Source organism: Lissotriton helveticus, chromosome 5_1 (assembly GCF_964261635.1).
Source record: "Lissotriton helveticus chromosome 5_1, aLisHel1.1, whole genome shotgun sequence".
Taxonomy (NCBI): Eukaryota; Metazoa; Chordata; class Amphibia; order Caudata; family Salamandridae; genus Lissotriton; species Lissotriton helveticus.
In genome coordinates this window covers 998866072-999010250 of record NC_136065.1, presented here as the reverse complement: position 1 = coordinate 999010250, position 144179 = coordinate 998866072, and positions in this window count along the sequence as shown.

The following is a 144179-nucleotide window of genomic DNA, read 5'->3' as shown; positions in this document are numbered from 1 at the left end:
AGTTCATTTACGTTTTTTTGTTTTTTCATCAGCTCCTAACCCATTTATGTTCCAGGTTAGGTACATTATTCTTTGGCACTAAACTTCTAAAAGAGAAAGGAAATGTATCAAATATGAGAGTATCCATGTTGTCCTCACATGTATTTTCAGCCTCACTACTGGAGATATCGTTTGAAGACAAGACAGAGGAAAGGACAATTCCTCGGCTAGTCCTCTAGGGGAGAAAGAAGAGAAAAATAATAGGACCCTGCATAGAAGTACAAAGCACTAGGTAACATACTATATACCAGATTGTATTTACAACAGATCAATAAGGGAGACTGGTCACATTAGTACTAGATATATCCTTTGTGACTAGAGTCAATTAGAAAGGAAGAACTTACATAGAGACCAATTTGTAACTTAACAACTGGAGTTAGAGGACTCCTTTGTTCACTAGTTTATATATAATGGAAATTATTCCAGACCCCAAATAGGAAGATATATTCGTCATAAGTGGACATAGGTAAATATATCTATCCTTGCGCTATAGGTCCCTGCATCGTTCTTACTACAGACTAATCCCACAAGATCAGATAATGCGGGCTATTATCTGTATAGGTTAATCATCTGAATGGAGGCAAATTTATCAGTATAGATGATAAATGGAAAGACATGTTCAACTCCAAGAGATGCCAATAAATATACTAATTTTTGATCTATCGGTCCCCAGATTATCTGGATCAAGCCATTTGGATATCTGAACCGCATGAGAAATTCTACAAGATTAGACATAACAGGTAAATGCAAATTTATATTTGCCGTCCATAGGGAGTTAAACCTACCAGATTTAGTGTAAATATTCAGTTCAATTTCTTCATAAATGACATAGAACACTAGGAGCAATATGGCTCCTGGCTACTTTTAGATTCCTGACTGACTCAGAACATCAACATTGTAGATAATGAAGAATGTATGAATTGACAATGTACATTTTTGTACATTTTTCTGTATATATGTATATAAACAAAGAAAGAATGTACATATGATTAACTCTAAATGCACGAGTGGATGTTAGGTGTTGGCCCCGTTTAGTTTTAGATTGATGTCCCATAGGTATCCTTTATTTTGGTAGACAGTATATGCATTATTATATTTGTGTTCTCACTTTAGACAACTTATACATAATTTTTGTTCCATAGCAAATTACTGGTAAAACAGAAATCCTGAGGAAGGCAGTGGCCGAAACGCGTTGGTGATTTGTTCTGCACATCATTACCAGTGACGTTATCAATTTTTTACACATTAGTATTTCTGATTTGACTATTTGTGTCTCTTGATTATTCTGTATATCACCAGTAATTATGTTGTCTATTTTATTCCTTATTAATAATGTATTAAATTGTACAGATATTGACCAATTGGAAATACTGTTCAACCTGAAATATATGGTACAAGTATGACCTTTCACATGTTAAACCATCAGATGAAATATTGTGTATATCAAATGTACAAGTTTTATCAATGATTACTACATAAATATATATTTTTGATAAAAGAGGTAAAAAAAGCAAAAAAAGCAATCAACAATAAAAATAATATTTTTCAAATAGTTTGATTGATACATTGTTTATTTAGAAGTGTTAACACATAGATTTTTATAATATAGTCTACACTTAACCCGGTTAATTTGTGCGTTTTCGAAACAAGTTATTTCCCTGTTAGGGTTCATCCTATAATACAGGGGCCCCGCCAATTTGTCAAAGCAAATCTGCGGACAAACCATGCCCCAGGCCATAACTCCCACCAAGAGACCAATGTACCCAACTATGCAACATCTCAGCACTGTATAAGCACAAAAGTCTATGGCATATTGCAGGAAAGGGATAAGGGGCAGCAAAATCAGAGCAGCAGGGTACCCCTCCAAAATGCAACACACACACATAACATGCAGAGCACGTCAACACTGACAACAATGTGGCACAAACCGCAACATGTCCACAACAGAACACAGGACACAACTGGTGCAGACTGGGTGTAGACACTGGCTAATCACAATTGGCATTGCAGGGAAATGTGAGTTGATAATGTACAAGTACAAACACACACACATCTGTTGTCAACATGTCTACTGTCCCCCATCAAATAGGCAGCTCCTCCGAAACAGCTACGATGTACACAGTCATGCAGTCTGGATGGAAACATTGATAATGTTACAACATACATGTGAACACATTGTTAAACTGCATCTCCCCTTCACATTTCAGAGGGACAATCAACACCTCCTGCAGAGCAGCCCAAAGCTCTGTTCTCTGATGACGAAGAGGCCCACCACAACTTTGACTCCGATGCCCTCCAAGAGTTTTTTGACAGGCTCCGCAGCACACCTCCAGGAGCCAGGGAGCCCTGCTGCAACAAGGACCCCCTGCACAGACCACACAGCAGGCAGCACCCACCCCCATGGCTGCCTTCCAGGACCCCCACGAAGAACACACGGCCTTCCAAAGCCATGTGTTGGGGTACCAGGAGCAGCTGGTTGAACAGGTGCGGGTGGACTTCGACTGCATGGCAGACAAACTAGATGCCATAGGTGGGTGTCTAAGTCCCATCAGGGACCACTCACAGTCCCTAACAGACACCCACGGTCCGCTCCATGCTCTCCAACGGACAATGGCTGACATCGCTGGAGCCTTGACTCAGGGAATCGAACAACTGTCCAGTCAGAGTGGCTCTAGCGATGTCACCCGGGGGTTGGGACACCTGCAGAGGTTAATGGAGACCATGGAGCGGGTCAATGCGGAAAGAGTGGCTGCCACAGTTGCATGCCAGCAAGTGGTTTCTGGGTTCCTCAATGACATCAAAACCATCCTCATGGCATTGCTCCCACAAGGCCTGGCGCTGATGCATGCTGCTGCTACCACTACATCCACATCTCCGCCCCGGATCACTGACATAATATAGAATGACAAAATATAGACTTACCAAAATATAGTCACCAAAATATAGAATGCCAAAATATCGAATTCCTATCTACAAACAGGTAAGTACAAAAATATCGAATCCAAAATATTGTAGTGTAGTTCCTATTATCCCAATAGGCTCTGCGCATTGGAATAATACCTTCAATAGTATAGGCCTAGACCAGACCTTAACTAGGTCTACTACTGTCGATATTAGACTTAAAGTTTTGGGTTTGCCAGCTAGCTCAGAGTTCACTAGAAACTTTCTCGAATAGGCAAGGAGGAGTTGAACCTCCCTGGATAGACAAGAAGGGATTTAGTTTCTGACAACCATCGAACATGACAACTTTGCTCTCCCCTAATCAAGAGTGTATCTCTAGAGTCGTGTGAACAAAAGGCAATTTATTTTACTCAGTCAGTACGTGCATTCTTAGTCTCATCAGATTGTAGAGAAAAGGAAGAGACGGGCGTGTTCAATAAAAGATGTTATTTATTGATCAGTCTCTTTTCTCATACAAGAGAAATGGATCGATATTATTGTAATACTTATAGTTAAGTAAAGTGCATACATTAAAAGCAGAAGTATAAAATAATACTGTAAAAACATTGATATGGTTTCTAAGCCATATGAAGGTTTAAAATGAATAAAATATATTACATACACATATACATTTGACTAATCGTACTCAACTGGTGTTTCTAACTACGCCTACCCCGTGTACCTGACCTAAGCCTAATACGTGGGCGGGAATAGAAAGTTACAGTTTAAGTTAAGTTTGTTTTTGCCAAGTGACTGACTAAAGAATTCTCTGCGAGGGGTTATTCAGTTCTGTACCTGGAATCTAGGATGGATGAGGGATGGTATCTCTCGTCTCTGGTCTCGATATTCCAGGCTGCCTGCGAGGGCTACCCGGAAGCGCCGGAGCTGGATTTCTCGGCAGGAGAAATAGGCAGCTGCACGTTCTCAGCCCGTCAAGAAGGCGGGGCTGCGCCAGCGGGGTCTGCTCTGCTCTGGGCTTCGGCAAGTCTGGCTGCTCCGATCTCGTCACCACCGCGTGTGTTTGCATAGGGCAATATCGGTAATATTTATACCTTTAAGGTGCCGAGATTGACGTAAGGATGAACATAGATACGTCAATAAGGATGTCATACGACCAGGTCGTTAGCACATTCTTTTGCTGAAGTTCTCGGTGAAATCAAAACAATGGCCGCAGGGTTTTTCCCAGGTTGTCATAGGTTTGATTTGTTTTGAGAACTCCGTATGCCTTATCAGGGGCTGGAGGAATATCGCTTGTCTAATTAGATGGCAAGCGTTATGACCTAATCAGATAACACGTTCCTGTGCCGTAGTGTGGCTTTATCAGATAACGGTTCCTGCATCATGGGGGTTTTCTGCCTCATGGGATGGCTGCTAGTTAACTTGTTAGTTTGTTAACCAGAATAGGGTCAGGAATAGGGGATCGATACAGAACCTATAGGAATACATCACACCCACTCCACGCTAACTATGGACATATTTACTAATCTATGCATAGTAAAACATACTGTAGAGTATCGTGTATACCTTACCACCCCAAAATACATAAATGCATTTTGAATTTATCAAATATACGGAAAAAACAGTCATATGTAATATATGCACTCAAGCTGTAGAATAACGCTAAAGTAATCACGCATATCTATACATTATCACTAATTGGTATATGAGAATTTACACATGAAATGGCTCTTAATACAGAAAAAAGGTTCGAGACCATTTCATCACAGAATAAAATATTTATGAACATACCAGCGGGCAGCTAATGTCTATAAGCTATCTAAAATTAGAAATTTTAGTTCTCTAAGAATAGTTCTTACTTTAAGCAGAAGATAGTGTCCCGAAAAATATGCAAAAATATTTTGGGGCTGCTGAAAAAATTGCTGTCCGTGAACTGGAGGGAAAATTGTTCATGGTATTTTGCTTTTCTAGTTGAAGGCCAAATTCAGGGAACGCCGTGTACGAGCTTGCTCAAAAGTCTCTATTTCTGCTCTGGTGAGAACATCATATCATTTAGACTCTCGAAAAAGTTGTCAACAGCTTCCTGGGAGAGTTCCACTAACTCGGAAATAGGTGTAACCATGCATTCGTGCGCATGATTGTCTCCATTGACATTTTGATTTGGATTGCTGACAGAAGGTCGTACCTGATCGATGCTGCTTTCATCTTGAACTTCACTACCCCTTAATCGTAGTGGTGAAGCTTCCACGAATGCCGTCATCAGGATTGGTAGCCGTTGAGGGTAGCACAAAGCATGAGCCTTTGTTGGACTCAACAATGTTTCTGCATCCATTGGCGCATCCGATTGTAGCGTCAGACAGGTGTCTAACACGCATTCTTCTCCGCATAGCAGGCACCTTAATACTGTGATGTATTCCTATAGGTTCTGAATCGATCCCCCTATTCCTGGCCCTATTCTGGTTAAACAAACCAACAAGTTAACTAGCAGTCAGCCCATGAGGCAGAAAACCCCCATGATGCAGATACCATTATCTGACGCAGTCACACTACGGCACAGGAACGTGTTATCTGATTAGGTCATAACGCTTGCGATCTAATTAGACAAGCGATAATCCTCCAGCCCCTGATAAGGCATACGGAGTTCTCATAACAAATCAAACCTATGACAACCTGGGCAAAACCCTGCGGCCATTGTTTTGATTTCACCGAGAACTTCAGTAAAAGAATGTGCTAACGAGCAAGTCATATGACATCCTTATTGACGTATCTATGTCCATCCTTACGTCAATCTCGGCACCTTAAAGGTATAAATATTACCGATATTGCCCTATGCAAAGACACGCGGTGGTGACGAGACGGAGCAGCCATACTTGCCGAAGCGAAGAGCAGAGCAGACCCCGCTGGCGCAGCCCCGCCTTCCTGACGCGCTAAGAGACGCGCTGCTTTCTCCTGCCGAGAAATCCAGCACCGGCGCTTCTGGGTAGCCCTCGCAGGCAGCCTGGAATATCGAGACCAGAGAGAGAGATACCATCCCTCATTCAACCTAGATTCCAGGTACAGAACTGAATAACCCCTCACAGAGAATTCCTTAGTTATTCACTTGGCAAAAACAAACTTAACTTAAACTGTAACTTTCTATTCCCGCCCACGTATTAGACTTAGGTCAGGTACACGGGGTAGGCATATCTAGAAACACCAGTTGAGTACGTTTAGTCAAATGTATATGTGTATGTAATATATTTTATTCATTTTAAAACATCTTATGGCTTAGAAACCATATCAATGTTTTTACAGTATTACTTTATACTATTGCTTTTAATGTATGCACTTTACTTAACTATAAGTATTGCAATAATATCGATCCATTTCTCTTGTATGAGAAAAGAGACTGATCAATAAATAACACCTTTTTATTGAACACGCCCGTCTCTTCCTTTTCTCTACATTCTGATGAGACTAAGAATGCACGTACTGACTGAGTAAAATAAATTGCCTTTTGTTCACACGACTCTCGAGATATACTCTTGATTAGGGGAGAGCAAAGTTGTCATGTTCTATGGTTGTCAGAAACTAAATCCCTTCTTGTCTAATCAGGGAAGTTAAGTCCTCCTTGAACATTCGAGAAAGTTTCTAGTGAACTCTGAGCTAAGCTGGCAAACCCAAAACTTTAAGTCTAGTATCGACAGTAGTAGACCTAGTTAACGTCTGGTCTAGGCCTTTACTGCTGTAGGTATTATTCCAATGCGCAGAGCCTATTGGGATGATAGGAACTACACTACATGGCGCCCAACGCGTTTGGAAAGGGCGATAAAACTAACGTAAGACATTTAGAGTAACTCAGTCGTGCTTTCTCACTCAGACCCCTTTTCCCCATAATACTCCAAAGACGTCTGGAGTGGGTGAAAGGTAAATATCCGCCAAACCTCGCAGGAGGAAACTCCTATGTATGGTACTTGGTTTAGTCAACGTTGAAGGATAAACCGTTCCAACATATTGTGCATCTAATCTTTGTTTCCATAAGAAACCTGATCTGCAAACAAACAGATTAACCTTCCTGTCGGTAAAATGGTAGACAGCGATGAAGAAAGAGAGGCAGTTAGATTAGCAACTGAACTCGCAGCAGCTGATGCTACCATGCAGGACGCAGACCAGGATATAATACTCATCCCGGTCATCAAAAGGAAATCTATAACCATAAAACTTATAGAAAATGGACTGACACCTAGAGGTGGCACAGTCATATTCGTAATTGAGGCACACGAATATCGGCAGACAGAGGTATACTATTCATGGATACATTTTCCAGCAGCAAATCCTGTAACAAAGTACTTCCACTATTACAAAATAGAGGAACCTCCTGAAACGTACACTCCTTTCGAGAAGGTGGAAGTACCACTCAAATTTCAAGAGCATTTGCTCTTATTTGATGGCGCCCTAAAACATAATAATCACATCACCAGGCTCGGTCCTTTAGGTAGACCAGGAGCAACGTGGCCGGTCCTAGCCGGATACACACCACATCCAGACATCGATGGGATGTCTGCTCCAAACCTTTTAACACAGCTAAAACAACTAATAAAAATACACAGACAATTAGTCCAGTATGTGATGCGGACTTCAACAATTCAGCCAGCGATTTAACTCCCACAGCTGACCCCTCACCAGGGGAACACAAATAAAATTACACCACAGAACATCCAGTCCTGCCTAGGTAAAGTACCGGCTAAACGGGAACAAATACCATTCTGGCTAGCGCAGAAAATCACCCAAATAGAGGCGGTGTTTCCTGACACCACCCCATTAGAAAAACACAGGATTCTGACTATCTGTCTTCCAATGGGAATCGCACCACACATTGAGGACTGTGACACTTGGGGTACAGTCTTTGCTTCCATCTACACAAAAACGCACGGTGTTCCATCCATTTCGGTAATACCAGATGTGCTAAAACAAATTCAAGATGAATACGGTCCAGAACCCGCTTTAACTCTTGGTATGAAATTACTGAAAGACTTCAAGCAGGTCTCGGCTATATTATTAGCCAACATAAAAGGTGAAGCAGCAAACGTGGCGATCCGCCAGAGGTTAAAAGAGACAGATATAGCAGACCAACCAGCTGAAATTGCCAGAATCATAGAAAAATCCTATGAGGAACTAGGCAGAGATAGTTTAGGTGGAATACCAGTAAAACCACAACTGACTGAAAGTCCTGAAAAAATATTTTTTAATAATAATTCAACATCACCAAAAAAGAACTGGGATGGAAACAAACAATCCAATCCTAAAGAAAAGAAATTCCAGTCCAGAGGAAGGTCTCCTAGGCGAAGAGAAAAATCTCCGAACCAAAGACACAGGTCACCGCAGAGTGACCCCTCTGGGAAAAGATATAACCTTAGAAATAGGGATAATATAAAAAAGCCTGATAGATATCAAGACATTGATACCCGTCCCTCTCAATCTTTTCAGAATTCCTCGCAGAAATCGGAAAGAAGAGGACGATCAGAACAAAGAGAAGAGCACGCCAAGTCCAAAGACAAGGAACCTGCTCAGCTAAAAAAGAAATTACAATTTCCAAAGAAGAAGGTAGCCAGCATTAAAATAGTTAACAATGCCGAGAATTCTGAGGACACAACTGAAAAACGGGGAATGGGCTCAGACAATGCTAGACAGCGCAGCAGAAGTGAGCATAGCTCGCAAAGTCCTTATGAATCATCTGGAGACAGTGGACATGAATGAATATCTTCAAGTGGAAACTGCGGACACCAGAGTTAGCAAACCTCACAAAATATACGAAATAACATTGCGTATAGAGGGGGATAAGACTAGAAAAATAAGGGGACTATTTTGGGATAATCTCTCCAAGGGCTATGATATCCTTCTAGCTGAAAAAGACTGGCCACCAGAGTTTGTCAGGGAGTTCCCTCATGGCGAAGAAATAATTATGCCTGCCTTCTCAAATCAAATTCCAATTCATAAAAAATACACACTTGCTAGAAAGTGGGCAGTGGCTCTAGCTCCTGCTTTATATAAAAATCACGTGGGATGGGATGAGGACTCACCTCCTCACAAAATCCAGTTAAAATCACAACCTACTGCACAAAGGCAGTACCCAATTAAGCAAGAAGCTAAAAAACAGGTAAATGAAATACTAGATCAGCTAGAATACCAGGGGGTGATTGAAACTTGCACCTCACAAATGAACAACCCTTTGTTTCCGGTCTCCAAACCAGACAATTCATATCGTCTAGTTTTGGATTACCGACACCTTAACACATGTTGCAAAACATTTGCAGTGCAAAACTCACATAGTGCTGCACTAATGAATAACATAGTGCGCAAAAAATACAAAACAACCTTAGACATCTCTAATGGATTCTTTTGTCAAAACATAGCACCAGAGAGCAGATATTTAACTGCATTCTCAATAAATGACACTCAAAAACAATTCTGTTGGTTAGCCCAGGGGTACAAGAACAGCCCGGGCGTATTCTCAGCGAGAGTAACAGAATTACTACAACTATATGATGATGAAGCATTATCTTATGTCGATGACATTTACTTAACAGATGATGACTTGGAGACTCACTTGAAAAGAGTGAACACCATAATACTTGGGTTCGCAGCAGAGGGTTACAAATTCAACTTTAAAAAATCCAGAATTGCCCATCTGACAGTCCTGTTCTTAGGATATGAATTATCAAGTGAAGGCAAAAGCCTGGCCGACAATTTCCTAGAGAAATGTGCCGTACTCCAAGCACCTAGAACACTAAAAAACCTACAGTCAATTCTAGGCTTCCTAAATTTCGGAAGAACATACATTGCAAATTACGCAGAAAGGGTCAAACCCCTTTATGATCTAATAAAACCAGATTTTAAAAGAACCAATTGGACTCAAATACACACAGAAATTTTGAGATCCTTACAAACAGACATGCTAATTTAAACAAAATTAGAAACACGTGATAACACACGCAATCTTGTGATTCGAGTCATCCCAGGGAGATGCGGATTCACATACCTGACCTCTAATGAGGGAGAAAAGGTACCAATTGCATTCAAATCACACTTGTACACAGAAGCTGAACAGAAATTCAGCATTAAAGAAACAATTGTTCATGCAGTTCAAACCGCAATAGCTAGAGAAAAAGATCAAGCTGACGGTAGACATATCACAATCAGAACAGCTGAATCAGCCTTTTAGGCACTAACAACACCGTGTAATTTACCAACAACAACATTGAATCCAGAATGGATACAATGGGTGAATTCAATCACAACGGACAAAGTATACTATTACTTTGATCCAGAACTAGAAGAAATGGAAAATCTAGAATATGAAAAAACATACCCTCTGCCAATCGACATTCTGCCTTTACGACATTACGCCTGTGTAATTTATACAGACGGACATGCTCAACCCCCCGTTTGGGGAGAACAAGCATACAACCCCACATGTGGGATTACAAAAGAAGTGTGGCGCGGAGGTAAACTAAAACCTCTATTAACAAAGACACACTCAGTAGAAACTAATTCAGAAGAACAGACTGAAATAATGGCATTGAAAATGCCGGTAGATGATGCGGATCGCGAATTCCCGACACTCATAGTGTCAGATTCATATTACTGCGTTAAATCATATAACAAGGATTTGCAGACATGGATTCAAAACGGTTACAAAGATGACACAGATGCACCAATAAAGCAGAAACTGCTCTGGGAACAAATAGCTCTTTTACAGAAAGAGCTACCAAAGACTCACGTGACACACTCACTGAGTCATCAACGTGATGGCGTTCACGTTGCAGGGAATTCATTGGCTGAGACAGCCACAGCGGCAGCCACTAAATCGGCTCCCGTAGTTCGAAAAAAGCGTACATTAAAATACATTGACGGTGAAACAGTGCTGGCGGTGAAAACGTCATCAAAAGGCGACTGCTCAGCGTTACCGATCAACTATCCACTCAATTATACATACATAATCGATGCAAACTCCGTCCCTTTTGCTCGAATCCCTGGAGTGGGGGATAGAGTGATTCCAAACATGGACAGGAGAAACTTGTTAATCGCAGACGCACATATGGGCGAGGGTCTCAGACACCTCAAACTAAAAGATTCTCTGGAAGAATTACAATCACGGTACTGGTGGCCAGGCATGAGCCTGCGTCACACCATGTTTGTAAAAAACTGCCCAAACTGCAACAGAGATCGCAGTGGGGAGAGAAAAAGTTTAATACCTCGTCTTTTTACTCCAGAAAAAATCAAGAGTAAAAAGGAAGGGTTGCGATTAACATATACAGGCTAGTTTCCACTTATAATGTAGATCACCAGCACTCGGCTGACGTCCGGACTGTTATACAAAGATTTGCGAGTCTAAATGGCATATACGCTAAGAGCATGCTACGTTTGACCATTGTCTCCACTCTAGCCCTCAAGCCTGAGGGGAAACATGACCAAATGAGCATAGCCCAGCGGGAATCTTCTCACTTCCTTCCTGAGGGTACGGGATGGTGTAAAGAAAAAACCAAGGCATAAAGCAATCTATAACGGAAAGGATATTAGGTTCAGGAGCTGGGTGGGTCAAACATCTAATAAGTGTCCAACGTAGTCTAAATAACTTGCCAAGAAATTCTCTGAAGGGATTCAGTGCGTACGAATTATTATTTGGAACTAGGATGTTGATCTCTGACATTGATAGTCAGACTTCAGTGGTGAAAGAAAAAAGCTTTGATATCAAAGACCGTTTGGCTATTTTGCAGGACTTAAACAAAACAAGAAAAGACCTGAGCAACATAAAGTTGAAACAACAGCCAACAACCACTGAAGAACCACCACCTGTCCCAGCAAGACCTGTCTGGATTCCAAAAGTCGGGGATCTAGTCAGGGAAAAGATCGCGGTAAAGAAGGAATTTGGGCCTTCTTACAGAAAAGCAGTTCCTGTCTTGTCTGTCAACGGGACAAGATCAGTTGTACTACCGCCACTTGCTGGTAAAAAGGAGAACCGAGTTGTATCCATCGACCTGGTAAAACCACAATCATGTGGCCGATAACAAACAGTAGGCCAAGTGGACTCCCAATAAGTAGCCGAACATCAAGGTTTGCTACCAGTACAGAGGTCCTAACAAAGAGGCTCATCACATTCGAATCGCCTACAGGAGAACAACAAGGACTATGCAACAATGCAATAGAACTCAGACCTCTGAAAACCCAAATAAAAACTTTTAGCAGAGACACACCAACCTATAATGAAGTACCAAGTGAAAATGCAAGAAACAGAAATCCTGAAGCAATTGGAACAATTGACAGAACTGCATCCGGCTACTTCATAAACTTCGATGATTCCTCTGAAGGCTTCAGTGAATCAAAGACACAGCCATCATCAAAAACCTTTAAAGATAAAGCTAAAGAACTTTTGAAACAACTGAAAGAAACATATCTGATTTCTCCATGGATTGAATTTTGGGTGGGTTTTGGTGCATTTATCCTCATACTTTGGCTCATCATGATACTAACTTTGGGACGCTTCATTGAGGGAAAATATGCTAAAATGGACACAGCAAGTCAGAAAATCAACTTGATCCTCAAACCACACACATCCTCACACGTCGAGAAAAGAGAACTTTCTTCAGCCAACTTCACAGCCAATCCTATACCGGGTGGGGTAGCATGGGACAACACTGACTATGAAATTTATGGTCCGGTCGAAATCCTGAAATATCCACACCAAATTAAGATCTCATTGAGTGACTTTGCAAAACCAAGCTCATTTGCTGATGATTGGGACTTCGAAAGCATTAATAATATGATGTCTGACTTAGTAATGTCTGCTAAATTTACCAAACATGATTATTTGCAGGGTTCTACAAATTATGATAGTATGTACTGTTATAACCACTATGGTAACCATTTTTTACATAGATCTGCACAACCTAGAAATGTTTTAAATTATAATCAATGGGAACATTGTGCAACCCCTCCAAAAGGAAGCTCAAGAACCTTCTATGACAAATATTCATACTTTTCAGGTTTTAACACAAGTAATGCTGAAGCATTTTATTTTAAATTGTCAAACAAGACAGGGACAAAGACCATGATAACCAACACAAAATTGATATATTCAGACTCATTTTTTGAACAAATGAATACTTTTGGTTTTGATTATTGGGACAAAAATGTTGAATTGAAAAGTGTTTGGGGTACAAAAGAATGGCAAGTGCAGGGTATAGAATCTTTGTTTAGAGCCTGCATGATCCCAGAACAAATTATATTTTTAAATGACACTATTCAACAAACCACCTGTCTTGGCCTAGCCAAAATCAAAGACTTAAATAAACCGTCTATTCCAAAGCCAACAATGTTCAGCAATAGCTCTACAGATGAAGAGATAGACGTTAATTATGTATTAAACCAAAACAGAACACATCCAGATTGGAAACAGTGGTTGATCTGGCCCACAGATACTAATAGCTGTCAAGACAGATTCCTGAACAAAACACAGGGGTTCAAAATGACCAGGCCAGACCCTAGATATCCTCAAAGACATCAACCAGGGATAATAACCACCTACAGTGTGGGCAAATTATGCCTTCAATGGCTACAAACTTCCACACTGGCAGAAATTAAGCAACACCTAACTTTACTTACTGATGGTGCTGACTTGCGTGATTTCACTATGGGACCACGCAAACAGCGTCAAAAGCGTTTCATAGCAGCCTCTGTATATGCAGCATACAATGAGGCCTGGAAGGTTACTCAAATTGAAACAGCAGAGAGAATACGGGAAATTGACCGTATTAATTTGGAAAAATCACTTTCTGTAGTGGAGAATGGGTTAATGACTCTGTCCTCCAGAATTTTTTCTTTGGACAGCATTGTGTCTTCAGCAATCGACATATTATCGCAAGACTTACTGTTATTACAACATGGTCAGTCCCAATTGCGCTCTATTGTACAGCTTGGCTGGACGTTACAAAATCTGCGTTCAGGCTATGTGCCTTGGCGTTTAATTAACACAACGTCACTATTCCAAATCTTTAACCTTACTGATAGACAAATCAGTATGGCACAAAAGGGTGCTGATTATACAATCTTGAGCATTGAAAAACTCGAAAGATTACCAGTGACAATGTCAGAACGACCTGTCAGTGAATGGATAATACATGGGATAATAAATATTCCAATCTCAACCTTCAGGTTTCAATACTGCCAAAAATATATACAGGCTGGCATGTACGTGAAATTGGGAAAGGGGTACATTAAAACAACCTGGAACCTGCCCTATTCACATGCTTGTGTCAGTAATAAAGGACAGAAAGTGTTTCTTAGTGGCAATAATTGTGCGATGTCACTAAGCGGCACGCTTCTGTGTAACGGAATTAGTTTGCATGGAGCCTGTGAAGGGAATTCATACAACCTTTCATGTCACCAGCAAGGCGCACCTGCAACAGAAATAGAACCATTCTTTCAAAGACTCTATAATGGGAGTTACATTCTAATTGTAGACCGCAGATGTTGTAGTCTTATGCCCGGGACTCCTTATCTCGTAACTACGACTGCGAAGGTCAAGTGCTGTGGACGCTCATTGTTCCCCAGCTCCTTTCCAGACAGGGAGGCAAGGGCATGGCCCAATTTGAAAATTACTTCTATTCGAATAGATACTTTAAGCAGAATGAAAACAGTGCTTCTTCAGACGCCTACAAGGCTCACGTCATCAAAAGAAACGTATGATCTACAAGTCGCAAGGACGACTGCAGAGATACATTCATTGTTATCAACTAATTCCCCCATACATTTCGCAGAAACCTGAACGAAATCTTAAATATTTCTGATACCACTGGGGTCTCAAAGGTATTTAAGACAGTATTTTCGATGGCATTAACACCATTCAAAGCCATACTGGGTATTTTTCCAGATTTCGTCTATTCGATTTTTGGCGGACTTCCCCTGATCTTGGGACTAATTGCAGGAATCCTATTCTTAGTCCTTATTTTTCGTTATGGCAACCCATGTCACAGACAAAAATCTTGCGACAAGGGAAGAAACAATCCTAGCCATTGGATACCGGGACCGGATATCAAAAATCCTGGGACTCTCCCGGCTTAGAGACCTGAACATGACTTGGTTTCTATCATTTCGACCAATGTGGCAAAGATGTGTTTTACCTGTATTAAGGTGTCTGCTATGCGGAGAAGAATGCGTGTTAGACACCTGTCTGACGCTACAATCGGATGCGCCAATGGATGCAGAAACATTGTTGAGCCCGATCAAGGTTCACGCTTTGTGCTGCCCTCAAAGGCTACCAATCCTGATGACGGCATTCGTGGAAGCTTCACCACTACGATTGATGGGTAGTGAAGTTCAAGATGAAAGCAGCATCGATCAGGTACGACCTTCTGCCAGCAATGCGAATCAGAATGTCAATGGAGAAAATCATGCGCATGAATGCATGATTACACCTATTTCCGAGTTAGTGGAACTTTCCCAGGAAGCTGTTGACAGTTTTTTCGAAAGCCTAAATGATATGATGTTCTATCCAGAGCAGAAATAGAGACTTTTGAGCAAACTCGCACACGGCGTTCCCTGAATTCGGCCTTCAACTTTAAAAATAAAGTCACATGAACAATTTTCCCTCCAGTTCACGGACAGCAATTTTTCAGCAGCCCCAAAATATTTTTGCATATTTTTCGGGACACTATCTTCTGCTTAAAGTAAGAACTATTCTTAGAGAACTAAGGTTTCTAAATTTTAGATAGCTTATAGACATTAGCTGCCCGCTGGTATGTTCATAAATATTTTATTCTGTGATGAAATGGTCTCGAACTTTTTTTCTGTATTAAGAGCCATTTCATGTGTAATTCTCATATACCAAATAGCAATAATGTATACAAATGCGATTACTTTGGCATTATTCTACAGCTTGAGTGCATACAATACATATGACTGCAATTCTTCCGTATATTTGTAAAATTTCAAAATGCATTTATGTATTTTGGGGTGGTAAGGTATACACTATACTCTATAGTATGTTTTACTATGCATAAATTAGTAAATATGTCCATAGTTAGCGTGGAGTGGGTGTGATGTATTCCTATAGGTTCTGAATCGATCCCCCTATTCCTGACCCTATTCTGGTTAAACAAACCAACAAGTTAACTAGCAGTCAGCCCATGAGGCAGAAAACCCCCATGATGCAGATACCGTTATCTGACGCAGTCACACTACGGCACAGGAACGTGTTATCTGATTAGGTCATAACGCTTGCGATCTAATTAGACAAGCGATATTCCTCCAGCCCCTGATAAGGCATACGGAGTTCTCATAACAAATCAAACCTATGACAACCTGGGCAAAACCCTGCGGCCACTGTTTTGATTTCACCGAGAACTTCAGTAAAAGAATGTGCTAACGAGCAAGTCGTATGACATCCTTATTGACGTATCTATGTCCATCCTTACGTCAATCTCGGCACCTTAAAGGTATAAATATTACCGATATTGCCCTATGCAAAGACACGCGGTGGTGACGAGACGGAGCAGCCATACTTGCCGAAGCGAAGAGCAGAGCAGACCCCGCTGGCGCAGCCCCGCCTTCCTGACGCGCTAAGAGACGCGCTGCTTTCTCCTGCCGAGAAATCCAGCACCGGCGCTTCTGGGTAGCCCTCGCAGGCAGCCTGGAATATCGAGACCAGAGAGAGAGATACCATCCCTCATTCAACCTAGATTCCAGGTACAGAACTGAATAACCCCTCACAGAGAATTCCTTAGTTATTCACTTGGCAAAACAAACTTAACTTAAACTGTAACTTTCTATTCCCGCCCACGTATTAGACTTAGGTCAGGTACACGGGGTAGGCGTATCTAGAAACACCAGTTGAGTACGTTTAGTCAAATGTATATGTGTATGTAATATATTTTATTCATTTTAAAACATCTTATGGCTTAGAAACCATATCAATGTTTTTACAGTATTACTTTATACTATTGCTTTTAATGTATGCACTTTACTTAACTATAAGTATTGCAATAATATCGATCCATTTCTCTTGTATGAGGAAAGAGACTGATCAATAAATAACACCTTTTTATTGAACACGCCCGTCTCTTCCTTTTCTCTACATTCTGATGAGACTAAGAATGCACGTACTGACTGAGTAAAATAAATTGCCTTTTGTTCACACGACTCTCGAGATATACTCTTGATTAGGGGAGAGCAAAGTTGTCATGTTCTATGGTTGTCAGAAACTAAATCCCTTCTTGTCTAATCAGGGAAGTTAAGTCCTCCTTGAACATTCGAGAAAGTTTCTAGTGAACTCTGAGCTAAGCTGGCAAACCCAAAACTTTAAGTCTAGTATCGACAGTAGTAGACCTAGTTAACGTCTGGTCTAGGCCTTTACTGCTGTAGGTATTATTCCAATGCGCAGAGCCTATTGGGATGATAGGAACTACACTACAATACAGGTAAAACACATCGTTGCCACATTGGTCGAAATGATAGAAACCAAGTCATGTTCAGGTCTCTAAGCCGGGATAGTCCCAGGATTTTTGATATCCGGTCCCGGTATCCAATGGCTAGGATTGTTTCTTCCGGTGTCGCAGGTGTTTTGTCTGTGACATGGTTTGCCATAAAGAAATATAAGGACTAGGAATAGGATTCCTGCAATCAGTCCTAAAATGAGGGGAAGTCCGCCAAAAATCGAATGGACGAAATCTGGAAAAATACCCAGTATGGCTTTGAATGGTGTTAATGCCATCGAAAATACTGTCTTAAATACCTTTGAGACTCCACTGGTATCAGAAATATTTAAGATTTCATTCAGGATTTCTGCGAAATGTATGGGGGAATTAGTTGATAACAATGAATGTATCTCTGCAGTCGTCCTTGCGACTTGGAGATCATACGTTTCTTTTGATGACGTGAGCCTTGTCGGCGTCTGAAGAAGCACTGTTTTCATTCTGCTTAAAGTATCTATTCGAATAGAAGTAATTTTCAAGTTGGGCCATGCCCTTGCCTCCCTGTCTGGAAAGGAGCTGGGGAACAATAAGCGTCCACAGCACTTGACCTTCGCAGTCGTAGTTACGAGATAAGGAGTCCCGGGCATAAGACTACAACATCTGCGATCTACAATTAGAATGTAACTCCCATTATAGAGTCTTTGAAAGAATGGTTCTATCTCTGTTGCAGGTGTGCCTAGCTGGTGACATGAAAGGTTATTTGAGTTCCCTTCACAGGCTCCATGCAAACTAATTCCGTTACACAGAAGTGTACCGCTTAGTGACATCGCACAATTATTGCCACTAAGAAACACTTTCTGTCCTTTATTACCGACACATGCATGTGAATAGGGCAAGTTCCATGTTGTTTTAATGTACCCTTTTCCCAGCTTTTCGTACATGCCAGCCTGTATATATTTTGGCAGTATTGAAACCTGAAGGTTGATATTGGAATATTAATTATCCCATGAATTATCCATTCACTGACAGGTCGTTCTGACATTGTCACTGGTAATCTTTCGAGTTTCTCAATGCTCAGGATTGTATAATCAGCACCCTTTTGTGCCATACTGATCTGTCTATCAGTAAGGTTAAAGATATGGAATAGTGACGTTGTGTTGATTAAACGCCAAGGCACATAGCCTGAACGCAGATTTTGTAACGTCCAGCCAAGCTGTACAATAGAACGCAATTGGGACTGACCGTGTTGTAATAACAGTAAGTCTTGCGATAATATGTCGATTGCTGAAGACACAATGCTGTCCAAAGAAAAAATTCTGGAGGACAGAGTCATTAACCCATTGTCCACTACAGAAAGTGATTTTTCCAAATTAATACGGTCAATTTCCCGTATTCTCTCTGCTGGTTCAATTTGAGTCACCTTCCAGGCCTCGTTGTATGCTGCATATACAGAGGCTGCTATGAAACGCTTTTGACGCTGTTTGCGTGGTCCCATAGTGAAATCACGCAAGTCAGCACCATCAGTAAGTAAAGTTAGGTGTTGCTTAATTTCTGCCAGTGTGGAAGTTTGCAGCCATTGAAGGCATAATTTGCCCACACTGTAGGTGGTTATTATCCCTGGGTGATGTCTTTGGGGATATCTAGGGTCTGGCCTGGTCATTTTGAACCCCTGTGTTTTGTTCAGGAATCTGTCTTGACAGTTATTAGTATCTGTGGGCCAGATCAACCACTGTTTCCAATCTGGATGTGTTCTGTTTTGGTTTAATACATAATTTACGTCTATCTCTTCATCTGTTGAGCTATTGCTGGTCATTGTTGGTTTTGGAATAGACGGTTTATTTAAGTCTTTGATTTTGGCTAGGCCAAGACAGGTGGTTTGTTGAACAGTGTCATTTAAAAATATCATTTGTTCTGGGATCATGCAGGCTCTAAACAAAGATTCTATACCCTGTACTTGCCATTCTTTTGTGCCCCAAACACTTTTCAATTCAACATTTTTGTCCCAATAATCAAAACCAAAAGTATTCATTTGTTCAAAGAATGAGTCTGAATAGATCAATTTCCTGTTTGTTATCATGGTCTTTGTCCCTGTCTTATTTGACAATTTGAAATAAAATGTTTCAGCATTACTTATGTTAAAACCTGAAAAGTATGAATATTTGTCGTAAACGGTTCTTGAGCTTCCTTTTGGAGGGGTTGCACAATGTTCCCATTGATTGTAATTTAAAACATTTCTAGGTTGTGCAGATCTATGTAGAAAATGGTTACCATAGTGGTTGTAGCAATACATACTATCATAATTTGTAGAACCCTGCAAATAATCATGTTTGGTAAATTTAGCAGACATCACTAAGTCAGACATCATATTATTTATACTTTCAAAGTCCCAATCATCAGCAAATGAGCTTGGTTTTACAAAGTCACTCAACGAGATCTTAATTTGGTGTGGATATTTCAGGATTTCAACCGGACCATAGATTTCGTAGTCAGTGTTGTCCCATGCTACCCCACCCGGTATAGGATTGGCTGTGAAGTTGACTGAAGAAAGTTCTCTTTTCTCGACGTGTGAAGATGTGTGTGGTTTGAGGATCAAGTTGATTTTCTGACTTGCTGTGTCCATTTTAGCATATTTTCCCTCAATGAAGCGTCCCAAAGTTAGTATCATGATGAGCCAAAGTATGAGGATAAATGCACCAAAACCCACCCAAAATTCGATCCATGGAGAAATTAGATATGTTTCTTTCAGTTGTTTCAAAAGTTCTTTAGCTTTATCTTTAAAGGTTTTTGATGATGGCTGTGTCTTTGATTCACTGAAGCCTTCAGAGGAATCATCGAAGTTTATGAAGTAGCCGGATGCAGTTCTGTCAATTGTTCCAATTGCTTCAGGATTAATGTTCCTTGCATTATCATTTGGTACTTCATTATAGATTGGTGTGTCTCTGCTAAATGTTTTTATTTGGGTTTTCAGAGGTCTAAGTTCCATTGCATTGTTGCATAGTCCTTGTTGTTCTTCTGTAGGCGTTTCGAATGTGATTAGCCTCTTTGTTAGGACCTCTGTACTGGTAGCAAACCTTGGTGTTCTGCTACTTATGGGGAGTCCACTTGGCCTACTATTTGTTATCGGCCACATGATTGTGGTTTTACCAGGTCGATGGATACAACTCGGTTCTCCTTTTTACCAGCAAGCGGCGGTAGTACAACTGATCTTGTCCCGTTGACAGACAAGACAGGAACTGCTTTTCTGTAAGAAGGCCCAAATTCCTTCTTTACCGCGATCTTTTCTCTGACTAGATCCCCGACTTTTGGAATCCAGACAGGTCTTGCTGGGACAGGTGGTGGTTCTTCAGTGGTTGTTGGCTGTTGTTTCAACTTTATGTTGCTCAGGTCTTTTCTTGTTTCATTCAAGTCCTGCAAAATAGCCAAACGGTCTTTGATATCAAAGCTTTTTTCCTTCACCACTGAAGTTTGACTGTCAAGGTCAGAGATTAACATCCTAGTTCCAAATAATAATTCGTACGGACTGAATCCCTTCAGAGAATTTCTTGGCAGGTTATTTAGACTACGTTGGACACTTATTAGATGTTTGACCCACCCAGCTCCCGAACCTAATATCCTTTCTGTTATAGATAGCTTTATGCCTTGGTTTTTTCTTTACACCATCCCGTATCCCTCAGGAAGGAAGTGAGAAGATTCCCGCTGTGCTATGCTCATTTGGCCATGTTTCCCCTCAGGCTGGAGGGCTAGAGTGAAAACAATGGTCAAACGTAGCATGCTCTTAGCGTATATGTCATTTAGACTCGCAAATCTTTGTATAACAGTCCAGACGTCAGCCGAGTGCTGGTGATTTACATTATAAGTGGAAACTAGCCTGTATATGTTAATCGCAAGCCTTGCTTTTTACTGTTGATTTTTTCTGGAGTGAAACGACACGGTATTACACCGTTTCTCTCACCACTGCGATTCCTGTTGCAGTTTGGGCAGTTTTTTACAAACATGGTGTGATGCAGGCTCATGCCTGCCACCAGTACCTTGATTGTAATTCTTCCAGAGAATCTTTTAGTTTGAGGTGTCTGAGACCCTCGCCCATATGTGCGTCTGCGATTAACAAGTTTCTCCTGTCCATGTTTGGAATCACTCTATCCCCCACTCCAGGGATTCGAGCAAAAGGGACGGAGTTTGCATCGATAATGTATGTATAATTGAGTGGATAGTTGATCGGTAGCGCTGAGCAGTCGCCTTTTAATGACGTTTTCACCGCCAGCACTGTTTCACCGTCAATATACTTCACTGTACGCTTTTTTCGAACTACGGAAGGCGATTTAGTTGCTACCGCTGTGGCTGTCTGAGCCAATGAATTCCCTGTAACGTGAACGCCATCACGCTGATGACTCAGTGAGTGTGTCACGTGAGTCTTTGGTAGTTCTTTTTGTAAAAGAGCTATTTGTTCCCAGAGCAGTTTCTGCTTTATTGTTGCATCTGTGTCATCTTTGTAACCGTTTTGAATCCATGTCTGCAAATTGTTGTTATATGATTTGACGCAGTAATATGAATCGGACACTATAAGAGTCGGGAATTCGCGATCCGCATTTTCTAGCGCCATTTTCAATGCTATTATTTCAGTCTGTTGTTCTGAATTAGTTTCTACTGAGTGTGTTTTTGTTAATAGAGGTCTTAGTTTACCTCCGCGCCACACTTCTTTTGTAATCTCACATGTGGGGTTGTATGCTTGTTCTCCCCAAACGGAGGGTTGAGCATGTCCGTCTGTATAGATTACACAAGCGTATTGTCGTAAGGGCAGAATGTCGATTGGCAGAGGGAATGTTCTTTCATAGTCTAGATTTTTTAGTTCCTCTAGTTCTGGATCAAAGTAGTAGTATACTTTGTCCGTTGTAATTGAATTCACCCATTGTATCCATTCCGGATTCAATGTTGTTGTTGGTAAATTACACGGTGTTGTTAATGCCTCAAAGGCTGATTCTGCTGTTCTGACTGTGATACGTCTACCGTCAGCTTGATCTTTTTCTCTAGCTATTGCGGTTTGAACTGCATGAACAATTTTTTCTTTAATGCTGAATTTCTGTTCAGCTTCTGTGTACAAGTGTGATTTGAATGCAATTGGTACCTTTTCTCCCTCGTTAGAGGTCAGGTATGTGAATCCGCATCTTCCTGGGATGACTCGAATCACAAGATTGCGTGTGTTATCACGTGTTTCTAATTTTGTTTTAATTAGCATGTCTGTTTGTAAGGATCTCAAAATTTCTGTGTGTATTTGAGTCCAATTGGTTCTTTTAAAATCTGGTTTTATTAGATCATAAAGGGGTTTGACCCTTTCTGCGTAATTTGCAATGTATGTTCTTCAGAAATTTAGGAAGCCTAGAATTGACTGTAGGTTTTTTAGTGTTCTAGGTGCTTGGAGTATGGCACATTTCTCTAGGAAATTGTCAGCCAGGCTTTTGCCTTCACTTGATAATTCATATCCTAGGAACAGGACTGTCAGATGGGCAATTCTGGATTTTTTAAAGTTGAATTTGTAACCCTCTGCTGCGAAACCAAGTATTATGGTGTTCACTCTCTTCAAGTGAGTCTCCAAGTCATCATCTGTTAAGTATATGTTGTCGACATACGATAATGCTTCGTCATCATATGTTTGTAGTAATTCTGTTACTCTCGCTGAGAATACTCCCGGGCTGTTTTTGTACCCCTGGGCTAACCGACAGAATTGTTTTTGAGTGCCATTTATTGAGAACGCAGACAAATATCTGCTCTCTGGTGCTATGTTTTGACAAAAGAATCCATTAGAGATGTCTAATGTTGTTTTGTATTTTTTGCGCACTGTTATTCATTAGTGCAGCACTATGCGAGTTTTGCACTGCAAAAGTTTTGCAACATGAGTTAAGGTGTCGGTAATCCAAAACTAGACTATATGAATTGTCTGGTTTGGAGACTGGAAACAAAGGGTTGTTCATTTGTGAGGTGCAAGTTTCAATCACCCCCTGGTATTCTAGCTGATCTAGGATTTCTTTTACCTGTTTTTTAGCTTCTTGCTTAATTGGGTACTGCCTCTGTGCAGTAGGTTGTGATTTTAACTGGATTTTGTGAGGAGGAGAGTCCTCATCCCATCCTACGTGATTTTTATATAAAGCAGGAGCTAGAGCTACTGCCCACTTTCTAGCAAGTGTATTTTTTTTATGAATTGGGATATGATTTGAGAAGGCAGGCATAATTATTTCTTCGCCATGAGGGCACTCCCTGACAAACTCTGGTGGCCAGTCTTTTTCAGCTAGAAGGATATCATAGCCCTTGGAGAGATTATCCCAAAATAGTCCCCTTATTTTTCTAGTCTTATCCCCTTCTATACGTAATGTTATTTCATATATTTTGTGAGGTTTGCTAACTCTGGTGTCTGCAGTTTCCACTTGAAGATATTCATTCGTGTCCACTGTCTCCAGATGATTCATAAGGACTTTGCGAGCTATGCTCACTTCTGCTGCGCTGTCTAGCATTGTCTGAGCCCATTCTCCGTTTTTCAGTTGTGTCCTCAGTATTCTCGGCATTGTTAACTACCTTGATACTGGCTACCTTCTTTTTTGGAAATTGTAGTTTCTTTTTTAGATGAGCAGGTTCCTTGTCTTTGGACTTGGCGTGCTCTTCTCTTTGTTCTGATCGACCTCTTCTTTCCGATTTCTGCGAGGAAGTCTGAAAAGATTGAGAGGGACGTGTATCAATGTCTTGATATCTATCAGGCTTCTTTATATTATCCCTATTTCTAAGGTTATATCTTTTCCCAGAGGGGTCACTCTGGGGTGACCTGTGTCTTTGGTTCGGAGATTTTTCTCTTCGCCTAGGAGACCTTCCTCTGGACTGGAATTTCTTTTCTTTAGGATTGGATTGTTTGTTTCCATCCCAGCTCTTTTTTTTGTGATGTTGAATTATTATTAAAAAATATTTTTTCAGGACTTTCAATTAGTTGTGGTTTTACTGGTATTCCACCTAAACTATCTCTGCCTAGTTCCTCATAGAATTTTTCTATGATTCTGGCAATTTCAGCTGGTTGGTCTGCTATATCTGTCTCCTTTAACCTCTGGCGGATCGCCACGTTTGCTGCTTCTCCCTTTATGTTGGCTAATAATATAGCCGAGACCTGCTTGAAGTCTTTTAGTAATTTCATACCAAGAGTTAAAGCGGGTTCTGGACCGTATTCGTCTTGAATTTGTTTTAGCACATCTGGTATTACCGAAATGGATGGAACACCGTGCGTTTTTGTGTAGATGGAAGCAAAGACTGTACCCCAAGTGACACAGTCCTCCACGTGTGGTGCGATTCCCATTGGAAGACAGATAGTCAGAATCCTGTGTTTTTCTAACGGGGTGGTGTCTGGAAACACAGCCTCTATTTGGGTGATTTTTTGTGCTAACCAGAATGGTATTTGTTCCCGTTTAGCCGGTACTTTACCTAGGCAGGATTATATGTTCTGTGGTGTAATTTTATTTGTGTTCCCCTGGTGAGGGGTCAGCTGTGGAATTTTAATTGCTGGTTGAATTGTTTAAGTCCGCATCACATAATGGACTAATTGTCTATGTATTTTTATTAATTGTTTTAGTTGTACTAAAAGGTCTGCTGCAGGCATTCTTTCGAACTCTGGATGTGGTGTGTATCCGGCTAGGACCGGCCACGTTGCTCCTGGTCTACCTAAAGGACCGAGCCTGGTGATGTGATTATTATGTTTTAGGGCGCCATTAAATAAGAGCAAATGCTCTTGAAATTTAAGTGGTACTTCCTCCTCCTCGAAAGGAGTGTACTCTTCAGGAGGTTCCTCTATTTTGTAATAGTGGAAGTACTTTGTTACAGCATTTGCTGCTGGAAAATGTATCCATGAATAGTATACCTCTGTCTGCTGATATTCGTGTGCCTCAATTACGAATATGACTGTGCCACCTCTAGGTGTCAGTCCATTTTCTATAAGTTTTAAGGTTATAGATTTCCTTTTGATGACCGGGATGAGTATTATATCCTGGTCAGCTTCTTGTATAGCAGTATCAGCTGCTACTATTTCAGCTGCTAATCTAACTGCCTCTCTTTCATCATCACTGTCTACCATTTTACCGACAGGATGGTTACTTTGTTTGTTTGCAGATCAGGTTTCTTATGGAAACAAAGATTAGATGCACAATATTTTGGAACTGTTTATCCTTCAACGTTGACTAAACCAAGTACCATACATAGGAGTTTCCTCCTGCTAGGTTTGGCGGATATTACCTTTTACCCACTCCAGACGTCTTTGGAGTATTATGGGGAAAAGGGGTCTGAGTGAGAAAGCACGACTGAGTTACTCTAAATGTCTTACGTTAGTTTTATCGCCCTTCCAAACGCGTTGGGCGCCATGTATTGTAGTTCCTATTATCCCAATAGGCTCTGCAAATTGGACTAATACCTTCAATAGTATAGGCCTAGACCAGACGTTAACTAGGTCTACTACTGTCGATATTAGACTTAAAGTTTTGGGTTTGCCAGCTAGCTCAGAGTTCACTAGAAACTTTCTCGAATAGGCAAGGAGGAGTTGAACCTCCCTGGATAGACAAGAAGGGATTTAGTTTCTGACAACCATAGAACATGACAACTTTGCTCTCCCCTAATCAAGAGTGTATCTCTAGAGTCGTGTGAACAAAAGGCAATTTATTTTACTCAGTCAGTACGTGCATTCTTAGTCTCATCAGATTGTAGAGAAAAGGAAGAGACGGGCGTGTTCAATAAAAGATGTTATTTATTGATCAGTCTCTTTTCTCATACAAGAGAAATGGATCGATATTATTGTAATACTTATAGTTAAGTAAAGTGCATACATTAAAAGCAGAAGTATAAAATAATACTGTAAAAACATTGATATGGTTTCTAAGCCATATGAAGGTTTAAAATGAATAAAATATATTACATACACATATACATTTGACTAATCGTACTCAACTGGTGTTTCTAACTACGCCTACCCCGTGTACCTGACCTAAGCCTAATACGTGGGCGGGAATAGAAAGTTACAGTTTAAGTTAAGTTTGTTTTTGCCAAGTGACTGACTAAAGAATTCTCTGCGAGGGGTTATTCAGTTCTGTACCTGGAATCTAGGATGGATGAGGGATGGTATCTCTCGTCTCTGGTCTCGATATTCCAGGCTGCCTGCGAGGGCTACCCGGAAGCGCCAGAGCTGGATTTCTCGGCAGGAGAAATAGGCAGCTGCTCGTTCTCAGCGCGTCAAGAAGGCGGGGCTGCGCCAGCGGGGTCTGCTCTGCTCTGGGCTTCGGCAAGTCTGGCTGCTCCGATCTCGTCACCACCGCGTGTGTTTGCATAGGGCAATATCGGTAATATTTATACCTTTAAGGTGCCGAGATTGACGTAAGGATGGACATAGATACGTCAATAAGGATGTCATACGACCAGGTCGTTAGCACATTCTTTTGCTGAAGTTCTCGGTGAAATCAAAACAATGGCCGGAGGGTTTTTCCCAGGTTGTCATAGGTTTGATTTGTTTTGAGAACTCCGTATGCCTTATCAGGGGCTGGAGGAATATCGCTTGTCTAATTAGATGGCAAGCGTTATGACCTAATCAGATAACACGTTCCTGTGCCGTAGTGTGGCTTTATCAGATAACGGTTCCTGCATCATGGGGGTTTTCTGCCTCATGGGATGGCTGCTAGTTAACTTGTTAGTTTGTTAACCAGAATAGGGTCAGAAATAGGGGGATTGATACATAACCTATAGGAATACATCACAATATAGTCTGTAAAAATATAGTCAGTCAAAATATCGAATTTTTTTAAATGTCTTAAATGTAATTTAAATTAATGAAATAATAAATATAATTAACTAAAACATACTTAAAAATACTCAAATAACCTTAAAAGTAAGATATAATTAATTTAAGTTATTAATAAAAAATGTACAATATTTTACCATAGGATAGCAGGAGGGTAACATTTAATATTACCACTCCAGTGAGTGCAACAGTAGGGAAAGCGTTGGATAGCGTAGGGGTAAAAAATACTATTCGCACTCCAGTGAGTGCAACAGTAGGGAAAGCGTTGGATAGCGTAGGGGTAAAAAATACTATTCCCACTCCAGAGAGTGCAACAGTAGGGAAAGCGTTGGATAGCGTAGGGGTAAAAATGACTATTCCCACTCCAGAGAGTGCAACAGTAGGGAAAGCGTTTGATAGCGTAGGGGTAAAAAATACTATTCCCACTCCAGAGAGTGCAACAGTAGGGAAAGCGTTGGATAGCGTAGGGGTAAAAATGACTATTCCCACTCCAGAGAGTGCAACAGTAGGGAAAGCGTTGGGTAGCATAAGGGTAAAAATTACTATTCTAACTCCAGAGAGTGCACCAGTAAGGAAAGCGTTGGATAGCGGGAGGGTAAAAATTACTATTCTAACTCCAGAGCGTGCAACAGTAGGGAAAGCGTTGGATAGCGTAGGGGTAAAAATTACTATTCCCACTCCAGAGAGTGCAACAGTAGGGAAAGCGTTGGATATTGGAAGGGTAAAAATTACTATTTCCACTCCAGAGACTACAACAGTAGGGAAAGCATTGGATAGCGTAGGGGTAAAAAATACTATTCCCTCTCCAGAGAGTGCAACAGTAGGGAAAGCGTTGGATAGCGTAGGGGTAAAAAATACTATTCCCACTCCAGAGAGTGCAACAGTAGGGAAAGCGTTGGATAGCGTAGGGGTAAAAACTATTCCCACTCCAGAGAGTGCAACAGTAGGGAAAGCGTTTGCTAGCGTAGGGGTAAAAAATACTATTCCCACTCCAGTGAGTGCAACAGTAGGAAAAGCGTTGGATAGCGTAAGGGTAAAAATTACTATTCCCACTCCAGAGAGTGCAACAGTAGGGAAAACGTTGGATAGTGGGAGGCTCAAAAATACTATTCCCACTCCAGAGAGTGCCACAGTAGGGAAAGCGTTGGATAGCGTAGGGGTGAAAAATACTATTCCCACTCCAGTGAGTGCAACAGTAGGGAAAGCGTTGGATAGCGGGAGGGTAAAAATTACTATTCCAACTCCAGAGCGTGCAACAGTAGGGAACGCGTTGGATAGCGTAGGGGTAAAAATTACTATTCCCACTCCAGAGAGTGCAACAGTAGGGAAAGCATTGGATATTGGAAGGGTAAAAATTACTATTTCCACTCCAGAGACTACAACAGTAGGGAAAGCATTGGATAGCGTAGGGGTAAAAATTACTATTCCCTCTCCAGAGAGTGCAACAGTAGGGAAAGCGTTGGATAGCGTAGGGGTAAAAAATACTATTCCCACTCCAGAGAGTGTAACAGTAGGGAAAGCGTTTGATAGCGGGAGTGTGAAAATTACTATTCCAACTCCAGATAGTGCAACAGTAGGGAAAGCTTTGGATAGCGTAGGGGTCAAATTACTATTCCCACTCCAGAGAGTGTAACAGTAGGGAAAGCGTTGGATAGCGTAGGGGTAAAAAATACTATTCCCACTCCAGAGGGTGCAACAGTAGGGAAAGCGTTGGATAGCGGGAGGGTGAAAATTACTATTCCCACTCCAGTGATTTTAACAGTAGGGAAAGTAATGATCTAATATATTATTAAAAATAAATTAAATATCAATACCAATAAAACATTAATTGAAATTAATAACCAATTTAATATTATGTAATAATTAATTAGAAATACAACTACATATCCGTTATTAAAAATTAATAACCTATTCATAATTATTTAACTAATTAATTTTCAATACCAAAAACGAATTAATAATAAAAATTAATACCAATTAAAGATTAACAGTAAATTAATTATCAATACACAAAAAGTATTTTTAATATGTAATTAATTACAATTACATTACTTCCCACCCTATTCCCCTATAAACCCACATCCCACTACAGAAAATACATTAATACAATGATCATAATTATCAAATATTTAATGAATACAACATAATTACCAATTAATAAAAATTAATTGCCAATTAATAGAAATTAATTACCAATTAAAAATTAATTAACAATAAATTTAAAATCAATACCAATAAATGAAAAAAATTATTTACTTAATTACAAATAAATTATTTCCCACCCTATTCCCCTATAAACCCACAACCCGCTACAGAAAATAAATTTTGAAAATTAACATAATTAACAATTAATCAATTAATACAAATTAATTGGCAATTAATAAAAATTAATTACCAATTTAAAAATAACAATAAATTCAAAATGAATACCAATAAATAAATAAAAATATTTCATTAATTACAATTAAATTACTTCCCACCCTATTCCCCTATAAACCCACAACCCGCTACAGAACTAAAAAGCTAAATTTAATAAAAAATTTATTATAATTGCTAAAAAGTAATATTTAATTTAATATAATTAAATTACTTCCCACCCTATTCCCCTATAAACCACAACCCGCTACAGAATTAAATTACGCAAAAATTAAATAACATAAAATTCATTACTTAAAATACATTAAACATACATTACAAAAATTAATATACACTTTTCACACATATACTAACATACAAAACACTTTAAAAAAATTGATATTATTAAAAAATCGATATATTTAATGCCTATATTGTATACTTCGATATTTTGACTTCTATATTTTGAAAGTCGATATTACTTACCTTAAATTCGATATTTTTAACCACTATATTGTGTCCATTCGATATTTTGTCCATTCTATATATTTACTTCGATATTATGTCCATTCGATATTTTGGAATCGATATTATGACTGTTTACCCTCCGCCCCCTGAGGTGTCACTGCTACACAGTGCTTAAGAAAGGCCAGTACCTCCCACACGAGAGGCACATGGAACAGCAGAGGATGAAGATGCGGATGAATCTGGCTTCACGGTAAGAAGGACGCAGTAGCATTCATCTCCGTCATATGGCCAGTTTCAGCTTGGTTCTGCCCTCTGAATCATCACCTTCCACTGTCCCCCGATGCACCCTGCGGCACTCACGTTGGACCTCGACATGGAGTACCATATACTGCGTGATCGCCAATGACTCACCAATCAGACTGCGGACTGAACACTTCCTTTTCCTTTGGACTTGTCATTCTCTGAAGGACTCTGGCTGGCCCTCCATGGGCCAACATTGTAAAGTGGGGTTTGCATGGCCCTGTACTGCTCCAGATGCAACACTCCACTGAATGAGCATAAAACATTCCGAATCACACAGATGTGTTGTGCTAATGGTCTTTCAAGTGTGGTAGTATGGATGAATGTAGGGTCAGTGAATTCCTCTTACGTCCATGTGGCTCAGGTCGTTGGACTTTGGTCACAGGGTGACACATTGCCGAATGTTGTCCGGGTGGCCCCGATGCAACAACAGCGACACACGCATTTGTTACTTCCTTGTCCAGCCCCGTACGGAACCACACCCAGAGCCCCGGGGTCATTGTTAAGACCCTTACGCTGGACTGGCATACCCCAGGCAAGCCCACTACGCTTACGCACACAGGGGGTACGACAACGCTACATGTGCCAGGACTTCCCTGTTGTGATCTGCTGACCACATGTCTAGTCAGCATGCCACAGCCATTCCCTCACGGCTGGTTTACACCCACACAACACCTATCCAGCACATGTGTCACAGGCCATGTGACCCTGCCAATAAAAAGGGCCGGGCACACGTGCTCGATGCCATTTCCATCCTCTATCTGGGTGTATTCGTGTGGTGTGTATGTAGGCATGGGGACCCAGGGGCCTGCAACATCACATTCCGCCAACCCGGAGGTGACATGATGGAGTTCGCACCATGATACCCAATCATAGAGGGTCCATGATTTGCGGGGCACAGACTTGGTGCGCCGGATACACTGCGGCTGGCACAGGCACACCCCACGGGACGTGACTTTCGGTGCTCTGAGGTAGGGGCACCTTAAGTACTGAGCGGGTGTGCAGCCTGCGATGATGCCCCGTCCCGGTGGTCCAGACTGCTCAGGTTTTGTATGCCGCTGGACCGCAGTGTAGGCCTGACCCAGCACATAGCAGTGGCCTACCGCCAAGTGGCATCACCTCCAGGATCAAAGAGTTAGTGGCACCTATAAGGCTGAGCAGGTGTGCAGCCTGTGATGATGCCGGGTGCACTGGTATGTCCTCTGCTTTGGCGAAATCAAGACCCAGAATCAAAAGTGAGATCTGGCGGCCTGCGGAGTGGGGCTGCATGATGTGGAGGGTGCCATGTCCGCGGGCCCCGGGCTTGTGGCTTGCAGCGGCATGTAGTGGGCCCTCTTGTCTACCCGCCAGTGGCAGAAGGTGAGCAGTGAGGCCTGGGTGCGCAGGGGTGGGCATGCACCACTGCGCGGTGGGAGGGGCTGGGGTGCAGCTGCCTGGGTGCGCAGGGTTGGGCATGCACCGCTGGGTGGCAGGAGGGGCTGGGGTGCAGCTGCCTGGGTGCACAGGGGCGGACAGGCGATGATGTTGTGTGCAATTGTATGTACTTTGCCATTCATGTATCTGGACTCTGTTTCAGATGACAGGTCTGTCTCTGATGTGGGACCTAGTGAACTGCACTACATACCGGCACATGGTTGGAGACACACCAGTGGCAGCAGGTGAGCAGTGCAGTGCTTATTTTGTGCCAGTGCTTTCCGTTGCTAAGCACCGGCATCTATTTCTCAGGACCGGGTCCATAGGATTGATGAGCATATGCTCCTGAGGAGTGTGTTGCTGTTGCAGGTGCCTGACTTTTTCAGGGTGGTATTTCATTGATCAGAGTCCGTCAGCAAGGAGTGAAGTGGTGAGCAGGGCTGTGGTTGGAGGCACCTTGAAGGCTCTGCAGGGACAGGCAGGCCTCAGCACAAATGGAACAGGCAGACCTCGGCTTGAACAGAATAGGCAGGTCTCAGCACAAAAAATCGACTTCCGGGGCCCTTCTAGCTGCATGAGAGCTGGTTGGTTGTCCCCATCCAAGCCCCCAGCCTCAAAGGAGGGCTACACTTGACACAGCTCGGGGGGGGGGGGGGGTTTGTGCTCCCTGACACCTTGCATACTTTAAACACAAAACTTTCATAAGTTCAGACAAACTCCGAGCGTTCACCGTGTCCAGGATAATGGAAACAAGATCCTGCCTCCCCAGACGTGGCTCTGTCAGTCCCCAGTGCTCTTGGTGTGTGTGTGGGAGGGGTGTGCTGGTGTTTGTGTAACAGAGAGTGGGGTGAGAGCTGAGGGGCACCGGGGAATCTTACTTGTTCCCGTTTCTAGGCCATAACTTTATGAAGGGCAGAGTAACAAGAGATGCTAGCACAGCTGAGCGAGGCGCAGAGACCTGCCAAGAAGGGACGGGGTGTGAGGAGGGAATGGAAGAAGAGGTGGCGGGAGAGGAGATGATAATGAAAAGTAGGAGAAAAATGGGGACTAGAGAGAAGAGAAAAGAATGGGCGCAAAGAAAACCGGAGGAACGTGAAGAGCAGAGAGCGTGAGAGTGTGAGGAAAGAGAGAAAGAACACTAGATGGAACAGAAACGTACAGACACCTAGGAAGAGGAGGGGCAGGGGAAGCGAGAGGCAGGCGGCGGCAGGTAAGGTATGAGTGCACGCATATTTATATTTAACTGTTAATGTATCGATTCAATAAAGTTTATGTGCAAATATCATCTGTGATTATAAGGTTTGTTTGTGTAAGGACTGTTGTGTTTGATTTTTTTTAAATTCCAAATAAGTCATAATCAAGTGATCTGTTTTGTTATTTCATATTATAATTAATTATTTGGAATCCGGCTGTTAGAGGTATTGCCTTATAAACCCCACTGCAAACGGTGTCTTGTTATAATTATCTGAAAGAGACACGTTAGTGATAGATTCCTTACCTTAGAATATCCCCAGGCGTCAGACTGGATCCGGAAAATTATGCGTAGCAATACCCCTGTGCACCGGCAGGCGTTGTCCGCGGCTCCGCGTCCGTCGGCGTCGTTGGCGCCGGTATGACGTCGTCGAAGTACTTAGACGCCGCCCTCGCGCGCTGACGTCAGTTCTTCTTTTTTCCGCGCCGGTAGGGATGCCCGGTTTCAAACCTTGCTCCAGGTGCGACCGACTGATGTCGGTTACCGATCCCCATCGCCGGTGCCTTCAGTGTCTAGGCCTCGACTACGACGACCGCACCTGCCCCGACTGTCGGGCCCTGACGTCGAAGGCTAGGCGGGAGCAAGCGACTGGAGCTCCGGCAGTCGGCCCGCGCCGTTCCAGGTCCCAGTCCCACAGGAGGTCGAAGGACCGGTCGCGGGGTCGGAGTCCTCGTAGCTCCGGGACTCAGCATCGGTCGTTGGGATCTTCCTCAGGTAAGAGGCATGAGAGGTCGGAGCGATGTCATCGTTCCTCCGACCCACCCCGACGCTTGCATGACGCGGCCGAGGGTTCGGGTGACACCACCCACGCGGTTCCGACGGAGTCGCAGGTGCCGCATCCTGCCCCACACCTGCAGGTCCCTGGGCACGATGCAACGCCGGAGGAGGTCGAGCGGTACCTCATGGCCATGAGGTCCCTCCCTCCTCAGCCGGGTTCCGTGGCGCCTTCCGGCCCAACGGTCCCGGCTGGAGGGCCTTGCGGGTCGGGTGCTTCTGCTCCGACGCCGCCGGGTCCCCCGGCCCCGGCGGCGACTTCGGTCACGGCGCCGCAGGCCCTCACTGGATCCACTTCCGGACCCGGGTCGTCGCCGGTCGCCCTCACGACCTCGCCGGCGCCGGCCCAGCGGGTGTCACCTCCGGCGCCGTCCCCAATCCTCCCCTCGATTCGGTTCCGGCGCCGCTCTCGACGTCGTTTGGAGATTTCTATTTCCACGAACCGGCACCATCCGTTGACCCTGAACTTCAGGAGACTGGTGATGAGGGTGATTGGGAGGGGTCTATGGACCCTCTGGCACAGGAGTGCCAGTCGCAACAGGACTGGACATATGAGCTTGGGGAGGCCAGTGGAATTGACACTTCGCCAGACCCTGGATTTGTCTCCCCTCCCACCGTGGCTACGGAGGAGGGGGCTGCCTACAGTGTAGTGCTGACGCGGGCAGCCAAGGCCTTGGGCCTGAAGCTCCCCGTCACGCCCGTGAGGACTAACTTCCTCACTGAGGTCATTAAACCGCAGGCATGCTCCACTGAGCCTCTGTTGCTGTTTAATGAGGCCCTGTGTGACGTTCTTGTGGGCACTTGGTCCAAGCCCGCTACAGGTCAGCCTGTGGATAGGAACGTGGCCAGGGGCTACCGCCCGGCCCAGGGCGACCCTTGCTTTTTGTCCACCCATCCCACCCCCGAGAGCCTGGTCATCCAGGCCTCCACTTCCCAGACCGCATTCCCGACGGCTCCACCCGATCGGGAATCCAAGAGGTACGAGCAATTCGGAAAGAAAGTGTTCTCGTCCCTGAGTTTGGGACTGCGGTCTCTCAATACCGCTTGCCTCTTGGGCCGCTACACCCACACCCTGTGGGACACGGTCGCGGACGTGCTGCCACAATGCCCAGAGGAGGTCCGGGCTAAACTCGCCCAAGCCCTTGCGGAGGGTCGAGATACAGCGCGCTACACCATCCGGTGTGGGCTGGATACCACGGACTCATTGGGCAGATCGATGGCAACGACGGTGGCGGTTCGACGCCACGCCTGGTTGAGGTCCGCCAACTTTTCGGCTGATGTCCAGGCCACCCTTCTGGACATGCCATTTGATGGCCGTCGCCTATTTGGCGACAAGGCAGACCATGCGCTTGAGCGTTTTAAGGACTCCAGGGCTACGGCCAAGTCCTTGGGCCTCTCGGTCCCACGCCAGCAAACGGGTGCCTTTCGCTCCTTTCGTGGCCAAGGAAGGGGCGCTCCCACACGTGCTGCCAGCCACGCACCGCAGGCTACTACACAGCGTGGTGGCGGCCGTGGAAACCGCCGTGGCGGCGGTGGGGGACAACGGCGAGTCCAGTCCACACCTTCCCCTGCAGCACCCGCCTCAAAACTCTCCTAGTCAGTGCTTTCAGGCCTATGTGACGCCAGTGGGAGGCAGGGTCTGCCATCACCTCTTCCACTGGGGCACTGTCACGTCGGACAGGTGAGAGCTGCATATCGTCCGAAGGGGCTACTCTCTCCCCTTCGAGGCGACCCCTCTAGCCATGCCAATGCAGTACCACCGCGTGTCGGGGATCACTTGCAACTTCTGGGGACGTGACTTTCGGTGCTCTGAGGTAGGGGCACCTTAAGTACTGAGCGGGTGTGCAGCCTGCGATGATGCCCCGTCCTGGTGGTCCAGACTGCTCAGGTTTTGTATGCCGCTGGACCGCAGTGTAGGCCTGACCCAGCAGACAGCGGTGGCCTACCGCCAAGTGGCATCACCTCCTGGATCACAGAGTTAGTGGCACCTATAAGGCTGAGCAGATGTGCAGCCTGTGATGATGCCGGGTGCACTTGTATGTCCTCTGCTTTGGTGAAATCAAGACCCAGAATCAAAAGTGAGACCTGGCGGCCTGCGGAGTGGGGCTGCATGATGTGGAAGGTGCCATGTCCGCGGGCCCCGGGCTTGTGGCTTGCAGCGGCATGTAGTGGGCCCTCTTGTCTACCCGCCAGTGCAGAAGGTGAGCAGTGAGGCCCGGGTGCGCAGGGGTGGGCATGCACCACTGCGTGGAGGGAGGGGCTGGGGTGCAGCTGCCTGGGTGCGCAGGGTTGGGCATACACCGCTAGGCGGCAGGAGGGGCTGGGGTGCAGCTGCCTGGGTGCACAGGGGCGGACAGGCGATGATGTTGTGTGCAATTGTATGTACTTTGCCATTCATGTATTTGGACTCTGTTTCAGATGACAGGTCTGTCTCTGATGTGGGACCTGGTGAACTGCACTACATACCGGCACATGGTTGGAGACACACCAGTGGTAGCAGGTGAGCAGTGCAATGCTTATTTTGTGCCAGTGCTTTCTGGTGCTAAGCACCGGCATCTATTTCTCAGGACCGGGTCTATAGGATTGATGAGCATATGCTCCTGAGGAGTGTGTTGCTGTTGCAGGTGCTTGACCGGCCCCATCCATTGACCCTCAACTTCAGGAGATGGGTGATGAGGGTTATTGGGAGGGATCTATGGACCCTCTGGCACAGGAGTGCCAGTCTCAACAGGACTTGACATATGAGCTTGGAGAGGCCAGTGGAATAGACACTTCGCCAGACACTGAATTTGTCTCCCCTCCCACCGTGGCTACGGAGGAGGGGGCTGCCTACAGTGTAGTGTTGACGCGGGCAGCCAAGGCCTTGGGCCTGAAGCTCCCCGTCGCGGCCGTGAGGACTAATCTCCTCACTGAGGTCCTTAAACCGCAGGCATGCTCCACTGAGCCTCTGCTGCCATTTAATGAGGCCCTGTGTGACGTTCTTGTGGGCGCTTGGTCCAAGCCCGCTACAGGTCAGCCTGTGGATAGGAACGTGGCCAGACGCTACCGCCCGGCCTCGGGCGACCCTTGCTTTTTGTCCACCCATCCCACCGCCGAGAGCCTGGTCATCCAAGCCTCCACTTCCCAGACCGCATTCCCGACGGCTCCACCCGATCGGGAATCCAAGAGGTACGAGCAATTCAGAAAGAAAGTGTTCTCGCCCCTGAGTTTGGGACTGCGGTCTGTCAATACCGCTTGCCTCTTGGGACGCTACACCCACACCCTGTGGGACACGGTCGCGGACGTGCTGCCACAATGCCCAGAGGTGGTCCCTGCTAAACTCGCCCAAACCCTTGCGGAGGGTCGAGATGCAGGGCGCTACTCCATCCGGTGTGGGCTGGATACCACGGACTCACTGGGCAGAGCGATGGCAACGACGGTGGCGGTTCGACACCACGCCTAGTTGAGGTCCGCCAACTTTTCGGCCAATGTCCAGGCCACCCTTCTGGACATGCCGTTTGATGGCCGTCGCCTATTTGGCGACAAGGCAGACCATGCGCTTGAGCGTTTTACGGGCTCCAGGGCTACGGCCAAGTCCTTGGGCCTCTCGGTCCCACGCCAGCAAACGGGTGCCTTTCGCTCCTTTCGTGGCCAAGGAAGGGGCGCTCCCACACGTGCTGCCAGCCACGCACTGCAGGCTACTACACAGCGCGGTGGCGGCCGTGGAAACCGCCGTGGCGGCGGTTGGACACAACGGCGAGGCTAGTCCACACCTTCCCCTGCAGCACCCGCCTCAAAACTCTCCTAGTCCGTGCTTTCAGGCCCATGTGACGCCAGTGGGAGGCAGGGTCTGCCCTCACCTCTTCCACTGGGGCACTGTCACGTCGGACAGGTGGGTGCTGCATATCGTCCGAAGGGGCTACTCCCTCCCCTTCGAGGCGACCCCTCCAGCCATGCCAACGCAGTACCACGGCATGTCGGGGATCACTTGCAACTTCTGCAAGAGGAAGTGTCGGCCCTCTTGGCCAAGGGGGCCATCAAGCGCATTCCTGGGCCGGAAGTAGGGTGTGGTAGTTACTCCCACTTCTTTCTGGTACCCAAGAAGGGCAAAGGGGGCCTACGCCCTATCTTGGACCTACCGAACGTCAACGGCTTCCTCCGGAAAGAGAAGTTCAAGATGCTGACATTGGCTCAGGTCTTAGCTGCCCTAGACCCTGGAGACTGGATGGTAGCGTTGGACTTGCAGGACGCTTATTTTCACATCCCCGTCCTGCCGGCCCACCGGCGTTACCTGCGGTTCACGATAGGCCACGAGCACTTTCAGTTTACTTTGCTCCCCTTCGGCCTTACCAGCGCCCCATGGGTGTTCACGAAAGTGATGGCGGTGGTCGCAGCTCATCTGCGCAGGTTAGGGGTTTCAGTCTTCCCCTACCTCGACGACTGGTTGTTGAAGGCGGGCTCGCCCCAGACAGTCGTCAGCCACCTCCAGACTACGGCCGACCTCCTGCACCTGCTGGGGTTCTCCATCAATGTGCCGAAGTCACACCTGTGTCCCTCTCAGAAGCTCCTCTTCATCGGAGCGGTTCTAGACTCGGCGCAGTTTCGGGTTTATCCTCCCGAACAGCGGGTTTGGGATATTCAGGCTCTGATTCCGATCTTTCAGCCTTTATCCCGAGTCTCGGTCAGGTTGACGTTGCGGCTTCTGGGGCTGATGGCCTCCTGCATCCTTCTGGTACCTCACGCCCGATGGCAGATGCGGGCTCTGCAGTGGGACCTGAAGTTTCAGTGGGCCCAGCATCAGGACAACTTGTCCGACCATGTCTTGATCTCGGAGGGCACTGCAGACAGTTGCAGTGGTGGCTCACGGACCGCGATTGGGTCAGTAGCAGATCCCTCTCCCTACCCCAACCAGAGCACGTAGTTGTGATGGACGCGTCCCTCCAGGGCTGGGGGGGCCACATGGGAGAAACGGAGATCAGAGGCCTCTGGTCTCCCAGCTCCACATCAACCTTCTGGAGCTGTGGGCGATCCGGCTTGCACTGAAGACATTCCTCCCCTCCGCTCGTGGGAGTGTAGTGCATTTGTTTACGGACAATAAAACAAATTTCGTAGCGTGCCCTGCATCGCAAAATGCGATGCAGCGCGTGCTACAAAATTCATTTTTATTAATTAAATTGTTTACTTGCCTCCAATTATCCATATTCCGGTTTTTAGCACCCCCACCCTGCCCCTCCCCCGCCCTGCCTCTCTGCCCCAATGCAACTCCCTCCATGGGCCGCAGCTGTTGGTGGGTCCTGATGGTGTGTGCAAGCGCTGTTGTGGGCACAGTAATATACATCTAGGTGGGACATCTGTGCAGTTCTGGAAGTGTGTTAGGTGTTCCATTTAATATTTTGTATTTTATGATGCTCTGCACTATTTAGAGCTGTTGTGGGCACACTTGCACCCGTGACTCTATGACATATGTATATCTGACCTGTTGTTTATTTGCCCAGAGTTCTGGCTAACTCAGTATAATAGTTTGACTAATTAATACCATGGCGTTACTGAGCGAGGAATACCAGGTTGAGGACATTCCGCCCAACCAAGGCAGTATCCAGATTGAAAATAAACTAACCCCACCCCCCTTCCCACTTTGAACCAAACATTTCAGGGATGGGGAGTCGTATACAATATCTTCTTGTGCAAGGAATAAGATGCTTCCAAATGATTTATTTTATTTATTTATAAAGTCTTAAATAGCGCAAACTTGACCCAAGAGGGTATCAGAGCGCTTTACATTTAGGATCGTTGCGTTACAAGTTACATCAGATATAAGAGCATAGAAAGGTACGGTGCACATAAACAATGTTTCAATATTTCGTAGGAGGGAGGGGAGGAAGGAGTCATAGCGGGGAGACGAAGAGGAACTATGCACAATGTCTGACTGGGTAGGTGACGGTCAAGGGGGAAACCAGGGCCAATCTCCTCATTAGCTGTCAAGCAGCTCCACCGGTCAACAGCCATGTTGCTCAGGTCTCGGCGTTCAGGAAAAATCAGTTTTAGTTTATTTGATTTGCGACGGTTATCTAGCGCTATCTAGACCCGGAGGTATCAGAGCACTTAACTAGGGCAACGTTGCATTAGAAGGTACATCAAAATGATTATAGAGCGCTGGCTAGACCCGTAGGTATCAGATCGCTATATCAGAGCAACATTGCATTACAAATTGCATCAATTGCAATAGCGTAATAATGTGAAGTAAACAAACAACGAGGTTGAGAGAATTTATAAGAAAGGAGGGGACGAAGGAGCCATAGCAAGGAGACAAGGAAGAACTGTGTCCAATGTCCGGCTGGGTAGGTGACGGTCGAGGGGGAAACCCATGCCAATCTCCTCATTAGTTGTCTAGCAACTCCACCGGGCATCAGCCATGTTGCTCCGGTCTCAACACTCGCGAAAAACAGTTTAGAGTAGATGTGTAGGCTACAGGATAGAGGTAAAAGAAGAGGTGGGGGGAGGGCATAGAACAAGCCAGAGAGGGAGTTGAGACACAGCGGGGAGACAAGGTGATCTATGCCCACTGTCCGGCTGGGTAGGTGATGGTCAAGGGGGTGAACCCGGGCCAATCTCCTCTACAGCTATCTAACAGCTCCTCCGGTCATCAGCCATGTTGCTCAGGTCTCAGCGGTCGGAAGACAGGAATAATCAATTTAGAGTAGGTATATTAGCTACTGATCCATAGTCAAACATAGAATACCAAGTCCCCAATAGAGGATAGAGTAGAGGCCACCCTGCTGGGACTCCACGCTCAGGGAAACATCCCCGCTGGATGATGTTGCTGCTGAAATCAACGTGTAGGCGGAGATGGCGATGCTTGGTGTAGTCAAACTCGGCATCTGAGAAGCAACTGGGGTCTGTCATAGTGGCTGCCGGAGAAACAAAGGCAGCGGAGGCCGCCATTTCAGAGTCAGGCACATCAGGACTGGGACTATGTAGATCCTTGTGTAGGTGTAAATGAGGAGGATAGGTCTCCACCACAATGAAGCCCTGCTCTTGAGAGACCACAGACTGCCCGGATGCCAAGCTGGTGCAGAGAAGCGTGGAGCAGAATCAGTGGGACAAGGACGAAATCACGGAGAGCTGCATGCGTTGAGTAGACCGATTAGGACAGCGTTTCCATTATATCAGTTTAACAGCCTCTTTCATTATGCCGTGGCTCCTGTTATATCTGGGTCTTGATTCTTGCAAGGTTCTCACTTTGCCACCTTTCCACAGCACTGCATACAGGGACTAGAAGTAGGCAGGAAGCGCTAGTTCCTGGTTTGGAATGCCCCATGAGGCAGTGCACACCCATAAACTTGCATGTTAAAGGGTATTCACTAACTACTCTGCAATGTATGGCATCACTCAGCAATTGCATATGACTTTTTAGCGTGGCACACCGGAGAGAATATGCTTTATAGAGATTCAGCAAGCAACACTAAATTAATGCATTTCACTTAATTAAGGAGAGCAGAGGCTGCCAGAACAAGGACCACAGTTTATAATTTTGAGGTAAAGACATCTGTAATTGAATTCCTCCACACTCTTTACTAAGTTGGCTGGCCTCTAATTCTTTCAGAGTTTGCTTTATAATAATAAATTCCAACGTATACATCATTAAGGGCCCATATTAGCTCTGCGTACACCCAGTGGTCTCTCTGTATATGTGTTAGCCTGTCTTCTTATCTATAAGACCATGCATAAGCTTCATTGTATGTTTCTATGCCTCCAGGTCTGTGTCCTGGTCCGTGGTAGGTAGAGCCTCCAAGATAGTGCATGCGCTTATGTAATGCATATTGTGGGGTTTCCAAGACCGTACATTAGCTTAGAGCCCTCCCATTGATTACAACTGATTGGATCTCCTGACATTCTCTTTTGCCTGCTTCTTATTCGAAGGGTTTTCTTTGTCCATCCTGTGTCTGCCCCTCCCAAGAGCACTACCAATTTACTTGCATCCTTCCCTGTGCTTAATTTGTGCCAGTGGTGTCCCACAAGAAAGCCTAGGGTCTCGAGTTGGGTAGAGCCAATCCAGGTCCCCCCTTCTTTTCACAACATTAGTGGAACAGAGGAAGGCAAACTCTGAAAGGGAAAGCTTACAGCGATTCCATCTCAACCCCCGCAGGGTTTGGTAACTGCCCCCTCCCAATGAGTCTGGTAATAATTATAAATCTAGGGATTTCTGGAAGAAAGGAAGAAAGTAAATAAACAGAACGTATAAAGATCACCCCTCTCTATGCTCCTTTTTTAAGGTTCAGTCCAAAATGCGAGAAGCACATAACTCCATATCCCCTTAGTCCTCTCCTAGTGGTCGGAGCAGAGTCACAGGAAAGCTACACCAGAACTGTGGAGGGGCAGGGGAAGAAGGGGCTGTCCCTCAGTATCTGCTTTTCTTCTCCCATTCACACCTCACTCCTTTGCTTCTCTCCATTTTTCCTTCACTTTCTGCCCTACGTCCACGTTTCCTCTTAATGGTCGCCTCCCCTCATTAATTGCTTTTCATTTTACATCTTTCCATCTTTCATATACACTCTCCTTTCATGCGCTCCCCTCTGTCTGCTCTTCTTCCCTTGCCTTTCTCCTCTTTCCACTTTTCATTCTCATCATGTTTCACTCCAACTTGTATTCCCAATCTCTGCTTTCCCCACTTCTTTTCACATTATTTGTCTACCTTTGTATCTTTTTATCTATCCTTGCCTTCAGACCTCTCCTTCCTACCAATTCCCTTTTATGTTTTTCCTTCTTGTACATATCTTTATATCCACTCCAGGAATCTGTGTTTGATCTCAGCGTCACACATTTAAATCTTGGTGTGATCACTCAGTCTTTCATCTTTCTGGGGTCAATAAAATGAGTGCCTTTGAGCTGAATAGCAAAATTTTGAATTTGGTGTCAAGGCCCCCTCTGGTGAATATGTGCTTCACAAACATACATGGTATGTTAAGGACACGTAAATGTATTTTAATCTTTTGTTTTTCAGTTTCTATGCAATATTATACTGTCATTATTACCTCTGTCCCTGCTTCATCCAGTACCTTTTAAACTCGCATACATTCCGTTGACCTCCTTTCTTTCCTTTGTCCCATCTTTTTCCTTTTTATCCTCCTCCGCCCCTCCAGCCATACCGCCTTTCTTCTTTCCATTCTTGCTTCCATACATCCTCATTCATTCCCTATCCTTCCTCCCTTGGTGTGCTTTTTCTTCTATTTCTTCCTTACTTTCTTTTTTCCCTTCTCCTTCCTTCACCCCATTCTGTAATTTCTTCCTTTCTTATCCTCAAACCTTCCTTCTGCTGTTCTTCCTCCTTCCTTTCTTCTTTCTTTTGTTCACTTCTTTCCTCGCACTATTCCTTAATTTCTTCCTTTCACTTTCTTTTCTTATTTTCTCCTTCTTTCATCCATTACTTATTTGTTTCCTCACTCCAGTACTCTCCTTCGTGCCTGCATTTTTTGCTGCTTTCTTTAATCCATTCCTTCCTTCATCCCTTCCTTTCTTTTGAACAGCGCAGTGCAAGCACGTTCTATTTAGTTTGCAAAACTGCTTCAAGTACTCAAATGACCTTTCCTAAAGCTGCATTTTGAGATTTACACACATTCTCTAATTTGAGTTCATTTTTAAGTTGTTGTCATAGGCTTCCTATATGTTATATTAAGGCATGTAATATTGATTTGTGTGGTGAACTAATCACTCAAGAGGGTATCAAGGTGCTTGGGCAGGTATGTAGGTGTGATGCCCCCGAGGTGCTTGTGTTGAGCCAGGGCTGCAGATTCTTGCAGAACTCAGGAAGTAAGGAGGTAGCGCTGATGTGTCGAAACTTATGGGTATGGGTGGAGCCTATACAATAAGTGGGTGGAGCCACTTGAGGAAGTGGGAGGTGCCAGGGGAGTGGGTGTGGCCTCCCCCAAAAATTTGAGCACCTGCACTTAATATTTTACAAATTAAGCACTCTAGCAGTGTGGCCTGGGTGCGCAGTGTCGGCACTCCCTCTCCCTATTCCTTTCTTCTTTTCTCTTTGTCTCGCTCTCCCTCTCTCTGTTCATCCATCTCTCTCTCCTCCTCTGTCTCTCTCTCCATCTATCTCTCTCTCCCCTTCTCTGTCTGTCTAGCTCTCTCTCCCCCTCTCTGTCCGTCCATCTCTCTCTCCCCCTCTGTCTCTCTCTCCATCTATCTCTCTCTCCCCTTCTCTGTCTGTCTATCACTCGCTCCCCCTCTCTGTCCGTCTATCCCTCTCTCCCCCTCTCTGTCCGTCTATCTCTCACTTCCCCTCTCTGTCCATCTATCTCTCACTCCCCCTCTCTGTCCGTCTATCCCTCTCTCCCCCTCTCTGTCCATCTATCTTTCGCTCCCCCTCTCTGTCCGTCTATCTCTTGGTCCCCCTCTCGGTCCGCCTATCTCTCTCTCCCTCTCTTTCTCACTCTCTGTATCTCCCTCTCTCCTTCGCTCTATATCTCTGTCCCTTGATGTGCAAAGGACACACCTTCTCATCATGAAGTTTGTCTTGCAGGCTGTGACCTATGGATTGTCCTGAGGGGAGCCGCCTTGTGTCTTCATTTCTGTTTTGGGTTTATTTGAATACATGTTCATTTGTTGATTTGAAGGTGAACGTGTGATGCTCATTTTTGTGATGACACATGCATGTCACCAGATGTTATTTGCGACATCAGGCGGATTATTTGAAACATGATTCTGTGTAGTTGATGTGGCATGTATTTGGCCGGGGTGGCCCAGGGAGGGGGGGGCCTGGGGGTGGTGCCGGTGGGTGTTGTGATCCTGTTGGAGCTCCGAGCTGTATGGTCAGTGGCTCCATGGCATCTGTTGCCCTTCAGGTGTGGCTCTGGGCTGGGCTCCCTTTTGTGGTGCAGGCTGTGGTCCGACTTTACACCAGGTCAGAGCAGGTGTTAGTTTGTTAGTTTCCTGCTGCTAACGCGCCTTATCGCATGTTTTGTGGTTGTATCACCGATCTGGCTGGTCTTTGAGAATTTTGCCGAGTGGTGTTGTCGCGGCTTTTTGAACGGGAATGCCTACTCTGCATCTCATGAGCGATAGTTGCGGGGGTCACCTGTGGCGATGGTTTTTGCGGCTGCTATCGCAGGTAAACTGGTGCTATGGGTTGTTAGCACCATCTTGTGAATGGGGTGATAACTTTATCATGACTTTGGCTGCGGTAAAGTGCAATAACTCCTTGAGAATATGCCCCCTAGGTTCCAAACCGACCAACCGATGGAGTTAGTATTGGCTGCTCTATCCTTGGAGAGCCATGAGTACAAAGGTAGGACCTGCCTGTAGAAGTGGAAGGTAATATTACCATAAATTCTGAGACACCAGTGGCAAGTGAGACTTCTCTCTGTGGGGGATATTCACAAGGACTCAACTCCGAATTATCCCCACCGTAACGCATCAAAAGTGGAGATAGAAATATCTCTCCATTCACAAGCTGGTGCAAACTGCAGACATCGCCTGTATTTCTGCGATAATTGCCCCAAAATGTATTTCCACTGTAGACACCACTAACTAACCCTAATGAGATTCAGAATAGGCGTTCCTGTGCAAAAACACACAAAAAACCACAACACCACTTTCACAATGAACTGCCAGATCTGCGATGCGAAACAGAAACAGGTGATAAGCCGCGGTAGCAGCAAGGAATTAGCACCTGCTCATGGCTAGTGTAAAGCAGGACGACAACCTGCATTATAAAAGGGAGCCCAGCAAAGAGCCACACCTGAAAACCCACAATTGCCATCGAGACAATGACCATGCACTGCGGATACCCATGAGGGCAACAACACCCACCGCAACCACCCCAGGCCCGGCACCACCCCCAGGACCCGTCCCGCCCCCCCCCCCCGGGAACACCACAGATGCAGCGTACACATAGACCGCCTACCCACCTGAAACACAATTGCCGCCCACAGTCCTGCAACTCGCGACACTGCCAAGGGGCATGCAGCACAACTACATCCAACATGACACACAACATGCCAACCGACCAGACAAGACAACACAACTCTATTGGGAATCCGGCCTTGCCATGCCCACAACCCAGCCACGGCATGGCACTACAGACACACAATAGCAGGATGTGAGGAGAGGCATGGAGCAGGCATGTGCTAGAGCGGCAAGTGACTAAGGAATGTGAACCTGCCCAATGCCAGGTGTGGCGTGGAAGTGCCGGACAGACCACAGGGTGCAAACCACGGAAATGGCCATGTCGAGATCAACTGCTGGTGCATGGAGTGTAGTGGCCAGTGGACGCTACCATGTTCCCACAGGCTTTGGGGCAGAACATGGAAATGTTGCGCGCTATGTCCCCCCCGCATGTGTGTGCGTAGTGGGTTGGACCTGCATACGCATGGCCTGCGTAGGGGTGTGAGCAAAAAGCCTGGCGCACTGGACTTCGTTCTTATTCGGAATGGAGCACGCGTCAGCCAGGGCGGCACCTCTCAACTCGCCACAAGTCCTGCACCGAGCGCGGTGGGGCCTGCGTCCCTGAGCACCTGCTGCACCCCGGGCCACGGGTCCCCACCCGTCATGCCTGCCCCAGCGCACCAAGGAGGCTCTGCTCCCCTGCCTACACCAGCATGTGTCAAAGAGGTCCCACCAGGTGCCGGTACAAGCTCCAGGCACCAGTCCTGTGACCTCTGCTTCGGCCCAGTAGGTCCCACATGTGGAACTGTGTCCTGAGTCCTGAATGGCAGTGACCCCAAGTCCGTGCCTGTGGCCACTGCACTAAACCCCCTTCGATCAGTGAGGCATAATTCCATATGGCAGGCCGGCCACACAAGGTGCCACTAACCCTGTTCAACACCAGTCGGTCACACGAGGTGCCACTAACCCTATTCAACGCCAGCCGGCCACACGAGGTGCCACTAAGCCTGTTCAATGCCAGCCGGTCACACGAGGTACCACTAACCCTGTTCAATGCCAGCCGGTCACATGAGGTGCCACTAACCCTGTTCAACGCCAGCCGGTCATATGTGAATTAGGGCTCAGGCCTACCCTGCGGACCAGTCGGTCCCACATCCAGCACTTCGTCGTGAATCATGAATGGCAGAGTCCACATCAGTTAATGCATGGAAAGGAGTAACAGGAAGACTCGGCTCAGTCTGGACGAAAGCCGGATCAGAGTCACTGAGGTATTCGAACACTATCAACGACTGACCTGGTGCCATCGGCCTGTTCACCGCAAGTCTGCGTCCCGTGGTGCCACTGAACCTGAACTACACAGGCCGGTGGGGCCATCCAACCGAAGCCGGCGACACTCTGTGAATGGCCCATGGTAACCACTGCCTCAGGCCTACTCTGCGGTCTAGTAGGTCAGACATGTGGAACTGTGTCTTGGGTAAGATGTGGAGGAGTTCACTCCATTGGACACGCCTCATCGGAGGCGGCATCCCCTAACAGCACTGGTGCCAGTAACTCTGTGCTCAATGAGTCATGGGCACCATCTGGTTGGACCTTGGTGACGTCTGAGTCCATGGCCTGGTGGTTTCCCGCATCTTCATCAGGCTGGACCGGACTTGGTGTCCGACATGTGTCTATTCCATTCATCTCCACCATAGTGACTGATTCAGCATGGTCCTGCACTTTGCATCAGGCCCAGGGGGTACACCTTCCAATGTCCACCGAGATACTCCGTGACACGCTCCTTTTACAATCTACAGAAACCTGCTCTGCACTCCTGGCCTTACCCCAGTGCCGCACAAGTCAGCGTACCATGGCAGTAGGCCCGTGCACGCCGCTGTGCATCTGGGGCCACTAACTCTGTGCAGCAAAGTCATGAGCAAAGTCATGGGGCTTTTAATTTTGAATGGTTGTATCCTTTGCGATGTACACTGTTGTCGATTTCTGACTGCACCAGGCAGCTCAGCATAAACTTCTTTCCAAGACACTGTGGGTAGCGTTGTGCACCCGGTCGGTTTGATCCATTCCCTCGCATCTGATTTTACATGATGCTGTCCTTTCACGGGTAGCGGCTGGCACCCGATACCTTGTTCCGTGTGGACATTTCACCGTTAATCTATCAAATTGAGACTTCGTACCATGGCATGATGCAATTCCTTGTTCTATGATAATTCAAAACCCATGACTGTGCCCTACCTCTCTCCCTGTCCTGAGGAAGACCCTCCTGTAAGGGCCAACACAACCCTGCCCTGTTGTGGGGTCGAAACGTCGACAGCTTAACCCCCTACCAGCTTCTACCCCGAGCATGAAAAATGTATTGCTTTTTCAATAGAAGCATGGTTTTGTAATTTCACGTGTACATACATTTGTTTGTTTCCGGTTCTTGCTAAATGCTGGTGCATTTGATATTTGAATAAGGACAATTGATTTGTACTGTACAACACTACGTAACCTTGCACTATTCCCTAGCACTTGACACTACCCCCCCTGTACCCCCCTTTTTTTGGGCACCTAGCATTGTGATTATGCTAACATGAGTTGTGCGCGCCGATCCGCCTGTACTTTGTGATTAAATAACAAATGTACACTTTATTTGATTGTATGTGTTTATGTTTCGATTGAATTGTTATGTAAATTGCATATTATATCCTGGGACCCCTCCTCCCTTTGTACATCTAGCTACCCAGGTCCCAGTGACTTTCTTGGGTTATCCCTTCCTTGTAATGCACCAGGCAGCTCAGCATTGGCAGTGACCCTGGACATGTAGATTCGCACGCACCCCCCTGCATGCACAAGCGGCGTGTGCTGGTCCGGCGTACTTCACGTCAGCGCAGGGGTGTGCAGAATCGGCAGGGGGAGCAGGGTGTGGTTTGGACCTAGCCTAGGGCAGGAAGTGTGGTAAGTGTGTCTCTGTGTTGGGGTGTAGTCGCCACCAGGGCCACAGTAGTCGATATTGCAATGTAGCATTCACCAGTAGGGCGGGCCAGCACGTACGGGACATGTAGGAGAGCAAAACCTCTCGGGGTCTTGGCACATGCATGCCAAGTGTTATGTGTATCAGCTCTGCGGATGCATGAGTCATTTGCTTGGCCTCATTTGCAGCGCGATCCCAGCCAGCCATGGGCTGTACACCTGTGTCTGCCCTGTTCCGTCTATTTGCCTACACTCACGTGGCCGCACACCTTCAAAGGCCAGCTTCACGGTGTTCCCAGGGTCACAGACATCCCACCACATCCATGCCAGGCCCTGTGCATCTCCTGTATGTATGCAAATGGTAAAGTTACTGTAGGGATGAAAGGTCCTTTGTGTGAACTATCAGGCGGTAGCACATCTGCAGCTCCGAGCAGGAACTGGCATGTGGCCAGCACCCCCTGACAGATACAATGACATTTGCTTGCGACTCCCACACTACGCAGTGCCCGAAGTGAGACCAATGTGTACACATCCCACATGCAGTAGTCCTTGGTCGTAGCTGGCGTGCGTGAAATGGCCTTCACACGTACTTCCACCCCACCCCAGTCCTGCACCCATTGCACACAGACACTGCTCATTGCATCGGGCTGTGCCATTTCATCCACAGGACTGGTGCAGGACAAGCAGGTGCCGCTTCTAGCAGAGCCACTGATGCCATGGTAGACCATCCCGGACACATGCTCCAATCCAGACACGCGGACCTGTACCGTGCACTTCTGCTGCATATACTGGGGGCACTGCCATTGGCCGTCTTGCGGGTCAGTTACCGGCTGAGCTTCCACCTTACGAACGCCACCTGCGTTCAGCCTGTGTTGCATTGTCGCTCATGCATATTCGAGTGGTCCATGAATGCCTGCCTCTCCAACGTAACGGTAGCTGACCTGGATTACGATGTGTGTGTGCGCCCCCTGTTGGCCCACGACCAGGAGTGTCACTGTGATGACCGTTTATGGCACGCATGGCTGTTTGGCATGCAGGCTGGACTCTGGACCTGGGAGATAGCACGAGTCCTTGTGTGCAGTGAGCACATTCAGACACTACCCGATTGGGCTTTGGTGCACATTGGGGCCAGTGGTTGGAGTCAGCACATCTTTACGGCTCAGCTGATGGATTACGTCGATGACATGTCAGATGTGTTGGACGACAATCGCTCATTAGAGATGTTGGCCTATGCAGCTACAGTCGCGTTCATGGACGAGTGACAAGGTACCTGCAGCCACAACTGGATGTGACCCATTGCACGTGTTCCGACGACTAGTTGCATTTTGTGAATCTGGTCACATGTCCCAAGATGACAATGGACATGGCTGCATTGGCCTGGACTCATAATCCATGCGCGGACAACCGATGCTGGTTGTCACAGACTTGTGTTACTGATGGACTCCCCCGAGGTGGACATGGGTGCTTTCCTACGTTCCTCATGCAGACATGCTGCTGCATTGGTCTGCATATTGTGGCACTTCTCTTGGCCGTACTGACACGCACTTGTTGATAAAGTTTCCCCTCTTTCACTTTCACGACTGTGTTGTGTCTTGATTGGTATGCCAATGTGTGTGTCGCAAACTCTCTGGCTCCCTGCCATACGTGCATTGCTACCCCATCAGGACTGTGGGTTTTTACTTGTGCATTGTCATGTCCCTGTTTCGTGCGTAGCCAGACCCGTATGACTGTTTACCAGCACCAGGTGGGTGCGCTTGTGTCCTGTGTTCTGTTGTGCAAATGTTTGTGTTTGTGCCATATTGTGTTCAAGGTTGGGGTGCTCTGCTTCCTATTTGTGTGTGCTGCATTGTGTGTGAGATGTCCATTCAGCTCTGATTTGGCTCACCCTTCTCCCTTTCAGGCAGTGTGGTTTTCACGTCTGTGCTTGTTCAGTGGTGTGATGTTGCCGGGTTGTGTGACTTGAGCTCGTGGTTGGTGTTGTTCCTCTTGGGCATGGTTTGTCTGCAGTGGTGCTGTGCTTAATTGTGCATGTGTGCCATTGTGTCCATCTCCTCCAGGTCCCTGCTGGTTCCTCTCCCTGTTGTGTCTGTTTTGGGCAGTTTCCAGTCCATGAGTCCTGCCACCGTCTCCAGACTGATGGGGTGGACACCATGCCATCCAGCTCCTGGTGTGGCGCTGGCCTTCCACCTCCGGTGTGCATTGCTGCTTTCTTGTTGTCGGCATGTTTCTGATTGTTTGTGCGTTTCACATCATTCTGAATGTTTTGGCTTTCTTCCATTTTCCATCTCCGCTCTCAGGCTGCATTCACCTTGTCCAAGATGGGCTGCCATGTACAATGTTTTGTTGCCAATGGGGCTTGTGGGGTTGTATGCTGGCTCAGGTTGCCTCTATTGCGCTTGGCTGTTTTCTGTTTGGGTTGTGTCTTTTTTTCAGGCTTTTGTTGTGCTTATTCCTGCCTGTGGTATGTGTCACGGGCCTGGTGGTGCTTATCCCTGCTTTCCTCATCGTGAATGGGCTCTTTGCACATTTTTTGGTGTTGTGGTTTGTGTTTTAATCTCCGTCGAGGTGGTTGTATTGCGGACATTGATCGCGGTTTGGGCAGGCTATTGCATGCTGCTTCCTTGTTGTGAATTCCACGTTGACACAGGGTTATATTCCTGCGATCTGCTGCAATGTGTAAAGGTGCGGTAGCTTTTTTTTGGTGATGTTTAGCACACGTTCTTGTGAATATACCTCTCTGTGTACTGCTCAGCTACCACTGACCATAGACTCTCATGGCTCAAGTGCGCTTAAGCTTATCAAACACACCCGTCTCACACCTTCTGAACGGTAGCCATTCCTCAGTAATTAAAAATAAAAATAAAAACTTGGGTCGATATTGTTTTCAATTTTGTGGGATGAGAGCGTGCAAACAAGAGCCTCCTAGCCTTCACTTTATGACCCATTCCACTGATTTGATTGACCGTCTACTAAAATTACTATTGGGGAGATGTTTTCAGAACTCTCCTTGTTTTGGTCAAAGCAGGAAATTTAGACAGTATTGCTGAAATAAGACCCAAGGGAAGCGAAAGACCACAAAACGATAGTTCAACACTAACGGTGAGCAAAGATCTGGTTGCTAATTTAAATACAATCAATAAAATTCAGTAATGACGATGAGAGTGCAGCAAGGAAATTGTGCTAAACTAATAATATTATGCCTTAGAAAAAAGTCCATGTGTATACTAAAGCATTGTAGTCGAAGTGCACGGTTTTAACAAAAAAAAAAAACCTAACCTTCTACAAAAGAAACAAATCTCTTGGGACGAAGGTGCTGAATGGCCGCTCTTGCCATTGCAGACGCAGAGGGGCATTTCACTGTGAAAAAGACGCACATTATATATGTAATGGATGGAACAAGTCATTTCATCTTGGACCGTTCAGGAGAACGCGGTTATTTGTAGTCTGCCAGGACTGAAAAATAGGAAGCTTGCTGGGTTGTTTGGTCCCCAGTGGACGCCTTAGGTTATTACTCTTGATCTCCAAGAGTTCACACATCAGACTTTATAAATTCAGGAATACGCGTTGATGGGACCTCTTGTAGTTAGAGCTCCGTCAAGCTGCAGTGCTTGGGCTGTGGAGACCTGCGCTGCATACAGTGAAACTACTGTGTTTGCAAAGATGCACAGAATGCAACGATCTCAAAAAGTAAGAATCTGGAAAATATCCAATACCTCACCATGGCCCCTGTGGAGAAAGTTGTCAAATGCACACTCTGGTGAAACTAATGATGTAGCCCCCTCTGGTGGTCACAGCTACCAGAAACCATTGGATGGCGTCGGCGACGTAGCTAATGGTTACGTTACAGTTACTAGGTTACCGCTGTGGGACCCGCAGATTGCAAGTCAGAGCCCTTTCTACTTTGCAGTATTAGTTATGCGTTGCAAAATAAGTGGACTGTTGGGGAATGCTGAGAAGGTTGTCGTTTCGGTTGTCAGGATGTCACAAAACATAATGCCATGCATGAGTTAGGTGAGTCCTGCACTTCAGGTATGCAGGTCAAAGTGTTTTAGCAAAGAAAGGCATGCAATCACGACCTCTTTGCTAAAGGAAGTTAGGTTAGAATCAAAGGGTGACACGCCATAGATCACTCCTATATAAATGCGAACAGGCTGTTGTGACTAGATTCATGCTTCAAATTCCCTGTAGCTGGTTACTGTCGAAGAAAGACAATATCAGGAGTTTCGGACTGTACAGTGCACTCATATCCTACAACTGAACTATTTAACAAATGCTGAAAAAAGGAGGCCCACATACATGCTTTTCCATTCCCCATCAAACATGTACATTTTAGGGTCAAGCCTGCAAGAGCATGCGCTGGCGCATGAGTCTCGCTTGCGAGACATTGTTGTTAATGAAAAGGGCTTGTAGCCCACCCGTTGCTTGCCATTTGTTGGCTTGCATGGCACTCTTCTTTACAGCCTCGTAATTCGTCACTGCAAGCCTAACATCATTTCTGCTTCTCTCTTTGGAGCAGGGAACAAGCACTGATTGATTCAACGTAATCAGTGCCCGACGGCTGCTCAAAAGTGATTGAGGTACTATTTTGTTCTGTTTAACTTTTAGTGACCTGCAAACCGAAGGCGCGTGACTGGCAAAAATGTGCCCAGCAGGACAAACAAAATGACAAAGATTTATTTTCTATAGTTAACTTTATTTTATTTTGCCAAGTCTTCTTTTCTCACTTTGCACTCTTGTTTTCGCCTGTGGTTGCTTTTTCAAAAGATGAGAATTATTTTATTACAAAGTGACATTGTTTCTTTCTTGTGTGTAATTCCTGAAATAATGCTTTAACGCATAATCGTGCAGTACACCCTAACCAACCCCACTCCATTCCACATCAATCCACCCCACTCCACTCCACGCCAATCCACCCCACTCCAATCCAAACCACTCACCCCAATCCAATCCACTCCAATCCACCATACTACAATTCTCCCAACCCACCCCTATCCAATTTGCCCCACTCCAATCCAAAACCGCCTGCCCAACTCTAATCTTCCGCACCTCAATCTGCTGCCTCACTTCAATCCAAAACAATTTGCTCCACTCCAATCTGGCCCACTACAGTACAAAACAATCTGCTCCACTCCAATCCAAAACAATCTGCCACACTCACTCTAAAACAATCTGCCCCACTCCAGTCTACCCCACTCCAGTCTACCCCACTCTAATCCTAAATAATATACCCCACTCCAATCTGACCCACTCAAATGCAAAACAACCTGCCCCACTCCAATCCATCCCATTCCAATCTGCCCCACTACAAACCAAAACAATCTGCTCCACTCCAATATGCCCACTCCAGTCTGCCCATCTCAAATCCACCCCACTCCAAATCAAAACAGTCTGCCCTACTCCAATCTTCTGCCCTCCAATCTGCTGCCTCACTCAATCCAAAACAATTTGCCCACTCCAATCGAGAACAATCTGCCCCACTCACTCTACAACAATCTGCCCATCGCTAGTCTACCCCACTCCAATCCAAAACAACATGCCCCACTCCTATCTGCCCCAGTCAAGTCCAAAACAACCTGCCCGCTCCGATCCATCCCATTCCAATCTGCCCCACTGCAAACCAAAACAATCTGCCCCACTCCAATCTGCCCACTCCAGTCTGCCCATCTCAAATCCATCCCACTCCAATCCAAAACAATCTGCCCAACTCCAATCTTCCGCACTCCAATCTGCTGCCTCACTCCAATCCAAAACAAACTGCCCACTCCAATCTGGCCCACTCCAGTGCAAAACAATCTGCCCACTCCAATCCAAAACAATCTGCCCAACTCCAGTCTACCCCACTACAATCCAAAACAATATGCCCCACTCCAATCTGCCCCAGTCAAGTCCAAAACAACCTGCCCCACTCCAATCCATCCCATTCCAATTTGCCGCGCTACCAACCAAAACAATCTGCCCCACTCCAATCTGCCCACTCCAGTCTGCCCCATTCAATCTTCCCCACTCCAATCCAAAACAGTTTCCCCACTCCAGTCTGGTCCACTCCAATGCAAAACAATCTTCCCCAGTCCAATCATCTCCACTCCAATCCGCCTCACTCCAATCAGCCCACTCCATTCTGCCCCTCTTCAATCTGCCTCACTACAATCCAAAACAGTTTGGCCCAATCCAATCCAAAACAACCTGCCCACTCAAATCTAGCCCGCTCCAATCCAAAACAACCTGCCCCACTCCAACCCATACCACTCCAATCCAAAACAATCTGTCTCACTCTAATCCACCCCATTCCAATCCGCCCCACTTCAATGTGCTCCACTCAATCTGCCCTTCTCCAATCTGCCCCATTCCAATCCACCCTACTCCAATTCACCCCATTCCAATCCACCAAAATCGACCCACTCCAATTCAATCCACCCTACACCAATACAATCCAACCCCATTCCTTCCCAATTTCACCCCACTCCATTCCAATCCACCCCACTCTAAGTCAAAACAATCTGACCCACTCCAATCTGCCCCACCAGTCCACCCCACTCCAATCTGCCCCACTCCAATCCAAAATAATCGGCCTCACTCCAATCCAAAGGAATTTGTCCCACTCTAACTCAAAACAATCTGCCCCAGTCCAATCCACCCCACTCCAATCTGCCCCACTCATATATGCCCCACTCTAATCTGCCCCATTCCAATCCACCCACTCCATTTCACCCCACCCCACCACTCCAATCCAATCCAACCCACACCACCCTAATCCACCCACTCCGTCTCAATTCACCTCACTGGAATCCACCACAATCCACCTCACCGCACTCCAATTCAATCCACCCTAAAACAATACAAACCAACCCCACTCCCTCACGAATCCACCCCACTCCAATCCAATCCACCCCACTCCAAGCCAAAACAATCTGCCCCACTCCAATCTATCCCACTTTAATCCAAAACAATCCGTCTCACTCTAACCCACCCCATTCCAACCGCCCCACTTCAATGTGCCCCACTCCAATCTTCCCTACTCCAGTCTGCCCCATTCCAATCCACCAAACTCCAATTCCCCAACTCCAATCCACTTCACCCCAATCCACCAACTCCATCTCAATTCACCCCACTCCAATCCACCAAAATCCACCCACTCCAATTCAATCCACCCTACACCAATACAATCCAACCCCACTCCCTCCTGAATTCACCCCACTCCATTCCAATCCACCCTACTCTAAGTCAAAACAATCTGACCCACTCCAGTCGGCCCCCACCCTATTTCGACAGTGGTACCTACCTCTGCCAACCTGAGACCCCCAGTTCTAACAAACACCATGCAAAAAAGGAGTCGAAAATACAATTTTCGCAGGTCTTTCTCTATCTAAAAAGCCCAAAAGTAATAATCAGGCAGAAGCACCAACCCATTTCTGTTTGCAAACTTTATTCCACCCTGTGTGTGTGTGTTGCACCTGCCACTACTACAGCACTCTTAAGCCCTGATTCTGAGCTAGGTGAAATTAGATGTTGTTATTTACTAAACCTGTAAACACTGATACTCTGGGTGTGAGAGTACTTACTGGATGCAGTAAACACCTACTATTCCAAGTTGCCATCTAGAGAATGTATTCCTTAGACATCCAAAGCCTCAAACACTATCTGCATATCATCCACTCCTGCATGTCCATCACCTACCTGAAGCTCAACTCAACCAAGACAGAATCCTGTTATTTTCCAAGACCAACAAACAAGAAACAGTACAAACCTGGCTCAATGACATGAACCTTGATGGCCTTAGAGCCCACCTTTAGCTGAATGGCAAATAACTTGGATTCACCTTGGACACCAACCTCACCCTTGAGGGACACATTTCCAAAAAAACAAAGGCAGCCTGGTATCAGCTCTCTCTTCTAAAGAGCGTAAAACTATTTCTACTGGAAACCGAGTTCAGAACTGCCTTTCAAATCCTCTTACTCTCTCATCCAGGTGATGATGATGATGATGATGGTAACATCCTTCTCCATGGCCTAGCAGACTATACATTGGCACCCCCTTAAGGGCATCCTCCTTGCTGCAGCATGTCTCATCTAGGGCCTGCAGCACTCATCACAACAACCCCATACAATGGAACTCTATTTTAGCCCCTTGCTGACACAAACCATCTTCAAAACCATCAGCATCAATTACAAAGCCATCACAACCAGCATTCCCACTTATTTTGCAAACTTGCTCACATCTCTGGTGGTTATTGGCACCCCTACAGCTAGGACACCATCCTACTACAGACTAAAAAAGTGTAAGAAACAAAAAAACAAGTCAGCAGGCCATCTCAACCAATGCTTGAATGGATCCACTAATTTATCCCCAGTTACTACTAACAAATCAGGATCGACTTAGCCAACTCAGCAATAAAAGAAGGTATGGCGTCAACTACCCCAAAGTGCCTTGTTGTCCCAGAACCTTTTCAGTGAATGTGTAAAAAACCTGGCAGAGGGAATAATCTGTCTTACATTTTAATCACAAGCACGTGTGAATAGATCTAAGAAGGAAATCATAATTCTGCAACGTGCAGCAAAGAACACAATATGGTTGCAATAGCCCAAGATGAGACCCAAGATGAGGCCTGACACCATGACAGGAAATACTAAAACCTGGGAATCATATTCAACTCAGACTTCTACTTTGCACCTCACACTGACATTTCAACCAGAGCACAAACTAAATTAACAAGGAAGGTTCTCCCTCTTCGCAATATTACCAAGTGGAAAACAGTATGTCTCTGGTGCTGTACTGAGTAGAACTGATCAACAATGGCGGTGTAATAACTGAAAATAAATGATCCAGAAACTGTAGAGAATCCAAAATTAGGCATGAAGACTTTCTTGCTCCTTGAAAGCCATGCAAGGACTCCAATGGAGAAGAGCATCAAATGTAAGAACTTATACCTTTTGTACTTTGTGATCAGAGGCCAAAGTATGGAGTACCTATTGAAGATAACTCCTCCACATTAAATCCTATCCACACAGTCTGCTCTGATTCCATCAGTGCACCTGAAGGCAGATGGAAACTCTCTAAGGTGCAACACAGCGACCTATTGACATCTCTGAACCCTAAACTGCCTTTAAGAAGAAATTAAAAGCAGCCATCTTCTAGTTTGCTACTGAGGAAACCACATCAGTTTCTTCATTGTTAAACATCAAACAGTGACATAAAAATCAACATTTGAGTTCAGATGTCAGAAAACATATACTTCAAATAGTAACAATTATTAAGACGGGGACAGACTGTTGTGATCTATTCTGAGTAGGGTTTGAGTGACCATTTCTTCTCTAAGAAAACCATCTTGCAGTCATTCCATTCATGTTCAACATTACAAATGTCTGTCTGTTTTGCTTGTTTACTTTTAGAACACGGCATTCATCAGGACAAACCACAATAAACAATATATCGCAGATAGATTTAGTGAACTCTTAGAAGTTCCATTCCAAATTGTATCCAACAAGATTTTTGACCTTATGTACGCAATTCCTTAGAGCATCTGAAATTGTTACAAATATAAATATCCACATGAATACACATTTCACAAATAGTACTCGTTCATAACATGTCCTCCCTCGAGACAGTAGGAACAAACAGAGGCTTCCTTCAGGTTCAAGGTAACTTCCTCCTTTTAAATCTGCATAATGTTGATATGCTAAGAGAAAGAGGAGACATCTTGCTCCAGTGGAGTACAGGCCCTATAGTGAAATGGACAGATTAGACAATTGAATATTTCCAAAAGAGACTTAGACTTTGAAAAAGGCTGAAAGGACTGGGACAGTCGGTCCATATCTGTGATGTGGGCTAGATCTGTTCTACCGCCCTGTCAGATGCAACAACCTGTTTCAAGATGCCTCCAAATGTTCCGTCAGTCCACCAGTGTCGTGCTATCACAGTCTCACTTAGAATTTTGAAAGGCTGACCATGCCCATGCATTTCACTGGCAGATATTGACTAGCCATCATGCACTCAGAATGTGACTTTCTGATATTGACCACTCTAATCCATGTTAACAAATCCACAGTGTAACAATGGATGACTGAGGCAAGATGGACTTTGTTATTCTTCCATTACCACTGCAAGAATACAACAAACGTGTGCCCTAACTTTTAGAAATGAAATACGGTCATAATGGAATAGAAATGTAAACTTTTCTCCAAAACCAATATTTTAGCATTCTTCCTGATCACACAGTGCAAATTTGCTGCCATGTAGTTTTCGACAATGTTCTTCATTGATTGATCAATATCAAAATTACAGTGGCTACAATCTACTTGTGCCAAAGTGCAATTCTTACACTGTAGGACCTCTATAATGCTGTTTTTGCACTGACCAATCGATTTTAGTCTATGTTTTCGGACCTAACGTATCTTGGACTATGTGAAGTAGGAAAATACTGACTTTCCTATGCAAAAATAAAATAAAATTATCTATTAACAATCTTGCATGAGGTAAGCATGTAGATTGACTTTAGTAGGATGTGATTGGGCAGAATGGCTACCATTCCTCTGTAAGTTTACTTTCTTTATGTACTGATGGTGCAAACAAGTCAGACTTTATCCTCTATCAAGATATATTTGGCATATTTTCTAAGAGAGTCTGCTTGAGCCATTATCTTGTCAGCATGACACGTTTTGTTTGGCAGTTGAACCCTCCAATTTTTTGATCAATGCTGAAGTGAATCATGTGCTGGTGTGCTATTGTGTCTGGGTCTCTTGCCCTGGGAGATCTGTACCTAGTAGATTAGTGTAATTCCTAATCTAGGCTGCATCAGTCTCAGAGGTGGCCCTAAGGAAGGTGTAGCTCTTTGCTGATGGGCATTTGGTGGTTGTTGGGGAAGAACTGCCCAGATAAAAGAAGTGCTCATTCAATACACACTTTGGGCCATATGTATCAAAGCAAAATGGGTTCGCAAACGCCGAAATGAGCAGAATTCCGGCGTTTGCGAACCAATTTTCGCTAAATGGTATGTATGATACATTTTTTGTGCAAAATAAGGAATCGCTAAATTAGCCATTCCTTATTTTGCGATTGCATTAAAGGAATTGCAAATTTTACGATTCCTTAAATGCAATGCATCAAGAAAAAAACCCCACCAAAATGCCATTAGGGAATCGCAAATTACCACCAACTTCTAGTTGGTGGTAAGTTGCGAATTCTTTTAAAAAAGCATTTTTTTAAACATCAAAAGGTGCCATGTGACGCTCATACATGCCCTTAGGGCATGTATGTGCGCCATAGGCGCACACATGTCATCTTCAGGGGTGCAGCAGGGTGTTCTTAAGACACCCCTGCACCCTTGAAAATATTCACAATTTGCAATTAGCAAATTGCTAATTGCAAATTTCCCCTTCATTCCTATGGGCCTCCTAGCCCATAGAAATGAATGGGAAATTTGCGATTAGCAATTTGCTAATCGCAATTTAGGAATGTTAAGGAATCGCTAAAAAGAAGCGATTTCCTACATACATATCATTTTGCGATTTCTAAATAGCGATTCCTTAAAAATCGCTATTTAGGAATCGCAAAACGGAATGTTGATACATATGGCCCTTTGACTTCTCTTAGAAGAGGGCTAACACCTTCCTTTCTTCTCTCACAAATTTTTGGTAAATCTAGTAATTCCTGGGAAGCATAGCATTTTCTGCGTCAAAAGTGTTCCCCAATGTTATGGTAAAGCAGCCAGAGTATGTTTTCTTCCCATATTTTTGTCAGAGAACATAGGGTCTACAGAATCCACATTGGGGTGAAGCAGTTGTTATTTCTTTATTTAATACACCCTGGATTCTTTTGAGGAGTATTTTCGTGGACTAATGTGTTTTAATATTCTTTGGTGCTTATGCGACTCTAAGTAGGTCTTCGCAATGCCAAGTGGTGCAATTGACAATGTTAGTCAACTTTGTGATGCAAAAACTTAATTTAGCACTGAATGTAGGCGTGAAACACTAAAAACGGAAAAAAAGAAATCGGGCCCGATTCACAAAGGTAAAGTTAGACGAAAGTCTAACTTTACAACTTTCGATATTCACAAAAGGCATTTACAAGTAGTAAATTCCCTTTGTGAATAACAGAAGTTGTAAAGTTAGACATTTGTCTAACTTTACCTTTGTGTCTAACTTTATGACTTTCGGTATTCACAAAGGGCATAATCGAGTAGTAAATGCCATTTGTGAATACCGAAAGTCGTAAAGTTAGACTTTCATCTAACTTTACCTTTGTGAATCTGGCCTATCGTGTTGTGGCACACCAACACCTGGATAATATAAGCAGTGGATGTAATGGGGTGGGAAGAGCACAAACACTCGTAGAATTCCACAAATAGCCAGATCTATTTATATAGTGTAATCTGGCTGTGTGTAAAATTGAGTGGCAAACAAAATTTAGCATAATCAATATGCAAGTGGAATATTGCATGATATCCTCATACATACCACATGTCATGTTTGTAAAATTACACATTTGAGATGCTCTCCTCTGGCTGGTTGCCATCACTTAGAAATGTGTACTGAAGGGTATGCCTTTTAATAAAATGACTTTTTGTGTAAGTGCAGTCAAAAACATAATCGGCACACAACTCCTCATGAATACGACACCTCACATTTTTTCACCATTGTGGAATGCAGTACTGCTTATTTTCACGCAGTGCTGCATTGCAGACTATCAAAAAATTGGACCTTTTTGAAGAAAGACCTATTTGAAGAGACCCCATTCAAGAATACCCTATAGTAATAACAATAACATTTTACTATGGTGTAACTGTAGAAATGCTATGCAATGTTATATCATTTATAGAGCAGATAGCTGGCCAAACAACGGGCTGCCCAGTGCTGCTCCGTACATAAATAACAACTGCGGCAGTGACCTAAAGAAGAGACACCAGCAGAAAAACAAAGAGGAAAAAAACCAAGTTTTCACAGTTTTCCTGAAGAACAAATGGTTCTTGATGTTTTTGATGGACGGAGGGAGCGAATTCCAAAGAACGGGGGCTTTGCATGAAACGAATGACCACCCATTCTCACTCTCTTAACACAGGGAACAGAAGCAAAATTAAGGATGGCTGAACGCTGGGGTTCTGCAGGTTGATGACCCCCCCCCATATGACAAGTATTCCTACAGTGAAACATAAGGATATAATCATGTCTCACATTAATCAAATGCATTTATATTTGTTTTCTTATAACATTTGTATTCATTTTAACAGAACTTATTGTTCAAAATACAAACAATGCATGCTGTATCAAGTGCAGGGTATATCAGGTCATCTGAAACAAACACTAATATAGGAAGATGGAATAACGCTTTCTATCATGCAGTAAACCGAAGCACAATCCTTTGTATGAAGTTCTAAAAAAACTAAAATTAAATTAAAATTAAAAACAGCATAAGGTTGCTCAAATAACGTCTGGTGCTCATTCTTCTCCACGGATCAACAAATAGGTTGCAATGAATAAAATACATACAATAAACAAGGCCTGCTGTGGTGAGGAACTCTGTATAGTTCCCCTAGGCAGATCTTTAAAATTATGTAGCTGGGAGAGGAAGCAGTGGATGTGGCTAGCATTGTTGCCTGTCTGTGGGCAGAAGCAGTCCTCGTTTTGCATGCATCATTTTATATTCTAGAAATGTTCATGATCACCCAAAGATAACTCTAGTGCCTTGTGCACTAGATCAATAATGCAAAACCAATTCACATAATGTACTCGATCATCCATGTTTATTACAAAAAATAAAATAAAAGGTCCTGATTTGTTTAATTTAGAATAAATGAACTTGGGCAGGGCAGAATGCATCCTTCCTTGGTACAGCTACCACATCCTAAAAATCATCATGTTCTGCATGCGGCAGAATCTTGGCATAATGGGTGAAGGCACAACCACTTACGACTACAAGGAGCCATCTCAGGGCACACCAACGGTTCCTTAAGGAGAATTAGGCTTGCAATTGGGGTTACATTTGGATTAGAGTCTCTTCAAATTGTACCCAAAACTTGTAAATTGGGGATTATTCTGGAGAATTAAAAAATGGCTGTTATGGAACAGCTACACATATGACTGGAAACTTCCATCCAAACGGGACCGACCGACCTCCGCTCGGCAGTCCTGAACACTGTTCGGTCACATTCTGACATTTCCTATGGGAGCGTGTGTTACGGCCATAAACTGGCTGTAGTACATGCTCTCATAGGGAAATGGGAGGTGGTGTTAATCCCTGCACCCCGCGGCAGGCACCTCAAGGGGCCTACCGTGGGGTGCAGGGATTACAGGGGGCACCTTAGGTGGCCCCTCGGCCCCCGAGCACACAAGAGGGCCCTGCTAGGGCCCCCAAACACGCTTTCCAACAGGGTTTCCATGTCGGAAAGGCTGGCATGGAAACCCTGCCCGTAACTGTGCATCATAAACCCAAGAGCAGTAAAGCCGGCCTTTGGGCTTACGGGCCAGCCTCCGACTGGCTGATGGAATGGCCGGCCAGTTTAAATTCCGACCGGCTGATTCATAATCAGCCGGTTGGAATTGAAACCGATGATGGTGGTCGGAAAGCCTCCGTTTGCCATCGTAATAAGCCCCAAAGTGCTTCAAAGACAGAAGTCAAATGACAGGCTATAGGACTTCTGACATATTGCTACTTATGGTATTGCTGTTTACTTTTCTTTCTCCAACTGCAAAGTGAGAGGAGTTTTTAAAGTGAATTATGTGACAATATTGCTAGAGTACAGCAAAGTGTGAGGTCGTTTATTTGCAACATCCAGCAAAATGTAGATACCTGTAAATGAATTGTATTTATTCATCAGTCAGGAAAAGCAAAAATGAAGCACATTTTTTGTAATTCTGAGGTGTGCTGGTAACTGTGATTTTAATTGGAACAAAGCAAATCAAGACACTTAACATGGTGATGTACAAATGATAAAATTTCACATACACCTGATTTCCAGAAAATATAGTTGTGGGCTGTATGATTTTATCAGTAAAACAGTATGTCTATGCAAAGTTAGTGGATACTTCAATACAAAATGTGGTGTCTGTAAATGACAATGCGCTACGATACAATGCTTGAGTTACATTTGAAATTTGCCCCATCTCATGTCTTTTAAAGTTCGGTGGGTCACGAAAGTTTGTCATTCTAAAAAAGTGGGTTGCGGTTCTGAAAAGTTTGGCAACAACTGCCCTAGTGAGTATTTGCCTTTTCTTCATTGGTTCAAAACTAAAACATTTTAGGTGAATCCTACACTTTGGGTAAATACACAAATTAATATATAAATATTATTAAAATAAATAGATGACAGACTGATCCAGTTAGAAATCTATCCCAATTTACACCACAAAAACCCTGGTCAATGGGGCCTTTTCTCCCAGTATCTTTTAGTACTACTTCTCCCAGTGCTAAATCCCAAACATTTGTGAAAATCTTTGCCAATATTTAATCAAAGGAAGAAATGGTGACATTTACAAATGAATCTTATTTACTGCTGTACACTCTGACTTCATCCATTACGCATGTTCATCTTTCGGCCTATTTCAGATCTCTCATTTATTATTACTCATTTTAATATGGCCAAACAGAATATGATTATATAATATCAGAACCATTTAGATTATTAGCAAGTTAATGAGTACTGTATGTGGGAAACAGAACCAGCCCACATCTCTTTACTAGATGGTTTACTGATGGCAACTGATAGCAAATTGGTCCACTGGTCCACTGATTTCACTTAATCTAAATGACACTCCTGAGGCATTTGGAGCCAAATGACATATGGTATTTGCCCTTCATTGCTTATTTACCTGATTGATCAGTATTAACCAAAATGATTCAGTGCAAAACTTTACAAGGCTGTCCACACCTCTTCTTCATGGCACTTTTATTTTGCTGCTTTCTATCTCCTATTTTGTGCATGATGTGCCTTCATCTCTGATCATCTCTTATATGATTTTTTGGAATATCTGCCTCACCTTTGACCATTAACTAAATTCCATATAGACCAGTATAAAAATCTTAGGGCTTTGAAATTCATCTTCAGACCCTTTATCCACCTTGCTCAGATCTACATACAACAAATTTGGCTAAAGTAAAATTCATGTATGACAAAAGTGACGATTCTTACGGAATTTCTAGATCTCTGATGTAACACGTTTTTATCATAATCCAGGAGCTGTCAGGTATACCATTTTTCACTATTGAGAAAACTGACCTTTTCTAGATGCCTAGTTATTACTTTATCAGCACATGACTGCAATTGCTAATTTGTGTGTTTAGCACCTAATTTCATTATGTTGTCAGGGTAAGCAACACAATTAAATAACGTTTTCCTTGGACTTTCAATATTCCTTCTGAGGTAAAATGCAACATTATCATAATGTGCAGCCTCCGGCTATCCTTAATCAAATATTATAGGGAATAGCAATTTTCAACCATTCACTGAAAGTCAATTTCAGTGTAAAGCTCTGTCTACTGTTCACGTGAGGTTTCACTCTCTAGGGTTATTTTCTTCATTGCTACAGCATATGTCATCCTCCAGTCAACTGCTATGGTTTCCCAATATTCACAGATTTAGGATCGCTCTCCCTTTGCCTACCCTTTGTCCTCCAGATACATAGGCAACATTGAGCCAGATTGCCAAGCAGTTAAAACCTTAATGTTGTCTATGTAGTCTGTTTTTTTAGTTTTTCTAAAATCTTTAGAATTGATCCTATGATGAGAGGCCACCTTTGTTACAAACACACACTTTCGAACTATTCCATTATTAACATTTATTTGATTTAATTAAGGGTTTTGTATAGCTGGAACGTATTTCCATGGAAACAGATTGTGATATAATATCAAAGATAATAAAACACAAATAGAGAAATAAGCAAACAAAATACAAAATATCCAGCAAATAGCCAGTTCATTATAATATCATAAAACCATCAAGAAAAATACAATGAATTTAGAAATGCTTTCAAAGCTTCATAGAATTTCTGTAAAGAAGGAGATGGTGCAAAGTGAGCTAATACTGTTCCAAAAAGAAATTGTTTGTAGCTCAAGGGATCAGTGGCAGTAAAGCAGAAACACAAATATCGTGTTGCCAAGTCAAGTCCAGTCAATAAATTTATATAGCGCGCTACATACCCAGAGGGTCTCAAGGCGCTTGAAGAAGGGTGGGGACTTACTTGTCAAATATCCACGTTTTAAGTTGCTTTCTGAATGCTAGGTGGTTCTGGGTAAGGCGAAGGTGAGCGGGAAGTGAGTTCCAGGTTTTAGCTGCCAGGTAGGAGAAGGATCTACCTCCCATGGTTGTTTTGTTGATGCGAGGTACAGTGGCAAGGGCCTGGTTGGAGGATCGTAGCTGGCGGGGGAGGGTGTAGAAGGACAGTCGTGTGTTGAGGCATTCGGGTCCGATTTCGTAGAGTGCTTTGTGTGCGTGGGTTAGGAGCCGGAAAGTAATCCTCTTATTGACGGGGAGCCAATGGAGGTTTTTCAGGTGACCGGAGATGTGTTCTTTGCGCGGGATGTCTAATATGAGCCTGGCTGAAGCGTTCTGGATGCGTTGGAGTTTTTTCTGGAGTTTTGCGGTGGTACCGGCGTAGAGGGTGTTTCCGTAGTCCAGTCGGCTCGTGACCAGAGCGTGGGTGACTGTTTTTCTAGTTTCGGTGGGGATCCAGCGAAATGTTTTTTTGAGCAAGCGAAGAATGTTGAAGCAAGATGAAGAAACGGCGTTGACTTGTCTGTTCATCGAGAGTGAGGAATCCAGGATGACGCCCAGGTTCCGTGCGTGGTCCGTCGGGATGGGTGCTTTTCCAAGTGCCTCTGGCCACCAAGAGTCATCCCAGGCGGAGGGGGAGGTGCCTAGGATGAGGACTTCTGTTTTGTCTGAGTTCAGTTTCAAACGGCTGTGCTTCATCCATTCGGCTACTTCTTTCATTCCTTCATGCAGGTTGGTTTTGGCAGTGTTAGGGTATCTGGTGAGTGATAGGATCAGTTGAGTGTCGTCGGCGTAGGAGATGATGTTGAGGTTGTGTTGGCGTGCGATGACCGCGAGGGGGCTCATGTATACGTTGAAGAGGGTGGGGCTGAGTGAAGATCCTTGTGGTACGCCGCAGATGACTTCAGTGGCCTCGGACTTGAATGGTGGAAGGCGGACTCTCTGGGTTCTTCCGGTGAGTAACGAGGTGATCCATTCCAGTGCTTTTCCTTGGATTCCGACGTTTCTGAGGCGTTGTAAAAGGGTGCTATGGCAGACCGTGTCAAAGGCTGCGGATAGGTCGAGGAGGATGAGGGCGACTGTGTCTCCATTGTCCAGTAGAGTTCGAATGTCGTCTGTTGCTGCGATGAGGGCGGTTTCAGTGCTGTGCTTGGCTCGGAAGCCAGATTGTGAGGAGTCGAGGGATTTGTTGGTTTCGAGGAATGCGGCGAGCTGGTTGTTGACCGCTTTCTCGATGACTTTGGCCGGGAAAGGAAGGAGCGAGATGGGGCGGTAGTTTTTGAGTTCGGTGGGGTCCGCTGTGGGTTTTTTCCGAAGGGCGCTTAGTTCGGCGTGTTTCCAGCTTTCCGGGAAGGTTGCGGAGTTGAGGGAGCAGTTGATGACGTCTCGAAGGTGTGGTGCTATGATGGAGTCTGCTTTGTTGAAGATGTGGTGAGGGCATGGGTCTGTGGGGGATCCTGAGTGGATAGAGTTCATCAGACGGATGGTGTCCTCAGTGGAGATTGGCTTCCAGTCATTGAGGATATTCAGGGAGGGTGGGGGTCCTGCAGGGGGTTGGGTGGGTTGGTCTTTGGGTCGGTTGTCGAAGCTGTTGTGGATGTCTGCAATTTTGTTGTGGAAGAATGAGGCTAGGGAGTCGCAGAGGTCTTGAGAGGGGGTGATGTCGTTGGAGTTGGCTGAGGGGTTGGTAAATTCCTTGACGATGTTGAATAATTCTTTGCTGTTGTGGGCGTTGTTATCTAGTCGGTCCTTGAAAGCGGCTTTCTTGGCAGTCCGGATCAGTTGGTGGTGTATGCGGGTGGCGTTTTTGAAGGCGTCCTTGGTGCTGGTGGTTGGGTCTTTTTTCCAGGCCTTCTCAAGGGAGCGACAGAGTTTCTTGGATTTCTTAAGATCCTCGTTGAACCAGGAGGCCTTCTTGCAGCCTAGTTTGATTTGTCGTTTTTTCAGTGGTGCTAGGATGTCGGCGCTGTTGGATAACCATTGAGTGAGGTTGGTGGCTGCTTGGTCTGGGTTTGAGGAGTGGGCTGGGTGGTTTTGAAGAAGCGATGAGGAGATCTGGTCGATGGTGATTTTGTTCCAATTTCTTTGCAGAGAGGGTTGGGGGTGGTTGTTGGATGTGGGCTTGTTGTAGGTAAAGTGAACGCAGCTGTGGTCAGTCCAGAGGAGAGCTGTGGTGTGGTTGAAGGAGACATGTTTGCTGGAGGTGAAGATAGGGTCGAGTGTGTGACCTGCAATGTGGGTGGGGGAAGTGACAAGTTGTTTAAGTCCGAGGTTGGCGAGGTTGTCCAAAAGGGTGGTTGTGTTGCGGTCGTTGTTCTTTTCAAGATGAAAGTTGAGGTCTCCCAAAAGGATGTAATCCTCGGAGGGGAGCGCGTGTGGAGTGATGAAGTCCGTGATGTCTTCACTAAATTGTGAGCGGGGTCCTGGTGGTCTGTAAAGGAGGGTGCCTCTGAGTGTGGTCTTGGGGTCGGTGTGGATCTGGAAGTGAAGGTGTTCAGAGTTGGCGAGATTGACGTCTGAGCTGGTTGAGATGCGGATGCATTTCTTATGGACGATAGCGATGCCTCCTCCTGTGTGTCCGGTATGGTCCTTGCGAATGATCTTATAGCCTTCCGGGATGGCAATGGTGATGTCAGGGGCTGATGTGGCGTTCATCCATGTTTCTGTTAGGAAGGCGACGTCCGGAGAGATGGTGTCTAGTAGATTCCAGAGGTCAATGGCGTGCCTGTGGACCGAGCGGGTGTTGAGCAGGATGCATTGTAGGTGGTTGGGGTCGGATATCTGTTGTGAGTTAGTAGATGAGGAGTTGTTATTGGTGCCGTCGAACTTGCAGGAGTTGCAGGAAAAGGGTCCATGGGTGTGTCCAGGGGCGGCTTGCACGCAGTTGGGGGAACGGCCGGGGTTAAGGGCTGGGAGGGGGGTGGCATCATAAATAATGCGGGAGGGGTGGACATTACGAGGACCAGGGGCTCTGGCGCTGGGCGCGGTCCAGGCGCGGACGGGCGTAGATGGGCTTACCTTTGGCGCTCCTTCGGCGCGGCCGCAGCGCGTGGGACCATCTGACATAAATGGACAGAGGAGGGGGCGGAGGGTGGGAGGGGCAGCAGGGAGGCGGCAGTGTGGCTGAGGGGCGGGCCTGGGAAGATCAACAACAACAAAATGGAGGGTCTGAGGGCAAGGCACACAGGGGTAACAAACACAGAAATACAGCGAGTGAGCAGTAAGCACAATGTGTACAAAAGCGCTGATAAAATTATATACCACAACAAGCTATCGAGTGAGCAGCAATCCTGACAACAAATGCGCAGACAAGCAATAATGATCCCAATAGCGCTGAAAGAGGCTGATAATCAACAGAAGCGCTACGCGTGTGAGGCGCCAAAATACAAAGGCAGCAGCAGTTCAGCGCGTTACAACGATACCAGGGAGCGTCACAGCACAAGCACAGGAGGAGCGTGGTGGAGCGACCGCACCGAAGCAGGTCCAGGTTGCCAGAATATCAAGTCAAAAATATTCAGGATAAGAATATCGAGAAGGTAAGTCAAATAGGTAAGTATTAATTTACTATTCTTAACTCCAGATCTGCGTACCTTGAAAAATAAAAAGAATAACAAATATATATATTTTGTCGCAGTACATATATGTGGAGTTATATAGTATAACTTTACTTATACTTAGAAAATTAACTACACAATATTCTTGTCCTCAATATTTTTGACCCAATATTCTGGCAACACGATATTTGTGTTTCCCATAATTTGTCCAAATACCCAGCCCACAAGAGGTTATATTTATGATTCTAGCCTTATTTGTGCAGGAGGTCTTCAGATTTGTGTGCCATGAAAAACGAGGAAGCTCTTTTTATAACTGTAATGTTGTTTTGGATTCACCACTTTGGGTACACTCTTGGTGGATCTTGTACTATGTATTTCAGCTGTCTGGAACCAAACAATGTGATGTTGTAAGGAAAGAATCTGTGATTGAGGATCATTTGAAGGTGATTTGCTAGTGCAGAAATCTTATACAAATATCCACACCTCAAAACTTACCTAGAGAGCTTGGAAGTTCCTTGCTTTCCTAGGGAGATTAATCTTTGCCACCATTTTAGAATAGAGTTTTACACAATAAGGACATTAATAATTGCTTATGACATTCGTTAAATAAAGAGAGGTTTGGTGAAGTTTTAAAGTTTTTTGTCATAGAGAAATAAAAACAATGTGTTCCATTTTGAATGAACTCCCTATTCTAAACAAAAGGACCTATCCTATCCTAACAAGATCCCATAAAGAGTTCCTTCTGGAAAAGAGCAAGTAGATTTTTGGAGCAGTCAGATAACTAAAGGGAAGATCGAACCTCCCATAAAGGGTAGATCTGCAGAATCAGCTGAGGTCTTCGGACAATTGCATTAGCACTAATACACTTGTTCATAATGTATATGTCGCAAAGAAAACAATCTAAATATAGTGAAGTCATATGTTGTGAGGAAAGAAGGGATATATTTTTCAGGAAACAGCACATTTCACAAAAAGGCAAGATCTTTAGTTCGATTATTATTTTAAATCACTATTTGTTTAAAAGCATTTATTTTTTTAAAGGGACAGAGTAGAATAAATGAATAGTGCAGCCTACTAAGTGGAGAACAATAGAAATGTAAGCTTTCCCCAGAAAATAAACAACATTTTTCACATTTGCATGTTAAGTACAGGCACATTTTCTAACGTTTAACTTATAGTGCATTTCTATATTATTGTGGTGACATTTTTGTAAAAATTTTCAGATTCCTCAGTAAACAGGATACTGAACAACAATCAGAATATGAAAATAATAAATATGTTCTAGTCAATGTATTTTAGATGTATTTGTTTTTTTAATAAAGCGGTGCGTGTAGCCATTCAGTTTCTCAGATTACTGTATTTTTATTGATTGTTAGAGGGGAAATTCCACAATGTGCTATGTTTCTGTATCTTGAATTACTGATGCTGCAAATTCTGGAACAGTAATTCCGAGTCTGGAAATACTGGGTCAGTTATTTTCGGGTCTCTATAACACTCTACCCAGGCTCCCTGGGTGTGTTTGCGTACCTGGTGAAACTGCTGCATAGGCAGGGGCTAAGGATGTGAGCTCAGGCCATCTCCTGTCCCACCCTTGCAAACTACGGGGGACCATACAATGGCCACATGATTTGACTGGGCTAGTGGCTGTGGCCCAGGGCAGATAGTGCACACACCTGACCCTTCATTAGCAAAGGGGGGGGGGGGCATACTCTGCCCAACCCTTCTCTGGACCACCCAACCCATACCACTACAGAAAATGGACAACCTTAGATGCTGGCTTAGCTTGGAGCTGACTGCAAACCCCTCTACTACACACTGCCCAAGCACAAACAGGGGCAAGGAACACTCCACTAGCTTATACATCTGCTGCCCTAACCTGCTTGAATGCCCCACTATACCTCAAACAGACCCTCCCAAACATCTGAACAAGGATTGCACAGCCATAGCAGAGCCCGGGGCAGTATGTCAACCCCTTCCCCTTCTTCCTCACTCAAAGCACAACATGGGGATGCCGGCAATGCTCCTCCAAAAAAAACATGCCATGCCATGTCTCCCAAACCGTAACCCCCACTTTCCTCTTGCTCTGAATAGTTGGAAAATGTCAGCAGATTTGCCCCCTCAAATTGGGAAATATCACATGCTAAAGGATCCAATATTCCCAAGGTACGTGTGATTTTCATTTTGATTTTTTTTTATTGAACATAAATGCAGAATATAAACAATTGACATCGATATTGTACTGTGCATATTTTTAGAGTTTCGTATATACCAGGACAACATGTCTCCATTTACCTTATTCCCGTGTTGATCAGGGTCCGCCATCGGCATACAAATCATTCCTCTACTTTTGTTCCATGTACCCCAGATCTTGGATTGTTTTTGCGGGCAGCCTCTACCCTCGTAAACCACTCTTTCAGCTTGAATATACCAATCCATGTCTGTCACCCAGTCTCGGTATCTAGGACCATTCATATCGATCCATGACTTTGCAATGTTGCGCATTGCGACCATACATCCCAGGGAAACCCAAGGTATTTCTTTCGCGGTTAGGTCCGTCGCATCCCATATGTTAAGGAGACACCATCTAGGTGAGACCTCCAACTCTCTCCCACACAAAGTTAGCATTTTTGACGTTATTTTCTCCCTCTATAACTTAATCACTGGACACTCCCACCATTGATGTATGAACGTTCCCTCCTGGCCATAACTCCTGGGGCATAAAGGTGAGCTCAATATACCTATTTTAACTAATGCCACACTGGTATAATATTCTATGTGCAGAACCTTTAGCTGTATTAATCCCGTCGGAATCACTACTACCCGACGGGATGCCAAAGCATCCTGCCACTCCTCGTCACTCATGCCCACACATCATCCACCCATTTTGAACGTATTTTTTCTAACTTTACGGGTACGTTTTTTAATATCTTCCTGTACGCCACAGATATTACCTTTTTTCGGTATATGGTTGTCTAATAACCTATCTTGTAAAGGTGAGAAGGCCATGAGTTCAGCCCCCCTGGGGAGTGCTTTTTGTAGTACACTGCGAGCCTGAATGTATCAAAAAATGTCGCCCTCATTCAGCTCATAGTCTCTTTGGAGGTCCTTAAAAGGAACAACCTTAGTGAGTCCGATCATTTCAAGGTGCATGTGATTAAGCCCAATTACAGGAGCACAACTTTACACTGCCAGTTATTGCAGTGATACCACCAGGAATCGGAGAACCCATCTCCGGTTTCTCTACACCAAAGATGATGGTGAGTTGATCTGCCTCCTTGGTATAGTTCTGCTTCACCTGGTGGCCCTTGTCATTTGCGTAAAGTCAAGTGGGAGGGTGATCTACTGCTGATTTACAGATTTAATGATTTCCATCCTCATTCGAAAATGGATACTTAATGAATGCTTTGACTTTATCAGGAGGTGTAGGGACCTCCTCATCAAAAAGAAAAATTGTACTAAACTTTGTGAGAGGCAGATCTTACTAATGCAGCAGCCGCAGAGTAGCACAAGACTGCTGCAGTAGCACATACTAGTTTAAAGACGATTAAGCAGTTACCAGCAGTTCATTACAACGTGACCCCACCGCAGCACATTGGACCACATTTTATGCCAGCATATATGTTGACTTATTAGAACATCACCAATTGAATCAGTGTAAATGCCCTTAATCTACTCCATTGAAAATGTAACCAAGTCAATAAGAATACTTGGAATTAGATTACCACCTCAAGCTAAAAGCCTGAATTAGAATATATAGTTCTTACTGAAAATCATTAATTTTATCTATGACCTAATGCATCGTAGAATTCACCAGCTGAATTTCCTCCACCATACTACCCCTCTGATGGAAGAAATTCAGCTGGTAAAATCTAGTCTGTGTTTACAGTTTCCTCCAGACATTGGAGGATTTATTTTCACCACCAAACTCACAATGTGGCTCTACTGACCTCAGTTAACCATTCAGGGCCTTTCCCTTTAGAATTCCCTGTCTTGCCTATGGGAATTTGTTCACCAACATGCCGCTGGTGCTGTCAGAATTTTTTTAATCATTCCAACCATTCAGCCCTGATGCTGTGGAACTAACACATGGGCAAATGAGATATCTGCCTACGTTTGACATGTGTCTCATTACATCTCATCTGTAAATGAGGGCCTACTTAGTTCATTTAGAGACCATCAATCTGGCTACCGCAAGACTGTGGTAGAGCCTTCCACTCATCAGCCGCACAGTCCACTGCTACTCCAGACTGGCTGGGAATTTTCACCGAAAGCCCTAATGATGAGAAGCACTTTTTTTTGCAAAATTGATGAATGCCTGTTATTCCACCATGTCTTGGAAGAAAGACAGTGGAGGCAGAATGTGTTTTATTATTAAAAAACAAATGTACAAACCTTTTGAAAAAACAAGTGTGAGGGTGCATTGTTCATTGTGGGGGGAAGACCCGGTCTAAAGGGAATTACCTTATGCAAGAAAAGATGATATTTCTGTGGGGACTGAACCACTGCAAAGCATTATTCCGACATTGGTGCTGCTGAGGTTCCACCATTAGAAATAAAGTTGTTCCCTCACATGTAAATGAGGTGGAGCAACTGAGAGATAGGTGCATCGTGAATCCCTGTTTTCTGAAGGTGCCTGATTGCCATTCACCTCCAAATTACGACACAAGTTATTTACAGGAGTTCCGCCACATGTATGACATACAATACAACATCAGCTTCATGGCACCCTTGAACAACATATAACATTTTCCATTCCAACCTGTTTTACAACATGATGAAGAGACTGCGTACATTTCAGTTACTGATAATTATAGCAACCCAATCACATTCATGAAGACATAGAGCTTGACTGGGCAGTGTTCTAGTTTAAAAGTTCATGGAACAGCAGCACAGTCACAAACTGTCACCGATTGGTGGCAGATCTGGGTTGTTGATGATGACTTTCTATAGTAGTTGATTAAAGTTGCATTCAGGAAAATGTGTGAATGAGTGCCATTAGTCCATTTCTTCAATGGGTGTGTGGAGCAACCACAACTTTAAAAACTATGGATCCAGTAAGAGACACATTCATGAGGTGTGACACTGTGCAGGCCTAATTCAACAGTAGGGTAGTGTGGTGCTGAGGACCTTAATATGTTCGCTGCTTCCTGGTGCAAAGCTTTGGTTGGTGTTGCATTGCCTACTCTAATATGCAGGGGAACCTCAAGCACAATAATAACATGGCTTGATGAAAGCGATATGCAGGGAGACCAGAAAACCATTTTTCTTGTTGACATCCATTAATTAGACATCCTGTGGTTCCTACCCCACTGGGAAAATTGTTAAGTTTCGTTTGTTTGTATAGGGCACGGCCAGCAAGAAATACGCGAGGCAGGAGAGTGAATTTTTAGAGGAAAACTATTAGAAATTGATAGCTATTGCATATAGCACTGTAGACTTGTCTGTCAGTGGCAGGGACAGACAGAAACACTGCTAAACTATTCCTCGCACTTTACGCTCTCAGAGGTAGCGCGGGAGCGCTGGGGGATCTCGGAACCAATTTTTAAAATTTGTCACATCTATTATGTTGTAAAACTGTTCACTTTGTTTTTTAAATAGCCTAACTGCATTACTATACCTTTGCATTCTTCACGCCCCAGTCCGCCGCGTCCATTGTGGGCGTTTGGTGCGGAGGGTTGAGGACACCAACACTTCCGGCTTGCCTGGAAAGAGGTGTAGCGTTCTAGTCATTCACCGTCCTGCACCTACTTAATGCAGAGTGGACAGCGGCCGCGCCGGCGGCACGCCAAAGGCAAGCCCGTCTGCGCCCGTCCACGGCCGGCCGGGGGTAGGGCCCCAAACCCCTGCTCGAAAATCATCTGAGAACCACGGCAGATTTGTATATTCCAAAAAGCAGCTTGAGCAACTTTGTCCTCCCATAGAGGAGGCCTGTCTGCATGCAATGCGGGCGGATAGGCTGCCACAGTGCTGTAAGGTATGTCAATATGACCCTAGGGGTGAAGTAGGTCACAAGTACAAGGGGGAGACTATGAATATGATACAGGTTAACTGCAGCTCCTTAAGGAAGCATAGGTTGGAAATCTATGATCTCCTCACAGACCATCAACCAGAGGTACTCTTTCTTACTGAGACCTAGTTAGACGAGGAGTCGGCACCCGATATTCTGGAGGCACTCCCTAATGAATATGGAATGATTAGGCTGGACCGCAGCAAGCAGCGGGGTGGTGGGATTGCGTTGGTGCACAAACTAGAGCTCAAATGCACCTTAGAAGCAGCCAGTATTGTAAATAGTGAAGCAGGCTCATTCTAAATTAAGTGGGGGCCGAATCTGACCATAAATGGCTACCTGATATACCGCCCACCAGGGGCGCCCTCGGCATTCGCGGACAGCCTGATTGAGACGATCACGCAGCCGGCGCTACGCTATAGCAGGCTCCTCATTTTAGGTGATCTCAACCTTCATTTAGAGGAGGAAGATAATAGGGAAGCCCTAGGAGTAATCACCTCCATAGAACTACTCAAGCTAAAACTACAATCATGGCTGCCGACCCATCAGGCTGGCCATCTTCTAGACCCTATTTTTGCAAACTGGGAGGGAATTGAGGTTCACTCCCCTTGTCAGGTCACTTGGTCAGACCACTACCTGGTCCAGTTTACGATAACAGGTCTGGCTAAGAAGCTCCCATTAAATAAGCCTATGACATACAAGCGCAGGCAATGGGGGAAACTTAAGCAAGCTGATCTAGAGCTTGCCTTGAGAACAAGCAGTCCACCTATGAGGGATAATCTGGATGAGACTTGGGAGGACTATGAGAGCTGGCTGATAGGAGTGCTTGATCTAACAGCGCCCTGGACGACCAAGGCCCCACTTAGGGGCGCAAAGTCGGCAGAGTAGTTTAACGCTGAGTTAAAAGCGGCCAAATCTGTGTGTAAAGGCTTAGAACGCTCCTGGCGGAAAAATTATGAAGAAACTGCTAAAGGAGAATACAAGAATAGCATAAAAGAATATCATCGTTTGCTTAGGAAGACCAAAAGGGAATTTCTGAATAATAGAATTACGGCAGCAGAGTGCTCGACTAAGGAGCTCTTTGGTATTTACAAGGAATTAACTTCACTGGGAAGGACCCTAGTCCCAGAAATCCATTCGAAAGAGACTTGTGAGGCGATTGCAGACTTTTTTGTCCAAAAGGTTGAAATGATATACAACTCCTTTACAATAGGAGCAACTGGATCTTCAATGGAACTCATCAGGGACGAGAGATGGTCTAGGAATCTGGGCCTCTGCCAGTTCGCAGTCCCGAGCAACCCTGAGCTGTTGAAGATAGCCCAGAGTATCAAGTCTGGCTCTCCTAAAGATACGGCCCAACCAAAGATTTTTAGGAATCAGGCAGAACTTCTCATAAACCATATTAGTCATATGGCAGAGCTGTCTTTTAAGGCCTGCTATGTGCCACAAGATTGGAAAACAGCACAGGTCATCCCCATAAAAAAAAAGCTAATCTTGGCATAGCCCACTTGGACAATGTACGCCCCATTTCTCTCCTTTCCTTCTGTGCGAAAGTAGTTGAGAAAATCGTAAACGCACAGTTGGTGAAATATATGGAAGAGTGCCAAATCCTGCACCCCTCTCAATCAGGCTTTAGGGCGAACCACTCTATCGAATCAGCTGTGCTTTACTCGACCGAATTGTTGCGCAGGAGAGTGGATGAGGGACGGACGGCCGCGCTGCTTCTATTAGATCTCAGCGCGGCATTCGACACCGTCTCACACCCAATGCTGCTCGCACGGCTCAGGGAGGCAGGGATTGGGGGTCCGGCCTATGAATGGGTGAAGGCGTTCCTCACTGACAGAAAATTTCAGGTCTGGTGCCCCCCCTATAAATCGGAGATTTGGGCACTAAGACAAGGGGTTCCTCAAGGCTCTATTTTGAGCCCCACCCTATTTAATTTGTACATGGAACCCTTGGCAAAGCTAGTGGAAGCTTTTGGGGTGGATATAGTGTCCTACGCTGATGACACCCAATTAGTGGTGACACTGTCACAGCCCCCCGAAGAGGCGGCAGCGAATTTCTCGACGTGTTTGGCTAGATTAGCTGAATGGATGAACAACAATTGCTTGCGCCTCAACGCAAGTAAAATGGAGCTCCTCGTGGTAGGGAAATCTCCCTCCATTTGGTCTTCTGCATGGTGGCCTCCCGAATTAGGGCCGTCCCCTTGCCCCTTGGAACAGGTGAAGAACCTGGGGTTCAGATTAGATACGAACCTGTCCTTCGAACATCACACCAGAGGGGTAGCAGGCAAATGCTAAGGCATTCTAAAATGCATGCGCAAAACTCTGGATCTACTCCCTGCAACCAGTAGGAAAATTTTGATTCACACTCTAGTCACGCCTCACCTTGACTACGGCAACGCATTGTAGGTGGGCCTAAGCCAAAAAGGAGTTCACCGACTGCAATGTGTTCAGAATGCGGCGGCCAGGCTGGTATTGAACCTCTCTAGAAAGTCTTCAGGTAGCCGCGCGCTGGATAAACTGCACTGGCTTCCGGTCCGTGAGCGCATTAAGTTCAAGACAGTGTGTTTGGCCCACTGTATTGCGCAGGGTAAGGGCCCGGTCTATCTTCAAAGCCTACTAACCCTATACCGGCCCAAGCGACAGTTAAGATCCCTGGGAAGTATGCTTTTCCAGGTGCCTCGTATCCATCGAGCTAGGATGGGTGGCCGCTCTTTCAGGTACCTGGCCAGTAAGCACTGGAATGCGCTTCCATTAGAACTTCGGATGGAACCGTCGGAGTTGAGATTCAGGCTGAAACTAAAAACGCATCTTTTTCCGACATAGGCGGGAGATCTCCGCGACTCTTGGCGCTACCGGAATTGTTTGAGCACGTGCCTGACCCTCTAGTCTACACAGCGCGGGGACACACTGTTTCTAGTGTAACCAGGCGCTTTACAAACTTGGTATTTTTATTATTATTATAATATGATTTTACTAGCTGAATATGAAATGTTGACGAGTAAATCATTACAAGGGGTTATGTGAACATTTCTATCAGTATTTAAGATGTTTGGACTCCTTTTGTGGTATTTGGATAAGCTCCATTTGAATTTCATTATTTGTAACAGAAGTTAGAACTCAGCAAGTTTGTTTACTTGACACTTCTCAGAATATATTCTGCTGTTTTGGATTCACTATGTTTCCCATGGTTTACATGGAAGTGAGGAGCAGCAGATTTTGCTCAGAGTGGTGAGTGTCTCCCTGTCCACTTGACTCTCTTCACCTATTTCATAATGTGCCTTTCAAAGGCTGTGAATCTAAGGTCAAACCATGAATGGTCTAAAAAGGCACTCTAATTGGTGGTCATGCTTTTGGGAATAATTAATCAGCTACTGGGAAAGATGAAGTGAAATATATGGACTCAGCCATCATAATAAAAAGATATCTCTTCAAAAGCTATGGTTCATGAGAGTATTACCACCGGACGGGAGGCACAGTCGGCCCTAGAGGAAGGGTGGATAACCCCCTTCGTGGGCAGCAGACAAGGGGCACTGCAACAGCAGGCTGCAAGAGCGCATCCAAAGAAAGGATCAGTGAATGACCAGGGGAGTTTGGGTTCAAAGTACCCCATCAAGAGAGATGAGTGTGGTCACAAGGACAGCCATAAAGGCGACCAGGACAAGCAGCCCCTGCTTTCTCGCCAGAGGAAATTGATCCCATCCCCCCACACCAGAGAATGCGGGTGTCGCAGCCACAGTGAGACGAGGGGTCAGGGGGCCACAATGTTTAACAATAAATATCTTCACATAAGGTGTCAATTGCCAGAACTAGGTCCTTGGGATGCCTTTTTTGTTCCAATATGTTTATTGTTATTTAAAAAAAGTTAATACATTTATAATATAATGCAATATAACAAAACTTTATGAGATATACAATAAGTTAAAAGCGAATGAATACAGAATCGAAAATAAAATTCATAACAGGGAGTAATGAACTCGCAAATAAGCAGAATATATAAATTAAATGTCCTATATGTTATAAATTAAATTGAAAAGTATTACAAAGACAGGGTAGAAGGCTTATGAGAGATCAACATCTCATATCACTTTTACACCAAAACCCAATCATATTGCACAAATAATTGAAATTGCATAAAAAAGAGCCTAGAAGAGAAGAAGAAAAGACAGAAAGGAGTAAAGAGGAAAGAGAGGAGGAGATGGGGACACCTGCTTCAATGCGGGAAACAAATTGAATAGTAGAATCAAAGGGATACTGAAGTACCGATCCCTGAGAAGACAAATTCATATATTTATCCAATGACCTCCAAACACAACTAGAAATGGAAGGAGTATAACGCTTCTCTTCAAGAAAAGTATGAGCCCCATGAAGATATGATACCCATGCCCACCAGGTATGATAAGACAAATGATTAAAAGATTTCAACTTTGCTAATATAACTTTAACAGCAATGGAAATAAGTAAATCCAATAAATGTAGGGGCTCTTGAGACAAGTGCAATTTCCCGAACAAGGTCCTTGGGATGCCTTACGGCAGGGATATACTTGAGGCATAAAGCAAAAATGGTCAGTGCGGGTCAGACATGGCAGTTGCAGCGCAGGCATGGACACAGCGCCATGAACGCCACACATTCGGTTGCAAGTTGAAGCCTCAAAGCTGCGACCCACTGTACCAAGTGACAGAAGTAGAGCTGTCACAGCAGTTAGAGGCAATTTATAACCATTGAAGAAACATCATGACTGTAAGGTTGATGCATTGGAGTATTAAGGCAAATTATGGGTTATTAAAATGGAATAAAGTATAGAATGTATACTGTATAACCTGTTATGAAACGGCTTATGTTGTAATCCGAGATAACCCAGAAATGAGAATGCTCATGACCAATGTGATCATGACAAATGCGCACTAACTTATGAGGTGAATAAACGGTAGTTGTTCTAACGCCACAAAGGTTTTGGTGTACATAATTCATGGGAATCCAGGAATGCAGGAGGGCCCATGAGACGCTCACACATATGGGAACGTTAAGGTTTTTTCAATCTACTATTTGCAATGTCGTTTGGATTCTTGAACAGCGCTTTTCACATGCAGCACAATGCAGCATATGGCAATATGATTATGTATGCAGCATAGCCTAGAGAAGACACATAGACAAATGGAAGATTGTACTAAAAGTACCATCTGAACAGATATACGCAGGGTGTATTTGATGACATTTACAAAAGGCTTACTGTTGCAGGCCAGAGCTTTGTCATTGGTCACAAGGAATGTGTGTCCATTTTTAGTGTTTGCTCGTGGGTTCAGGTCTCCGGGGCATCTGTCTATCATAAGTGGAACAAAGCATCATCATGATGGCATTCAAGATGATTTTGTGAATGTGGCAATTTAAATTGGAAAATTGTGGCAGTGCCTTTACAGTGATATGTCGAAAGTGGTGTTAGGCATTGTAAACCTTTTTGCCGAAATACCAATTCGGTGAAATACACCATTTTTTGTCCAACTGCTCAACCGAGTTTGAGTTTAGAAAAAAACACTGACATCTGTATCAAAGGTGGACTAGAGAAAAAAGGGGGTGTTGAACCCTAACAAAGAACACTGACTGTGCTTAGACAACCTGTGTCTCCATGGCAACAAAACACAATTCATGAGCTATTCTGTTTGGCTGCCAGCAGCCAGTAAAAATGGCCTAAAAACAAGGGCCTATTCTGATTGGCTGATGGGGGAGGAGAACAAAGTAATTGCTGTTGTCTCAGCAACCATACTGGCTGTCCTTTCAAACAATACGTTGAACCCCTTGTTAAATCTGTCCTGACTCCCATCAAAAAATCTGTGGAAAAGCTGTCCATGGCTCATATACATGCTAGCAATATAGTGGTTGTCTCTGGACTGTCTATTGTGGGGTAGCCTCTGCAGGTTATGTGCTTAACAGTATGTGACAGATGGAAACGGATCTACTGAAAAGGCTGATTTGTCTTTGGATTTGCAACCACTTACCATGAACTGAAAAAACATTAACTCAACCCTAATGACTCACCAGCCTGCATCTCAGGTGTTTTCCTTAATATCTGGGAGGACAGTGAGGAGATGTCTTCCACATGGACGGCTAAGGAGGCACAACAAATATATTTACCCGGGCCTGGTCCATTTTGGCCAGCCTCTGTTTCCCTAATGGAAGGCATTGTTTCAAATGGCATCAGGAAAGTAATTTCTCTGAATATCATGGATTATGACCTAAAAATACATCTTTTATTGAGTATTTTGAAGTGAATGATATGTTGTATTGGCAGCCCCTTAAGCAATTTTAGAGAGATGGGGGTGAGTGATTGAAAAGTTTCAGCATTCCGCCCATCATCTGGTTTGCTATCATCATTCATGTTTGCTATGTTCACCCTAAGTGGGCAAGGGTATGCCCAGACTTGGGTCCCTTGCTCGATGTGCCACTGGACTCAAAATAACCTGGGTGATATGGGGTGATACCCTGAAACCGGTCTCATCATGCTTGTTTCCAGTGGAGGGAGGTCATGTCCTGGCAGTTTGGGCTGGACTGTTCTCATGAGAAGCAGTGTCAAGACTGATTTGCATATGGCTGGATCCAAACTGGGGCAGCATAGTGAGCAAAAGAATGATCGATTAAATCCAGAGCTCTTGACTGGGGGTGAGTGTTTGAAAGGTTTCAGCACTCCGTACATCATTTTGTTATGTTTGCTTAGTTATATTTTACATTATGGAAATGACATACTTGCTTACTTATGGTTGCTACCCCTGCCGGGGAATAAGCCATTAAACCAGTACTCTCCAGCCACTTCTGCCGTGGGCTTTTCTTTTAGTTTGATTCCAGGTGTAACTCATCTTCTTGAAGTCAGCCCGAGGCCTTGGTGCCAAGAGTTTCTTGGCCTTCCTCTTTTCCTTTTATCTTGAGGATTCCAGGGCAGGGTGGTGTTTGATGTGGGCTTGCGGAGTTCGTGACCTATCCAGTCTCAGCATCTTTTCTGGCAGGTGTTGATGTAGGTCTGGACTTTGTTGGTGGGGGTCACTGCTGTCCTCCAAGGTTTTGTTCCATAAAGAAGGCCCAATTTCACGTTGGTGTTAAAAAGCCTGATCTTGGTTTGGAGCGTTAGGTCCTTGGTGCGCCATATCTTCTTTAGCTGAATGAAGACAAACCTTGCTTTGCCGATTCTTGCCGTGACATCGGTGTCTGTGGGTCTGTCTGTCTGTGACTGCAGTTGTGGTGGCGGTGTTAGCCTTCAGGATCTTTGATTTTTCCCTTGTGAATGTTGAGGCCAAGTTGTGATGATGTGACTGCAACCTTGTCAGTCTTCTCTTGCACCTGCAGATGGTTGATGGGAGAGTAGGTCCAGGTCGCCTGCAAAGTCCAGGTCATCGAGCTGTGTCCAAGGTGTCCACTGGATTCAATTTCTTCTCCTTGATGTGGATGTCTTCATGATCCAGTCTGTGGCCAGCAGGAAGAGAAAAGGAGAGATCAAATAACTCTGGCGGACTCCGTTCCTCACTTGGAAGGCTTCCACTAGCGCTAGATGTCCTCCTAGGACTATCTAGCAGGTCATTCCCTCGTAAGAGTTTCTGATGTTTCTTACAAGTTTATCTGGCATACCATAGTGGTGGAGAAGTTTCGAAAGGGTCTCTCTCTGTCCACAATGTCCAACGCCATCTCATAGTTGATGAAGTTGACATAGAGGGGGGAGTTCCATTTCATCAACTGCTCAATGATGATGTGCAGTGTTGCAGTCTAGTTGAGATTCCGTAAAAATTATTACGATGTTCTGGGCATTGCCGAATATGGACGAGTTTGGTATCTACGAACCGCAAATGACGAGTTCGGCAAGTGTGCGAAATTTCGCTACACTACCTGCCAGGGTTCGCCTAATATTACGTGTCCTTCATCTGAACCCTCGGGTTTATTTTATTTTATTTATTTTATATTCTTCTATAGCGCCTGAATAGACCCCCGAAGGGGTATCTCCGCGCTTTGCCAGTAAGAATATCCTCAGATGAATATGGGTAGTACATATAAACAGAGAGGGATCAATTGCTGGGGAATAGGTACGTTTTTAAGACCTTACGGAAGGTCAGATGGTTGGTAAGTATTCTCATCTCAGAAGGTAGGGAGTTCCAGAGTTTTGGTCCAACCAGATTACCCTCAAGCTGTGCCATTTTAGATACGGCATCCATTTTTGTTTCTTGCCCTCACGTAGTCAGCGAGCAGGTAACTGTTCGCTCCTTGACCCTCTAGTTCCCAAGCCTTGCGGAAGACGCATATTCCTTTCATGCGTCTTTATGGCCGGAGGAATGACACAGCAAAGGCAGATGGCACAGCTTGAGGGTAATCTGGTTGTACCGGTCTATTGTGACAGCCTTGCAGGCGATGGATCCAACTCTTTTGATTCCACGATCATGCTTCCGATATTACCCCCACACTCTTTTCTCTACACGTGTCTGACTTCCTTGCAGCTGTTCTTGTCTCTTCTTCTTTGTCATTTAACACTCTAATGGGTATGCCTAATGGTGGGAAGATGTACTTTTATAGTTGGGAACCGGCATTGCTATTGTAGACATGTTCCGGGATTCTGAACACATGAAAGCGACCTCTTTGAAGTTTACTGTGGGAACCGGATTGTAATCTTTTGTCCACATGTTATGCAAAGGCAACATTCTGTATAAAAGAGAGCGACCTGCAAACTCAATTTGAAGCAGACTCGCAGAACTACTCCATGTACTTCTTATGACTCTTGTTTCCCTGCAGTAATAAAAGCTGATCTTTGACGCCGAAGGAAGTGTCCCGTGTCTCTGTAGTTTGTGCGCCGAAACAGGTATCCCATGAAGGTTATAGGTGTTGTTCCCTGGCACCGCTGGTACTGTTAAAAGTCCAGTCCTTCAGTTGGCGCCCAACGTGGGGCGACTTCAGCGGTACCGGTCCAAAGCCTGATGATCGTGAAGAACTTCGTGTGAAATCTCCGAGGGAAGGTGCACCCCGCTTCATCGATCCTGTTGTCGAAATAAGTGGCCCGAAGTTTTTCCCTGCGAAGATTCCCGCCTCCTGACGGCTGCGACGGACCGATGCCCTGACTGTCGACCTGTCTTCGACGCCCGGTGCAGACCTTACGTACAAGCGAGACGACAGACGGGCCTTCCTGGTGACGCCATTGAAGTTCTGAGTTAAGTATTTGTGGGTCGCTCCCAGTCCTTAGTGGTTGTTCTAGCTTTTTGAAAGCTTTGTTGTTAGCCTTTAAGGTTTTGTTGTAATAGCTCACTGAGCTTTGTAATAGCCTCCTCAGGCTTTGTGGTTAGCTCTCTGAGCTTTGTGATAGCCTTAAGGCTTTGTTGTATTGCATGGTTCCATTGCGTTTGTGGTTCTTAGTATTGGTCCTTAGTATTATTTGACAGTTGCAATTGCCAAAGACCGAGGGTTTTGACTTACACGAGGTTTTATTGCTTCGGTAATCCTTGAAGTTTGATACTAGGTTAGTGTGCACGATGCCTAGCCATAGTGGTTTGTTTCGTATTTTCAAATGTTGCGCAATGGATTCCCGGTTGGAGGACTCATGTCCGATACCTCCAGTTGGAACTCCGATACATGATCTTTATAGTCGACATGGGGTGGGTCCAATAGTATATAATGATTATTGGGTTCGTTATACAAAGAAAGACGGTGACCTTAGATGGCCACCACATGGAACTTTTGAACTTTCGATTTTAGATAATCTTGAGGCTAAATTATTTTTAAAGAAAGCTAGGCCAGCTATGTTTGATTCCTTTCGGATATGGCGTAAAGAGGCCAAGCAGAAAGAAATCAAACAACTTAAAAAGGATCAAAAGCAAGGGTTCGTTCCAATAATTCAAGCTATACGAGAATGTAAACAGGACAAAGAAGAAAAGGAAATGGAAATCTCTACTAGATTGCATCATATGAAAATAGATAAATGTTACCCGGTTTTACCGAATAATCTAGAAAAGAAAGAAGAAGATTTGAAGGAGGATTCCTTGTTATCATATTTGATGAAATCACCACCTCCTTATGTACAGGGTGCTACTGCTCCTGTAGCTGCTCCTGTTATTTCTCCTGTTGTACCCCTTGTTGCTCCAGCGGCTGCGGGCCAGCCCGTTGTTAACACTACGTTTGTTCCACCACCTGTCCTTGTTCCTACTGCTCCTGTACCTGTACCTTCGCAGACTGTTGTTTCTGCTACTCCGACTACCTTGTCCGTTCCTACTATGCCTTCCTTCACTTCTGGTGTTGTTGCCCCTGTTTTTCTTTCCCCTTCTGTCCGTAAGCGTGTTCCTAACTCTGTTGCTACCCTTTATTCACCTCTTTCCGGTCCGTTATTTTCGTCTGATTCATCTGAAACTCCTCAGAGACGGAGTCAGATCCCTAGTGGTAGGGAGAAAGAGACGTTAGTAACCATGGCACATAGGTGGATAAGACATCCTGCCAACTACACTCCTCGTGTGGTCTTTGACACGTTTTCTCAGTTTAATGAGCCTACGCAGAGATTCGTGTTTGAGGAGATGTGTAACTTTTTGAGGGAAGAATGGTATAATGATGATGTAGATAATGTGCCGTCCGACATAATTGAACTGCAGAGTCACTTTTCGACCGGTATGATTATAGGAGAAGATGTACGACGTGCCGTGGAACGCTTATTAGCGTTCAGATCCACAGCACATTCTCGGGCGTCAGCAGATGATACCACTGAGAATTGGAAAGCGGTTCCTGGTCAGTATCCTATGAGAGAGGTTCCGCCACTTTGGGTGCCTGGTGACCCTGCTGCTAACCCTCCAATTCTACCGCATTTTCGAAGGGTATGGATACATCTTCCATGGAAACGATCGGAAGTTTTGCAAGTAAAGCAATCCTTACCCGATCCGCGTAAAAATCCGGCTGGTTATTATAAGGAGTTATCACAACTGGTGGAAGCTTCTATTATGAACCTTGCCGACATCGACATGTTGTTTGGCAATGTTGTACCGCAACCAGTTTGGGCCAAAATTCGTCAAGCCAATCACGCAGTTAAATTAGGAGGTGATTGGGCTGCATTGATAACGGCAGATGGACTACAAGTTGGTGGGGCTAAGCCTGACCAGCTAATCTTAGATTTGCCGCAGAAAATCATTACGCTCATGAAAACTCTCATGCCAGCGATGAAGGTGAACTGGGATAAGTTATCAGCTTATAAGCAAAAGAAAGACGAGAGTGTCTCGGATTTCTTTACAAGGTTTGAGGAAGCGTTTGTCGACCACAGCGGTCAGGACATGGGAACTGAGGGAGGCCAGCGGTTATTTGTTGACAAATTTGTGTCAAATTTGTTGCCTGAATTAAGCAACAAACTGAAGAATTCAGAGAGTGCGTGGGCAGTTTCAACCCCTGCGCAAATACTAGCAACGGCCCAGTATTATGAGAATAGGGAAAAGGAAGAAAGTGATCGTGTAGAAAAGAAAACGAAAGAGCTCAAAACAAAAGTTTTGTTGCAGCAAGCATACCCCCCACGATCAAACCAAAATGATTCACAACAGCAGTATCGACCACGAGCACAGCCCGATAGGACACAGCCCGCTCTGACAACTTTGATTATAGATCTTCACTTGGGTATAATCAGTGCGCATATTGTAAGAAAGAGGGACACCTAAAATATGACTGTCTCGCCTTACGGGACCGCCTGAATAGTGTGTCGACACGAGGAAATCGTGGTGGTGGTCCCCAACAGGCATCACGAGGTAGAGGTCGTGGTTCATCCCACAATCAGATTGATCGTCATCAAAATCAATCAGATGCAAATAATTGTTTTGATCAGCGAAATGCAGGGTCAGTCCGATCTGCACAGTATAATGTGGATGATTATTACGCAGAGCATGAGACTGTTGTAAATGACCATTACTAGGACAGCCAACGACAAAGAGAGGGAGTAGTGTCAGTTCCGGTTGATCAGAGTGGGCCTTACGTTGCAGTGGCTACATTGGGTGTAGTTCAGCCTTTTCTGTTAGACACTGGTGCGACGAAAAGTTCCATCATGCATTCGAAACTCCCTGGCGCACCTTTGTCTGGCTTAACGAACGTTTCCATTGGATTCTCTGGCGCCCCTGTTAGTAACCCAGTCTCTAGTCCTTTGCCACTTATGATTGGACCTTGTGAGCTAACGGCTCCACTGATTCTATCTACAGGTTGTGGTGAAAATCTTTTGGGCCTGGATTTGTTGAAACGATTATATGCAACATTGTATTGTTCCCCCGAAGGAGTGGAGCTTACATTGGGACAGAGAGTGATCTCTCCAATGTATTTATCGGTCGATAAATTCCCACCGGAATTGAGTTCCCTCCCTGCGTCCTTATGGGCCACAGGTCCCAATGATGTGGGCCTGTTAGACATTCCACCCTATGTGATTCAATTGAAACCAAATGCGCGATTACCGCGTTTACCTCAATATCGTATTTCTCTTGAGGGCGAACGAGCGCTGTTAGCAATCGTTCATGATCTCATTGGAAAAGGTGTTGTTGAAGAAACTCGTGGAAATGTGTGTAACAGCCCTGTATTACCAATTCTGAAACGAACTGACCCAACTAAACCTCCTGTGTATCGTTTCGTTATAGATTTGAGAGAGGTAAATAAAATAGTGGTTCCTCAATTTCCTGTGGTCCCTGACATTACGGCTTTACTAACAATGATTCCGGCATCTGCCTCCTGGTTCACAGTGATCGATCTAAAGAATGCTTTCTTTAGCATCCCGATTGCAGAGGAAAGCAGAGACCTATTCGGATTCTCATTAGGTGGTCGCAGTTTTAGGCTAAAACGCGCTCCACAGGGCTACTGTGAGAGTCCGTCAATCTACAGCCAAGCACTTAAAGGTCAACTTGATGCCTTTGTATTACCTAAAGGTGCAGCTCTGATTCAATACGTTGACGATCTTTTAGTGGCAGCTGATACAGAAGCTATTTGCAAAACGGCTACAGTATCATTGTTACACTATCTACATAACTTACACCACAAGGTATCGCCTTCAAAACTACAGTATTGTTGTCAAGAAGTTACCTATCTAGGTCACTTATTGTCAAGAGAAGGGAGAAGGTTGACCCCAGAGAGAATTGCAGCGATTTCCCGAATGACTGTGCCAAAAACCCAGAGAGATGTTCGCGCCTTTTTAGGTATTACGTCCTACTGCAGACAATGGATTCCAAATTTTTCATTGTTGGCGAAACCATTGATAGCCCTTACGTGCAAGGATGTCCCATCCCCAGTACCTTGGTCTGAAGAATGTCAGAAAAGTTTTTCGGAATTGCGTAATGCGTTGTGTTCGGCTCCTGTGTTGGGCACTCCTGACTACAGTAAGCCGTTTACACTATACGTTCACGAGAGGGATGGTTGTGCGTTGAGTGTTCTGACACAACCTTTTGGTGGCAAACAACGCCCATGTGCCTATTTTTCTTCGACTTTAGACCCAGTAGCAAGGGCCTTGCCGAGTTGTTTAAGGTCTACAGCGGCAGCTGCGGCGTCCATTCGACAGTCCGCAGGTTTAGTCATGAATAATATGCTCACGGTAATGGTTCCGCATGCAGTTGACACTCTATTGAATCGAACGAAAACTCAACATCTGACGAGCGCAAGATTGTCTGGATATGAGTTGACGTTGCTGGCCAGTCACATACGGATAAAACGATGTAATGTGTTGAATCCAGCAACATTGCTGCCGATCGACACAGAATCAAATGGTGAAGCAGTACATGACTGCTATCTCAGAACTGAAGAGGAAACTAAGGGTCGTATTGACCTAAAAGATACTCCATTGACAGATCCCGATGGTACTTTGTATGTGGATGGTTCTTGTTTCAAGTTGCCGAACGGTGATGTGACGACTGCGTATGCTGTAGTTACATTGAGAACGATTGTGGAAAGCGAAAGACTAAGTCAGAATTCGGCTCAGGCTGCCGAGTTAATCGCTTTGACAAGAGCGTGTGTGTTGTCTAAAGATAAACGGGTGAATGTGTTTACAGATAGTCAGTATGCGTTTGGTGTGGCACATAGTTTTGGACGACTGTGGAGAGAGAGAGGATTCCTTACGTCGCATGGCACGAAGATTCAACATGGTCAGCTTGTAAATGATCTTTTAGATGCACTCACATTGCCTAAACAGGTGGCCATAGTCAAATGTAGCGCACATCAGAAAGTAACGGACGATGTGGGTCGTGGTAATGCGTTTGCGGATGAAACGGCTAAAGAGACGGCTAAAGATGTGACGAACAGAATGTATGTTACGAGCTCAGTGAGATGGCCAACAGAGACTGGTATGTGTGAAGACACATTTGAAAGTGTGAAAGGAATACAGAATGAAGCCACTGAGACGGAAAGGACTAAATGGAGAGAGAGCACGGGAAGATTGGATGAGAATGGATGTTGGGTTGATCTATCAGAGAAGCAGAGATGGATGTTACCGGATGCGTATGTGCTCGCTGTTGTTACAATGGCTCATGGTATGGCGCACATCAACACTAAAGGCATATGCAAGTTGTTGTCTCATGTATGGAAGAATGATGGGATTACTAAGTGTGCCGAGAGAGTGGTCAAGAATTGTATGGTGTGTTTGATGCACAATCCTGGTAAGGGCACACCCACTCCACCTGGCCATTTTGCCCCTCCTACATACCCTTTCGAAGTCATCCAGTTGGATTTTATCCACATGGACCGATGTAATAACTTGAAGTATGTGTTGGTTGTGGTGTGTGCATTTTCTAGGTGGATTGAGGCCTACCCCCTTAAGGATAATACGGCTTTATCCACGGCAAAAATTTTGCTCAAAGAGTATTTTCCCCGCTACGGAATGCCTCGGGTCGTATGGTCGGACAACGGAAGTGAGTTTGTTGGGAGTGTGATGAAGAGTGTGTGTCGCGGTTTAGGGATTGTACAAAAATTTCATAGTGCAAACCATCCACAATCAGCAGGCTTGGTGGAAGGATATAATGGCACTCTAAAACTGAAATTGGCTAAAATTCAGGCAACAACTGGTTTATCATGGCCCGACGCTTTGCCTCTGGCTCTCCTGTCGACCAGGGCAACTGTACACTCTCGAGTAGGGCTCAGCCCATATGAGATTGTGTTCGGTCGTCCTGCTAATGTATGGGGAGTCCCAAGACCTAAGGAATTTGACAGAATTGAATACCCTATGTTGATTGATTATCTCTATGATCTGACTGCTAAATTGAGTTTGATTCATCAACAGGTCTTTGAGTCTCTGCCATCACAAACAGAGGGTCCTGGTCATCGACTTCAACCAGGGGACTGGGTCCTCGTCAGAAACTACGGACGAAAACGAAACCTTGAACCAAGATTTGTGGGCCCGTTTCAGGTACAGCTGGCTACAAGGACGGCGGTTCGACTACACGGACGCCGGAACTGGGTACACGCTACCCACACTAAAAAAGTCCCGCTTCCTTTGCCATCGGACACCTGGATAAGAAGAGGTCTTTCTTCATCTGAGACCGACACTGCACCACGTTTCGTTCCACTCAGCGAAGCTCGGCTTGTATCTGACACCGTTGCTGACTCCTCTCAAACAATTTCCTCCACGTCAACCTTGGAAAATTTGACTGTTGAACAATTGCCTGAACAATTGAACACTCCTTTGCCGTCCAATCCATTGTTTGAAGATCAGACTCACCCTGGAAGTAGCCGATATTTTCTTCGTCCAAGAACAAGCCACAAATAAAAAGATTTTTTTGTTTCTAGGTTCTACATTGCTCTGAAAGCAGTGGACATTATATATTGTGTATCTTTTTCCTTTTTCGTACAGCCAAGAACATTATTTAGTTAGAACCTACTATCCAGGTTGACCGTAAGGCCGTGCGGGTACTTCCTTCTGTTTAGCAGCTATCGACACAAGGTTGGTTTCTATTATCAATTTCTGGGAACTCCTGGGAATTGATAACCGCTACTCAGAACGAAGTGCGTCAAGAACGTCGCGGACGGTCGTTAGGGGATGGAATCATCATTGTCTGAGCTGTCGAAAAGAGAAGAAATGTTGGCGCAACGATCTACATTGCAGAAAATATGTCATACAAAATGGTTTTTCTCACAAGTAATCATACTGTTTCTCACCATATCTATATATTATGGGTCTCAGTTCTTATTGTCTTCTGCTACACCTACTCTTCCATCTCATGATCAATATTTCGTTTCTACTGTTTCTCCACATTCCTTTTATCCTCTGCCTCAACACGAACAAATCAGACGTGCGGAATTCAGAAACAACTCTTTTATCCAACTCCTGCATCAGCATCAGTTAGTGGTAAACACTACCAATTGTTGGGTGTGTGGGTTAATGCCACATACCATGGATAAAGGTATTCCGTACTTAGTTCTGCCTTATAGTGCACAAGGGTCAGCTCGAGCATTACAAACTATGTTCCGTAGCGCACTAGACTCCTACCCTCATCGAGAACCACGCTCAGCAAACTCTGGTCCTGGCCCGTACCACAAGACTCTGGCGAGAGCTATTGCAGACTTAGATAGAGATATTTTTGACGCATCGCTCATCCCAGAGGAAGAGGTGCGAGCATATAAGGAACTAAGTGAAGCTGAGTACAGCTTATCAGTGGGTGAGAGGCAGCTTAAAAGCTCGCCACCGATATGGATTGTACCTCACCTTGGTAATTTCTGCTTGAAAGGTCTTGGTCGAAATCCGAGAGCTCAGTTTGGGGAGAGTGCTTGTACCGAGACATATGTCTTACCGACACTCTCCTCCCCTGTCTTCCTGCCTGCCAAGGGTACCTACTTTGTATGTTATGATCGAGCCTATACGTGGTTACCTCATGACTTCTCGGGTACCTGCTATATTGCAAATCTTTTGCCTCCGACCTTCACTGTGGCCTCTGATTATCACAGAAATAGAATTGTAAGAGGTGTGATTAGCAAAGAAGATACTTCCGGACAAGAGGCGGGAGACTACTTTAAGGGTTTCCTACCGTTCTGGGGACCGATGGTTAATAGCAGGAACCTGAGACAGTTAACTCGTGTAGTAGAATCAACTGCCAACATAACTGCAAATGCCCTTGGTAATTTGACAGCCGAAGTCCAGGCGGATAGACTGATGACGTTGCAGAACCGTATGGTTCTAGATATCGTTCTAGCAGATAGAGGTGGGGTTTGTAAAGTCATCCATTCGAGTTGCTGCATATTCATACCTGATAACGCTCCAACGGTTTATCAAGCCATCTCTAAGTTGCACAAAATTTCGGAGTCCATACACGTGGACGAAGGAAATTGGACGCTTCTGGGATGGTTTTGGGGTCTGATATCAACTTGGGGTTGGAAGATTCTGATGATCATAGGGGTTGTTGTGACATTTCTGTTTTCATGTTGTCTTTGTGTGCAATGTGGTCCTGCCTTATGTGGCCTTTGTGCTACGACGTGTATAAGACAGCCCGTTGTCACCAAAGAGGCATTGAAGGATAGAATAATGTATCAACAACATCTGAGTGATCTGATGAGTATCGAAATCGATTATGATTCCGACTAGTGCTTGCCTACATGAGGGCAAAAGGACCGTCTGAGGTTCCGTAAAAATTATTACGATGTTCTGGGCATTGCCGAATATGGACGAGTTTGGTATCTACGAACCGCAAATGACGAGTTCGGCAAGTGTGCGAAATTTCGCTACACTACCTGCCAGGGTTCGCCTAATATTACGTGTCCTTCATCTGAACCCTCGGGTTCCATTTTAGATACGGCATCCATTTTTGTTTCTTGCCCTCACGTAGTCAGCGAGCAGGTAACTGTTCGCTCCTTGACCCTCTAGTTCCCAAGCCTTGCGGAAGACGCATATTCCTTTCATGCGTCTTTATGGCCGGAGGAATGACACAGCAAAGGCAGATGGCACAGCTTGAGGGTAATCTGGTTGTACCGGTCTATTGTGACAGCCTTGCAGGCGATGGATCCAACTCTTTTGATTCCACGATCATGCTTCCGATATTACCCCCACACTCTTTTCTCTACACGTGTCTGACTTCCTTGCAGCTGTTCTTGTCTCTTCTTCTTTGTCATTTAACACTCTAATGGGTATGCCTAATGGTGGGAAGATGTACTTTTATAGTTGGGAACCGGCATTGCTATTGTAGACATGTTCCGGGATTCTGAACACATGAAAGCGACCTCTTTGAAGTTTACTGTGGGAACCGGATTGTAATCTTTTGTCCACATGTTATGCAAAGGCAACATTCTGTATAAAAGAGAGCGACCTGCAAACTCAATTTGAAGCAGACTCGCAGAACTACTCCATGTACTTCTTATGACTCTTGTTTCCCTGCAGTAATAAAAGCTGATCTTTGACGCCGAAGGAAGTGTCCCGTGTCTCTGTAGTTTGTGCGCCAAAACAGGTATCCCATGAAGGTTATAGGTGTTGTTCCCTGGCACCGCTGGTACTGTTAAAAGTCCAGTCCTTCATAGTCTGTACAGAATCTATCTCTGAGGAAGCCAGCTTGCTTATCTCGCAACTGAGCATTGACTTGTTCCTTTATTCTGTTCAAGATGACTCTGTTGAACACTTTGCCTAGGGCTGATAGAAGAGTTTCCTTGTTATGTTGTAGAGTTCTTTCAAGTTTCCATGGCTTGTTGCTTCCTAGGCTTCTTTGGCAAGACCATCAATGAATCTTCACTTGTCTGCTCTTAAGCTTGGCTTCCTTGTTGATTGTGGTGTATTCACCTTAAGCTTTTACTTTTTCTGCTCTTGTTCAAATGGTGTTGTATGCAGCTTTCTTTTCCTCTCTCTCTTGGGTTTTGCGGAGAGTCTAGGTGGAGATCCATTCTTTATGCTGGTGTTTCTTGGGACCCAGTACCTCCTGGCAGGTTGATGCCACTGTTTCTTTGATCTTCTCCCACTGACTTTTTACTGGGTCTCTGACGTCCTCTAGATTCTGCAGGACTTATAACTTATTACTGAGGGTGTTGGGTCTGCGGACCCGCTACATTGTCGATGAGGGCAATTGCATGACGACCAAAAGCACTGGATGCCCACCTGGTGCCCCCACCCAGTGCAGAGACCATCGGGAGCGTCATGGCCATCAACAATGAGTACAGTGTACAAATAACCATGTTGGGTGTGGCCTCTATTTAAGGCCATGCCCTGCTTCTGGAAAATGCTTGCTGTGCAAGAACTTGTCGCACCAGCAGTAGGCTTCTGCAGCTTCTGAACCATCTTCTTTGGGTAGCTCAACTCTTCTGGCGAACTGAAAAGAAAAACAAAACAACTTTCAGCAGAGCAGCTTTCAACAACCTTACCTTGGCTGTAATGCACCACATGCTTAGCTTTGTGAAAGCTTACTTGGCATTTTGAACATTGCTCTATTACCTGTAAAAAGGAAAAGAGAGTTGTTATTGTTGTCAAAGGCATAACGTTCTGACATTGTATGAGTGCATTGTTGTTTTTTGTTTGTTTGTGTTGGTGCATTATTTGTGATTAATTAACAATTGCACTGAATAATTGTTTGTCTGGGGCAATATCTTAGCAGTTAACCATAGCTCTTAAACTACTCTAGCGATAGGTAATAAGCACCGTCAGAGAATGGTCTGATATGAGGCGCACTGCTCTGAGAAATTATTCCTGGTGAATGAACCATGCGTGATAATATTGTTGAATTCTCAAAAACCAAACTATTAACCCAAGTGCAATTTACAGTGGTGCAATAACTTCATGTGGGGAATACACAGCGTGACAACCAGTAATGTGTGCATTAACATTGTGGTTTAACATTGAATCTAACAAGTGTATTGTGTGATGTAACCTATACTGTCATGTGTTATGTGAATTTCAAGTCCAAGGTTGAGTTTGCTAACTGACTAACAACTACCAAGGCTACACCAGCATGTCCACAGCAAAGAGTGCCATCATACAGTGTTAGGTGAAGTTGCTAAAGGATTACAGTTGGGAGAGAGTGGGTTTCAAAACCTAATCCACCATTGTCATTGCATGCCATATCAGGAACAGGTTCATGCCATGAAGGAGGGAGACAGACCACTATTGTGGGAAAGGGACGCACTCAGGTATATTTAGGCAAGGGGGTAAAACTTAGTAAAATCGGAGAGACACTTAGGGGCATATTTACGTTGCCTGGCGCATCACTGCAAATCAGCAGAGATGCGCCAGGAAAGATACGACACGCAAGTTTATCCTTGCGCCACCCATGATGCGCTGCATTTACAATGCGGCGCACCATGACGCAGGAATAAACAGATGCGTGTCGCATCTTAGGCGTAAAGTTGGCGCAGTGCTGAAGTTGTGTTGCGAGCGGCATGCAACTCCAGCACTGTTCCAACTTCCCCTATTTCTAACGTGGTGCGTCAAGCCTTACGCTGCTTCAAGCAGGCGCATGGTTTTGACGCATCAGCGTTGGGAAAGTAACTCAGTGAGATCTTGTAGATTTCACTGAGTCACTTTTCACGGGCGTTCCTGCGATGGAACGCCCCCCCCCCCTGTGTGGACACGCCCACATGAAACCTGACGCAGGTGCCATGTGGCGCAGGGCCTTACACCGTGACGCATCTCCATAGATGCGTCACGTTGTAAATGCCTCGCAGGGATGCGCCACGTTTACGCCGCCTTGCGTGACGCAACAGCGGCGTAAACGTGGCGCAAGGGGCTTGTAAATATGCCCCTTATTGTTACTTAACATCATTACTTGTAATTACAGAACACAGTGCCTCGGAAGGATCATCCATATGATGCAGACACAGACGCAGACCACGTAGACGCTGTGATACCTAGCCAGCCTTCGACCACTTCTCTCTCTCTCTCTCTCCATCCCATTTCCCTTTCCCCAAGGCACAATAGTCCTGACAGTGTGGATTTTATGGGAAGATCAACTTAAAGCTTCATCGTTTTGGGAAAGGTGTGGTGCAGTGGCCAGGGCAGCTGACTTCGGAGCACGGGGTTCATGGTTCGATCCCCGGCTCCAGCGGCAGTCCAGCACATTGTGACTCTGCGCAATAGGTCACTTAATTTCCACGACGGCCCCCAGCGCCTTGAGACCCATAAGGGTGAGTAGTTTGCGCTGTACAAATACATATTTGCATTTTTTAACATTTACATTTCCCTGTAGGATTAACAATGTTAGTGCCTGACAGGGTGACTGAGTATTCAGTTACCCTATCAGGCACTAACATTGTTAATCCTAGTGCTCCTTTGAGGAGGGTGGTATTATATCACTGGCATTAGTTTGTTAGTTCTATCCATGCTTTCTTCAGCTTCAATGCTGAAGACACAGACTTTCTGAATTTCTGAGAGGCTGAGTGCAGGGAGACATGAAAATATGCATCCTTGAGCCCAAGAGAAGTCAAATCAAGCCAGGGTGAAGAAGAGGAATAATTGTTTGCAAGGTGAACCGTGTGAAAGTTATATGTGGAATGTATTTATTCACATCCTTGAAGTCCATGAAGGTCAGAATGCTCCCATTTTTGGCAAAGGAATAGAAATGAGTAACATTGAGACAAAACTCACACAATGAAGACTCTGATGAGGAGGACGGATGATGAGGTAACAACGATGTGATATGCAACATTTTTTTTTGTTCGTTTGAGAGCATTTGCTCATCACTCTCTATCTGCCACTCAAGTAGGACAATCTTTCAGACAATTTTCATTTTTGTGAAATTTGCCCATATGCTAGTCATTCTTAATATAATACAATTTGGTAGATGTTAGAAATGGGGTTTCTGGTTGGCTAGGGTAGGAACCTAAGCATGGCAGAACCCACAACTATAGCCAGGGTAAGGGAGTTATACACCCAAGATAACCCCTGCTCACCCCCTTGGTAGCTTGGCAGAGCAGTCAGGCTCATCCCAGAGGCAATGTGTAAAGCATTTGTGCAACACACACACCAACGACACATTAGGCACACCACAAAAAGTGACTCCACACAAGGTTATATAAAGATATCCTTTGTAAACACATACAGCCTGATTCATGTAGGTAAATTGCACTCGCAAAGGGCCAGATTCTGAGAATCTGGCCCTTTGCGAGTGCGATTTTTGCATTTGGTATTCATGATACCAAATGCAAAAATCGCTCTGTAAGAATTTGCATATTTGCGTGGAATGGCATTTAAGGAATCTCTAATAGAGATTCCTCAAATGCTATTCATGACACAAAACAAAATAGCGATTTTGGACTTTTGGGGCCGCTATTTACCGACAGGTCAGACCTGTCGGTAAATAGCAAAAACTCAGAAAAATGCTTTTAAAAGCATTTTTCAAAGTTGCATGTAGCACACACACATGTCCTTTGGACATGTGTGTGCGCAACACCTGTCCAAAAGTGCATTTTAGGGGTGCTACAGGGCGTCCTTTGGACACCCCTGGCACCCTTAAAATCGCTATCTTAGTTGCGAGTAGCAAATTGCTACTCGCAAATCCCCATTCATTCCTATGGGCCTCTTGGCCCATAGGAATGAATGGGGAGTATTTGCGAGTAGCAAATTGCTACTCGCAAATAAAGAACATGTAGGAATCGCTATTTAAGTAGCAATTCCTACATGAATGCCGTTTTGCGTGTCCTCAATAGCGAATCGCTATGATTCGCTATTAGGGACACGCAAAACGGCATGTACATGAATCAGGCTGATAGACCACAATCCCATAAATGAATACTTGCTTTGTTAATCAGAAAAGGAAAAAATAATCATCATATGCAGTGGACTGGAGCCAGTACACGTACCTTGCACATAAATGACTTTGAACAATAGCTTTGTCAATCATGAAAAGATAACATCACTTGCAGTGCACTGGAGCCAGTACAAGTACCTTGCGCATAAATCACTTCGTAAAATGCTTCAGTACATACATCAATCCATGGCTATCTGCACAGGGCCTGAAACTGGGCCTTCCAATACAGCTGGGCGTGTAGGTGAACTACCGACTGGTCGCAACCAGCCCGACCCTATTAATGCAGTAAAATAGCCAGGCAAAGGGTTCATTTCCCTGGGACCAGCTCCCCGGGGCTAGCCATCTGTGAGCTCACCATCCTGGTGTGCTCACGCTGATCAGCAAGGTGGGGCCACCGGCCCATATCATACTTGCAGTTGCGGGGGACTGGAGACACGATCAAAGCCCCCGGTGGGGTGAACCTCGACTGCATTGACGGAAGTGCTCCTGTGCTCTGCGAAATGAAGATGTGAGGGCCTTCTTGTGTTTCGTCCCGTCAGCTCCTACAACCCGTGGCTAGCCTGCATCCCGGCACTGTCGATCGTGGCCCTCTATGTTCTGCCCTCTATGCTCTGCCCTCTTTCGGGCCCCGGGCGATCACTTCCTGGTTGCCTAAGGCAAGGACGGGGAGGCTCCTGCCACATAGGCTCCTGCGCTTCATAGCTTTTCTGACCCACAAGGCAAGCTTGGGTGGCTTCTTTTAGTAAACAAAGCACCCAATGGTTCTTGAGGTGAATGCAGGAACTCCTCCTCAGTGCAGGAGAGTTCTGAACAACACCAGGGATTCAGAAGTAAGATGAAACATCAGAAATCCCAGAATAAAGTGAAGCACCAGTGATGCCAAAAAAAAGAGAAAGCAAAAGGAACTCCCAGTAACACCAGGAATTTCCAATAGCGCAAGTAAGACTTTAATGTCCCCGAGTCTTTAAGAACAGGGCAGAGACAGCATTGTGAAAAGGAGACACAGCCTATTCAGGTGCAAGTGAAACTCCTCCCACCACTCTAAATGCAGGCCAGAACTATTTAGCCCAGCGATGGTTCACCCAGGCAAGGTAGGGCACATCTCAACCCCCCTAGCGATTGTCTAGAGTGATTGCACATCCCCAACTCCTGTCACTCCAACACCTGATGCTGAATTTACAAACAACAGAGCCACGCAGAATAGTAAAGCAAGAAAGTGCCCACTTTCTAAAAGTGGCATTTTCAATCTGAATTAAAAAAAACCTTTACCAATAGTGTTAATAAATTCTGAGTTCAAAGAGCCTAAACTCCATTTCTCAATCTTGTCCCAATGGAATGTTATACTTTTAAGATGTTACAAAGCAACTCCCACGTTAGCATATGCGAAAGATAGCCTTTCAATAGTGCAAAAGGAAATACACAGTATTTCACTATCAGGACAAGTCACACATACCAGTACATGTCCTACCTTTCACATACATTGCACCCTGCCCATGGGGGTACATTGGGCCTACCTTAGGGTTGCCTTACATGTGAGAAAGGAGAAGTATGGGGTCTGGCAATTGGGTGCACTTGCCAGGGCAACATGGCAGTTTACAACTACGTGTGCAGACACTGGAGTGGCAGGTCTGGGATACATTTACAGGGCTACTCATGTGGGTGGCACAACCAGCGTTGCAGGCCCACTAGTAGCATTTGATTTACAGGCCCTGGCACACAACGTGCACTTTACTAGGCACTTACCAGTAAATCAATTATGCCAATCATGGATAACCAATCATATCATAATTTATACAGAGAGCATGTGCACTCTAGCAGTGGTAAAGTGCCCTGAATCCTATAGCCAACAAAAACAGGGTCAGAAAATTAGGAGACACATTTTTGAGAATTAATCTGTCAAAATGCCATGTCTAATAGTAGAGATACCCCTACTTGCATTGGGACGTTTGTAAACTAAAGCCCACAACTGTTGCACTGGTGCCAGAAAACAGGGCAATTCCATCTGCATTATTATCTTTGGTGATTATGTAATACAGTAGTTCATAGAGAGTAAACATTTTCATCAGGGCAAACGATGGAGCAAACTAATTTGGCACAAATGTTTTCTACATTTACATTGCAAGAAATGGTGGGAATATGTATTCTGCAGAAGAAGGATTCTGTTCGTCCAGGGGAGACGGAAAAAGGTAGAAAAGATAAGAAGCTGTTGGTGTCGACCGGGAAGCTGATCGACTGTATCTGGGAATCCGTGTAATCAGAAGTTATTGCCCTCACAAACCCAGATGGGTGCCATGCTGGTCCCGAAGAAATTACTAAGATCCAGTTGGGCCATAAGGTATGAAACATGTTTACCCTACCTCACCTCTCTTGAAGCTGTCTAGGTTCATTGGCTCATGTGACAGATCCTGTGTTGTTCATCCTGTTAATGGGACCATCTTATTAAAACAGTTTTTGGTACCCCTCAGACTATTTTAAGTCACTCAGCACACCACCTTACACTTACATCCTCACTTGCACTCATCGTTATGGCTTAAAGTCAGAAGATCTCCGATAAAGGGACCCCTTGAGGGGCCCATTGGGCATTGCTGATCCGGGTCAACAAGGAGTAGCCCAAGGACTTCATATGACACCCTTCTTGGTGTGTGAGAGCAATTACTTCTGATAAGTCAGATCCCCAGATCTAGTTGATCAGCTTCACGGTCCAGACCGACTGCTTGTTATCTTTTCTTCCCTTTTCTGTCTCTCGTGGAGGAACAGCATCCTTCTTCTGCGTAACTATGATATTTTAGGAACGTGGGTGCTGGACCTTACAACTAGCTCATAGTCCCTCGCTTGATATAATGAAAATATGTTTTTTCCCACTTTTCAAATGTGGAAGATGTGACTAAGTTTGAAGCAACATCAGTTGTTGTGTTAAATATTGTGTAGGTAAAAAACGTTCTGCACAATTAGTTTGCTCTATTTTTTCGAATGTTATTCAAAAACTAGTTTTTCTTTGTTAAAATCTCAAACATTTACAATGATTTATAAACAAAATATGTCATATATTTACCTATGATTTCACAAACAAATTCCTCAATTTTGCCCAGCTCCAAAACATCTTTAGTGATATGGCCTCGAGCACATGTGCTTGTCCTTCCATCTCACACAAATGGATTTGCCCTATTTTGTGCACCAGTGGACAGTCTCTACATACAATCCTTTTTATTTTTTAGTACGATCATTTCCATTCCTATGAGCACTTTCCCAATATGCTTCTTCTTTCAAAGAAACTAGCTGTTCAGTTTGTCTACAGTAAATCAAAATCCAGTAAACGAAAGACAGAATACAAAACATTTCCTGCAATAAGGAGCCAAACATAATTAGTTGCCTAGTTGTAAGGTCAAAACAGTTGAAAATGTAGTGACTTAAAAGGGAGTCTATCAACGCTCTACTTTCTGGCTAAAGAATAGATCACTTTATTGATCAGTTTCTGAGCAGGTGCATATTCATGCCACATTACAAGCTAGATCAGTCACACTGATGCTTTAATGTTACCATGACCAGTAAACTCGAGGCTGAAAAGTGCTTTTAATTTGACACCTCTGCGCTATTCTTTCTACATTACCGTCAAACTCGGCGTAATGAATGGCTACCAGTAAGTGCGGCCTCACAGAGCAGAAATTTAAATCAAAAAGATTCAATATTTTATTTATGTGCAGTAAATATTTAAAGATCCCCATGTGTTTTCCTTGCAAAATGCAGACGACTGAACAATTTAGTTTCAAGGGATTGTTTGGTACGTAAAACGAAGTGGATAGCTGCACAAAGAAACTGGCCCGATACTGAAAGACAATTAATAGAACTAAAGCTCATATGCTCCCATATGCACCGGTGTAGAGTTATAAGCTTTGTAAATTCACATTCATTCCGAAAAGCACACCTGGAAAAATGTGCCAAGTCCGGGTTTCCAGGTTTACTACTAGGAATATTGTGTGACATTCTTCTGAATTACTGTTTCACCAATGACAGGTGTGCATGCACCTCGCTTCTGCGCGTTGAGAGAAAACGCGCATTTTAATTTTTTTTCTCCCTGGGAAAACATTTTTCTCTGTGGAGAAATCCCTATTCCTATTCTTATACCGCGTGAAATCTGAGTTTGTTTAATTCCTTTTCCCACCGTTCAATGGGGATTTACTCCAGCCTAGTGATGAAGCAATAACTTAACTGTGAAGTGTGAGAAAAGGTAAGAGGTGAGTAAATGCTCAAATACTTATGAGTTTGTGGACGTCCACAAACTCTCAAGGCAAGGCACGTCCCCTCACTCCAAACTCCTTTCATGGAGTTTTACTGTAGAGTTCAGCGTAACTCGCGTAATTCTATGTAGTTTCATTACGCGGAATTACCTAAATATTCCATGAGATTACGCTTGATTTACCCGAGAAGCGTAATTCTGCATTCATGGTATTTCTTAACGCAAAAATGTCCCCTCATGTACAAAATGGACACTGGGATGCATTTTGCCCTAAGAAATAACGCTAAATGCAACAGATCACGAATAGCGAGTGCATGCAGCCTCTTGCACTCGCTAAATGTGCTCTTGGGGTAGGATTTTCCCCCAATTTACTACTGTCATTTGGTAAAATTTTCTTAAAGCAAAATGCCCCCTTGCATAAAAAATAACTCTTAAATATACGAGGAGGCGTGATCACGTAATTATTGGTAAATCTGTGTCAAAGAGTAACTCAGAATTACCAAAATTACTCCAATTAGTCTGGCGTAATCAAAATTCTGAACAAGCCTATTTTATTGCTTCGGAATTATACATAATCATGGCGTCTATTTATGCAGGAATTGAAGCATTTACACCTGCTAGTTGTCTTTTTGTGGATACTTGGCAGGTGTAAACTGACTCAGATTTGGCAATAAACATGCAAACGTTGAAAATGGCTTTATTAGTCAGGCTTATAGAGTGTACCTGGAGTTATGGACTTCCGGACATACACATCACCTGTCTGTCTGCTCCTTTCAGAGGGATGTTACTTGGTTTCCATTCTTATTCTTGCTTCCTTGGTACCATTGATCTTTGGGTCTGCCTTTCGAATACATTTACAGCTTTGACTCCAAAATATCAGCTCGGATGATCCTAAATGCATTCACAACGAATCCATGAAAACAAATTCCAGTGGTTCACCTGGTGCCCATTCCTCATTTTCCAGTTTCATATCAATACCTGTAAGCTATAGAACTACAATTCTTCTGAAACAAGCCTTGATTTTTACTTTATTTGTTTTTTTTAGCATGTTAAATTCCTGTACTACACACCTGTGAAAATCTGCCTCTTTTTGAGTGGTCACCCATATGCTTTGTGGACTGATGCTGCTGTTCTTTTCACTCTGTGCATTGAGACACTGCTAATTGGATCCCAGTGCAAGTGCTCTGACTTCTAAAACTCTCATTAGGTTGCTTCTTCTTTGCCTATTTAAGTTCCTACATGGCCATCCAAAGTATAAGCTGTCCCAAAAACACTAATGCATGGAAAGTTAAATGTCACCTATGGACTTTAGCACCACTGTGCCATCCACTAGTGTAACAGGGCAAACGCGATTCCGTGCCTACCCTGTAGTTTAAAGTATATAAAAAAGTGATAAATGGAATGCTTGAATTAATCATAGCCACGGATAATTACTCGGGCCGCATAACTCAGTGGAACAGCCCAGCCCAAACTGCATGGCCTGGTCCTCCGGAACAGGAACACAAGCAACTCAGGATAGGTTTCACCCTCGTTAGGGCTCATCAGCCAGGTATAGCTTGGTTCCAGTGGCACAGTGAGCACGGGATCCATGTCTGGACATGCCCATCCCACTTAGAGATTCACACTAAAGTATAGAAAAAAGTGATGGGTGGAGTGGTTGAATTAATCTCAGCCACTGTTAATTACTCAGGTCTGCATCTCAGTCCATCATTATTTTACACACCATTCCACCTCAGTTTGGACTCAGCCATATGAAAATACTTCTTAACCCTGCTTCAGTGGAAACAGTCCTGCCTTAACTGCCAGGCCAGGTCCTCCATGAAAAAGAACACAAGTAACGTAGGACAAGTTTTGCCCTAATGTAAAGTTAACATGTTTCTCAGTAACTAATTAGCAAAAGCTATTTTCACTACAGGAAGATTGTCTGGCCTTCCTGGGAAGCAATATTAAATATAAATTCTACTACCTCAGCCTAGGGACAAACTAGAAAAATATTTCAACAGCTGTTTAAATATTTATTAAATGCCATATTCAATTGTAAAGTTGGATTTGTAATTAATATTAGGAAAGGGGCTTTTAGAATGTTAGCTTTTTCTTGCATTCAGCTCCTGGAGGCTAAGTTGCATTAGCCCTACAACTGTCACCCAGCTGGTGAATGGCCCTGATGAGGTGTGAAAACTGCTCACAGAGAAGAGACAATGGCATGTGTTTGGTGAGGTGATTTGTACCTCTGACAAGAAGAACAGCTGGGCAGTGTCCAGGAACTGAATTTACTTCAAAGATGCCTCCCCTGTGAAAAGCAGAAGTCAGATGACACCTGTACAGGGCCGCCTTTTATCCTACCAGTCAGGCGGGTACCAAGCCCAATGGTTTGGAGTGACCAAGAAGGAGAAGACCGCTCATTTCCTTGGCCATGCTCCTGCGTGGGCGCACAAGCTCTGCAAAAGGGGAGAGGAGTTTCTCCATCTTACATTCACTGAGTGGGGTGCACTGTGGGACTGTTTGCAGTAGGACACACAGGAATTGATGTGAAAATAGGTAGTGTTACCCCTGAGTACTTTTGCCCTATTGGTTACAAAGGGGCCCCGAATCACTGCAACCCACAAGCTAGTGTCAGCCATAAATATGGCACCCAAAACACGTTATACACAATATTATTGGACCAGTGGAAGAACAGAAGAAGTACTGCACCTGCTGTCTGAGCCTTTTGAGGAGACTGAAGAGCTGGACTTGCTCTCATTTGTACCCAAGACAAAGAAGCAGACTGGCCATTTGTGTCTCTACATGGACACAACAAGCAGCAACAGGCCTTTTTCCTGCAGTGCCCTGCTGACCAGTACCAATTAGACATTACATTTACCTTACTGAAGGCCTCTACTGGACTGAGTCTTGAACCCCAAGTGCTGGTTCTTAGGTCCTGAGACCCTTGACTGTGTCTAAATAAACATCACCTATGTCATCTCTGGAAACCTGGGACATAAATAATTTTTCAAGACCTCCGGAGGACCGAGATAAAGCTGATATGCCAATTTGCCTAAGGCGCTGTATTGGATCTGCATTTCACAAAAAGGACCGATCCTAACCACAACACTCTCTTGGGTCAAGGCAAAACCCAGCACTTCCCCAAGACGAGGTAATAACACCAATCCATACAATGGAATGGAATGGAATATAACAGGTATAAATGTATTAATACACTACTTAAAAAAAAAAGGCAGGCCGAATGCATTAGTCATGGCAGACTCCCAAGTAACAAATGGATAATTGGAATAAACAGTCAAATTAGAATGCAATATATATATATATATATAAATACATATATATATATATATATATATATATATATATATATATATATATATATATAGCAATGAATGGAAAATAAATAAGAAAAGAGTAGCAAAGAATAGAAAGAAATAGAAAAAGGTTTGGCTAGGACCATCTCACCGACTGATTCAGCACCATCCTGCCAGCCCAAGGTGTGGGGAGTCCGGTTCTGCAGCCTCGGCAGGAGTTCAATCAGGACACAAATTCCTTTGCTGTCCACAGCAATACGTCTATCCTGTGGTGAACTTCCATCTGGCTCGCTGAGGCCCCTCGCTTTAATACAATTTCTAACATGAAACAAAGCTTCTAGAAAGCCTTGCCCCTTTCTCATTGGATAACTGAGCTGGCTCGTACCAGACCACGTCAAGGTCAAGACAGTGGCTGGCCAAGCCTCTGTATTTTGGCTTCGAGGCAGAGTTTGTACATTCCACAGATAATAACCAGTTCACTCTGGTCAGTGAGGTGCGAAAAACTAGTGAGGTGCAAAACATTCCCTCCCCACCTGTGAAGCACAGAAAATGGGGACAGTCGAGAAAATGGAGTCAGTTATACAAGCACTGTCATGCACAAAAAGAAGCTTAAAGCAGAGCAAAATTAGTAAGTAAGGTGACGTGAGGTCATGTCAAAGCAAATAGCAAGCACTGCCATGAAGCAAGATAAAGTTAGAGAGCTAGATTGACATGAAGCCATGTCAAAGTCAATGGTAGAGCTCATATCAAAAGGTACTATTCTACTTCATATTGTTCTCCCTAGGCAGGTATATATCTACATTAAGGCTAGAATAAAATAACACGCTAAAGGCAGTTTAAGATTTTGATGGTTGATGGTCATCATCAAGTACCCAACCACAAGAATGGCCCATTCATTACAGGCGCTTTGCCACTGGCCAGAAAAAATAGGTTTTACCGCTCAGAGAATCTCCACAGCTGTACATCTGATTCAGCGAGACCTTGCTGAGAAGGTATCTGATCTTGTGAAACCCACTTCAGATACAGCCCTCAGCCTTGCCCCAGTGCTGGATTCCAAGCTCTGAAAGTTCAAAGGTTAAAATCTTGACCAGGCATAGGTGTCAAAAGTATGCGATCAGTGAGAGGACATCCTGGGATGCAAAATTCAAATTGTCTAACACAGCGTTTTCCCACCAAAACCAGTAGTTTTACCAGGACCTCGTTCAATGTGTATTCGATATTGTGGAGCCTTTCTTGGATACATCCTGCTGTCTTGCCCCATTGAAAGATTTTGACTTCCTTATTTTGATTCTAAGGCCTAGATTTCCTATAATTTTGCATTGCAGTTGCATCACTTTTGTGGCTCAGGCAAGATGCAAAATAATTTTTGCAGTTTAATAAGCTAAGCAAAGTCCCTTTGTGTGACTTTACTTGGTTTAATAAATATAATGTAACGTAACATAGCACATAGGGCTGCCTTATTTTACTTTGTGTCGGTTAGGTGTCACATAGATGGAGCATGGACGTTCCCATGCATCCACCCAAGTTTTTTTGATGCAAACCCACATTTACAAAGGCTTATAAACCTGGGTTTGTGCCAAATTGGTGTGCCTACCCAACAGCGGTGTAAGGAGGAGAAAAACCTTTATTTCTGCTTGTTACTTCCTCTTTCCATGTGTGCCGTCCATCAAAAAAACAGCTCTGCCATAATGCAGGCACCCTTGAACTACTGTGTGAGGGTGCCTGCATTGGTACTAGGCAACACACAGTGCACCAACGCAAGGAGAGGCCAGAAATGCTCCAAATCCTTGTGAATATGGATTATTTCTTTTCTCTTCCTTTCATGTATTGCAGCACAACAAATTCCCTTGCTGGGCCACAATGTGTGAAATAATAGTAGATGTACCCCTAAGTCCCAAAGTAAAACCTCTGACTGAGACGCGCCCAATTGGTATATCTGTCTCGTGCCCCATCTCGGTCAGCCTGAAAACGTGCTAATGTCCAAGTCTACGGTGAACAGTTGACTCACATTTGCGCTTAGTGCTTTATGGCGCAATTTTTACTTAAATCTTCTAGAATAAAGATCTCTCGTTCCCCTTATTGTATTTTTGCCATTTAGGTATCATTTTGTTCATTTATTATTCTCAATTGTTATAAACTGGTGTGCGATTTCTTTTGTTTCTTGTTGTTGACTTTTTAACTGTCTTTATACTTCTAAAAGCTTTACACAGTTTCTCTAAGTTATGTGTGCCTGCTCTGTGCCATAGGTACCAGGGGAATGAGATCAGGTATAAATGATTGAAACCTGTAACGGGTCCTAACAAGATAGTGACTTTATTACTTGTGATGGACTACCATCCTTCCCAAATAATAATTAAGTTTCTAGCAAATTCCAAACAGATATTCTTAGAGAGAACATGCTCTTGATCTTTGTCTCCTAGTACATCCTAAAATGATTCCATATCTTTGACAGCACACCACAGTTTGTCTGTATCTTGTTAAAGAATTAACATTTAGACTTTCCCCAGGGCATAACCCGTGATGCACAAGTAGTAACACACACCCCTTTTGTTTAAGCCTCACCATATAACCCCTAACATTTATTTTCTCCTCTCTCTAGCTGAGCATCATTGTTGTTTTCTGAAGGCCCAGTCTACACAACTGTAAAACAACCTTTCAAGACCTTTAGAAATGTATCAAACTACCAAAGATACAGATACAAGCTGCTAACTTTGCTACTCAGTCAATCCATTGCTTTGGACTTCACTGAACAAGATCCATTCCTCTTCCTTTGGTAAGGATTTGGGTTCCTTGATATACTATGCTGCCATGGAAGGATAAACGGAACTTTCACACCAGATTAAATATTCAATTGGAGCTTCCATTGACCTAAAAGAAGCCTTTCCTCACTCAAGGCACCAGACTCCTTGAGAATATCCAGCCTATGAAAGGAAGCCCAGGTGACACTTACACATTGCTGCCAACCCTAATTCCATCGGTCATAGGGCTCCATAGGGCATCCAATCAACACTTTGAAAAGTGGGTGAAAGGGAAAAGGTGAGTGGGAGGCATGAATACATTAGATGTCATTCTCAATGGATATCCATGTGTTCCCTATGATCTTTGGTATTTCATGGCATTCCTCAATTGACTCTACTGTGTGACAATAAGTTGTTGTCCGTCATCTTGGCATCACCTATCATAATTCATCTGATGAGAAAAAGTTCTGCATGAAAGTCAAACCAATGGGTCATCGTGTTCCTTCCTTGTACATAAAAGGTTTAGACAAAATCAAGATTTAGCTGAACAGAGAGCTATTTCATTGAAGGCAAAAAAACTGAGCTCACCCAAATTGCCATATCGGATGTATATCATGACAACGCGGGCTTTACCCCGCGCTGCCATTATGACGCATCCTTTACAACGCAAGTCGTTACAACGACTTGTGCTGTAGGCGCTGGATTGTGGAATTATGGAAGAAGAACTGCCGCACCCTCGAGAAAGCCTGGCGGCTCAACCAGACCACAGACAACAGGACCGCCCTCAAGCACGCCACCCGCAAACACCATCAGCTGATCCGCGCCACCAAGAAGACGGCACTCAAGGAACGACTGGACAACAACGCCCACGACAGCAAGGAACTCTTCAGCATTGTCAAAGAGTTCTCCAACCCCAGCGCCGGAAACAACGACATCACTCCCTCGCAAGACCTCTGCAACTCACTCGCCTCGTTCTTCCCCCGCAAGATCGTCGACATACACAACAGCTTCGACGCACAGACCACGCACCCTACCACCGAACCAATGCCCGCCACCACCACCCTCTGCAACTGGACCCCGATCAACACCAAAGACACCACCCGCACGATGAACTCCATCCACTCCGGATCACCAACCGACCCGTGTCCACACCACGTCTTCAACAAAGCCGACGCCATCATCGCACCCCATCTCCGAGACACCATCAAGTCCTCCTTCCACACCACCACCTTCCCGGAGAGCTGGAAGCACGCTGAGCTGCCCGCCCTCCTGAAGAAACCAACGGCGGACCCCACCGACCTCAAGAACTACCGTCCCATCTCGCTCCTCCCTTTTCCGGCCAAAGTCCTCGAAAAGATCGTCAACAAACAGCTTGCCGCCTTCCTCGAGACGAACGGATCCCTCGACCCCTCACAGTCCGGATTTCGGCCCAACCACAGCACCGAGACCGCCCTAATCGCAGCCACATCAGAACCCTGATCGACAACGGGGAAACAGCGGCCCTCATCCTCCTGGACCTCTCTGCGGCGTTCGACACTGTCTGCCACCGCACCCTAGTGAAGCGCCTCAGCAACATCGGAATCCGAGAGAAAGCGCTGGAGTGGATCATCTCGTTCCTCACCGGAAGAACCCAGAGAGTCCGCCTCCCTCCATTCAGATCCGAGGCCACCGAAGTCATCTGCGGCGTACCACAAGGATCTTCATTCAGTCCAACCCTCTTCAACGTCTACATGAGCCCCCTCGCAGCCATCGCACGCCAACACAACCTCAACATCATCTCCTACGCCGACGACAGCCAGCTCATCCTCTCCCTCACCAACGACCCCACCACCGCCAGAGCCGACCTACACGAAGGGATGAAAGACGTCGCCGACTGGATGAGGAACAGCCGCCTTAAACTGAACTCAGACAAGACGGAAGTCCTCATCCTGGGATCATCACCCTCCGCCTGGGACGACTCCTGGTGGCCCCCGGCCCTGGGCACCACTCCCAAACCAACGGACCACGCACGCAACCTGGGCTTCATCCTGGACTCCTCTCTGACAATGACCAGACAAGTCAACGCCGTATCATCCTCGTGCTTCAACACCCTACGCATGCTCCGCAAGATCTTCAGATGGATCCCCACTGAAACCAGGAAGACCGTCACCCAGGCACCTGTCACCAGCCGACTGGACTACGGGAACACCCTCTACGCCGGAACCACAGCCAAACTTCAAAAAAGACTCCAACGCATCCAGAACGCCTCCGCACGACTCATCCTGGACATCCCTCGTCACAGCCACATCACCGGACACCTGAGAGACCTGCACTGGCTCCCCGTCAACAAGAGAATCACGTTCAGACTCCTAACCCACGCACACAAGGCTCTCCACGACCTGGGCCCCAAGTACCTCAACGACCGCATGACCTTCTACACGCCCACCCGCCAGCTACGATCGACCAGCCACGCACTCGCCACCGTACCACGCATCCGCAGAGCCACCGCCGGAGGAAGATCCTTCTCCTACCTGGCAGCCAACACTTGGAACTCCCTCCCCACCCACCTTCGGCGAACCCAAGACCATCTCTCCTTCAGGAAGCAGCTCAAGACCTGGCTGTTCGAGCAGTAACATACCCCTCTCCCCCAGCGCCTTGAGACCCTCCCGGGTGAGTAGCGCGCTTTACAAATGCCGTGATTGATTGGTTGATAGGAATAGTTTAATTTTCTATTCCAACTCTAGCCCACGTTACAGTAGGGAAGGTGTTGGAAAAGAAAATTAAAGTATTCCTTTACCAACAACGCCCTCCAGCGCAAGTCGGTCTAACGACTTGCGTTCTAATAGCAGCATCGTAATGGCAGCACGGGGTAAAGCCCGCATTGTCATGGCTGCTTACCGCCATATCAAACTTCTCCAATTAAATAATCTGACCAACTGCACACTCTTTCTTTAAAATACAATTACTTTCAGATCACCAATAAACAAATGTCTGATTTCTTTTGGATTACAGCTTCAATGAGGCAACCAACAAAAATAGTTATTTTTACAACTAACTGCTCCCACCAAATCTCTCTCTCTCCATCTTTCTCTCCCACTCGCTCTATGCCCCATTCCCTGTTTTGCTATTAACTTTAGTTTTTAATTTTAACAATGTCTTATAAATATGTGAATCAAGGGTTGGCAACAGGGTTTGACCTATTGGCAGACCCACCTCTCTGTGAGCAGCCAACCACTCTACGCACAGCCTTCAGTGATTCATAGTGGGGGCTACTTTCAAAACTCCCCATCCTCCATGTGAGGCACACAACTGCTTTTGTACAGCCTTCAGGCATGTGCACCAATAGTTCTTCACTGGACCATCCCACCCTCCAGGGGCTGTTATGTCTGCTGCACAGTGTTGTTGGCCGTGTGTGGCAGAAGTGGGCTGTAGGGCCTGGCTTCCAGCCAAGTCCTGTGCCAAACCTGCACCCATTGAACAATTCTCTCTCCATGTGTTTCTTGTTTTTCATAAGGTCCTTATAATGAGCCCCCTTTTCATTGTGTATACTTTATTATCTTTTCACCTTTTTTTAAACCTTTTTTCAAACTATTTTGTGAATTTTCTTAATGCTTTTTACTTTTTAAAAGTTCAAAAAAAGTATTCATGATATTTTTTAAGACGCTGTTTCATGAAGAAGTCTGTTTATCTCTCTGGAGTAAATTAATTATGGTGCATTTATTGCAGAATTGTAATAATTAGTTTATTAGTTGTGCAGGATCTGAGTCCTTCACAAGTATAGATCCACAACTGTCTCCTTACTGGTAACCAAGCACCCCATTGGAGCACTTAACTCTCTCAGGGTAGTGAAGGAGGGCAGTGCATGGCTTACTCGGCGAAGGTGGTAAGGTGGTGTGAGCTAGTAATCGCCATCCGCTAACATGCAGTAACAACCTCAATAATTATTGTCCCATCAGTGCTTTTACTTTGGAAAAGGAAAGGTACATTTATTACACACACTACTAAATAGTACACATTAAATTATAAATACTTACATTAGATAGGTGGAAATACATTTGGTGACATTCGGAAATCACATTTGAACCCTAATGGATCATGGCCCCCAAAATCAACACAACCTCACCTGTACCAGATAGAACATAGCAATATTAGGTTTTGTCATTTGAAATAAAGCAGGTGTGTTGACTTTGTCAAGTGTTCATCACATCAGTGTACAAGGCAAACCTACTGACTTTGTCAATGGGTTACCACATTATAAGGATAATAACCAGATGTTAAAAGCCACCAACACAATCAAAGAACCAGTATTCATGTGTATATGCAATTATAACGGTTGAATAAAAGCATTGCACTATTCATCAAATATCATTATCAGCAATATACTTGAAATATAACATTGAAACTCAAAATAGCATGTGTTTGAGTCTTCCTTTGTCCATCCTCTAGAAGCAGCTGCACCCCCAAGCAGTAGAGCAAATGCTCAAGACCAGGGAGTGCTTTAAAAATGTGTAAATGTCTCCCCAGGTAATGTTTGCTCTGACCTGGGAGATGTAGGGTTAATTTAGGAAAGCTAACCAAGGGGAGGAGCGCTACTGCACTCCTTCACCCTCAACACACTTCTTTGCAAGCATTGGTGGTGCCCCTTCCCCTGCTTGGGGGCACCATAGGAGTGAGCAATAATCAAATAAAAAGCCCTTGCAGGGCATTATTTGGCGGTCCAGACGGCATTCATGAATATTTGATTCAATCAATCAATCAATCAGTACATTTATAGAGCGCACTACTCACCTGTGAGGGTTTCAAGGCGCTGAGGGTGGGGGGCGGGGTGGGGGGGTGCTGCTACTGCTCTAACAGCCAGGTCTTGAGATGTCTCCTGAAGGTGAGAAGGTCTTGGGTCAGTCGGAAGTGGGTGGGGATGGAGTTCCAGGTCTTGGTGGCAAGGTAGGAGAAAGATCTGCCGCCTGTTGTTGTTCTTCTGGTGCGTGGTACGGTGGTGAGGGCGAGGCTGGCTGAGCGGAGTTGGCGAGTCGGGGCATAGAACGAGTGTGAGGGGTGAGGAGCTTGAACGTGATCCTCTTGTTAACGGGGAGCCAGTGCAGGTCTCTCAGGTGGGTGGTGATGTGGCTGTGGCGGGGGATGTCCAGGATGAGGCGTGCGGAGGCATTCTGTATGCGTTGTAGTCTTTTCTGTAGCTTGGCTGTTCTCCCTGCATAGAGTGCGTTGCCATAGTGGAGCCGGCTTGTGACGAGGGTTTGGGTGACAGTCCTTCTTGTTTCCGTGGGGATCCATTTGAAGATCTTTCGTAGCATGCAGAGGGTGTTGAAGCAGGAGGAGGAGATGGCGTTGACTTGCCTGGTCATAGTGAGCAATGAGTCCAGGTTGCGTGCGTGGTCAGTGGGAGTCGGTGCTATGCCCAGGGCGGCGGGCCACCAGGAGTCGTTCCAGGTGGAGGGGGATGGTCCAAGGATGAGGACCTCCGTCTTGTCTGTGTTTAGTTTCAGGCGGCTGATCTTCATCCATTCGGCGACGGCCCTCATTCCTTCTTGGAAGTTGGATTTGGCGGTGACTGGGTCTTTGGTCAGGGAGAGGATTAGCTGGGTGTCGTCGGCGTAGGAAATGATGTTGAGGTCGTGTGCGCGGACGATGTCGGCGAGGGGGCTCATGTAGATGTTGAAGAGCATCGACTGAGTGATGAGCCTTGGGGTACGCCGCAGATGATTTTGGTGGCCTCTGAGTGGAACGGGGGTAGGCGGACTCTCTGGGTTCTGTCGGTGAGGAAGGAGAAGATCCAGTCCAGGGCCTTTCCCTGGATCCCTGTGTTGTGGAGACGTGTTTTTAGGGTCCGGTGGCAGACCGTGTCGAAGCCAGCTGAGAGGTCTTGGAGGATGAGGGCTGCGGATTCTCCGTTGTCGGGCAGGGTTCTGATGTCGTCGGTGGCAGCGATGAGGGTGGTCTTGGTGCTGTGGTTGCTGCGGAAGCCAGACTGGGACGGGTCGAGGGAGCCGTTGATTTCGAGGAAGTTGGTCAGTTGCTTGTTGACTGCTTTCTCTGTGACCTTCGCCGGGAAGGGGAGCAGGGAGATGGGCTGAAAATTCTTGAGGTCCTTGGGATCTGCTGTCGGCTTCTTAAGAAGGGCGTTGATTTCAGCGTGTTTCCAACTCCCAGGGAAGGTGGCAGATTCAAAGGAGCTGTTGATGATGTCTCGGCGGTGGGTTGCGATGATGGTGTCTGCTTTGTTGAAGATGTGGTGAGGGCAGGCGTCGGATGGAGAGCCGGAGTGGATGGTGTTCATGATCTGGGTGACGTCTTCGGTGTTGACTGGGGTCCAGCGACTGAGGAGGGCGGTGGGGGGCGTTGGTTCTGTGGCTGGTGGAGGCGTCTTGTTTGTTAAGCTGTCGTGTATGTCAGTGATCTTGCGGTGGAAGAAGGATGCAAGGGAGTCGCAGAGGTCCTGTGAGGGGGGATGTCGTTGGAGTTCTTAATTAGTGGTTATCATGCAGGAGACAATTTATAAAAACTCCATTCAACTCAGTGCAGCCACCAGCGAGGCAGCGCTGCATTGCCCAGCAGAGAGGGAGCAGGAGAGCGCTATATCTTCAAAGATGTGGCTTTTTCCTTCCCTTTCCCTTGCACCGGCACTGATTACAGCTGCTGTGCGCCAAGCACACATCCTGGCACCATAGCGCTAGGGTGTGTGTGAGTTTAGAATGGGATTTGTACAGGAAGGGTACCCTTCTTATACAAAATACCATGCCTAGACAAGATGTAAAGCTTTTTCCACTTTGTATACGTGCTGCACAGTGCAGCATGCATGCAAAGCCAGAAAAGGAAGGAGAAATGAAAGCATTTCTCCTTCCATGCGCCTACCTTAAAAGGGCACCGTTTTCCCACCCTAAACCCAATCTACTTTATTTAGTGTTGGACTTGGCCCTTTTTGCAGGATTATCCCCAAACGTTTTGCTTCTTTCTCCTATTTTTTCCTGACTTGTTATTGATGGCTATAGGACTCTGGGCACTTTACCACTGCTATTCAGTGCTAAAGTGCATATGCTCTCTGTGTAAATTATGATTATAATTGGTTATCCCTGATTGGATTTTCTGATTTACTGGTGAGTCCCTTGTAAAGTGCACTGAGTGTGCCAGTGCCTGCAAATCAAATGCTACTAGTGGGGCCTGCAGCACTGCTTGTGCCACCCACATGAGTAGCCCTGAAAAGGTATCTCCGACCTGTCACTGCAGTGGCTGCACACAGTTTTAAAATGGTATGTCGACCTGACAAGTGCACCCACTTACCAGGCCCTAACCTTCCTTTTTCTTACATATAAGACACCCCTCAGGTAGGCCTAAAAACCCCATGGGCAGGGTACAGTGTAAGTAAAAGGTATGGCGTACTTGTGTGTGTGACATGTCTTGATAGTGAAATACTATGTATTTCGTTTTTCAATATTGAAAGGCTATCTGCCCAATAGGATAATATGGGAGATACTTTGTAACAGCTTACAAGTATAACTTCCCATTGGGACAAGAAAATGAATAAAGTTTAGGCACTCTGAACTCAGAATTTTATAACACATCTTTTAGTAAAGATGGTTTTTTAATTGTGTGTTAGAAAATGCCCCTTTTAGAAGGCAGGCATTTTCTTGTTGAACCATTCTGTGTGCCTCTGCCTGGTTGTGGATTGACTGTCTGATTTTGGAGTGACAGCGGCTGGGGGTGTGTATTCACTGTAGACAGCCACTGGGGTGGGGGGGTGAGATGTGCCTGGCCCTTCTTGGATGACTCAGAGCTGAGCTGAATAGACCTTGGATGGATTTAGAGTAGGGGGAGGAGTTTTCCGTGCACCTGAAATGGGCCTGTCTCCCTTGCACAATGCTGTCTCCATCCCTTGTGGTTACAGCACCAAGAAGGACAGAACTGGTTTGGACTGGGCTCAGAGACCCTTGCACAAAGAAGAACATAGAAAACATGGGATATAAGTAGTGGACCTTAAACCCCAGAACTTTAGATCACTTCAGGACTCAAGAGGAACCTTTGCCATGGAGAAGAGCTGGAGAGCTGTGAGGAGGAGTTCTGACCCTTTGGGGTTGGCCTGCAGTTGCTGCTTCTGCCAAGGAAAGAGCAAAGACTGGACCTTGCTAAGAAACCTGCTTTAAGAAGAATCTCCAAGGGCTTTTGTATGCTGGCCTCCTTCTTTTCTGAAGTCTCAGGGACACAAAGACTTCACTCCCAGCTCCCCTGGACTCTATTGCTGAGAGTTCTGATGTGCCAGAATGTGCCTATTCCAGTTTTGGGCCTCTGGAGGTTGTGCCTGCTGTTGGGAGCTGGAAGCATCTCGAAAGAAGCAAGAAAACCTGTCTCAGATGCCTTCAGTAACGCCGCGACCTGCACCGAGGCCAGGGGCACCGTTCGTGAAGTGCACAAAGCACCGCCAGGCCTGAACTGCAGCTCCAACGCCCTTCGACGTCTGCTATTATCGGCATTTCCCGACGCCAGCGCTCGCACCAAATCTGTCATCACTACCGAGGCTGACTCCACATCCACAAACTAGCTGACTTCGCACTGTCACCGCCGATGCAACTGACTTCCCCTGTTTTGGATTCGACACGTCACCACCTCGCAGACACAACACCTCACCTCCCTGGTGGCAGCCAGGGAGCAAGCCTTTACCTTGATTCTGACGCCTCATCTCCATGATGCCGTGCATCGTCATAAAGTTAGTTTTCCAAAGATACTGTTTGTTTGGGGGTCCGCGTTACTCTGTGCCCGAGGCCAAGGAACAAGTAGTTGGTGCAGTACTTTGGATTTATTGCTGTCACAACATTGTAATAGCCCCAGGTGGAGGTATTATTGAAATTACTATTTTGAAGTGCTATTTTACTACCTGTATGTTGGATGTTTGTTGTTTTTGTCTTGTTGAGTTTAGATTAAGATATTTTATTTTCCTGAACTGGTGTAGTGTCCATTTGTGTTGTTATCACTGTATTACTGTGTGTTTTGAATACAAATACTTTACACATTGCCTTTGGGATAAGCCAGTCTGCTCATGCCAAGCTACCAAGGGGGTGAGCAGGAGCTATCTAAAGTGTGTATCCCCTTACCCTGACTAGAAGCAAGTGTCCCAACTTGGACAAATGTATGTACCTCTGCCAAATAGAGACCCCCATTTCAGCCACGGCCTGTGGAGGGAGTTCCGGTGGGGCAGAAAAGTGGGGTGGGGGATGGGCGGGGTGGGGGTGCTAAAAACCGGAATATGGATAGTTGGAGGTAAGTAAACAATTTAATTAATAAAAAGAATTTCGTAGTGCGCGCTGCATTGCATTTTGCGATGCAGAGCGCGCTAAGGAATTCGTTTTATTTATTAAATTGTTTACTTACCTTCAATTATCCATATTCCGTTTTTTAGCACCCCCCCACCCTGCCCCTCCCACGCCCCGCCTTTCTATCCCACCGGAACTCCCTCCACGGGCCGCGGCTGCCCCATTCATAACATTTAGTAAATTGGGTTTAGGGTGAGAAACATTGGGTGGTTGCATGGGAACACCCATTCTATACCTTTGGTACGCCCCCACGGTGCTAAGTAATGTAAAGCAGCGGCATGTGCTGCTTTATATTTCTTTCTGTTATTTCCAGCGGACAGTAAATTGGAAAAAAATGATTTTTCGCTGATTTGTGTCACTTTTGTGATGCAAATGCGGCTAAAATCTTCGTAAATCTCCCCTGTAGTTTTTTAAGGACTCCCTCTGTTATGTGCTTGGTACAATTGTGTTGCCATTCTCACACAATCAATGTCTGCCAAAACACAAAAATCCCTCATTTATGAACAGTGCAGAGCAAGCACCTCAGGCACAGTTCAGGTGTAGATTGGCTGAGAAATACTTTGGGCAACCACCTGGTCAGAAATCATCACCCACACTGTCTGCCTTTGAGAAGCTAGTCTACAGGTTTGGCACATGTGCCAACAATAAAACCTTCTGCTCCCCCAGCAACCTTCTCTGCACCACCAGCAGCAGCAGATACTACAGGGGCCAGGGTTATGGAGTTTCGAGACTTTGTGGATGCCTCCCCTAAATATGGACATATGGCGGCTTCCACGCGAGCCCAGATTGTTGTGTTGAAGAACAGGGCTACACGCAACATTACAATTTTCCTTCTTCTATTTTGTGTTTTTTATGACGAAATTTAAGACCAGGACTCCCTCTATCTCTATCTAGGTGTCTCCCATCCAACCTCTCTATCTGTTATTGCTCTGCTTTTCGCTCTTTCTTTCTTTTTGCCTTTTTTCTTGCTGTCTCTTTTTCCCTTGTCCTCTCTTTCTTCCTCTTCTACCTCCCGCTCTCGCTCTCTCTCTGTCTCTGTCTTACTCTTTCCCTTTCTGTCTGTCAGTCTCCTTTTCTCACTCCCTCTCCATGTCTCTCAAGCTCAGTCTCATGTTTGCTTTCTTTCTCTAACTCTCTGGCTCTGTCTTTTTGTCACCCAGTCTTTCACGATCTCTCTCTTACTCTCTGCCTCTCTCTCTCTCTCTCTCTCTCTCTCTCTCTCTCTCTCTCTCTCTCTCTCTCTCTCTCTCTCTCTCTCTCTCTCTCTCTCTCTCTCTCTCTCTCTCTCTCTCTCTCTCTCTCTCTCTCTCTCTCTCTGTCTCTCCCTATGTCTCTCCCCTTTTGTCTTCCTCTCTTTGTGTTTCTTCCTCTTTGTCTATGGTTCTATGTTGTTCGCCCTTAATCTCTCTCTCTGTCTTGGTTTCTCTCTTTCCACTAGCTGATGTTGCTCAGCCTTTCTCTCTTCCTTTCTGCCTTCTTCTTGCTCTCTCTTTTTTCGTTGTCTTGTCTTTATTTTTTCTTCTTTGTTGCTCTCTCTCTTTTTCTCTGTCTTTCTCTGTCTCTATCTTACACTTTCACTCCGTCTCTCACTCTCTCCCTTCCTATCTCTCTCTTCCAATCTCAGTCTCACTCTCACTATCTCTTACTCTCTCAATTTCTGTCTTCCTGTCTCTCATTCTCTCTCTGACTCTCTCAGACTCAGTCTCTCTCTCTCTTTCTCTCCCTTTTCATCGTTGTCTCTCACTCTCTCTATCTCACACTCTGTCTTTCAGTCTGTCTCTCTCTCTTTCTAATTGTTTTTTTAATTCACAATTCATTTGTGAATCGTAACTTCTTGCAAAATGGCGGATGAAGTGACCCCTTAAAATGCTTTTGCGTGTTTGCGATCCTCTTTAAATTGCATCTCACAAGTATTCCACTTAGATATTTATTGATTTATTACTTAAGTCTTTTATGGCTCTGGGCCCACTTTTCCTGCACCCAGACGTGAAAGACCTTGCATAGTACATCTGCCCTTCTGTGCATATTTTTATTCAGCGCCTTGATTTTCAGTATGGTGACAAAAGAATTCTATAAAGACGTTGACCAGAGAGACAAAAACAAATGCAAATGTGATTGACGGGACACTGTTCTGTGCATTAAAGTTTTAAATGACAGAGATATGCAAAAGTGTTCACCCTTTCAAGTCAATATGGCACCTTTGTCAAATGCTAATATTTCAATATTACTTTTGTTAAAAGAAGTACAGATGAAAAAATACCATGGCATATACTGTGGGCCTGGTTCACAGAGGTAAACTTACACTGGTGTAAGTTTGTATTTTCTTGGTATTCTTAAGCTACGAGTTAATAGTAGTTTTGACTTCTGGCAAGCCTATCTTTTTATGTGCCCTTAACTTACTATTAACTAATAGTTTGTGAATACCCAAAAAGTAAACTTTCACAAAAGTGTACGTTTACCTTTGATGATCATTCTCTGGGTATGCTGATGTGCAGAGTATAACAGGCTATTTATTTCCTATAAATATATCCCTAGAAACTAAAGTTAATGGTAAAATAAGTTTGCCATGGAGGGAGGGCAATAGTGATTTAGGGATGCAATCCAAAAAGACTATGAATTCAATACTTAAAACACTTCCTTCACCTAATCTCCGATTCTTGCCTCAATAACATAGCCTAATTCCCACCCCTCCCCGACTTGAAAAAGGTAAAAGTAAGACATGAAAGAGAGACTCAATGTGTATTTGCATGATTGTGTGATTAAGTAGCTGTTATCACACGGATTGGAAAAGGTAATTTCGCATTTCTGTGTGTAGCAAGGCGCTGATAGTATATGAAAGTGTCTGACATTGAGGAGTTGAATGATCCTTGTGTTGATTCGTGTTTTGTTATGCTGCTCTGGTAGTACAAATTCCATACATACCAGAGTATGCAAAAATCGCTTATTTTGAGTGCGAACACATTTGATGTCCGTACGACTGTATAGCGAAAGATGAAGTAAGCACACATTTGAATAGACTCTTGAAATTAAAGTCTATGCTAGTACTTAGGTTATTGTATGGTAGTGTTACAAGTGTACGCTCTTCAAAACTAGGATTTCATCGGCATAGAAAGATTATCTATGTACTTTGTGCTGTTGTGCATTGTGTTTTTAAAAAAAAGAACAAAAAGGTTACAGAGAAAACACTCGAGACCCCGCAAGTAATAAGCACAGAACTATGTAGGCATGTAGGCAAACTATGTTTGAACAAAACCATTACAATGTGATATAACATATGAACAAAAGAGAGAGTGGCAAAAAGAACTAAAGAAAGGAACAATGAAGAAAAAGAAGAACACTACAAAAAATAACTGCAATTATCAGACATTCCGTTGATATGAGATAAGCAAAAAGGAATAAACAAATCAGTAACCATACATTCATTATATCCATTCAGTAATAGGATTCCAATTTTAAGCCCTATTCTCCTCTTACGAATACCCTTTGTTTTATATATTGCAATCTCCAAGTTGTATACAGATAATAGCAGGGCCCTCCACAGATGAAATATGGGAGGATCGGGAGATATCTACTCTTTGGAGATACAACCCCGTAGTGCTGCCATACAAATGAAAAGAAAAGAGGCCCTATCCTTAGAAGTAATCAAAACTGTGGAGTCTGTACCAAACAGCACCAACTCAGCATTAATACATATGGGAGAGCCCAATATTTCAGTCAGAAAAATGCGAACCGAGCTGAGAAGGAGTGCAAGTTTAGGACATGAAAAAAACATATGTAACGCATCAGCCGCATAACATCCGCATCTATTACAACTGGCACACGGACCAGTACTCCATTTGGAGACTTTCCTAGGAGAATAGTACAGGTCATATAAAATGATGTAATGTTGGGCCAACATCTTACCCGAGGTCAGAACCTCCCTAGCAAGAGAGATAGAGGAGTAAAGGTCAATAGTGGCAACATTTAGTTTAGTTCTCCATTTCTCCTGACATTGATCCAGGTCCTCTGGAAGTAACAAAATTAAATTTGAATTAAAAAAAACAATGGGTAACCCTTTTCCCATCCCTTCTAACAGCGGAATTTGCTTGAACCGCATTTCGTATTGTCCCAGCTGAACATAGTAACTGTGGATTTGAAGAAATTAAAAAAAATCTTTTTTATGTACACTATATTTACGTTGTAGGTCCAAAAAGGGCAATGGCTGCAAGTCCTGAAACATATCGCCCAAGTTGCTTATACCCAGCCGATGCCATTTCCTAGTTGTTGCATCTCGGAAGATATTTGGATAGATTCCCGCAGCCTCAAACGGGGTGTAACGGTTTATTTTCCTCCACACGCAAAAAGCCGCAGTCAATACCTTAAACTTGGTCTTTTTATAGTAGCTAGGTTCCAGTATTTTCAGAAGGCAACCGTTAGCCTTCTCCCCCATAAAGAATTCATAGACTGAAGGATTATGGCACTGTAATATCTTGCATTTTTTACCGATGACTAAAGGAGCAATGAATTGCAAATCAGATGCCCAATAGTAAAATACAAAATACGGGATACCCCAACCACCCCTTGGTCTGGGAAGGACCATTTTTTTAAAAGCCCTTCTGCTTCGTTTGTACCCTCACAAAAATCTTGAGGAGATGTTTTCAAGTTTTTTAAGACCGGATAAAGGAAATTCTAATGGTACAGATCTAAATAAATAAAGAAATTTAGGGAGAACCAACATTTTTAAAACATTTGCTCTGCCATATAGAGACAAATGAAGATGGTCAAGGTGTTCCAAAGTAGAGTTAACTCGGTCTAAGACTGGGTTAATGTTGATCTCAGGGATCCTACTAATAGGTGAGGTAATTTTAACCCCTAAATACGTAGCCTCTGTAACAACAGTTAGATTCATTGGAGCATCATCCCCCACATACAATATCTGAGTCTTATTTATATTAAGCTTATATCCCGAGAAATGACCGAATTGATTAGCCAATGTTTCTACTGTCAGTAAAGAGTGCACCAAATCAGTGGTTAAAACCACAATATCATCGCATTAGGCGAGAGCTCTATATTCCATTCCACTTATACTAACAGGTTTGATCTGCACTGATTCGGCCAATTTGACCAGAAAAAAATCTATATATAGGGCAAATAGTAAAGGGGACATGGGGCAGCCTTGTCTAGTGACACGTAAAATAGGAAAAAGGTCAGATTCTTTACTTTCTAGATGAATAGATGCTTTGGGGGCCAAGTACAGGGTGCTAATAGCCTGCAGCATATGTGGTCCCATTCCCTTCATGCGTAAGACTTCCCATAGATATGGCCAGGCAACCCTGTCGAATGCCTTTTCGGCATCCAACAGGGTCACGCCTATGGATGTTTTAGTTACCTCTGCCCAGTCCATTAAAGCAATAACACGCCTCACATGGTCTGTCGTGTCACGGCTCGGAATAAATCCGTGCTGAAGGGGTGAAACCAGAGAGGAAATCATAGCGGAAAGTCTAGTGGCTAAGATTTTGGAGTACAACTTGCTGTCTGCGTTTATTAAAGATATTGGCCTGTAAGATGATGGTAACTGACCAGGTTTGTCTTTCTTTAAAAACATTGTTATTATGGAATTATTCCACGAAGCCGGAGGTGCCCCACTTTGTGCCCTAAGGCAGACTTCCAGGAGAAGTTTCTTCAAAATGGAAAAAAAAGTTCGAAAGAATTCTAAAGGAATCCTGTCAGGACCTACTGCTTTCCCTAAAGCTAGAGATGAAATCGCCATCCCTACTTCCTGTTCTGTATACTCCATCTCTAAGGCTTCCCTCTAGAAATCTGTGAGTTTAGAAAATTCCTGACCATCCAAAAACATCGCTAGTACATATTCTGTATCCAAGGAGTCCTCACTAGAATAAAGTTTAACATAAAATTCTCTAAATACTTCCAAGATTTTGCCAGGCTCAGCGTGTAATAAGCCATTGGCGTCCTGTATTGCGTCCACTTTCCTAGCCATGGCTTTCTGCCTTAGTCATTTGGCTAGCAATCAACCAGATTTTTCCCCCGCCTCAAACATATCAGAGCGAAAAATCGCGATTTGAGCCGCTAACTTCTCGGCATAGCTTTCAAAGATTTTAATTCTCTTGATAGCAAGATCTCGCACCCTTTGTTAAAATTCTATTTGTTTGGAGTTTGGGGTTTGCATCAGTGCCAACTCTAAGGCACGCAATTTGGACATCTCTAATTCTTGCTTAGCCCTGATACAACGCTGTTTATTTATAGTAAAGCTTAATGTTTCCCCCCGCACCTCAGCTTTAAACGCATCCCAGACTATGCCCACTGCTGCAGAGCTGACATTAAACTAAAAAAAGTCAGATATCCAAGTGGCCATATGTTGACGATATCCCTGGTCAACCAATAATTGGCGATCGAAGGTCCATGAACTCCTAATGTTGGTGGTAAAAAAGGTATCTGCGACTAGTTCAAGAATAACCGGGTTGTGATCCGATATGATTTTGGGGAAAATATCTATTTTAGCATTAATTAACAGATCTACTGGGGGGAAAAACATAATCAATACGAACATGTTTTTTTTATTATTCAGCCCACAAACATTCCAGGAGCAAATAGAGAATTTAGCTATTATCCAAAAAAGTGTTAAAGATCAGTATAAACAATTTATTGTTACTTCTTCTAGATTGCTGTCTCAAATAATATGGTGAATTACATACTCTGTACCTGCTGTTCCTTGCCCCCAACCCCCACCCCGCCCCCCACAAACCCTCCCACCCCCCCGAACCCCACTCCCCACAACCAACCACAGTGAGGCATAGGGACTGAAAAGTCCCCATAAAGGATGGAAAGAAAGGAGTAGGTGTTCCTCATACACCCCCTTCCCCCTGCTAAATTTGAGAAACCTCCAAAAGGGGATTTAACTTGACCCTATGAAGAAAAGTGAAAAAGGAAAAAAAAAGAAACCTGCTCTTTTACTTTGAAATGTGGGAATATGTTGGCGGAGAAACTGGAGGCCCGGGGCTACCCACGAGCCATCATCTCCAAAACCAGGAAGAGGGCCAGGAACCAGAATAGAGAGGCCCTCCTTGAAACCACAGCTAAAGAGGAGCAGGAACAACCTATCACCTGCGTCACTATGTACAACACAGCCTCCAATGAGGTAGCCAAACTCATTAAGAAGAACTGGAAGATCTTGAATTCTGGCCAGAGGCAGTGGGACATACCGCGTTTTGCTTACAAGAGAAGCAATAACTTGAAGGACCAACTGGTTAACACCCGTCCCAAAACGCATAACACACAAGAACCGAACACCATTCTGAATGAATAGGGCCTACCAAAAGTAACTGGACACTACCCCTGCAATGATTGCAGTGTGTGTCACTTAACTACCCACACCAAAACTCTAACCCTAGAACCTAACAAGGTGTGGACACAACGCAGCCACACCAACTGCAATGCACGCAATGTGATTTACCTTCTCACCTGCTCCTGTGGTCTCCGCTATATCGGCATGACCACCCGCAAAATACGCACTAGGGTCACTGAGCACAGAAGCACCATTAGGTGTAAGAAAAACATCAGTAAATTAACCAACCACTTCATCACCCATGGCCATACCCCCAATGACCTCACATGGACAGTCATCGAACAAATCCCTGAGCAGGCATTAGACAATGAAAGAAGACTGATGAGCAAAGAACAGCGTTGGATCTATCGCCTTTCCTCACACATCAATGGCCTGAACGATGCGATCCCTTGGAACTCAGTCACATGCTAAATGCACCTCCTTTAATTCCATGCCCGCACTATTGATAGTGGCAGATTGCAGACTTTAACACAACACATACTCTACCGCGCAACAGCACTAATAACTAGTGTCTCATCCCCCCTCATGCGCAATAGACACAAGCAGCACCGCTCATCTGCAAGAGACTAGTGTCTTTCCACCGCCCATGAGCAGACATCTAGGGACACACCCGGGGTAGTCTTTCTACTCTTACTCCCAGCTACAGGTGCAGATAGTTAACCAATTAGCAAGCATATAAAAACGAACAAGAAACTCAAGCTCTTTCTACCGGAGTACGAGGACGGTGCAACAGGTACAAGGCAGGCTCTGACCAGAAAAGCTGTGAGTATGACAACCTCCAAGCAACAATCTCTGGGTGAGCGCTTTTCCCTCCTTACAGGTCTCTAACTCCCAGTGGCCAGGGTCAACCCCTTACCGCTTCACTCCAGGAAGCATTTGCTGCAAAATCTAAGCATAAGAGTGTTTACTTACGCCCCATCACACTTTGTATCTCATGCATATGTGTGATACCCGTGTTTTAGCGACACCACCCCCAATTATTTGCGATAATCACAATAATGGTACCACCAGTGCCATTACACTTTTGCCGACTGTAGTCTACCCACTGAGCACTGTAGATTCGGCACTCTATGTTTATGACTATGTGGCGAAGACGCCTATTTGACTCTCCTCTTCTTACATGTTTTGTCTATGTCTTCAATGTTGTCGGTACAGGCATATATGAGAAGGGAATCCCCCCCTCTCACACTTAGAGAAACACCTTAGTGGGTGTAACACATAGCCTGGATTACACTCCTTTTTAACCTGCACTACACTCTATTTTAAAAAGGTCCTGAGGAAAGCCAGATTTAGTTTAAGGCACTGGCTGAAACATGTCGACCAACTGATGGATGTAGGAGGTAGTAACTCGCCTCCCTTAAACATCCCCAAGCCTTATTTTAACCGCTGACGGGGGCCCAGTTATTAAAATTTAATTTACCCTCGGGTACTGGGACCCTCGCCAAGCCGTTTTAACTCATACTTCATTTTACACCTCACACTGCACTCTCAGTAAAATACCAGCTCCGCTGTAATCATGCGTCGCAGCACACCTGGGACACATTAGGTGTCACTGGGTGGGCCTGATGATGAAGCATGCCACCAATCAGGTTGGTGGGTGAGGGCCTCATGAACTCACCAACGAGGTGCCCATGACAAATCTAATCAGAGTCCTAACAATATTGGTCATATTTAAGCTAGTCTCTTTTGATAACACATATAAACTACGGGGACTCGGACTAGCTTTCTAGTCCTCTCTCTCTCTCTTGATACGCGCATACTTAGGCAGCGCACAGTTGCGAGAGTCCTAACCAGGACCATGGCGGAGAACCATGGCCTCACCTTCAGCGAGGATGATGTGAGTGACATACTCACAGACCCCTCCTTCCAAGCAGATTTCAATATTGCTAACTCCATAGCCCAGACGACTGATTGGGAGACCTTAACCGAGAAAAAGCTTAATAGAATACGAACCATCCTCCATGGAGTGATCCTAGCCCAATACTTAAGAACCAACACAGCGCCAAGGGGCCTCATCGTTACTAATGCACCCAGGATTTTCCTAGATGACCCCACCTTCCGAAAAGACTGGGCCCAGATCGCCTGGCACTGTACCAGGGACTGGATGGTACTGATCATCAAGACGGCCAAACGTCTCTCTGACGCCATCGTCATTGAGATCCAAGCAACAGAAAGCCATTTTAAAGCTACATTAACCGCCTACAAAAAGAAACTCGATGATCAGAACAGAGAAATGAACGAATACAAGGAGCATCTGACACAAGCAAAAATCAAGAAGTTTGACAAAGATCTTAAAAAATTTAGTTACGCTAAAACATACCCCTACTCTGAAGATGACTTCACCCCACCACCCAAGACCCCGAATGCTTCAGACTCATCGGATGATGACAGTTCCGCTTCCAGTGACTCAAGCACTGGCTCATACAAATGAGGCGGCAGAGGCCGACGTGGCCAACGGTGGCCTAACATGTGGCAAGGAGCCCAACAAGGACAATACTACGGAGCCCCTCATAATTTTGGCCCCATACAGAACCCGTATTTCGGATTCCCACCCATGTATCCCCCGGGCCCAATGCCACTCTTCCCGGGCAATCCCGGCCCCCACATTCCTTTTTTAGGACAGGGCCGAAGACCAAGAGGCAGGAGAAGACAAAACCAACAACAACCGCAGGCACACTGGGCCGAAGAGGAAAATCCAGTGAGCTCCAACACCCACCAGAAGACCAAAGACCAACCGGGTACCAGCAAACAATAACAGACTCAAATCAAACATCATTGGTATTCAACTTATCCAGCACGTCCCTGACACCCTTAGAACAAGCAGTACTGGAAAAAGGCCTATCATTCGCCCCCAAATCCAGACTTGACAAATTCAAGTTACACCTGGAATTGGCTGAGTTCTTCCGTAAGCTCAAACTCAAGGCCTTTTTTGAGAAATCGACAATGGACAACCAACCTACCAATGAGAACCCACATGTCACAGGCCCAAGGACTAAATCCACCTTCAACCCGCCACCATCCACAGTGCCCCCTGAGATCAGCACTTTTGAGTTGGCAGTATACAACGACGTTGAAAATCTTAGTCCAATTAATCATTTCAACAACCTATCCAAAGATGAAAGAGACATCATCCAACGTCTCAAAACCAATCCTTCAATCATAATTAAACCAGCTGACAAAGGGGGAGGTATTGTCCTTCTAGACAAAAAAGATTACGACACGGAGTGCCGCAGACTGTTAAGCGACACCAGAAATTACAAAAGATTGGAACAAGATCCCACTGACACTCTTCAGAACACTATCCAGACACTAATAAAGAATGCCTGCGATGCTGAACATATTTCCAAGCAAGAAGCAGAGTACCTCTGCCCCCAGAAAGTCAAAATACCATACTTCTACACTGTATCCAAGTTACACAAGGGCAAAATCCCCCCACCAGGCAGACCCATAGTGTCTGATATCAATTCTCTCCTAGAGGCCCTGTCACGCTACTGCGACTTTTTTCTCAATCCGCTAGCGCAACAAACGCCCAGCTATATCAAGGACACCAAACACTTACTACAAGTGATCAACAACATGGAGTTTAACACTGAGACCCAACTTCTTGTAGGGCTGGATATTGAGAGCCTCTATACCAGCCTACTCCAAGAAGCCACAATAAAAGTACTCAGGGACATTCTCAGGGAGTCACCATGGCCCTACCACACCCCCAGAGAATTCATCCTCCAATGCGCCACACTGGCACTAAAGGAAAATTACTTTGAATATAAGGGAACCCTCTACCTCCAGACCAATGGAAAATCCATGGGCAGCGTTTTCGCCAGAAGCGTAGCAGGTCTTTACGTCCACCAATTCGAACGCACGCACATTGCTGACAGCACAAACCCCTATGCCAACCACATCCTTGCATGGCGCCGTTATATTGACGACATCCTTGTGATATGGGAGGGTCCACAAACAACCCTGGATCAATTCCTCATCTGGCTCAACGGCAGGGACCCATACTTGAAGTTCACCAGCACTATCAGTGCAAACCAACTTGCTTTCCTGGACCTAAATATAACAGTCAAAGATGGCAGACTCACCACGACAACCTACTATAAACCCACGGCCAGAAACTCTTTACTCCACTTCACAAGCTTCCACCCACGCCCGCTATGGGAGAACCTTCCCTTCGGGCAATTCTTACGTATACGTAGGAATTGCAGTGATATAGCAGACTATAAAAAACAGTCCGCTGAACTATCCAAGAAACTGGAGGCCCGGGGCTACCCACCAGCCATCATCTCCAAAACCAGGAAGAGGGCCAGGAACCAGAATAGAGAGACCCTCCTTGAAACCACAGCTAAAGAGGAGCAGGAACACCCTATCACCTGCGTCACTATGTACAACACAGCCTCCAATGAGGTAGCCAAACTCATTAAGAAGAACTGGAAGATCTTGAATTCTGGCCAGAGGCAGTGGGACATACCGCGTTTTGTTTACAAGAGAAGCATTAACTTGAAGGACCAAATAGTTAACACTCGTCCCAAAACGCATAACACACAAGAACCGAACACCATTCTGAATGCATGGGGCCTACCAAAAGTAACTGGACACTACTCCTGCAATGATTGCGGTGTGTGTCACTTAACCACCCACACCAAAACTCTAACCCTAGAACCTAACAAGGTGTGGACACAACGCAGCCACACCAACTGCTATTCACGCAATGTGATTTACCTCTCACCTGTTCCTGTGGTCTCCGCTATATCGGCATGACCACCCGCAAAATACGCACTAGGGTCACTGAGCACAGAAGCACCATTAGGTGTAAGAAAAACATCAGTAAATTAACCAACCACTTCATCACCCATGGCCATACCCCCAATGACCTCACATGGACAGTCATCGAACAAATCCCTGAGCAGGCATTAGACAATGAAAGAAGACTGATGAGCAAAGAACAGCGTTGGATCTATCGCCTTTCCTCACACATCAATGGCCTGAACGATGCGATCCCTTGGAACTCAGTCACATGCTAAATGCACCTCCTTTAATTCCATGCCCGCACTATTGATAGTGGCAGATTGCAGACTTTAACACAACACATACTCTACTGCGCAACAGCACTAATAACTAGTGTCTCACCCCCACTCATGCGCAATAGACACAAGCAGCACCGCGCATGTGCTAGAGACTAGTGTCTTCCCACCAAATAGTGTCTCACCCCCGCTCATGCGCAATAGACACAAGCAGCACCGCTCATGTGCAAGAGATTAGTGTCTTTCCACTGCCAATGAGCAGACAGCTAGGAACACACCCGGGGTAGTCTTTCTACTCTTACTCCCAGCTACAGGTGCGGATAGTTAACCAATTAGCAAGCATATAAAAACGAACAAGAAACTCCAGCTCTTTCTACCGGAGTACGAGGACGGTGCAACAGGTACAAGGCAGGCTCTGACCAGAAAAGCTGTGAGTATGACAACCTCCAAGCAACAATCTCTGGGTAAGCACTTTTCCCTCCCTACAGGTCTCTAACTCCCAGTGGCCAAGATTATTTCCCTACATGGTCAACCCTTTACCGCTTCACTCCTGGAAGCATTGGCTGCAAAATCTAAGCGTAAGAGTGTTTACTTACGCCCCATCACACTTTGTATCTCATGCATATGTGTGATACCCGTGTTTTAGCGACACCACCCCCAATTATTTGCGATAATCACAATAATGGTACCACCAGTGCCATTACACTTTTGCCGACTGTCGTCTACCCACTGAGCACTGTAGATTCGGCACTCTATGCATATGACTATGTGGCGAAGACGCCTATTTGACTCTCCTCTTCTTACACGTTTTGTCTATGTCTTCAATGTTGTGGGTACATGCATATATGAGAAGGGAATCCCCCCTCTCACACTTAGAGAAACACCTTAGTGAGTGTAACACATAGCCTGGATTACACTCCTTTTTAACCTGCACTACACTCTATTTTAAAAAGGTCCTGAGGAAAGCCAGATTTAGTTTAAGGCACTGGCTGAAACATGTCGACCAACTGATGGATGTAGGAGGTAGTAACTCCCCTCCCTTAAACATCCCCAAGCCTTATTTTAACCGCTGACGGGGGCCCAGTTATTAAAATTTAATTTACCCTCGGGTACTGGGACCCCCGCCAAGCCGTTTTAACTCACACTTCATTTTACACCTCACACTGCACTCTCAGTAAAATACCAGCTCCGCTGTAATCAGGCGTCGCAGCACACCCGGGACACATTAGGTGTCACTGGGTGGGCCCGATGATGAAGCATGCCACCAACCAGGTTGGTGGGTGAGGGCTTCATGAACTCACCAACGAGGTGCCCATGACAAATTTAATCAGAGTCCTAACAATATTTGTCATATTTAAGCAAGTCTCTTTTGATAACACATATAAACTACGGGGACTTGGACTAGCTTTCTATTCCTCTCTCTCTCTCACTCTCTCTTGATACGCGCAAAGTTATTGTGTCACCATCCGCGGTAACAGAACAGTGTATCTCAGAAATTATACCGGGTGAAGAGAGAGGGGGGTTCTGTATTGAATTGGCGACACTTGGCTGGCCAACTAGCATCGACAGTACATTCTTTTCTGCCCTCAACTGGTTCTTTTTTTTAGTCTTATTAAAGATAGCCGGAATTGTTACCTTTTGCCCCTGCGTGGGCTCCTCAGAGGCCGCTTTCCCCGGAGCACCAGTGGGGGAAACTGTAGAGATGGCAACAGGAGGAGATACGGCCGGTCGAATATCTTGGAGGGCATCGTCAGACTTCTCACTCTCTCCGTTTTTAGTTTTTTCCATTCTTCTCCCCTGTTGCTGACTATCTGTCGTCCCGCTATATGTGGGACCTAGAGCTGGTAAAGCCTTCCCTGGAGTGTTGGCGGCTGCCGCTGCCCTCGTAGTAGCTCCCTTTGGTACTGGGTTTGAGGCAGCATTCATAGGTCTCATTGTGTCAATTTGAGTGATCCGCTTCGGGTTTTGCAGCACTACCTCCAGGTGCACCTTGGTGTCTCTAGTCACACACTGTCGCAGTCGCAGTTTCCCAGGTGGATACCTATACTCAGTCAGACGATTACCACGACTCTCAATGTAAATGAAAGGAGAATTATACTCTGTAATGTTGAAAAAAAAAACGTTGAGAGCCAGTGGCCAAAAGAAACTGTAGTCGGCGTTTCCGAGGAATCACCCCTGAGAAGGAGCCGGGGCTCAGCATATCATCATTTTGAGTCCGAGGGGAGCGAAAATCCAAGACAATCTATGATTTCTGGCTGATTTACTTGCTTCATCAGAGCAAGCCGCCAGGCTGCAAAACCAAGGAATCCCGCAGAGAATGCCGCTCCTCGCTCTGAACCGGCCAGCAGTCTGCCGCACTCCGATGCAGAAGTGCCACACAATCCTCGTGGTTCAGAATCTGACTGGCAGGTCGCTGAAACTTTCTCTTCGATCAGGTAACCATCCGATATTATTTTCCCCGATATGCCAGCGTCTTCATTTTAGCAGGGGGTCAGAGCCACGCTGTGCAGGAGAACGCCGGTAACCCGCTTACTCGGACACAGCCGTGTCCGTCATCTTGCCTATCCCGTGTTGTGCATTGTGTTATGTGAAATTTACTCTTGATAAGAGGTTTGATGTTGCTAAAAGTCTGTGAGAGAGTGGGAGGTAGGATTACGATGTTATTGTGGCGTATGAGATTAGAGGAAGGTTGTGTCTGAGCTTGTGAAATTATTGTGTATTGGCTTTGTTGTGCTGTCTTTAGGCTCATGTTAACCTTAGCTTCTCATGAATTTTACTTTTATTTGAGCAATTTCAGATTTTTATTGGTGCCTTGTTCACTATTCTTAAAAAGGACTATGAGCCAGCTCCCACGTGTCCCAGCCCACTTCCACTCTCCTTTTTAGAAGGGTAAAGGAGACTTGGGACTGCTGGGAGCTGACCTGTATACCTGTTTGCAATTGAAAGCCATTCAGCAGCGCAACTATAATCTGTCTTATGCCCGCTTGATATACCAATTGGTGCAAGTCAAGCAGATCTCAGGAGCTGACAACTTCCCATAGGCTGGGTCACTATTGCAAACATAGTACAGGGGCAGCTGTCAGCCTCCTTGCGCCACAAAACTGTGCCTGCCTTTGAGGGCTATGGAATATTACACCTGCTTTGGTACTTTCTTTGTTGTATAAAAGAAGGTTCCAGGGCAAATGTTAGCTATCCTGGGCCTTTGTCGTCCTCCTATTTGGGATGGAGATTGTGGCAATGGAGTCCTTACACGTGGTCCAGTTCCATATCTGCAATTGCAAACAATATGCAAACAATTTCGCTGTGGCCCTCCCTGCAAGCACTCGATGCTGTAGCGCGAAAAGTCAGCTTGATGGAATTTTCCACTGGCGGGCTATGCGGGCAACAAGGTTGTGGCATCAAGGGGCCTATTGGTAGTCTCGAAGAACCCAAGAACTTCAATTCAGCCTCTCTGAGGCCACACCAATGGACCAGGACCTGAGGGGCACCACTTAGGGGACAAGGCTTTCTGCAGTTAGATCTGGGTGCTGGTTGAGGTGGTTGGGAGCCTGCAATGTCCACGTGGCTCTGAACATGAGTTCAGCAGACTGGCCCTTAAAGCCACTCTGGGAGTCCTGGGTTCAGGGGCAGGTGTGATCCCTCTGACTCAGGCAGAAGGGCAGAGGGTCAGCTGGGCAACAATCCAGCAAGCAAAAAGTCCAGCAAGGCAATAGTCCAACAGGGCAGCAATCCAGCAGAACAGCAGTCCTTTCAGCAGCACAGCAGTCATTCTTTCTGGCAGAGTCTCCACAGGTCCAGAAGTGCACTGAAGAGTTGGTGTCTGCTGTCCAATATTTACACCACGTGGCACCTTTGAAGAGGGAGAAGCTTTTAGAGGTTTCCCTTTGAAGTGCACAGGTTTCCTGCCTCCTCTTCTCTGGCTCCAGACTAACTACATTGGGTATAGAAGCCATTTATGTAGATGCAGGACACAGCGTATTCAAGTGTTAGTAGGGCTGTGCCCAGCTCCACTGCCCCATCCTGCCAGTGATGTCCCATCCAATGATGTACAGTTCTAACTAATTAAGTAGGACTGTATGTTTGGACAACATATGCATCAAGATATAGGGACTGAGCCCACTAATATAATCCGAATATGTTGGCCTAATTCCTGGCTAGCTCACAGCGTGCAATCTGGACCTCTAAACCTGACAGGGTACCAGGTGGCGTCTGGAACTTCAGAACATAACCATACTAATTCTCCCAAGGAAATCGTGGAAAAAGATCTACACTTTCGTGTTACTTTAGGCACCCCCAAAGGGAGACACAAGAAATACACATATTGGCATTTCAGACTTTTATTGAACCAATTGGATTCTTCTGTAAAATAAATGAGGTGCAATTATTGGCAGAAAAAAACAAAGCATTGTTACTAGCATTACAAGAATGATGGCAAAAGATGAATATTTCAACCATTATAAATATTGCAGTGGTTATATGAATATATATCATAATGATATTCCTACTAACCACTACCTATGATATAGAGAGCATAGTGAAAAGGTGTTCTGCCACATCGCTTGGAGCAACCTATCTCCCCATTACCTGTGCGTGATGTATCAGGAAGCCAGTCTGGTGTAGAAAATGCAGTCCTCCTTTGTAGGATAGTGATGGGAGTCAGCAGGGCTGGAACTCAGCCATGAGTAAACATCCAGGATTCTCCATGGAAGTGGTCCTCTGGTGAGGTAAGCTCAGAAACAGTTTATATAATAAAACTGGTTCATTCGCACTGTGTCTGAGGTTACTTGCTGGTGTTATTGTTTGCCTTTCTAATTCACAGCTGTCTCCACACGAACAGCAAAATGCAAGGGCAGCATGCTCAGTATGCTTCATCCTTGAACAGAATGTAAAGTATTGCGATAAAATGCTTACGAAGAAATGTGCTTGCAAGCAGGACACTTTCTGAGTGTGCTATAGTGTACGTGCAAAGCATGTAAAGAGCCACTGTCTAAAGAGATGTCAATTTTAAATGTGTAAGTCAAGATGGACACTCTTGTACACAGGCCCTGTTGAATCCCACAACCCCAGGCAAAGCTAAACTATCTATTGTGTACAGCTGTTTAGGAGGACTATACAATTGCCAGCTACACAAATTCATGTGACCCAGAGACAGGTTGCAGGCACTAAATGGCTAATGCGGGAAAATGCAAACTTTCTAAAAGTGGCATTTTCAAAATTGTAATTTAAAATCCGACTTTACCAGTCAGTCAGAATAACTTTATTCGGTTCATATGGACAATAAAAGTGTAACATACATACTTAGAACTGAAAAAGAATTTCATATCCAATTTGTATAATAAAATGACTAAGATCACTAAAAGCTCAGAACCAAAATACTTGATACAATTTACAATTTTCTTAAAAAATGAAATGTCTAAGTTATGCATGCTCACAGTTCTACACTATAGGCTTTAGTTCCTCCTGCCACAATCCATCATATCAATACTTAATAAAAGTTTAAAACCAATTAAAACACCGATATATCTATTACAGTTCATAACGTTTTCTTATTGTCAATGCAATTCTGATATAATTAGATACGGCAGTGCAAATAGAAACGGTGGACAAGGAGTGTAAAAAATTAGAACCCTCCTGGTAAGTACAAGGGCGGATTTCTCTCAAGATTGGGTTTAGGAATCGCACCCTTGGCTCTTTATAGAGTGTGAAAAACAGCATAAAGTGCACTGAGCTCTGTGCAGATAAGTTGTTGCATGGACAGGCAACGAGTTTGTCACTCCAGCTGCTAGAAAGTGCAATGTGCAAAGACGAAATCTAGTCTTTACCATTAGAGAGACTTTCTCATTATACAATTCCAAAACCAGCAAAACATGACCTAGTAAAGTAAGGTTTGTGCCTGGTGAAAGGTTTCCTTCACAATGGTATTGAAATGGCATTGTAAAACCGCCCGGTGTCATACGCATGACGCTCAGAGAATGCTGAAGGTTTTCCGTATCTGGAGACCGACAAAAATCTACCACGTGCCTGTGGAGTGAATACGCCTATAAATACGGCGATTGTTTTTAAACGGTTTTATTTTGCGCTCCACTGGAGACAAAATTGGGAGAAACCTCTTTTAGAAAACTACGGAGGTACGGATTGAGTACATTGAGGTCATCCACGCAACACATGTATATAATGAGGCCATTCAGAAATTGCTCCATGGTGAAACAGGGCAAATGATAAACGAAACCAACTGAAGGACCTATTTATACAGCACTTGATGGCATTGTTCTACTGAAACCCATGATATCTTTCAGTGCGTAGTACCGGATCATTTATAAATCAACCGATTATTGGAAATATCCCCTTTTTTTTAACATTATAAGAAAAGAGTCATTTATATTTTGTGGTCTTGAGAAAGGTGGTGGGTATCCAGCGACTCACCAAAACGCGTCAACGCTACTATTATATAAAATTCAAGGGACTATATGGTTGGGATATTAAGGATTCCTACCCAAAAGTGGTTATAAATCCTAATGTATTGATAACCTAGGATGTTTTTAAATTGATTCACTTATTATTGTCTCTTTCTGAGTTTTTAAATTGTTTTATGTAATATCAGGGTGATTATGTGCTTATATATGTCTTGTTATAATATTGAATACATTGATATATATTTTTTCTAAATTTGGGTTTCTAGTTTTCTGTGCTTATATTCACAGCTGATTAAGGGGGCAATTTGTGATATCGTATTTGAGTTGTGGTGAGAATGAAAGTATGAGTTATACTTAAACCAAGGGAATTTTTTGATTACACTGATTGTAAAACTGCACACACAGACTGCCATTACAGGTCTGGGACATGCTTAAAGGGTTACTCAGGTAGGTGGCAGAATCAGTGGTTCAGGCCCACTAGTAGCTTTTAATTTACAGGTCCTGCTACCACATTACTAGAGACATACATGCAAATTAAATATGCCAAATCGGTATAAGCCAACTCTTCCAGTTTTTAAGAAGAGAGCACAAGCACTTGAGCACTAGTTAGCAGTGGCAAAGGGCACAGAGTCCTAAATGTCAGCAAATGGGTTCAGAACCCAGGAGGGTGAAGGCAACGAGTTTGGGGATGACCTTGTAGCAAGTGCAAAGTCTAACAGTGGACATTTGATGGTGAGTGTGTGGGTGTCTTATGGCCATTGTGTGGGTACCTAATTGTGGGTGTGGTTATCTTACTGTTTGTGTGAGTAGGCATCTGGTGGTATGCGTCTGGGTGTCTAATAGTGTGCACAAGTCTGTGATCTTTGGCATTAGTCTCTAAACATGAATTAGGATATGTGATGGCGGAATCCCTTCCATGTGTGAATGGGTTATCGCTTCCGTTGAGTCAGTGGTGAAATAATAATGTTTTGAGACCAGATTTCAGTTGCAAAACATTAGCATAGCATGCCATAAGGAATCAGTATTTGAAAGGCATGTCCTAAACACGCCCTTGCAACTACTGGTGGCTTATTGTTATCTAAACCTATTTAACGATTGAGAAAATCGTTTCTGAATCATTAAATCGTTTAGTACATTCCACAAACTCTTTTAGCACTTGCAAGTCCTCAGAATCTGAGGGTTTGACACCTTCAAAATCCTATGAACATGAGGCACTTTGTCTTTCCCACTGCATGGCGAAATTGGAGAGGTGGACTATGTGAAACCCGCCTGACTCAGGGTTTGGAAGTGTGTTATTAATTCCACTTATGTTGTAATGGTGAAGGAGCATTAGGGGTATTAAGCCCCTCTTCTTTTTCCATAGAAAAGAAGTATAATGTGTGATTTTCCTTCCTCAGGGTAATTGCAGGGGTTTATTTTGTGCTTCCTGATTTGCCCATGGGCATGAATGATGTTTAGTGCCCTCATCCCCTGACTGTAGGATATCACCAAGTTCCCCACAAGCTGTCCTACAGCTGTTTGCATACTAAAAATGTGGGAGTGGGAAAGCGTTGCACTATCTCTGTCCTTGATTCACCATTAAATTAAAAATCAGGGCGAAGGGGTATGAGACAGCTCAGTGCTATCATGTTCCTCTGTTCTCAAATTGTGAACAGGCTAGTGGGGCAGCTATGATATGTCCTGGGCCTCCTTCACCGCCCTTTTTGTGAGTATGAAAGAGGCCTGTAACAGCTCTCCTGAACTGGGATAGCCCACTTGTGCCCCAGAGATACAGATCGGTACAAAAGGGGGTGGTGATGGACGGAGCATCCGAACCAATCAAACACTCCCACCCAGTCAATAGATCTGGGTCTAATCCATCACCGTTCTTTAGCCCACTCTGCCACCCCAGTTCAGACATGGCCATATGCAAATCAGTCTCACCCTGTGCCTCATGGGAACAGTCCAGCCCGAACTGCCAAGCCATACCTTCCCTGGACCGGAATCAAGCTTCCTAGGACCGGTTTCTGGCATTTCAGCTGGGTATGAGTGTTTGATTGGTTCAGATGCTCCGTCCATCACCACCCCCTTTTGTACCCCAGAGATACAGATGGCACCTGGGCATCTGTCAGCTATGCTGGCCCTATTTGTAAAATTACTGCATATCCTTGTGGAAGGTGGAGAGTTTCTGGTGCATTTTCACTCTCTTCCCATAAGCATGGTAAAGAGTGAATAAAATCCATCCACATATTGGCATGCAAAGAACAAACAGCCTGCCGTGGTTAAGCATATATTTTTTTTAAAACTCCCCTTTGTCTTTGGGCAAGAGAAGGGATGGGGACACTTGACACTATTCCACTTCAGCAAGGCGGGTGGGTAATCCTCCCTGAACATTGATTACATTTTTTATTTGTAAAGTCCCCATTTGCCATTGGGCAAACTGAGAGGGTCAGAGGCTCAGTGCCGCTCCCACACCTTGCACCAAATTCGGGTGGTTTTATTTTGCATATGATGTATGATTTGTCCATTCCTCCCCCCCCCCCCCCCCCCACACGCACACGATATTATTCCACATACCCGACTCGCCTATACGGGTTGCAACTGCTGGGGACGCATGAACAGGTGCAGAAGAAGATGACAGAGAGGTAGCCAATAATGGGACGGGAGTGGCAGTGGCAAGGAGGTACAATGAATGTTATTTCTCTAAATACTACAAGCACGGTACAGTGCAAATATAAAAGAGACTATCAAAGTGCCAGGGAAGTTGTGGGAGGGGGGACTTCGAATACAGGGACTTACAGAAAAAGTAACTGCAATGATATGTATACTGTATGGATGAATATACATGTGACATGCGATGTGATACGGTTGCAATGACTTGTAATTGTAATTGTCAACGAAATGATGCAGCAACACAAATATTTTTAAAAAAAATGCATGATTTGTCCATGGCTGTTGTACAATGCTGGGTGAGGTATTTTCACCCTAACCTGTCAAGGCGTGTGGGCGGGGGAGGCAGGGAGATTTGCAATCGCCTTGTTCTATCCAAGGGATCATAAAGGCCCTTTTGTATTTTCTATTTTTCCCTGGCCTGTATAAATAGGCCAGGTAGAGATCCCACATAAGAGGATTGGCCAGAAGTCTGCCTGTTATGTATCTTGAATCTTCGGCTCTCCCTCTATGCTGCTTTTATTATTTCTTCCCAAACTTCGTGAACTTAGGTACGGTGGTGGAATAAGTGTCTAATATGCATGCACCTAAGTAGCACATGTGCTTTTATTCAAACGCTAGTGGTTCTCTGTTTTTCCAGAGATTGCAAACAATTATAAATTAGACCGTACTGGCTCGTGTACATTAAACAGCCACGTTCTTATTTATTTCTCAAAATTGACTGGATCAAAAATTCTCTATCACAATAGCCCCTACAAGTCATGGGGCAGGGGGAAGAGGAGAGAATTTTTCTGGCAAATCGTTTGTGCTCTCCTATCAAGATACATACACAGAGAAAAACGGATGTGCCCCTAAAAATCAAACCTTCATTTTCGAGTCAATCACTCTGCTATATAGGAATTTCCTTTAAAGTGGGTGGACCGTAACTTTCTGACACAACACTTTCCTGGTTCTATGGGCATTTATAAAAATTAACGGGATGGCCTGACACACCCCCTGGGTATCATGCTTCATCTTTGGCCAACACACTCTAAAGTTCCTCGTTCAGGGCAGTGGGGGAAGGGCTGAGGGGGAATCGTTGGAAGGAAGCCAAGGGAAGGGAGTGTCCAATAAAAATCCCTACCATCCATATCCTTCTAGAATGTATTATTTGGTGGAGGAGGGATGATTAAAAAGCAAAGTGGGCCAACTGAGACTCTTTGATGGTGCTCATGTCCACATCAAGTCAACATGTTTCAGGCCTTAACTGGCCCACAGCGGGTTCCGAGGCTTTCTTCGCGACCAAATTGGACACTATGTGACCCTGTTACATTTCCAGATTTTTACACATGCACACTTTTTTCACGCATACAATACCAGATCACTAATTTCTGGTCTGTTCAATCAGGATTCTTCCATCTTTACACAAATTCCCTAATTACGGGATGTTCAACTTTATGGAGGAGTGGAGAGGGAGCCTTATAGTTACATTTTCATCAAAGGTCACCCCTGCTGAATCACCTAACGTGTATTCTCAGACCTCCTCCCGAAGTTAAATGGATCAAAAATGTACCAAGCCCAGAGAATGTACCAAATGAAAGGATGGACACCTTGCCATTTACATTTTTGTGAACTGAAGGCTAGGGGCAAGACCTTGGATTGGCTTTTCTCTTTCCTATCTGGAAGACATCAGACGGTCCACCATGGGCCTTTACCTCGGCCCAAAGGACAATGAACTGTTTATCGAAAAGGTTTAAGCTTCCCCCAACCATTTAACATTTGGCTCTTTGGCTAGATGGGTTGAGTATTAGCTTGTTCAGTTATCCAGATGATACCCAAGTGCTGCTGTGCACCAGTGGGGTAGATGACCCTGGAGTTTCCTCCTTATACAAGACATTGAAAAATAAAAATGCAACAGACAAAATGTTACTTGCAAACGCATTAGATTATTCTGCTAGTCATTTAAATGACTGTAAAGTGTAGCGTACTTATGTTTTAATCTATTCATTATTGATTCATAAAATGAATGGGTGTATTGCAGCAAAAAAAGAAATATTGTAAAGTAAATGCAGCACTGGGCCAGTATTTTGTGCACAGGGGTTTGGAGGAAGTGGAACACTAAAAGCAGCAGTTGAAACCACTGTTTAGAACAATTCCCAGCCATAGATGCCCCAAGGATCAGGAGACTAATATAATCCAGACATGTTTCTTTTTATGTAAAACTCCTCCGAAAGTGTACATGAGACTGCTTTCTGACAGCCGAGGGAGACCCATATTTGTAGAAAATCTACAAGCAAAGCAGGGAAGAAGCATGCGACCCTCAACAACAAACAATTCCTTTGATCATTTTCACAGGCTTCCCTCAGGGAGCACTCATCACCGTCTATGTCACCCAGAAAGAGACACACATCAAAATTAATTACTATTTGACATCAATCATCCAAGCAAACATACACAAATGTTCCCAATAGATAATAGGTGAACTGTATAGGCACTGGATGAAAACTGACAGTCAAGGCTAATGCATACAGATTAAAAGCAGAAATTGATTTGGAAATAATAACAAAGTGAGAGTGAGCCCCGTCTCATGAAGAAGTCTTCACGGATAGCACATGATGCAACCCCTAAAAGTAACCGCAATCTAATTATACCACAAGTAACGGCACACAGAATCAAGGAGTGTACAGTTTATTATTCACAAACAGACGTACCTCGAATTCATTAGCTGCTCGCGTTGAAATGCAAACATGCTTCATTTATAACATGGATAAAACCTCGGGGAAATATTAAATTCCTCCTACTAAAATGCCACGTCCTCGCTTATTGTTCGTTATTTCACATGTAAGTACAGGAGACAGCGGATTGCCATAGAAGGGGGACTAGGAAATACATTAATACATTCGGTATCTTCTAAAATTTTCTGCAGCCAATAGCTTGATAATAACTATTTTTTGTCAATAAAATAAGAAAACTTTATTTGGTTAGTTACAACCTTAAAAGTATACCCTATACATAAAATTCTATAAAAACATAGGCAGGATCATATTAAAAACGTGGCAAATGTACATCACATTAAATAGCACTTTCCTTCATACTATATACAAATGTTCCCCTTTGGGTAATTAAGTCAAGTAATTTTTCATCAGCATCAAATCCTTTCCAAGAGGTTCCATGCCTTAACGTTAACCTTTACATGCACAGCCTCATCCTGCCCCAAATGCGCAGGATACGATATTTACTCTGTACACTTAAGGAACGCCTTGACTTTGCTCATAAATTTCCCCACAGCACAAGCAATATCTAAATTCGTCATTTCAACTATAAGACTAGCAGCTTGCATCCTATTTCTGATCCTGTATTTTTTAAATATCGGGCATAAAATCTCTTTCCGTAGATCTAAAAACAACATACAATCTAAAAAAATATGTACAATATCACAATGGGTACCTAACGCACAAGTACAGGTCCCATTATTATTCAACATAACATTTTTAACTCCATTATTCCCATAACAGGGGTTTATCCCCATTCGCACTTTCAGTACCTCACGTCTTAAATGGAAGCTTGGCAATCTGTCTAAATAGGGATACTGTTGATTAAGTTCCCAAGCCAGGGTCATATGCGATACCGAAACTTTCCGCGAAAGATACTCTCTGTCATATGTGTGGGACATCACAGCACCCAGTGACCTCAGTTCATTCTTAGCTATACCTGGATGACCCAGTTGCGGGGATAGTTTTAAACCCAACAGTCCATAAGCTTCACTTAGTGCGGTTCTTGTTTCTTTCGCCCAGGACAGTTCACTATCAACGATTTCGCTTTTGCACCACTGGGAAATTTTTAGGTGCTCTCCAGATCCTAGGCGCTGCCAAAAGCGAATTAGTGCCATACAGGCAGTTACTGCCCAGGAAGTAGTTCCCATCTCAAGCCTTGCAGCCTGTACCATAGAGGATTTCGGCAATGAGAACAAGTTTTTTAGGATATTTCCCTCCTCTTTATCCCACCCTTTTTTCCCACTTAAGTAAAGCACTTCTGCCCCATAGAGGAATTGGGGGGGGGGACCATTGCTAAGTAGGCTTTTATAACCGGCCTATCTGAGTTTTCTCCATAGACGCTATTGAATCTTTTTAGCCCCTTCACAGAGGCAGATGCCCTCATTTTAAGAGCCTCCAGATGGGTATCCCATTTAAGATTACTCATAAACCAGATTCCTAGGTATCTGTATTCATTCACCCTCTCGAGTAGATTTGTACCCAGACACCAAGGGAATCGAGTTTTACTCCTACCGAAGCATAAAATTTTGGTCTTATCCATGTTCACGGTTAACTTTTTGTTCCGACAATATTCGTTGAACATGTTTAATTTCCTCTGGAGGCCTATCTGCGTCTGATCCATAATCACTAAGTCATCTGCGTATAATAGGCAGGAGACATGCTTACCTCCCAATTTTGGACTAGCCCCTTTAACCTCTCTTAGTTTTGCTGGTAGGTCGGCCAAAAACAGAGAAAAAAGCAGTGGGGCAAGTACACACCCCTGCCTTAAGCCATTTCCGATCTGGATCCTCCCAGACAAACCACCGACCTCATCCAAGATTATCTGGGCCCAGTTTTCAGTGTGTAAGGCTTTTATAATGGCCAAAAGGTCTCCGTGTAGATTGTATCCTTCCAGGGTTGACCATAACTGCTCCCTTCCCACTAGATCGAAAGCCGCGCGGAAGTCCACGAAACAGCAGAATAAATTACCCCTCTGTTCTATCGACTTCCGCGCGATGGCCCAGAGAGCAAAGCAGTGGTCCACCGTCGAATGCCCTTCTTTGAACCCACCCTGTTCTGGGGGTACTATCTGGTTATCCTCTGCCCATTCCTTTAGCAGGCCTAGGATTACTTTGGAGAATAATTTTTCCCCAATATCAAGGAGATTTATTAGGCGGTAGTTTTTTGGGGAATTTACATCACCTTTTTTGTATACCAGTCTAACAATAGCCCCTTTCCAACTTACTGGCATAATACCTGTCTTTAATATCCCATGGAACATATTTGAAAAAAACTCAGCCCACCAGTCTGGGTTAGTTTTTATGATAATTGCTGGTAGGTTGTCAGGGCCAGCGGCTCGTGCTTATTGTTCGTTATTTCACATGTAAGTACAGGAGACAGCGGATTGCCATAGAAGGGGGACTAGGAAATACATTAATACATTCGGTATCTTCTAAAATTTTCTGCAGCCAATAGCT